The following is a 140,192-nucleotide window of genomic DNA, read 5'->3' on the forward strand; positions in this document are numbered from 1 at the left end:
CTCTGCCAAGCTGGCTGGCTCCTAAATTTGGCATTCATCTCTCCTGTGGTCCAGACCTTCTGATGGTGATCTGATAGAATGTTACATAGAGCTGTCCATCCCATACTTCAAACTTGACTTAGTGCTGAGCTTTCCAGACTTTTTGTCTAAAAAGTCCAAAAGCTACTTTCTAAGCTACTGTTGAGAACAGACAGAATCAGAGAATGGAGGGGAGAAAGTGACCCATCTATCAGTCCTCTTTCTTGTATCAGTCTATATCTGCTACAATATTTATCATACTACTGACTGGAATGTAAACTCTTCTAGAGAAAGGTCCATGTTTGTGGCTACTACAGTATTTAGCATTGTTCTTCACATAGACAGATAATGGGCAACTTCTTATGTCAGGCACTGTGCTAAGCACTTAACATGTTTTATCTCAGTGTATCTTCACCAACTAGCATCACTACTCTAAACACCCAGATTCAAAAACCTGAAGTCATCTTCTACTCCTCTCAAATCTGCCCAGGTTTGTCTAACTCTTAACCAAAATCCTCTATTAACTTCTTATATTTACAATAATAAATGTAGAATACATACACAGGGCCTAACGTAGGATAAGTGCTGAATGAATGTTAACTATGCTTTTATTACATGCATCATCATGCCCATTTCCCTCTCCTTTCATAAATAGGAAACTAGCAAGAATTAACATTCCTAGAAAGGCGAAAGGTACAAAAAATACCGACTTAGTTTATTGGATAAAAACAGTGGTAAAATGGACATAAAGCCAAAAGTGAGAACAGAACATTTTCATATCCTCCCCACACTTGAAAACATACTTCCCATCATCTGGGATTCAGGTGTTAGGGAGCCAGAGCCCCTTCCAAATCTCTCTCTCTTCATCTTCCCTGGAAGCAAGGGGAGGAAGAAGTCAGAACCCAGGGGAGGAGGAAGTCAGAGGCAATCTCAGTCCTTGTCTACCCGTTCATCCCTCAAAAATCTCTGGGTTCGAGGGAAGCAGGGAAGAAATAAGGGGCAAGGGGGGCTAGGGACTGGCCTCCAGGGCCTACTGCCAATAATGTCCCAGATAGCTATCCTTGTCCGTATCTCATCCCTAATAGGTACCATTGTCAGGCCTTGGGAGAGAGAGGAAAAGCAGGTAGATGGTTCGAGAACCAACTGTGGTCTCCAGACTCTTTCCCAGAGTCAGCAAAAGCCCTGGGGTGACCACTCCAGGACTCTAGGAGCCACTCCTTTTCCCTCCAGCCCAACCAAGAGGTGAAAAGAAATTCCTTGGGACACAGCATCCCAAGCCACTCTTAAATCTCCACATCGCTTTCCTTGTCATTGTCATGGTCTCCATCATAGAACTCATTGGGTGCCTCTGGCCTGCAAAGCAAGGGGAGAGAGGTCAGGATCTCACTCTAAGTTCTAATCTTCTCCCAGCACCCTTTTCCAAAGCCATTTCTCAGGCCCCGTTGAGAACCACTCCTCCTCTTGTTGGTAGAGACTGCTATTCATTCACCCATTCACGTATCAAATAAACATTAAGGAACTACTCTATACAGACACGGTCATAAACCTTAGCAATACAGTAGAGTAACAAGCTGGACAAGGTTGTCTATCCTCAAAAAGCTTACCTAATAAATGAGACTAGTAACTAACAAAGTAAATAAATATAATAATTTCAGATGATGGAGAGTACAATTAATAAAATGAAGTGATAGGACTGAAGGTGATGAGAGGAAAAGGGTGAAATTTCAGACAGGACTATTGGGACATAAGATCTAAAGTCTGAGGAGGAGCTAAGCAGGCAAAGACTTCAGGAAGGCCATTCCAAGCTGCAAGAAAACCAACTACAGAGGTCATGAAATGGAAAGAGACTGATGTATTCCAGTAAGAACAAGGAGGCCAGGACAGCCGGGAGCACTATGCATGGAGGAGAGTAGTTAGAGATGAGATCCTGGATGTAGGTAAGGGCTAGCATGCAGGACCTTTTTAAGCCACAGTCAAAATTTTGGATTTTCTTCTAAGTGCAAGGTAAAGGAGAGTTTTAATTTTAAGAAGAGTGACGTGGTATTATAAACCCATAGTGAAAGAATGGATGTGAAAGCAAAACAGGGCCCAACAGGTACTCAATATTGGTTTCTTTCTTTTTGAAAAAGTATTCTCAAAGGCCGGGCGTGGTAGCTCACACCTGTAATCCCAGCACTTTGGGAGGCCAAGGCAGGTGGATCACAAGGTCAAGAGATCAAGACCATCCTGGCCAACATGGTGAAACTCCGTCTCTACTAAAAATACAAAAATTAGCCGGGTGTGGTGGCACATGCCTGTAATCTCAGCTACTGAGGAGGCTGAGGCAGGAGAATCACTTGAACCTGGGAGGAGGAGGTTGCAGTGAGCCAGGATTAGCCACTGCACTCCAGCCTGGCAACAGAGTGAGACTCCGTCTCAAAAAAAAAAAGAAAGAAAAGAAAAAGCATTCTCTGGGACACAGAGAATTGAGAAAGTCATCAAAGAGAAGCTGAGGAACTAAGCCAGGAAAGGCCTTATCTGCATGGTGAGCAATGTCTCAGTTACTTCTAAGTGCACAGGGTTAAAGGTGTGGAGTCAGAGAATCAGGTTGAATCTCAGCCCTGATCTTTAACTAGCCATGTGACCTTCAGAAAGTTACTTAAGTCTCGCCGGGGGGCGGTGGCTCACACCTGTAGCCTGTAATCCTAGCACTTTGGGAGGCCAAGGCAGGCAGATCACCTGAGGTCAGGAGTTTGAGACCAGCCTGAATAACATGGAGAAACCCCATCTCTTCTAAAAATACAAAAAAAATTAGCCAGGCATGGAGGCTCATGCCTGTAATCCAAGCTACTTGGGAGGCTAAGGCAGGAGAATCGCTTGAACCCGGGAGGCAGAGGTTGCGGTGAGCCGAGATCATGCCATCGCACTCCAGCCTGGGCAAAAAGAGCGAAACTCCGTCTCAAAAAAAAAAAAAAAAAAGAAAGAAAGAAAGTTACTTAGACTCTCTGAGCCTTAGATTCCTCCCGTGTTAATCTGAAAATAAGAGCCATCAGAGTTGTCTGATGGCAACAGAATGATTATATATATGTTGTAATAGACAGCACTTAGTAGTGTCTGGTGCTTGGCAAACCTACAAAAAGTGGTAACTCTTCCTATTTCTACTCTGCAAGTCATATGCAAGCTGGAGCTATAGGCATCAAAGAAGAACAGAAACTCAGTGGGTGGCCTGACAGAGAGGTAGGGCTTAGGAACAGGAAGAGGCCTGAGGCTTCTGCTGGCTGTGACAGGGCTTGGTATTATTATAATGCAGAGACTAGGTCCAGATGCCAGCCTGGAGCTATTGATAAAAAACCCAAAAGGAAGAACTTAAAAACAGGTTTTACCAAACCAAACCAGACAATGAAAAGCAATTTCCAATAGTCCTGGAAGCCCTGAAGCCAGATGTTCAGCACTTCCTCACTCAGAAGGGATCGGGGGATATTCTTGGAGGAGGAGAGTTGCAGAGATCCCCAAGAGTCAGAGCAGTAAAGCCCAGGTCCAGAGGAGAGATTCGGAGGCCTGAATTCTAAGACAGAAGCAGATTCTAGAAGGGGCTGAGAAGCCCATCAGGCTCTGCAGCAGAGCCGGCTCAAACCTCTAACCCTGCGTGGGAGCAAGACAGCGTGTCCCACAAGTGTCCAGCTGTGGTTATCCCTCAGTCATGTAAGGAAATCTGTTCCCCATTAAGTGCATCTGTTTCTGCACTTCTGGGTTCTGTTGTCTTTCCCTTTCATTTTTCAGCAAAGTTTTGGGATTAAAAAAAAATTCCATCCTATCCTTTTTCCCCCCTAATTCATTCCATCTACAAATATTTTGTATGTATCTCAGAAAGATAAAGACTTTTAAAAAAAAAAAAAAAAAAAAACATAACCACAATGCAATTATCCCACCTGAAAAAATTAACAGAGCAAAGAAATCAAAGAGCCTTAGAGAGTAGTACGCAGGCAGTGACCTGTCCAGCTCAAGACCTGGAAAGACTGAGTAAAATGCTGGCAAGACTATAGGCTGCTACAGACTTTCTGGACGGCAATTTGGCAGCAAATATAAAAAATTTTAGGCCAGGCTCAGTGGCTCATGCCTATAATCCCAGCACTTTGGAAGGCCGGGGCAGGAGGACATTTGAGCCCAGGAGTTTGAGACCAGCCTGGGCAACAAGGCAAGACTCCGTCTCTACCAAAAAAAAAAAAATTAGCCAGGTGTCGTGGTGCACACCTATGATCCCAGCTACTCGAGGGGCTGAGGCAGGAGGATCGCTTGAACCCAGGAGTTCAAGATTGCAGTGAGCTATAATCATGCCACTGTACTCTAGCCTGGGTGACAGAATGAGACCCTGTCTCAAAAAAAAAAAAAAAAAAATTAATGCACACAGCCTTTGACCTAGCAGCAACCATTCTACTATCTAACCCACTCAAACAAGAATGCAAAGATGTATAATGTAAGGGGGTTCATTGCCACATTATTATTGTAATACCAAAAAAATGGAAAATAATCTATCCACATAGTAAATTATTATACAGCTGATAAAATACTGAAGCAGATCTATATTAGCTAGCTGGAAACAGCTATATGATGTAAAGCAGCATATGTAGAATGACCCTATTTGTATTTACAAAAAACCAAAAACCACACAAACTGTAAATGAGTGTATATGTGTTTGTTTATATGTACATACAGAACAGTATATTTGCAATCTATAGAAAAAGGTCTATCCAAAACAATAAAAACTATTAACAGTGGTTACTCCTGTGGAATAGGTCTGGGATTGTGTGAAAGCCAACACCATATTTTGGTGCTGTTTTAAAATTTTGCAATAAATACATGTTACTTTTGTCATTAAAAATAACAAAGAAAAGAGTGAGGAAATTGTAGCAGACTAAAGGAGGTAAGCCAGAGGCAATTAAACTAATACCTTCCCATTTACTTTTTCCCTTTTAAACCTCCCGAGCAAGCCTATTGAAAGTAGGCTGAAGTCCCTGCTCCCAGACCTGCTATAGTTCTCCTCAGGACCCCTCTCCTCTGCATCAGCCTCATCAGTCCTGTCATAGGTCAGGAGGTCTGCAGGCACGTCATGAATCTGGACACTAGGTGCATGGTTCAGCATCTTCAGGTTTTCAAAGATTGTCTGGCGGATCTGGTCCAGATACTGGTTGGAAATGAGGAATACAGAGTGAGCAGTTTCCAGAGATTCCCAGGACATGGAATCTCCTAGCTGCCTTTTACCCCTACCATCCTGGTTTTCATCTCAGTGGTACCTCTAGTTCAGGTCCCCCAACTGATAGCTCTCCCTCCCCACCAACCCCAACTGCCTCTACTTTAAACTGGACTGCCTCCTAGCCAATAACAGTGACTGTGATGGCTTAGAACTTCCTTCTCTTTGGTTTTTCCTACTTCCGACATCTTTGACCTCTCCTGGGCTCCACCTTTCAGGAGAAGTTTGTGCTCAGCTTTTCTGAGCTGCTGACCTGGCGTGAGTTCTGATTCTCGATGCGGGTGCTGACATCTGGATGAAGTGTGAAGTCTGGGGCAAAGTACTCGAAGTATTCTTGGGGAGGAGAGGAGAAAGTATGGCTCAGACTGAGAAAGGCAGCTAACAAGACTTCCCAATCTTTTTCCTTCCCATCCAGAGCACCTACATAATAGCTGCCCAATCTTTTCCCTGCTCTGAGCCCAGGGGTTTAGTCTGCAGAGCTCTGAGAGTGTAAAATTTCCCATGTGCCTTCAAACCAGGTCATTCTGGAATCTGGTGAGAATGGCCTTCCTGTTATGGGGGTGTTGTGGGGTGGTCCTTACCACTATAGGGAAGCTCCTCACTAATGGCCTCTTCTACCAGCAGCGATGTCTCATATGTCCTGAAACCAACCAGCAGAGGGGAGCAGGCTGACCAAGTGGGCTGAAGGGCCCATGTGGCCATATCTGAGGGACACCCTAGCTCACACTGGACAACAGGGGAGGAAATCAGGAGAGTGCTCACCAGCAGCGGGCAACATTTCGGACAGTATAACCACCACCACCCAGCACGAGTAGAGGGATATTGAAGCTCTTGACATATTCAACGCATTCCCTGTTAAAAGGAACCAGAGGAAGATGTGGAGGAGGTTATCAAAAGACAAGGTAAATACCTTTAGGTATTGCCTGAAAGGAGCACAAGAAAACTATAAATGTTCTAAATCTTTATCTTGATAGTGAAATTCATTATGTTATACCCTTAAGATTTGGGTATACTTTATATGCTGTGTCTCAATAAAAATTTTAAAATAAAGCACAGTCCCCCCTCTGTTCTGCTCAACACCCTCCCTGGCACCCTGCCTGCTAATCAACTATTCTCATCAACCCAAGTTCTGTCAATTCTAGCCTTGAAAATATAACTCACACCCGGCGCGGTGCTCACGCCTTTGTAGTAGTCCCAGCTACTCAGGAGGCTGAGGCAGGAGAATTGCTTGAACCCAGGAGGCAGAGCTTGCACTGAGCCAAGATCGTGCCACTGCACTCCAGCCTGGGTGACAGAGCAAGACTCTATCTCAAAAAAGAAAAAAAAAAACATATGTGTGTGTGTGTGTGTGTATATACACACACACACACACACACACACACCTCAGATCATCTACTTCTCTCCATTGCCACCCCCTCCACCTTAGTCTGGGCACCTAACCAACACCATGGCTTCCTAACTGGTCTTTCTACTTCCATCTCCATCCCCCCTACCCAAACCTTTCTCTATTCAGCAGCCAGAATAGTCACTTTCAAACACAAATTGGATCATGTCACTTTCCTGCTTAAAATCCTTCGATGGTTTCCCATCATCTTTGGAATATAATTCAAACTCCTTACCAGGGTTTAAAGGCTCTGCACAATCTCACCATGGCCAGCTTCTCGGACCTCACCTCAACAGACTGAAGTCCAGTGGCACAATCATAGTTCACTGTAACCTCAAACTCCTAGGCTCAAGTGATCCTCCTGCCTCGGCTTCCTGAGTAGCTAGGACTATAGGCATGCACCATCATGCCCAGCTGATTTTGTTTTTTATTTTCTGTAGAGATGGCTCTCGCTATGTTGCCCAGGCTGGCCTCAAACTCCTAGCCTCAGGCGATTCTCCCACCTTGGCCTCTGGAAGTGTTGAGATTATAGGTGTGTGCCACTGGGCCCAGCCCTCAGAGCCTTTTGTGGGTCTTTGTCCATGCTTGGGTCAGGCTTCTCTCTGCTCCTCTTATGACTCACTCCTTCTTAGTCTCCAGGTCTCAACTCAAATTTTACTTCCTCAGAAAAACTTTCCCAAATTATGCTATCTCAAGTAGGTCCCCCATTGTATCCTGTGTCTCAGCTTTCTTTTTTTCTTTCATAGAATTTATAAGAATCTATTTATTTCATTTGATTATTTATTTTTTGTCTGTTTCCTAAACTGTAAACTTCATGGGAGACTCCTTGTTCCACCCCATGATGTGGTATGATGCCTGGAACATATTAGGTGCTTAATAAAAATATATCATGAATGAATGACCATCTAGGGAACCCTGTTCCAGATGACATTTCTAGTTCAAGTACAATTTGTAGCTATTTTTGATTTCCAAGAAGAGGTGAGGCCCATTCCCCAACTACCCCCACCCACGTACTGAAGTCCAAGGCCACTTAAAAACCTTGGGGAGAAGAAGGAGAGCAAGTCTCACCCATGCCCTCGGATGCTGAGGTTAAAGCAGCCCAATCGATCACAGCCCAGAGAGTCAGCTCCACACTGCAAAAAGCAAAACCCCAGGAAAGTGCAGTGAGATAACTGATCAGAACATCACAGATACCCCTTCCACCACCAACCTAAAGAACATCCTCTTCCCTTGCTCTCTTTCCCCAAGCCCAGGCAGAACACTCCTGAGGAGGAACTGACAGTATTACCTGGAGCACAATGCACGTGGGTTGGTAGAAGTCCACTACCTGGTTGATAACCGGCTGGAAAAGGTGCTTGTAACCTGGGAGAGGGCCAAAGATGGGCACCTGGCACCCCAAGGGGATGGGGAGACAGGGAACAAAAGGAAAAAGGGGGTTGAGCGAGCATGTAGCCCAGGAAAGGGGCAACCCAAAAGAATCAAATCACTGGTCTGAAACTTCTGGAAGGGATCCCAGACTGCTATGAGTGACTGATGAAAGCCAATGACTTTTCCCAGAAAAATGCACATACACATGATATGTTGCATACAATTTCCAGAGATTCATGGTCCCTCTGAAGGCCATTCATCCTTAAGGACAACTGGCCCAACAGCAGACAATACCAGGCAGAAGAGGTTATTTCAAGGAGAAAAAGAAGGGGCCTAGGGAACAGAGGGAAGACTTCGGTACTTACTCTGGTCATCAATGCCATCCCGCAGGGGCACGTTCAGACAGTAGTAGCGGCCACTCTCTGCCCCGACTTCATACATGTCACCTGTAGGGAAGTGGGTGGTGGTAGCCACACATGGGAAGCACCCACAACCCAGCTGTTTCAACCCCAATCTGCACTCTGGGAGCCTCTCATTCCATCTATGTAGCTTCACTATAAACTCCCTAGAGCCACTAAATCTCTTGCAGCTTGCATTCACTGGGCAAATAGTTTTGGGGGATCCACTCTGAGCCAACTGTGTACTAGGCAGTAGGGATGCAGCAACGAATGGAACTAATGAAATTTACGATATCCCACCAAGCTTATATTCTTAGGGAGTAGCCATGAGGAGGAGGGAGGCAGTAAACAAAACAAAACAAAAAACCACAATAAACACAAATAGCAGTGAGTGTTCTGAGGGAAACAATGAGGCTGATGTAACAGAGGAATGGGGAAGGAGGTGATTATGATAACTGGAGTGGTAAGGAAAGGCTTCTCTGAGGAGGGGACACCTGAGATGAGACTAGAAGGCTGAGAAGGAGGCACTCATAGTAAAGAGCTGAAGGGTGCAAAGGGGAAAGTAATCCCTATTCCCATACCTGTGCCAGGGAAGAAGTAATTTCCGTATTTGTGGAAGGACACCGTCATGACCCGGTCAGTGAGGTAGAAAGCTTCTTGAACCCCATCACCATGGTGGATGTCAATGTCAATGTAGAGCACCCGAGGGTGGTACCTAGAGGGAAGCCAAAGCCAGGGTCTGAGCTAGAAGTGAACCCCCCAACCCACTCCTCTCAAACACCGGGTCTCGAATTGTGAAGAGTCTGCTTCTGCCCTGGTCACCTGAAACTTAATGTCACCAGTTCCCTAAAGGCAACTGGGGGCTCCAGCCTAGAGGCTAGAGGCAGGGACAGGAGAGGGATATGCAGAGAAGGCTGAAATGTGAGCAGGCAGTAGGGAATCTGCAGCAGTGGAAGAGGCAGCCTGAATAAAGCATCAAGAACTTGGGAGAAGCTAATCAGGGAGGAGGGAGGTCAAGGTCAGGGTTGAGACTGAGAGACCTCCTCAGCCAAGAATCCCATAACTGCCCCCATCTCCTCCTGGGCTACTTACTTGAGCAGCTCCAGGATGCCAATCACAATGTCGTTGACATAGCAGAAGCCAGAGGCCTATGGCAAGACAGTGGTCTCATAAAGAGAAGAGCAATTCCCCTCCCAGCTGCCCCCCGCCATCATCCTAAACACCTACCCTAGGATGGCCACTGTCTTTCCCATCACCTCCTCACTCACCTCAAACTTCTTGGCATGGTGCAGACCACCAGCCCAGTTAATGGCAATATCACAGATCTGAAAGACAAACACCTAAGTCACAGTCCTTCCTGCCCACCCCTCAAGCTGGGAGCCCAGGATCAGGGTTAAATCCTGAGTCCAGGGATCCAGAGGAAAGGAAGAACAGGACTCGGGACTATGTCACCTTGTTGTTCAGCTGGGTTGCTCCTTGCAGAGATGCGCCTGTGTAACGCGAGCAGAACTCAAAGAGCCCGGGAAACACTGGGCTGCAGGGAAGAGGAACAAGTTGGAACCCTCCTGCCTCTGTCTGGGCCCTTCCCATATCTCCCTCCCCATCCTAGATTCCTCCAATCTCCATTTTTCAAGAACCTTCTCTCCCTCTCCTACACACCTGGGCTATCTGCAAATTTATTCAACAAATATTTTGGACCAAACCATGTACCAAGCCCTGTGCAAGGCACTGGATGGGAAGTAAAGAAGCACTTAACTGTCAGGGAGTTTGTATCCTAGCTGCGGAAAGAAGCAAGCAGCTTCCAGGTACTCAAGTACAATGTAAAAAGGAAATCAGTTGAAAGAAAACATGAGCTCTGTTTTTCTTAGTCTTCTCAGTGTAACAAATTTTAGCATAATGTTCAATAATATTCTTCAGTCACATATTTTAAAGAAAGAATTGTATACCTACATATGTGAAACAGTGATGAGATAACCCACAAAAAGCCTGTAGCACAGTATACGGTATCCGCTAAGCCTTTAATAAATGTCAGCTATAATTATTACCATTGTTATTCTTTATAAAAAGTAAAGGCTTGAAGCCAGACACAAAAGCCTACTTACTGTATGACTCCATTTATGTAACATTCTGGAAAAGGTAAAATACAAGGACAGACATCATATCAGTAGTTGGCTGGATCTAGGTTGCAGAGAAGTTATTAACTACAAAAGGGTGAGTGACCTTTGTTGGGTAGTGGAAATTTCCTGTACCTTGATACTTTTTTTTGTTTTGTTTTGTAGAGACAGGGTCTCACTATGTTGCCCAAGCTGGTCTCAAACTCCTGGGCCTAAGTGATCCTCCCGCCTTGGCCTCCCAAATTGTTGGGACTACAGGTGTGAGCCATCGGCGCTGGCCCTATACCTTGATATATTCTATCAAACCTCTCAGAACTCTTACACCTAAAAAAGGTTAATTTTACTGTATGCAAGTTATACCTATATAAACCTGACTTTTTAAAAAGGAAAGGCTTAGCAATCCCTAGTTTTAGGTCTCAAAAAAAAAAATAGTGCAGCTGATACATTTGATCATGTGAAAAACAGAACTGTAGGGGTTTTTTGTTTGTTTGTTTTTTGAGATGGGGTCTTGCTCTGTCGCCCAGGCTGGGGTGCAGTGGTGCGACCTCGGCTCACTGCAGCCTCCGCCTCCCGGGTTCAAGCAAGAATTGTAGGGTTTTACAGTTTCTCAAAAGGCTTGGAAAGAATTAGTGATTAATACCAGAAAACTAAGCAAATGAAAAAATAATGCAATTGTCAGCTCCAGGAAAAACAAAAAGCTTTAGAAGAAAATAGATTAAATCACACTACACTATTTGGCTTGATAGTAAATGAATCTTTCAGAGTTATAATAATGTAAACACAGAATACTGATTTATTTTTAAATTACTATGAAGCTGAAAGGGGAAAGGAAGCCAACGTGATGGTGTAAGAAGACTAAATGCTCATATCCCATACTAAAAGCTTAACAGATAATGCCTAAAATTGACAGACGAAGAAATAGCAATGAGAGACAATACAGGAGGGGAGTATGATTACAAGCACCGATTCTGGAGCTAGACTACCTAGGTTCTTTAACACCTACTAATGATAGTGAGGTTGTACAAACTGTTTAACCTTTCTGTGCTTAAGTGTCCTCATCGGTAAAAGGAAACAATAATAGACCCTGCTTCATAGGGGTTGTTGAGATTAAATAAGCTAATGGCTGTAAAGCACTTAGAACAGTACCTAGTACATAACAGGTATTACCTAAGGATTACAGATTAGTAATAACAGTCAATTAATATTATTATTATTTAGAAATCCAAAGGTAAATACCAGAAGACATAGGGGAAAGGAGCTGAAAGTGGCTGTCACTGGGCAGAGGGATTTATGGGTGAAAAGGAGAGGTCTGGAATTTTTTTTTTTTTTTATTATACTTTAAGTTTTAGGGTACATGTGCACATTGTGCAGGTTAGTTACATATGTATACATGTGCCATTCTGGTGCGCTGCACCCACTAACTCGTCATCTAGCATTAGGTATATCTCCCAATGATATCCCTCCCCCCTCCCCCCACTTTTTTTTTTTTTAAGACAGAGTCTCACTCTGTTGCCCAGGCTGGAGTGCAGTGGTGCAATCTCAGGTCACTGCAACCTCCGCCTCCCGGGTTCAAGCAATTCTCCTGCCTCAGCCTCCCGGAGTAGCTGGGACTACAGGCACGTGCCACCACACATGACTAATTTTTGTATTTTTAGTAGAGATGGGGTTTCACCATGTTGGCCAGGCTGGTCTTGAACTCCTGACCTTAGGTGGTCCGCCCGCCTTGGCCTCCTAAAGTGCTGGGATTACAGGCGTGAGCCACTGCGCCCGGCTTGGGACTACTTTTTTATTTTTTTCATTTAAAGGCCTATAGTACAATTTGGCTACTTATGTTAGAATACTTTGAAAGCAATCAGAAATTCATTAAACAGAAGAAAAATTCCTGATTCTCATCGGAAATACAGATAAGCACAACTGTAACTTGTTTGACAGGAAGACTGATGCAGCATAAATAGCCCAGAGATAGTATTCTAATTAGCATTCCCTAATTGCACAAAGAGCATCTACAGGACCCCAGTGTGGCGTAAGGGCTGACCCTGTATTCTCAGAGCTAGAAAGTGAGCTCAGAAATAACAGCAGGAATACTAACAAAAAAACAAGAAACCTCCCCAGACAGCATGTGACTGAACACCAAATGAGCAGTGCAGTGTGTGCAAGACAGAGCTCTATGGGCTGGTGTGGTCAAGAAAGGTTTCATGGAGATGGTGTGAAGGCTGAGAAGGCCTTGAAGAGGTTGAATAGAGAACTAAGGGCATTCCAGGAAGGTATCCTGTGCAGCTGAGGTGTAGGGATAAAGTTGGAAAGGTGCCAATGCCAGCCTAATGAGTTGGCCTCTATCCTACAGCCCTGGCTGCTTCTGTCATTAAGATCTTTCAGGAAAACAGATTAGTGGTTTAAAAACCTGGGATCTGGATCATGCCCCCTCCAATGACCAGTTATGTGACTGAGGCTAAGTTACCTAGATATTCCCAAACCTCAATTTACTTATATATAACATCAGAAAAAGGTCTATTATAATACATCTAAGGATTGGTATGAGAATTAAGTGGATTTACCAGCAACCCTTGGCATAATACCTAGCAGAGTAAGCACTCAATAAATGGTAGCTATCATAAGAAATTCTACAGGATCAACAACCTGGTTTCTTCAAGAAATAAATTCAAGGGGGTGACAGAAAAGCTACAAATTAAAAGTCTTAAGAGACATATCAACCAAATGCACTGTATAGACCTTGTTTAGATCTGGATTTAAACTAGCTACAAAATAATTATGAGACAACTGCAGAAATTCGAATACTGATCCCATATTTGATGACATTAAGGAATCACTGTTAACTTTTTAGGTTTGATAATGATACTATTTTTTTTAAAAGAGTATCATTTAGAGATATATAATAAAATATTTATGGATAAAAGGATATAACATCTAGGATCTGCTTTAAAACAATCTAACATGAGGGAGTATAGATGAAGTAAGAGTGGCCACTTGCTCAGCTGGGTGCGATGGCTCACGTCTGTAATCCCAGCACTTTTGGAGGCTGAGGCTGGTGGATCACCTGAGGTCAGGAGTTCAAAACCAGCCTGACCAACATAGTGAAACCCCATCTCTACTAAACATACAAAAATTAGCCAGGCATGGTGGCAGGCGCCTGTAATCCCAGCTACTCGGGAGTCTGAGGCATGAGAATCGCTTGAACCCAGGAGGCGGAGGTTGCAGTGAGCCAAGACTGCACCACTGCACTCCAGCCTGGGCTACAGAGTGAGACTCTGTCTCAAAAAAAAAAAAAAAGAGTGGCCATTTGCTCATAAGCGTTGAAGCTAGGTGATGGACGTATGGGAGGTCACTGCACTACTTCACTTTCAGAAATTTTTGAAATTTTCCCTAATAAAAAGTTTAAAAACAAAAGTAAGTAGAATTGAGCAACTGGTAGCTGTGATGGTTACTATTTTTTCATGGATATAGAGTAGAGTGTGGCTTATCTTTGTTGTCCACTCCCTTCCCCAGAGGGTCTAACCCTGACTCTTCTATGGATGATACAAGCTCAATGTAAACCTAATGATATCAAACCAATCCTTTGTTGTTTTTTTTGTTTTTTTAACTGCCTATAGCCCTCTTAAGATCCCTTGCTTTTTAAAACACTCTGATAGCTTCCCTCTACTCTACAGGTAAAAACCCCAATTCATAATAGAGCTGTTTGCTTTTAAAAGGCCCTATTTCTTTAGCCTCAATTCAGTTCACCTCCTCTTCATACTCTGCACTTGGCCTTTTTTCTGTTCCTCAAATGAGTCATACTCAGTCCTACCACAGACCCTTAGCACTTGTCTCTACTGCCTGCTATACTTCTCCCCTCACCCTCCAACCATCTTTCATCTGATTACTTCTACTCTTTTTTCAGATCTCAGCTCAATCTTTACTTCCTCTAGGAAGGCCCCACCGACCAGCCACTCCACCAAGCTAAACAATCCTCCACGTATACACTCTCATAATCTGTCATACACCTCCTCTTTATAAGACTTAGCAAAAATACAACATTAAAATTTTGTTTTTGTTCATCACTGCATTCCCAGCACTTAGCACAGGGCCTGCCTAGAACAAGTGACCAATAAATATTTATTGAATAAACAAATAAAGTGAATTATGATTCACTGACAAGTAGGCCCCCCTTGAGATCTTCCCACTGCTGCCAAAAGACCTCACTGAAGGGCTTGGCATTAAACTGTTAGACATCAAAACTCCCAGTCCTCCCTCACCAGTCATCGCCTACGTTGAAGGCATTAAGACTCTTGGTGAAGCCTTGCATATTGGTGGGGCTGACTCTCTGCAGGAAGTCAATGTAGTCCTCGGAGTGGAAGCGGCACATGTCATGCTGGGAGGCCTGGTATGGCTTGAAGACCTCGGGATGGAGACACAAGATGAACCCAGGCAGGGTCAGCCCCACTCCACAGGCTCAGACCACCCGTACTGAACCCAGTCCTGGAGACTATATGAAGCCAAACATAGCATTCCCCTCATCCCACAATCCTTAAGTCAGTAGAGAGACTCCGATTAACCAGGTAAGTTATTACAAATGAGCCCCCTGAAGACCACTTCTTTTCCTTTCCACCTCCAGCTCAGCCTATCGTACCTTCTCAACTTTGAGCCCTGATCCACCTGCCCTGTTCCTTGGAATCTCCTATTCCCAGTTCTCTCCATGCTCATCTCCTCCCCCAAGCTCTGATTCTGTCCTCTTTCCTCTGGATTCTTCTTTCTGGAGTCAAATATATGGGATATATGTCAACTTTCTAATTAAAATCAAAGATTTATTATCTTTGGAAGGTCAGGGGGATGTGTCACACCTCTTTGAAAACTGGACAAGAAAGAGCTATTCTTCTCCCAGAAAATGCACACAGGTACATATAGGCAAACAATCTCAAGGGATATAGATTCCTGCACTAACATCACCTCAGTCTTTTCTATGACCAATCCATTTGTCTGTGCCTTGGCACAAGCAATGAACATTCATTCATATTGTTCACTAGTTTCCCTAGCAACACATAAAGCCTGGGTTTAGCTGTTTTGTCTTATTTTTTCTTTTGAGACAAGGTTCTCCCTGTCAACTCAGGCTGCTGATCATAGATCACTGTAACTTCAAACTCCTGGGCCCAAGCCATCCTCTCCCCTCGGCCTCCCAAGTAGTTGGGACTACAGGCACACCCACCGCACATGGCTACTTTTTTTATTTTTTATTTTTGTAGATGTGGGTCCCACTGTGGCCCAAGCTGGTCTCCAACTCCTGGCCTCAAGCGATCCTCCCATTTCAGCCTCCCAAAGTGCTGGGATTACAGGCATGGGCCACCACGCCTGGCGTGGCTTAACTGTTACTATCCCATATCACAGCCATAAATTCCAAGCTGGGAAGACAGCATGTGTATGTCTGGTAGATGAAAAACTGGATAGCGATTAAGCAGAACCATGTAGAGGTATTCCAGGCTGAAAAAGGAATACCTAAGATATCGCCTCTGTTCCACACGCACATACACATTTACAAAGACGGCAGCATCGTTCCACCCTGGAGCCCTAGCTCCTTGGAGGTAAAGAAAGGTGGTAAAAGAGGAGTGGGAACTGAGGGTAAACCTCGCACCCTGATACGGTGATATCCGCTCCCCTAACCCTAATTCCTGAGGCCAAGGCCCTATCCACACTCTAAAATGCAGAGGAGGAACACACCTTCTGTCTTCAAACCAGCCCCACATCACGCTAACCCTAGGCCAAGGGCTAGTGTGCCTACAGTCAGAGGGTGGCCGACCTGAGGTGAGAAAGTACTTTCCATTAAGCAGAGGACGCCACCCCCAACACCCTGCACTTTCAAGGTACTCCTGGTGACTTCTATCCAGCTCCCCGATACTCTAGGGGCGGGTCGCACTTCATGCACTCAGTCCAGCCCACCTATCCCTACGGCCACAGCTCGCCCCACCCCCCAACCCCCGGCCGAGGCGGCGGAACTCACGATCATCTTCTTATAGAGACCGTAATGCAGGACCAGGCTATGGGTCAATGCCAGGCGATGGGGCTTCATAGGGTGTCCAGCTCCTGGGGGTGGGGAGAAGAGAGTTCGTCAGCTCTCACCCCTGGAGTTGCAACCCCGCCTCAAAACCTCCGTGTCCCAACCCCTCATGCATAGCCCTGTTTCCTCACCGTAGTGGAAGTTGCCCACGTCGGGGTCGTAGAAATAGGCCACGGTCTTGGCCATGGTGCCGGCGGGAGCAAGCCCCGCACCTCCGCCACCCGCCGCCCGCCGCCCGCCGCCAGCCCCTCCCCGGCCGTGCGTGCTGCGCAAGCACGTAGCCGGCCTCTGCGGAACTGGGCGTTGCGGCCCCGCCTCCATCCACACCCAGGCCACGCCCCCAGGGGAGCTCCGCCCCTCGCCCGGCTCAGCTCTGCCGGGATCTGGGGCTTTGAGCGTCCCGGGTTGGGCAGGGAACTGGCAGCATCGCTCCTAGGATGCGAGGGCCATTTGTCTCCGGCCGGGGGTCAGATCCTCGGGAAGCCGAGCCATCCCATCCAGCCGCTTGCCCCAAACCGGGCGCAGGCCGTGGTCACTTCTCTAGGAAGCTCCGAAGATCCCGCCACTCCGTCCCTCAAAGGTGCGGAAAGCCGGCTTCCCCCAGCCCTCGGAGATTCCTGACTCTCCGCTCGGTCGGGGCATCTGAGGGCAGGAGCTGCGCCAGGCGTACCGGATAGACCAGTGGACAACACCCACGCCGGACCGCCTGTCCCCTACCCGGACCCAGACTCGGCGCCGCACATTGCCCCGGGGGGGCCCGGCGCAGTCACGCGCGCGCAGAGCTCACGCTCTCCGCCCCGCACACCTGCGCTCCGCCCCCTGGTCCTGGGCCCGCGACGGGTGAAGGCATTTGGGAAGCCAGGGCGGCTGCGGAGGCGATCTCCCTGACCCAGGGCCGGAGTTGCCGGGAGCCTGCCGCCGCTCTCAGCCAGCCCGCATCCTTCTCTGTCCTTCCCTCCCCCCGCCTGCCACGGCGCGGGTATCCGCAGCCACAGCCCGGGGCCGGTGAGGCGGCGAAGGGGGAGGGGAGGAATCAAGGGATGAGCGCCGGAAGGGCGTCGGGGGCCCTGAGCCGCACTAGGACGCCCCTGGAGCCGGAACCCCAGCAGAAGCCGGAACCAGAACCAAATCACCGGTACCGGGTGGGCCAGGTGGTCAGGGTAGGAGAAACCAAAAAGGGAGAGGGGTGCGGGAGTACTGAGAGGAAGGGGCTCCAGAGGCCTGGCTCAGGCCGGCGTGGAGGAGGTGCGGGCGCTCACTCAGGCAGGATTTCTGCTCCCGCCGCCTAAGAATGCCGTCCCATCTCGTGCTGCAGTGTCCTTGGGAGGGACAGAAGCGCGAACAAGCTGGAAAGGGGAACGCTCGGGGCGTCGGGGAAGCGGGACCAGGGTCGTGGTAGAGAGCTTGCGTTGCCGCTGACCTCTTGCCGAAAGGCGAAACAGCACTCCTGGCCCGGACAGCTCCCTGGTTGGGTAGGGGGTGGGGCCGGACCTCAGCCGGACGTCTTAGACGTGCTTGTTTCAGATCCTGAGGACGGCATTCCTACCCCTCCCCCATTCCCAGCTGCAGCCCCCTAAACCCAGGAGGCGCCCTGGCCCGCGCTCGCCCCCCAGGGCCTCATGTCGGAACCACAGCCTGACCTGGAACCGCCCCAACATGGGCTATATATGCTCTTCCTGCTTGTGCTGGTCTTCTTCCTCATGGGCCTGGTAGGCTTCATGATCTGCCACGTGCTCAAGAAGAAGGGCTACCGCTGCCGCACGTCGAGGGGCTCTGAGCCTGACGATGCCCAGCTTCAGCCCCGTGAGTGAGGAGCCTGGAACCCTGGCTCAGTCACCTTTCACCCTTCTCCCCACACCTCTGCCTCCCTGACCAACAGACCCAGGCCAAATCCTGATCAAACCTGCTCAGGAAGTCTAGTGATGCACTCTTGAGTTAGCAAGTGGGGTGACACCACTCTGAAAGCAAAACTAGAGAAAGCAGCATGGGCAGGAACGGTCCTCTGGATGGTAGTCTTGGGCTTGCATTGGTGTCCCCATCTTTTCTGGTCCCTGAAATGCTGAGGTCCAGCATGATAGCAAGTAGGTAAAAGGGTATGTCCTAAGCAATAAATGATGGGAGCCACCAGGTAATAGTCCCCCAAAGCTGACTCATTCCTGCTTCCTTGCCAATCTCTTTCATCCTTCAGCTGAGGACGATGACATGAATGAGGACACAGTAGAGAGGATTGTTCGCTGCATCATCCAGAATGAAGGTGGGTCTAGCATAGCCCCTTGCTCCCTCTTCTCCAAACTTCTCTTGCCCTGACCTCCACCTCCACTGACTCCCTCTTTTCCTTCTTCCCTCAGCCAATGCTGAGGCCTTGAAGGAGATGCTGGGGGACAGTGAAGGAGAAGGGACAGTGCAGCTGTCCAGGTGAGCTGGAAACAAGGGCCAGCATGACTTAGCTTGCCTTGGAGAGTATCCTCTCCTCCAGCACAATCCTCTCCCAGCCTCCTTGCATGTATGGGGTTGGGGGAAGGGCAAAGCTGGCTAACTTATAGGAAGAAAGTTGTTTTGTAGAAATCGCGATTCCTTCAAACCATCTCTCTCATCTAGATATCATCAAGCCTAACATTCACCTCTAGTGCCACTCCTTTGGGTTAAGCAGTGTTCTTTTTAGCAAACAGCCCTGGGAGGAAGAACATATGGTCACTAACATCTTGAGTTTATTAGATAAAGACAAGAAAAAATGGGGCTTGGGGAAATTGGGGCTTCTGGGGTTTTAAGGAGCATGCTGAAAGAACGTAAGAAACAAAACATGAAGGGAAATGGAAATGTTACCCTTACTCCCCTCCTCCCTGCTGTCCAGTGTGGATGCCACCTCCAGCCTGCAGGACGGAGCCCCCTCCCATCATCACACAGTGCACCTGGGCTCTGCAGCCCCTTGCATCCATTGCAGCCGCAGCAAGAGGCCTCCACTTGTCCGTCAGGGACGCTCCAAGGAAGGAAAAAGCCGCCCCCGGACAGGGGAGACCACTGTGTTCTCTGTGGGCAGGTGGGGCAGGTGCTCCAGGGAAAGGGAGGCTGAGGTAGGGGGCCCAATGATCAGGCACCTGATCCCAAAAGTGGGCCTTGGCTCTTTCCTCCTGGACTGGGAGCTCCGGCAGAAGTCAGGCTACATAATGTGCCCCACAATCTGAGAAGGCCTCCCCTACCTTAGGCCAGAGGGAAGTAGCCACCAAACTCAGGATGTCCCTGGTCAGAGGGGAGGGCCAAGCAGCCTCTGAGTTGTGGTCCTAAACCCCAGTGTTCCCTCCCCTCCCAGGTTCCGGGTGACACACATTGAGAAGCGCTATGGACTGCACGAACACCGTGATGGCTCCCCCACGGACAGGAGCTGGGGCTCTGGTGGGGGACAGGACCCAGGGGGTGGTCAGGGGTCTGGGGGAGGGCAGCCCAAGGCAGGGATGCCTGCGATGGAGAGGCTGCCCCCTGAGAGGCCACAGCCCCAGGTCCTAGCCAGCCCCCCAGTACAGAATGGAGGACTCAGGGACAGCAGCCTAGCCCCTCGTGCACTTGAAGGGAACCCCAGAGCTTCTGCAGAGCCAACACTGAGGGCCGGAGGGAGGGGCCCAAGCCCAGGGCTGCCCACTCAAGAGGCAAATGGGCAGCCAAGCAAACCAGACACTTCTGATCACCAGGTAGGAAAACACAGCCGGGACTGCACTGGGCTGGGCTCTTATTGCTCCCTACTCTGGGGGGCACTGATGGGACCTACTCCTGGTCTCTCATTGTTGACCCCTCCCCTTTCTCTCAGGTGTCTCTACCACAGGGAGCAGGGAGTATGTGAGGTGAGTGCCTGAGCCCTAAATGAGGTAATTTCATCTTCCCATCACCTACTTAAATTATTTAAGCCTTTCGGCTCCCTGAACCCCCAGAGTAAACTGCAGGCTTAGCCTTTGCTATAAATCCCTTGGTTTGGTGGTGGAGGTAGGGAAGGTCCTGGAGCCTCAGGGGAAAAGCTAGACACAGCTTGAACAGGAAGCAACAGTGTTATTCTTCCTCTTCTCCAAGTCTCCTTCATTGTGCTGATGGACTACCAGCTGGCAGGGCCAGGGGGTGGGTGGGCGTGGAAGCCCTCCCCTCCACTGGACAGCACTGCCCCCCAGCTGAGGGACCAGCTCTACTTCCACCTGGAGTTGCACAGTCTCAGGCTGGGGGCCTCAGGAGAGGTCACAGCCCCTCAGTCTCTTCTCCTTCCCCTGCCTGCAACAGGTTGCCTGCCCCGCCTTCCCCAACACCTCGCTCCATATGATAGAGCGTGGCAGCTGGGAGCAGGCCCCTGCCCGTGGTGGGCCCCTAAAGCAATAGCACCGTAGGCCCCTGCCCTCTTAGCACAAGAGGCCCAGGCCCTGGCCTGGCCTTCGTGCCCTTTATTCATTGTCAATAAATCCGCTCAGACCATTACAGCTGCTTCGCATCCTGGCTCCAGCTCCTGATTCCCAAGGCCTGTTCCTCTCCCCAGCCCAACCCCAGTGACCCTGGCATCCAGAGTGGGGTGGGTCACGGAGCCAGGGTGGGGAAAGAGGTGGGCCAGAACCACTAGAGACCTTGATGGATGGTTTCCAGCCCCAGAGATTTCAGGCATTTCACCACCCTAGATAGGGTGATGACAGAAGAGAAAGTAGTAGTTCCGGTCCTAGAGATGATAGAACAATGGGAAAAAAAGGAGTGGGTTCCAGCTCCAGAAATGGGAAGGGGCAAGTTTCCACCCTTGGAGGTGAGGGTGGAAATAAGGGCGATTCCAGCTTTTGGCTGTGTTGCTCTGGATCATTGATGGTGTGGTCTGACAGCTTGAAGATAGGGACAGCAGCATCACTGGGGGTCAAGGCTTCCCTGGCCTTCAGGTGAGGGGATCTGGGTGGCCAGGATCCGGGGCTTTAGCCGGCGGGGGAGGTGGTGGACGCATCTGTAGGGAACACACAGTGCTCCAGAGTTCTCCCTTAAGGGTATCCCTGTCTATTCCCTCAGCCCTGCAGACAAAACAGGACTGGTTGGAATAACCCCTCCACATACAATCTCCTCCAAGGCAAGGGCCCTTACCGGCCTGAGTCGAGGTGCCATCATGTCCAGGAACCCAGGGAAGTCCAGGGCTTTGTCTGGAAATAAGAACCACAAGTCAGTCTTCAGACTTTGTTTTGTTCAATGCTGTATCTCCAGCACTTAGGACAGTGGCATTCTATAAATATTTGTTAAATTAATGGTCACCATCCTAGACCATAAAATCCATCACTCTATCCACTGTCCTCAACATTTATTCGGCAACTGCTGTATAATCAGCTCTGCTCAAGGTACAAAACTAAGGGAGATAGGATGCATAGTGCTCCCACCCCCAATGGCTGTCAAGAAACCAATAATGAAACCTCAACAAACACAATAAATGACTAAGTGCTAAGTCATGCAAAGTGAACTTGGGGTGGTGAAGATGGTGGTAACTCCAGGGAGGGAGACTCCTTGTGGACAAGGTGGAAGTACCAGAAGGTTTTAGAAAAGGCAGGCATTCCACAGCCATAAAAAAGAATGAAATCATGTCCTCTGCAGCAACATGAATGGAGTTGGATGCCATTATCCTAAGTGAACTAACTCAGAAACAGAAAACCAAATATTGCATGTTCTCACTTATAAGTGGGAGGTAAACAATGGGTACACATGGACATAGAGATGGAAATAACAGACTCCCAGGACTCCAAAGGGGGCAAAGGTAGGAGTGGAGGCAGGGGCGAGGGTTGAAAAATTACCTATCAGGTACAATGTTCACTATTTGAGTTACAGGTACACTAGAAGCCCAATCTCCACCAGTATGCAATATATCCATATGACAAACAAGCACATGTACCTCCTGAATCTAAAATAAATAATAAAACTGCTATAGACATTTAAAAAAGAAAAAAAAGTGGGCATCAGAAAAAATAATGATACAAAGCTAGGTATCTGGACACTAGGAGCAAAAGGTGCATATTGGGAGGACACAGTGAGAGAAGTTAGCTAATTTTTAAAATAATAACAGTGACTGCATACATACTGTGTGCCAGGCACAATGCTGTGTAGTCCACAGGCATCTTTTTTAACTCTCATAAGAATTCAATGAGCTAGTACCTTTTCCTTACCTCATAAAGAACATAAACTGAGGCCAAGACAGGTTCAGAATCCCACCACACACTTGGAGATGACAGAGCGGGACCTGAACCAGTCAGCCTGGCTCCAGAGCCCAGGCAAGTGCTCTCCACCAAGCAAGATGCCTGAGGGCACGGAGAGGACCAGAGCGTGACCTGGAAGTCCAAGCTTCCTCCTTCCTGTCTGTTAGCCTCCCAGGGCTCCCAGTTCCTTCCACTCACCCCCAGGCAGGACAGGTGCAGGGGGCCCATCCAACACAGAGGTAGGTGCAGGTGGGGAGAAGCTGGGAGGAGAAGGGGACGGCAGCATCTGGAGGTGGGGTGGGCACAGAGTTATTCCTGGCATGTGGGGAGGTTTTACCAGCTTTTCCTCTCATCCCATCTCCAGTTCCTTCCTCATCACTTCTCAATACAGGAAGTGGCCAAATGCTTGCATTCAGGTGGGGGGTGTAGCTGACAAATATTTCAACAGCCAATATATATTGAACGCTTATGTTTACTATGTCTCAAGTGTTCTGCTAGCACTTCACGTGTACTAATTCATTCAATCCTCACCACTACCCCATGAGGTAGGCATTTTTAATAATATGACTCCTATGTTAGAAGTGAGACCCAGGTTAAGCCAGCTGTCCAAAATCACGAAGCCAGTTATTGGCAGAGTGCTGGCTAGAACCCAGTTCTCCTGATGCCCACTCCTATTCTCTTTCTGCTGTATGTATATACATTATAACAACAGATATCTTATACTGAAACACATTCTGCATTCCACTGCACTAAAGTTTGCCTCGGCGGGGCGCAGTGGCTCATGCCTATAATCCCAGCACATTGGGAGGCCAAGGCAGGCGGATCACCTGAGGTCAGGAGTTTGAGACCGGCCTGACCAAATGGAGAAACCCTGTATCTACTAAAAATAGAAAATTAGCCGGGCGTGGCGGCACGTGCCTGTAATCCCAGCTACTTGAGGGGCTGATACAGGAGAATCGCTTGAACCTGGGAGGCAGAGGTTGCGGTGAGCTGAGATCGCACCATTGCACTCCAGCCTGGGCAACAAGAGCGAAACTCTGTCTCAAAAAAAAAAAAAAAAAAAAAGAAGGCTTTACCTCGATTATCTCTAATTATGACAGTGAGCCTGCTAAAGTAGGTATTATCCCCATTTTACATGTGAAGAAACAAGCTCAGAGAGGTTAAATCATTGCCCAAGTCATACAATAGAAATTTGAACTCAGATCTATCCAGCACTAAAGTAGGACCCCCCAAACTCCTATGAAGGCTGCCTTGGTTTCCCTTTTCCCTGCCCCCCCATAGGAGATGGGAGGCCCAGGCCACTATAGGAGGTAAAACTGGGGAGCAGAGGAGGCATTAAGATGAATATGAGGCTTTATTGGGGTGGGAGGGTCAACCCAGAGGTGCCTGGGGAGTTCAGGGAGAAGGTAAACCTCACCTGTTCAGGGTCAGAGAGTTCAGGTGGCCCTGGGGGGCCAAGCAGCTCTTCCACCAGCAGGGAGGGGAAGACCCCAACACGGCCCCTAAATTCTCCCCTCCAGAAGCCGTCATCTACTCCATCTTGGGCCCGGGGCAGCAGACGGATGAGTGCCCCCTCAGGGAAGCTCAGCTCCTCTGCACTCTGTCCGGTGTAGCTGTACAGGGCCTGTGCCAGGAATGCTACAGAGGCCCAGGAGAGACAGTGAGAGGGAGGTGGGTAGCGGTGCCCCAGGACCATGACACCCCAGGGCTACAACCCCTAACAATTCTTCTCCATACCCAGGGTCCTCTAACCCAAAATTTCCCTTTCTTACCTGTGGGCTCTGCCCCGCAGGGATTGTCACTGTCTTGGCTGCTCTCTGGGAGGGAGAGGTCCGGGAAGTTGAGATATCGCTCAGGGACAAAGCCTACCTCGCCGTGCTGGTTCCGAGCCTGCTCACCCAGCAATGTGAACAGATATTAGACTTACCTCAGCAGTCCATGACCCTGGCTCTCTTCTACTCAGGCTTCTAGCTTTGCCTAGAAGGGTCTATGGAGGCCACAGAGAAGTCCCTCCTACTGCCCCCAACCCAAGGTCAGAGCCCGGGGTCCCATACCCACCTTGACCCATTCGTCAGCATCTCCCTCCTCTATGACCTCCAGCCACTCACCCTCCGTGATTGTCAGCTCATCCTCACGCCCTGCCTGGGCCACACACGAAGGATTCAGGACTTGGCTGTCCCCCACCCTTGCCCATCAGAGGTCCCCACCCCCATTCATACCTGATAGCGAAATACCACGTGTGCAGGGCAGGGGAGGGCCCTCGTGGCCAGGGCTTGGGGGGCAGGCTCGTCAAAGAGCTCTCCCGTCTCCTCACATTCCTCAAAGTCAGAAAGCTCAGTATCCTCAGCCTAGAGGGGCAAAGAACAGACCTCATATGGGGCCCACTCAAGCACTGGTTCTATCTCCCACTCTTCCATCTTTCCTCTAAAGGACACCATGGATCCCCCTCCAAGGCAGCTGCACCCATCCACTCACCATGTACACAACCACAGTCACCACAGAGCAGGATAATACTAACAGTAATAGCAGAGTTACAGTAATTGAGTGCATACTATGTGCCAGATACAATGCATAGTATCTTGTGTATATTGTCTCATTTAATCTTCATAATGACCCAGTGTTAATAGTTTTGCACAACTATTAACCTCACTTTATTTACAAGGAAACTGGGGTTCAGAAAGGTTAAGTCACTTTTCGAGATTGCACAGCTCATAAGTGGAGTGGCTGGTACTCAAAGCCCTTACAGACTGCCCCAGAACCCTACTTCTTAATCATTCTATTATGCTCATAATAAAAATTTACTGAGGACTCTATGCCAGAAATTATGCAAAGAATGATATATGAATGATTTCACTTAAGCCTCGTAATAACCCTTTGAGTTAGGCACAACTGTGATTCCAGTTTTATAGGGTTTGCCTTCCACTGGAGTTTTTCCCTTCTAAGTAAGGATAGGTAGTGTTGGGGGAGGAGCTCACGGTTGGAGAGAGGTCCCTCTGGGACAGCCGAGCCTCACTGAGCCGCCGCTCCTGCTCCACCTCATCCTGGGCCTGGGTCATGGCTGGCTTCAGCCAGCGCTCCACATCTAAGCCAGCCCCCTGCAGCAGAGCCAGCCGGGCAGCCCCCTTCACCTGGCTCACCTGCCATGGGGAGGAAGTAAGTTAGTGGAACCTGGCTGACGGCAGTGTTTACTCTCTGCTTCTCCCTTCCTTCCTCCCACCATCAGAAAGAGGAGTAGAGGGAGTGGGGCTTGCCTGAGAAGGTGGGATCTCTAACCTCAGGGGTGTGCCTCACCTGTGCCCGGCGGATGCTCTCTCGCACCTCCTGTAACCTCTGTTCTATGCTTGGAGCCTCCCGCTCTGAAGCCTGCTGCCGCCTCTGCTCCAGTCGTTGCAGTACCTGGTTGGGAAGGCAGAGAACAGGGGTGGGTGGAAATACTGTGGGGCATGACTTACTATGGGACTGGTACTTTGCTAGTTGCATCACATACATTATGTCATTTAATCTTCCCTATGAGGTGGGCGCTATTATTGGCCCTACTTTAGTGATGAGGAAATTGAAGTCCAGAGAGGTTAAGTCACTCCCTTACCCGGGGCTACAGAACTAGGAAGCAACAGAAGAGAATTTGAACCTATGTCGGTCTAGCTCCAAAAACTGTGCTCTTAACTGTTGTGCCACAGTTACCTTAAAATACCTTTCCCTCCCCTCTGTAGCTCCATGACACCCTCAATGGCTCCAAGATCCCCTCTCTCAGCTCTTCTTGCTGAGACAAGAAGGTGCACATGACACCTGTGCCCCCCACCTCACCCGATGCCCATGGTTCTGGATCTTGTAGTCACGGGCAGCTCGGCTGGTCAAGCGCTGAACCTCTTTCTCCAGGCCACTCTTGCCAGCCACGCCTTCTGCTCCCCACTCCAGGACACCCACCTGAATGGGTCAGGGGGTGCTGTCAGGAGGACCTGAGGCTGCTCCTTCTCTCCAGTTCCCTCCTTTTTCCACTCTCTCTTGACCTCCAAGGACAAGGACAAAGAGAAAGGGGCACATGCCTACGGTCATGGACACAGGTAATGTGGACACAGAGATACAGAGCTTCAGAAATGGGATCCAGGTCAAGGGACAGAGGTAGAATGAAAAGGATGGTGCAGTCAAGTGACTGAAAGGTGGACTGAGGTGTGTTTTTTTGTGTGTGTCCTGTTGGGAGGGAGGTGAGCTGGAGTTCTGAAACCCCCTCTCCACGGTGTACACTCACTAAGTTAACACATAGACAAAGATAATGGAGGAGGCCTAAATCATAGTCGCCTTTATATGTGGCCTGGTTCCAACAAGCAGGAAGATCTCACCTGATCAGTCCCTGCTGGCTGAAACTGCTGAGGTGGGGTGGGGGAAAATACACCAGGCTCCTGAAGAAACAGCTTCAGGTCTTGCTCCCAGCTTACCTAGGGGTTGGGAAAAGTCAAAGTCACTCATTCACTGACTCACTCTCCAACCCTGTCCCTAGCACTTCTTGGAAGAAAAAGGACAATGTGTGAAGCAAAGACGGCTGCATTGGGAGGGAAGGGTAAAAAGGATCCCCGGGGAAGCTCTTAGAGGCCACAGCCCTCACCTGGGAGGTTGTCTGCTCCCCGCGGTGGGCATGCTCCAGGATGACCTCTGCGGCTTCCAGCTCAGTGCGGCTCAGGGAGGTCAGGGGGTCCCTCAAGTGCTCTGACAGCTCACTGACCAGGGCCTAGAGAGAACCCCAAGATACTGACACCACCCTTCCCCCAGACCTCTACTGTAAAATAGGCTTGTTCCAGATTTGACAGGTGATGGGCATGAGGTATAGGAAGGAGAGAAGAAGACATTCTTCATGAGAAAGGCCCTCGTGTGCAGAGCACTTAGAAGTTTAAAACACGTTCACATCCATTCTCTCCTTTGAGCCCCACTAGTGCTATGAGATAGGCAGAGAAAGGGTTATCCCTGATGAGGAATCTGGGGTTCGGAAGAGTTTAAGTGTACTGTACAATGCCATGCAGCCAGCTAGGAGCAGAACCAGAGCCCATGTATGTATCATCTACCCACTCTAAACAGACAAGATCCCCTGCACCACCCACTGTCATGGGGATCAAGAAGCAGGGGGAGGTCCTCCTTTCCCTCCCTGCTGAGGGATAGGGGTGTCTGGGTTAAAACTGGCCTTGAGCAGAGCTGGCAGTTCCTCCTGGTAGTAATGGTCGAGGTGGGCATTGGTAGCCACCAAGTTAAGCAGGTACTCATTGCGGGCTGCTTGCAGCTGCTGGGAGTACTGGGCTGACTGGGCGGACAGCTAGGAGGGTAAACTGATGTCAATAGGAAGCCCTAGACCCCCAGAGTCCTTCCAAGACCAATTGAGAAGCCAGATCCAGAATGGATTCTCACATTATTGAGTGCTTACTATGTGCCTGGCACTACACTAAAAATGTTGCATACACACAACTCCTGCTCAAAATCCTCTAGTGCCTTCTGCACGCATTTAAAATAAAATCCACTGTTCCTTACCATGGTCCACCAGGTTCAATATGAGCTGGCCCCCGCAACCTCTCTGACCTCTTTTCAAGCGTTTGTTCCCTTGCTCACAGTACTCCAGCCATACTGGCCCTCTCTCAGTTCCTCGAGCCTACAAAGTTATTCCCACCTCAGACCCTTTGCACTCACCATTTCTTCTCTCTGGAATGTTCTTCCCCTAGATCTTTGCAAGGCCAGCTCCTTCTTGACAGTTAGGCCACCTATTCAGAGAGGCCTCCCTCTAAATTCTACCCCCTTGTTATTCTTTATCATAGTACCTTGTTTTATTTTCATCTTAATCTAAGTATTTATTTGCTGTCTGTCTCTCTTAACCAGACTGTGAGGGCAGGAACTCCATTGGTAGTGTTCTCCACTGTATCCATAATGTCTAGAACAGTGCCTAGTACATACAGATCCTCAATAAATGCATATTAAAGGACTGAAAAAGAAGGGTATTCTTTCCATTTTATAGAAGAAAATAAGGCTCACAGAGATCAAGTAAATTAACCAAGGTTACCCACCCAGGAAGTAGGAGAGCCTGGATTCAACCCAGTCTTTCATACATATGCACCTATGTTCCAAACCACTAGACTACTCTGCCTCCCTCTTCCCTGCCCCCACTCATGCCCTCATCCCTTGAACCTTGGTGCTCAGTTTCTGGAGACTGGTCCGAGAGTGGAAGATCCCATGGTCACTTCGGTTTAGCCTGTGCAGATGAGAGAAAGGAGTCAGGCCCACCCCAAGTGGGAGAATATGAGATCAGAGTCAGGCCCAGCTTTGGTGACTTGACTCCACCCCTAGGCAGCCCCACCTCCCTGTTCCCCAACCTTGGGCTTCCTCACTCTCCATGACCCCACCTGGCCTGGACATCAGCCGCCTTCTCCTGTGCCAAGGCCCACACACGTTCCCGCTGCCCATACAGCTTCCGACTTCGGCTCAGCTCCCGGACAGACTGCAGCACCTCAGCCTGCGCCCTCTGGAGGTTCTCTGTTCCCTATTGGGATGCATACACAAAGTCCTTACCTAGACCACCTTTGGTCCCAAGCCAGCTCTTCCTTCACCCCAACCTCTGAGCCATACCTTCCTAAGCACCTGCTCCTTCGCACTCCGCCCTGTACCCCCTGCTAGGTCACGGTATCGGTCAGATGCCTGGAGTCGGGTTTGGCCCCCAGCCACGGTGGCATCCAGCAGGCAGCGCCAGGCACCGAACACTGTCCTGCCCCTCCCCAGAGAAGGTCTGTGTTGAGGAGGAGAGCACTCCACAGCTTCATGAGACCACCCCCACCCCCCGCCCCCTGACCAACACCATGGGAGACAGAGTGCTTTCCCATCCTCCCTTGTCTGGGAGCCCATCAATCGATCAGCCCATTAGCTCAGCCACAAGCCTCACTCCTGCCCTCCACCCCACCCACAGTGTCCTTGCTGGGTCAGCTCCTCTGCTGCTGCTGTGTCAGCTCTACCTACAGCTCACGTGCCTTCCCCACTTGCTAGGCCTTCATCCCCACAGGTTCCTGGGGCTGAGCTCCCCATCACTTTTTGGCCTCTGTGGCCCTCCCCCTCCATAGGGCCCACCTGCTGTCCATCTCACCGCTCCGGTGCCCTTCCCTCTTCAGGAATGGGCCAGCCAGTTTCTGGAGTGCCTGGTGAAAAAGCCATCACAGAACCAAGTTCCCTTTCAAAGACCCACCCCAACTGGCAGAATATGACATCAGAGTATAATCATACCATTCTTTGGGTATATTATGTGCCACTTGCTTTGCTAAATGCCTTATAGTCTTTAATTTGTTTAATCCTTACAACAACCCTACATGAAGGTAAGGTATTATTATTATTCCCATTTCACAGAGAAAGAAACTGAGGTCAAGAAAGGTTAAGTAACTTGTCCAAGGTCACATGGCTATAATTACACAGCAGGGATCTGACACCAGTCTGCTTGACTCTAGGCCATCTGCTCTTGACCACAATAGGGATAGGTATGGACAGACATTACTGGTGATGTAAGAGAGGCTGGAACAAGAGGTAAGGTCCAGAGAAAAGTCCCATACCTGCCCATACTCCCGTTCAATGGCTGCCCTCTGCTTGCTGTAGGATCTGCGGAGATTCAGGTTGGGGGTGAGGTGGGGGATAAGGTTATGTTTGGTCCTGTTCTCCCATCCTCAGTCCTCTACTCTGGGCAGGAGGGAGCGGTTGGGGGGAGCCAGGTTCCTAGAGTGTAACTACACCCAGAGGGAATGGGACTGATGGGAGTCCTTGAGATCACCTCGGGCAGCTGCAACACAGGAAACCCTCACCTTACTGCCCCGGGCCCCAGCAGGATCCTCCCCACCCCAGAGGTTCATCTGTAGGCTTAGAGGTGAAGACTGATGGGGGCCTGGGTACGATGTCTGCCAGCCTTCCAACAGGTCTGGAAGAGGGAGAGGGATTCTGCCCTAAGGTTGATTGTGGAGTTGGGGGCAGTGGTGTGGAGTCAAGGGCTTTGAGGGAGGGTTCCTGTGTGTTTATGTGGGTGGGAGGGGGTTGGGGGGGTTAGGTGGGGGAGCATTCCTATCCAGTATCTGGAGAGGCCAGGCCTAGGGTGAGGGCTGTGGATGGGTCGCCTGGGGAGCTCTTGGCCCCTGTTCCTCCACCCCAGCACATGTATATTGGGGAGAAGTGGCGCACAACGACGAAGGTGAGTGTAAATGAAGGGGGTTGGGGGGGCTACCTGATGTCCTCCAGCAGATCCGCCTCCCTCTGCTGCCAGGTCTGAAGGATGCTCAGCTGTTCCAGGAAGCGAAGCTTCACCTCCTGGGCCGGCTTCACCTGTGGGGGCAAAGAGAGGATGAAGACCCCAGCGCAAGGACCTAAAAAACACTCCGCGCAGGGAGCGGTGAGGGGGCGGGGCCGGGGGGGTGCTGAGCTCTTTCCTCTGTTACTTCTGGTTTGGGGTCTGACCTCTTCCGACTTCCCGTCTCCTACCCCAAGTCGGATGCCCCCTTAGCTCCCTCCGTTCCCCCAGCCCGCCAGGAGTCCCCATTCAGGGCCAAGCTCACTTTTCGGGGCGGCGGCTGCATCTCCGCTCCAGCAAGGCGGTCAGCCACTGGACTCCGGAACTCGAGGAAGCCCCGCCCACTGTGGAGCCCCGCCCCAGGCCAGGTCAGGCCCCGCCCTCTGCCCGCCCACGACTTGTCCGGCGACGTCGCAGGGCGCGGAAGCGAGAGGGGGCCACCGAGAAACTAAACCTGTTACTGCTGCGAATACGCCGGCAGGGTCCGGGTGGCGGGGCGGACGCAGCGTCCGCTGGGCGGTGGGAAGAACCCCAGGCATCTGAGTCAAGACGCCTAAGTTCTATTTGTAGTGTAACCACTGATTCAGCCTGTAATTATTGATAATTATTCATTTGCATATGTAGATCCCCAGTCCCCGAGCTAATGATGAGAAATGGAGAGGAATTCAGTGTGTGACCAGGGAAACTGAGTCACTGGGCACCTGAGCAAAGATGCATCTGACGAAGAGAGGGCTGGTCCCAGACCTTTTCCTAATTCCCGCTTAACTGGAAAAGCCAGCGTGAGCGGGGTGAGAAAGATGCCTGGATCCAGGAAGGAACCAGGCCCAAAGGGAAAAAGACTGGGCCCCACTGAAAACTAAACGATACCAGTGAGTCGGCGAGAGCTGGGAGAGCTGGGAGATGCGCAGGAAACCCCTGCCACCTTTAGGATCTTCCAGCCCTAGCACTGCTTCCTGAGGAGCCTCTCCCCAATTCCTCATCCTCCTCACCTAAGCTTCTTTGGCTCAGGCACCTGTCCCAGTACCCCTGACATGTCTCAAAACTCCAGATTCACATTCCAACTCCCCACTGACACCTCTGCTAGTATATCTAATAGGAACCTCAACTTTTAAAGCTTTTAAGCCTCCTTCAACCTGATCCTCCCCCCGTAACGTTTTAAATGGCACCGCATTTCCTCCAGTCAGTTAAGTCAGAAACCCAGAGTCAGTGTGCCTTCTCCTACCCCTACATTCTATCCATCAGTAAGTCCTACAGGTTCTATTTTAAACAACAATAAACAAACAAAAACCTCTTGATCCACTTCCCTCAATTTCCAAGACCACCATCCTAGTCCAAGCCCCCATTATTAGACTTCTGGTCTAATATCTGATCTCCTTGCTTCCACACTGCTCTCACCCCAACCCACTGTTCACACAGCACTCAGAGTGATCAACCTTTTTTTTCTTTTTTAAAGGGAAATAAGATCTCATAATTTACTTGCTTAAAATGCACTTGCTTCAGAATAAAATTCAAATAGAATCCATGGCCTTCAAGGCTACGCATGGAAGACCCTGCTGGTCTTTCTTACTTCAGCCTGTACTCTCCTCCCACTGTCCGCTCACTGTGCTCCAGCCTCTTTGCTGTTCCCTCAGTAGACCAAGTCCCTTCCAACGCAGAGTTCTTCATGCCTGCTTTCTTTCTCCAGAATCTCCTCCTTCCAGCGTTCCATCTGTCGCCTCCAACAGCTTCTTTCCCTTACTTTGCAACTCTTCACAGATGCCTTCCCCATCCACCCAGTCCAAAGACCATCTCCACAATCACTCTTTTTTTTTTTTTTTGAGATGGAGTCTTGCTCTGTTGCCAGGCTGGAGTGCAATGGTGCAATCTCGGCTCACTGCAACCTCCACCTACCAGGTTCAAGTGATTCTTCTGCTTCAGCCTCCCGAGTAGCTGGGATTACAAGCACGTGCCACCACAACTGGCTAATTTTGTATTTTTAGTAGAGACAGGGTTTCACCATCTTTGCCAGGATGGTCTCGAACTCCTGACCTCAGGTAATCCATCCCCCTCAGCCTCCCAAAGTGCTGGGATTACAGGTGTGAGCCACTGCGCCTGGCCTCCACAATCACTCTTCAAGCTCATCACTTTGGTTCAGTTTCTTCACAGCACTAAACTCACTTGTTCAAGTACTGGTTTATGTGTTTATTTGCAATTTTCTGTTCCCCTGCACAATGGAGGATTCATAAGAGCAGGGGCCCTGTTTGTTTTGTTCATGCTATATCCCCAGACCTGGCACCAATTAGGTGCACAATACATATTTGTTGAATGAATTAATGAGAATGGTAGTCTTTTGGTTCCCACGTTTATTGACAATTACTCATCTATTTTTGACTCCCCCAGTCCCAGCTCCCAAACTCGCTCTCCCTACTCCAGGCTTCACTGTAGTCCCAGAATGTAGGAAGTGGGACAGGATAGACTTTAACATCACCCAGGCCTCTGGTTTCCAAAGCATTTTTTTTCTTTAATGCAGTAAAACCATTCCTTTAAAACCCAAAATCTCTCATGGAACCCCTACATATCAAATATATAAAGCAGGAGCTGCCCTTGTTCAGGGATAATATGTGGGGCTTATGGCTCTAAGAAACACAGTTTGACATTCACTGCTCTCCTTACTTCAGTTACCTCATGGTATAGATAAATGGGCTGGGCCCAGAGAGGGGCCATGACCTGTCCTGGGACACGCAGCCACTGAAGCCTTTAGTCCAGTGCTCCTTCCACAGCACCACACTGGATTCTGGAGTCTTTCCAGCCAGGGCAGAGGAAGCTGCAACGGTGCCACGATAAGAGCTTCTGGGTCTTCTGGTACCTACCCTCTCAGACTGCTGGTCCTAGGGTCATGTGAGGGGCTGGCTGGAGGGTGGACTGGAAGTGCATGGGGGTTGGGTGGGGAAGCCAGGTGTCTGTGTTGGAAGGCCAGTGGGGCTGGGGGATTGGGGGCTGGATGGCTGGGAAGGACTTCCCAGGCCTGCAGTGGTCTCTCCTTTCCTCAGGATGAGGCTGCTGAGCTCCTGGAGCAGCTGTTCCTCTAGGGACCCCCGTGCCTGGGGACCGCTCTTTGAAGGGGGGCCTGGAGGGGGCTCAGGTGGCCTCTCCTCCTGGCCAAGGGTGCTTGACTTGGAGAGAAAGGGTTGATCCAAGGACTTCTGGCTGGTGAGGGGGTTCTCTGGCTTCACTGTCCACTCCCGTGTGGTGGAGAAAGAGGTAGAAGTGTCCTGGATCAACTCAGGGAAGGCCCCTACTTCCTCATACACTGGCTCCTCGTACACAGGCTCCTCCAGCTCCTCTTGCTCCTCCACAGACCCCTGGGATGACTTCATTGGCTGGATGGGAATGGAATGGCAGGAGTGGGCACATAGTTAAAGTTACCAGATTATGAATCACTAACATTTACTGAGCTCTTCCTCTGGGCCAGATGCTGTAAAATACTTGGCATGTATGATACTGGAACAACCCTGTGCAGTGGGTTACACTACAAAAGAGTCAACTGAATGCAAAGGGGTTAAGTAAGTTGCCCAGCATCACATAATGAGTGAATGGTAGAGCTGGGATTTGAACCCAGGTCTGTCTAACTCCAAAATGCATTCACTTCATCACTTTCCTTCTATTTCACAGATTCTGTGACAACTTTTTCCTTTTTTTTTGAGACAGAGTTTTACTCTTGTTGCCTAGGCTGGAGTGCAGTGGTGCGATCTTGGCTCACTGCAACCTCCGCCTCCCGGGTTCAAGTGATTCTCCTGCCTCAGCCTCCCAAGTAGCTGGGATCACAGGCATGCACCACCACACCCAGCTAATTTTGTATTTTTAGTAGAGACGGGATTTCACCATGTCGATTAGACTGGTCTTGAACTCCTGACCTCAGGGGATCCACCCACCTCAGCCTCCCAAAGTGCTGGGATTACAGGTATGAGCCACTGTGCCCGACCTTTCTCCTTTTATTACTGCATCTTACATCCCTCATTTTCCTCATTCTTTCTGGCCTCCTCTCTCTCTCTGTCCTGTCCCTCTCCCTCTCCCTTTTCCTCGCTCTCCCTCTCTCTCTCTCTCTCACACACACACACACACACACACACACACACCCTGATGGCCTACATGAGGAAAACAGCACACCCGGGGCTCAGGCAGCACAGAGGAATACAGGGTTGACAGGCACACCGCTGGAGCAGGCACAATACTCACAAAGAACATGGACAGGGTCCTCCGGTTGTGTAGTCGCCGCTGGACACAGGTGGGATGGGGACAAGGGGAGGGAAAGACATAAAGACACAGTGAGGACTAGCAACAGGAGACAGGGGTGGGGAATGGGGGCGAAGAAGGCAGAAGGGAGGGGGACAGTGAGCATAGGGTGGCACCAGGCTAGCAGGCACACCACTGCCTACTGCAATGTGACAAGGGTTACGACAGGAATCGGGGTTGGGGCAGGCTGGGGTGCCTTACCAGGGTCTGATTGGCAGAGAGGAGGGTGGCTCCACTGTCATCCCCACGGATAGGCAGCAAAGGCATAGTGCCAAACTTCTGACGGGCAAGGTCAGAGGAGGAATGGCGTCGTAAGACCACTGGCTGCTGGTCATCGTGCTGGTGGGAGCATGAGGGGTTGGCATCAGTGGGCATGAAAGGCACTGAGGAGGACAGCTGGGCCCCAGGGGGACCACAGACCCAGCCCTCAGCCTTTTCTTTCCCCTCACCTGGGCTTTAAGGATGCTGGTGGTCCAATCCCACATTTCATCCTCGTCAGTGCAGGACAAGTAGCTGGGGTGATCAGAATGGAATCAGAGGGAGAGAGAGGGTCACAGCTATAGGAATGGAGCATACAAAGAGGGAAGAGAAAAGACAGGGTGCAGAGCTGGGCCAGAGGAGAAGCCAGGGCAGGAGGTACTCACAGGTGCATCTTCTCTAGTATCAATGTGAAGCCCCACCTGGGAGACAAAGAACAGTGATGGGGCAGTCAGAAAGGGCAGAGGGGTGAAGGCAGGAAGGCCCTGGAAGTGCGGGCTGGGGAAGAAAACTCACGGTGTTGGGGGCTTTAACTTCTTGCGGATTCCCAGGTAGACCTTGGCACCTTCCAAAGGCCACTCCCGTTCTGGTTTAGAGCTCTGAGAACAGAAACAGAGTCAGCGAGATCGAGAGATGAGAGATCATGGTTAATGAGGTCAAGACGTCATGGAAGCTATGGGGTCTGTGGTCACAGGGTCACAGAAGTTGGGGGCAGGGAAGCAATGAGATTGATGAGAGTATGGGCTGTGGAGTCAGAGGGTGGGTGCAGTCATGGCTCCTCTCCACGGCCACCCAGCATCCCACGCCTCTGGCCCCAGGGCCTCACTTTCTTCTCCTTGAGCAGCAGCAGGCAGCGGCCACGCAGCAGAAAGAACCTCTCCTGGAAGCGGCTTCCCAGCAAGCGGGGTGGCTCCTCACGACACCGCAACAGCCCCACCCGTGGGCTCTCACGTCGGATACCTGGGCATAGATGGGCAATCCTGGGTGGAGGATGCTAGGGGAGAGACCTGGGGGATGCTGGGCAGAGGAAGGAGGCTCACCTGTGAAGAGGCAGCCAGCTTGGGCCAGGGGGACTTTTTTCAAGAGGAGGGAGGCTGAGCAGGGCTCTGGGAGCTGGCACCATTGTAAGGCCTGCTCTAAGACCTTTTCCTTGGGATGCAGTGGCCGCTCTTAAGGGGAAAAGTGAGGGTTTATATATCAATCAGAATATCCATACTAAGCCCCCAGCTCTCACCAGTCATTCATTCATCCATTCAACTATCCAACCACAGACATTTATTTTTCACTGTCCCTATGCCAGGTACTGTGCTGGCCCTGGGATACGGTGGTGAGCATGATACACATGGCCTCCCTTCACAAAGCACACAGTCTAGTGAGGGTATAGACAAAAAAATAATTGCAGACAAATAATTGCTTTGCAGGAAACAATAAGCTGAGCGAGCAACAGGACAGCAACTGAGATAGGGTAGTCAGGCAAGACCTTTCAAAAGTGGCACTTGAAGATGAGACTCAGAGATCTGAAGGATTAGGAAGAGCAAGCCATGCTAAGATTGGGTGGTAGAAGATTTCAAGCATGACAAAATGCAAGAACAAAGGCTGGCAATCAGGAAAGATGTATTTGGGGAACTAAACAGCCAGTGTAGCTACAGCAAAGAGGATAGATACGAGAACAGGTGATGTGAGATGAGGCATGGAGGACGCAGGGGCCAGACATTCAAGGCCATGTGGGCCATGGTAAGGGACTGGAATGATACTTTAAGTTCAATGGGAAGCCACTGAAGGTTTTTAACCATAGGAAGGATATGAGCTGATTTATGCTTGAAATATTCACTTGGCTGCTGCATGGAAAATGGATTGTAGGGAGGCAAGCATGGAACATTGTCCAGCTATCCCCTTTCTGGGGCCACACATTTTAGTGGTTACTGTTGACAGACAAAAACATAATGGTGACTTCAACTAGGATGGTGGTAGCAGTGGAGATGGACAGAAGTGATTGATTCTAATGGAATCAACAAGACTAGTTGGTGAGTTGGGTATGAAGATGACACAAAGGGAGGAGTCCCAGAGGACTCCCAGGTTTCTGGCCTTAATCACTGGGTGAATTGTGGTACCATTTACTGAGTTGGGAAAAACTGGAGAATGGCCTAGGCTTTTTTTTTAGGAAAGGGGACTAGACATCATCTAAATTGGTCTTAGATGTTTTACATTTGAGTTGCTTGTCAGAAGTGGAGGTGTTGAGTAGGCATTTGGATATGTGAGTCTGGAGCTGAGAGGAGAGATGTGGGCCAGATATACAAATTTGGGTGTCAGGTTATTAATGGCATTTAAAATCATGAGAATGGGTTAATTCATCCAAGGAGAAATGTAGATAGATGAGAGAAAAGGGCCTAGGATTGAGCCATGGGTCTCTCCAACATTTGGAGTCTGGGCAAAAGAGGAAGAGAAGCTACCTTTAAGGTAGAAGGTAAACTACGAGCTTGTGGGGGTCACTAAGGCCAAGATGGAAGAATACTGAGAAAGAGGGAGTGAGTCAACTGTGTTGAATGTCCCCTCGCATGGATGAGTGGATGAGTCCACTGTATTTGGTAACATGAAGTCACTGATGACCTTGACCACACAACCACACACACGCATATACACATGCATGAACACACAGGCGTGGTCATACTCACCCAGCTCCCCATGCTCGCGAATCTCAAAAGTCACCCACAAGTCCATCCCAGCTGCTGTCCCCCGCATCTCCAGTACCTGGTTAGTCAGCTCCTCAGCAGTCAGGGTTGGGGACACCTGGGGTCAGGGCAAGAGCAGAGAATCCATGCTGGTCAGGCTATTGCCCCTGGAACCTCACTATCCTCTTATTTCCCCTCCAGTCCCCTCAGGACCAACCTTCAGGGTGACACAGTTGTCTGGGAGCTGCTGCTCTATATAAACTTCCATGATGAGGTCTCCAGCCTGAGACAGCTGAGGGGAGGGGTAAAAAAGTCAGAAGGGCAAAAAAAGGGTGCAAAAGACATCAAAGTCAGAGGGTTCCTCGTGTTGCCTCATAAGTGACTCTTCCAACAAAGGTCTCCTCCCAACCCCAATGTCACTCAGGCTCTTAAAAGGGAGACCTCTGGGAGTGGCAGAACTGCATCTTTAGGCTGCATATGTACTTCCCAAGGCATCATAGTGGTTGGGAGGACAGATGTGGAGTCAGACTGCCTGGTCTCTGCCACTCGCTACAGGGTGACCTTGAATAAATGACCCGCTGAACCCGTTTATTTGAAAAAAATGAGACTACCTACTTCATGGAGTTGTATCATACTAACATGAGATTAGAGATGCTTGGAATATAGTAAGTCCTCAGCTATGTTTGCTATTATATTTATTATTATTATTCTCACTGCTTTGTCTGACTTTACTAACTCCTCCTTGGATCTCTTACACTTAGTAGTATGGTCTCACTTGATGTTCCCACAGAAAACCAAAACCAACTATCCAGTGCCGAGATTATCACCAGGAAGAATCCTCATGGTGGAACAAATGGAGCAAACCCTAACCAAACCCCACTCCCCAAAGCACTTCTCTCATTGGGTTCCCCCTGTCTCCCAAAGAGCTGAGTGCTAGTGTCCAGAAGGACAGGCTGGAAACTTCCTCAACTGGGCAGAAAGTCAGCTTCGTGTCCTGATGTCTCCTCCTGCCCCACTCAGGAGACTAAGGTCAGGACGAGTTACCTGCACATCCTTCCAGGTGGTGATAAGACTGACCTCCAAGTCAATCTGAGCTACCTGGTCAGAATCGATCTGTGAAAGAGCCAAAAGAGAGTGTTGGGGTGCTGGAAGAGGATCTGCCGGGAAGATCTCAAGGCCAAGCAGGACCTGTTTAAGAGGGCTGGAGGCCAGAAGAGCTAAGAACCAAGGGGGTGAGGATGTTGGAAGTGAAGCTGTGGGAGAAAAAGGCCCAGGGCTCTGGGAGGTAGTTCCTGGTATAGCTGGCCACCAGAGGCCTGGGCTGGGGGCTTGTTGGGGTGATCAGGATCTGGAGTCTCTGGGTCCTGCAAGGGTAGGGGAAAGGGGTTGTGGGTTAGGGTCAGGAAAGCCTTACATCAAAGACAGAGATGTAGCCATCAATGAGCTCTTGCAGCACTCGCACCTCGTGCTCCCCTCGCCCATCCGTCTGGAACACGCTGGGTGCAAACAGCAGAGCCAAGTTCCGCGTGCACATCTGGTTTAGAGCCGCACATTTCTGCACCCTGCAGAGGGGTGCCACGGTCTTCATCAGTGTAGCCATTCATTCAGCAAACACTTATTGAGTCCCTATTGTATGCCTGGGCTAAGTGCTTGGAATACAGCAGTAAGATAATATTGGACTCAAGGAGCTCCCAGTCTAGGGGAGACAGATAAGGCAAGAATCAGCAAACTTTTTATGTAAAGGGACAGATAGTAGACATTTTAGGCTTGCAGGACAGACAGTCTCTGTTGTAACTCTCAGCTCTGTTGCTGCATCATGAAAGGAGCTATAGAAAATATATACATGAATGGGTGTGGCTTTACACTTTATGTACAAAACTTTATTTACAAACATAGGCAATAAGCTGGATTTGGCCCATGGGCCTGTAGTTGACCAACCCCTATAATATAGTATATTTTTATTATTTATTTATCTTTATCTTTTATAGAGATGGGATGTCTCACTATGTTACCCAGGCTGGTCTCCAACTCCTGGCTCAAATGATCCTCCTGCCTTGGCCTCCCAACATGTTGGGATTACAGGTGTGAGCCACCACACCTGGCCCCTGTAATATAGTATAATCAGTGCGATACAGAAATGGCTTCTCCCCAGAATTGCTCAAAGGCCTGTCTCCCTAACAGATTGGTAAAGGTAGATATGCATCTTATTCATTTTTGTGTTTCTTATATCTAACCCTTTCCCTGACATCGCATAATAAAACAAAATAATATTGATTGCTAACCATTTCTGAAGGCTTATGACATGCCAGATGTACTGGCATGTACTATAGTTAAGAATTTTATGAATTTTAACTCTTTTTGTTCTTTTTTTTTCCTTTTTTCTTTCTTTTTTTTTTTTTTTTTTGAGACAAGATCTCCCTCTGTCACCCAGGCTGGAGTGAAGTGGTACAATCTTGGCTCACTGCAACCTCCACCTCCTGTGCTCAAGCGATTCTCGTGCCTCAGCCTCCTGAGTAGCTGAGATTACTGGTGTGTACCACCACGCCAGGCTAATTTTTGTATTTTTAGTAGACGCTGGGTTTCACCATGTTAGCCAGGCTAGTCTCGAACTCCTGGCCTTAGATGATCCGCCCACCTCGCTTCCCAAAGTGTTGGGATTACAGGTGTGAGACACCACGCGCCCAGCCTTCATTTAACTCTCTCATAAACTATGAGGTGGATATGATTCATTACATCATCCATTACTTCCTTTTAGAAATGAAGAAATTGAGGCCCAGAGAGAACAAGTAACTTACCCAAAGTCACACAGCTAGAATGACGGCACCAGATTAAAGCCTAGGTCTGCCTGATCCCTCAAATCCATTCTCTGAACCTTAGTGCTATGATACCTTCACTTAACAACTGTTTGTGGAATGAACAAATGAATGAATGAATGAATGAATAAATGAATGAAAGTGCAGGGTCAGATTGAAGTGAGGAAGGGTTCTGCAGAGGGTCTAGCCATACTGACCGATAGAGATGCCCAATGAGGGTGGCCAGTGTGCGGCGGTTGACCCGCGGCAGGCAGCCAATCACATCTTTATATTTCTCCAGGCGCTGATTCTTCTGGGGCAGCTCTGGGGATGGAATGGAGGAGGGCTGGGGAGGACCCGGGAAGAAAGAGTGGCAGCTGGTACAGAGGGAGGGATTTTTAGACACAAATGCAGGATGGATGTGTCTCTGCCCCCTTCCCACCTCCCCCTGAGCCAAGTCTCTGGATGATCCCCCAGGGTGGGAAGTGATGGGGAGGAGGGCTGCCAAACCATGGATTCTGGTGGGGGAAGGCAGAGATCCTGGTTGGGCCTTGGTTCTCAGGGATCTTAGGAATACCAGCAGCCTCCCTCCAGCGAGGCAGCAACCGTGCAGAGGTCACAGGGTCATCGAGCTCACGAAAGAAGCGTTTGAGTGTGTCAGTGACATCCTCCACAAAGTGCTCCCCTGGTCGGAGCTTCACCGACCGGGCATCCCGACGGAACTCAGCCAGGAGTCTCAGGCTGCGGGCACGAGCGCCCCCTTTCCGGTATACACCTTCCAGCCGGAGCCCTGAGGAGAGCCAGCCGTCTCTGCTCACCATGGTGCAAAGGCTACCACCACCCACCACGGCCCATCTGTGGCCTCCCTATGTGGTATGTGGCTGATGGGGGCATGGGATTCAGAGAGGAGGAGATCTATGCCTCCATGTTCTTGATTCTCAGGTCTCTGCTGGAGTCCTCATCCTCAGAAAGTCCTTCCCTGACCTCACTGTCACAAGTAACAACCCCCATCACACTGTATCTCCTCACCACTTTTATTTTTAAATAGCACTCTCTGAAATCACTTTATAGTCCACCCTCATTATCTGTGGATTCCATATCTGCACATTCTCCTACTTGCTAAAAGTTATTTGTAACCCCAAAATCAATACTTTTGGCATTTTCATCATCATTTATGAACAGAGTGAAGAAAAATTTAAGTCCCCTCCCCAATGTGCATGTTCTTACTCTAAACAAGTGTATCCTTTTAATGGTATATTTACAGCCATATTTTTGTGCTTTTTGTTGGTGACTTCACTGTTTAAAATGGCCCAAGTATAGTGCTAAAATGCTGTCTAGTGTTTCTACGTGTGAGAAAGCTGTGACATGCCTTACAGAGAAAATACATGTGTTAGATTAGCTTGAGTTACAGTGCTGTTGGCCTTGAGTTCAGTGTTAACAAATCAAACAATATATATAAAATAAGGTCTCTTTACACAGAAAAACACATAAAACAAGGATACATATTGATCACTTGACTAAAATGTTATTGTAACCAGAGGCTAGCAGGAAGCTAAGCCTGTATTTCCTCTGGGGCAGTGATTCAGTATTCACTAATTAAATGTTTGCAGTGACTTAGAGCATAACTACCACAAATAACAAGAACAGACTATATTTGTTTTCTTATTTATTACCTAACAGATGGGTAATAAATAAGCTTCCTAGGACCCTCCTAGGACCCACCCTGCTTACTGCCATATCCCCAGTGTCTGACACATGGTAGCAGCTCAACCAATGTATGCTGACTAAACAATGGTGGTGCAGGAACCTTGGAGGGGAGGGGATGAACACCCAGATTCTTTCTTTTTAATTGAGACGGAGTTTTGCTCTTTCACCCAGGGTGGAGTGAAGTGGTGCCATCTCAGCTCACTGCAACCTCACCTCACAGCAATTCTCCTGCCTCAGCCTCCTGGGTAGCTGGGATTACAGGCACCCGCCACCATGGCTGGCTAATTTTTGCATTTTAATAGAAACAGGGTTTCACCATGTTGGCCAGGCTGGTCTCGACCTCCTGACCTCAGGTGATCCACCTGCCTCAGCTTCCCAAAGTGCTGGGATTACACACTTGAACCACCACGCCCAGCCCCATATTCTTTCTTCAGGGCTTTCTCACTGGGCCTCTGACTTATTTCCTCCTTCGAACACGAGAGAGGCTGAGAAGAGGATAAGGATGTAGCGAGTTGGGGAGGTCACTGAACAAGGCCACTGCCAAGGCATGGAAAATGTTATTAGCCACTGACTTTCCATGTCCCATGACTAGTAACAATTATGTGTATGTTTGTGGAGGCGCTGTTTTTTTCCTTACAGTCAGCCCTCTGTATCCATGGGCTCCACAACTGCAGATTCAACCGACATCAAAAATATTTGGAAAAAAACCCCAAGATAACAATATAACAACAACAAAATACAAATAAAAACAATACAGCATAACAACTATTTCCACAGCACTTGCATTGTATTAGATATTATAAATGATCTAGGGATCTGCCCACCTTAGTTTTCTGTGAATTTTCCTTCTTAAGAGTCCAGCCTTCTAAAGAGGGTTCACAGGAGAAATAGATTCTTTTCGGTCCTTATTTAGGATAAAAAACTTACAAAGGGCCAGGTGCGGTGGCTCACACCTGTAATCCCAGCACTTTGGGAGGCCAAGGTGGGTGGATCACCTGAGGTCAGGAATTTGAGACCAGCCTGGCCAACATGGTAAAACTCACCTGTACTAAAAATATAAAAATTATCCAGGTGTGGTGGGGCACGCCTGCAATCCCAGCTACTTGGGAGGCTGAGGCAGGAGAATTGCTTGAACCCGAGAGGCAGAGGTTGCAGTGAGATGAGATCATGCCACTGTACTCCAGCTTGGGCAATAGAGCAAGACTCCATCTCAAAAAAAAAGCGAACAACAACAACCAAAAAAACTCACAAAGAATTATGGGGGCCACTTGCACAGCTGACCATTTAAGCCCAGAAAACCTCCCACACAGAATAATTCTGCTTAAAACTTCTGGGAATGTGCTGCACAGCTCAGCTCTCACCTCGCAGCTGCTTGCTGTTTGCCATGGTTCTGTGTCCTCAGTCACATTTTCAGTGCTCCTCCCCTACTCCACACTCTGACGAAACTTCTGAACACTTACTACATGCCAGGCCCTGCGCTCAAGGCTTGACAGGCATTGTCTCACTGTCACAATTATCCTGGAAAATGAGGACCGTTGGCCCCATTTTACAGATGATGGAACTGAGGTTCAGAAAAGCAAAGCAGCCTGCCAAGAGTCAAATGACCAGCTGGGGTCCAGCTGCAGTTTCTGGAGGCAAAGCTCTTCCAGGCTGTGCTCACGTTCCACCCTGGCTGTGCTCACGTTCTCCACCCCCTCATCACCCCCACCCCCCACCCCCATTGGCTCAGTACCAGCCAGTGCCTACTCACCATGCTGGGTAACAAAACTGATGCAGGCATCCACGATGATGGGGATGTCACCCCGGCTCATCTGCTGCTCCTGCAGCCCTGTGCCGCCCCCACCAGCCGCGCCCCCAATGGCTGCGTTCCATGCCGTGAAGTCCAGCCGGCCCTCTCCTTGCAGATACAGGGTCCTGAGACCCCAGAGGCCTGAATCAGAGCCAGCTCCCACAGGCCCAGATGCATGGGGACCAGGCTTCCCAGAGCCACCAGCAGAGGGCAGCAACACCCAACCCAAAACATCCTGGAGCAAGGGAAGAAACTTTGAGGAAGTGGGCAATGGCCCAGCAGGCCAGGTTGCAGAGTATGGGCTCTGCTCCAGGAACGGGAGCCCCAGGTCAAGGGCAGGGGCAATTTACCTTCCTGTCTCCACCAGGACCAAATGCTCTTTCTTGTCTGGGGTGTCAGCTGCAGAAACCACACCTGGGAGGAGAATCAGTGGACATTTTCATGATTATCGTCTTCATTATAGAGACTATTATTTATTAAATGCTTAACGTGCATAGATGCCAGGCTAGGAGCATTACAAAAAACGTTCAGTTGAATCCTATGAGTTATGTACTATTATTCCCATTGTATAGGTGACACATTAATCTCAGAAAGTTTAAGTAACTTGCCCCAGATTACTTGCTATAAAATGGCGGCCGGGCGCGGTGGCTCACGCCTGTAATCCCAGCACTTTGGGAGGCCGAGGCGGGCGGATCACGAGGTCAGGAAATCGAGACCATCCTGGCTAACACGGTGAAACCCCGTCTCTACTAAAAATACAAAAAATTAGCCGGGCGTGGTAGTGGGCGCCTGTAGTCCCAGCTACTCGGGAGGCTGAGACAGGAGAATGGCGTGAACCCGGGAGGTGGAGCTTGCAGTGAGCCGAGATCGCGCCACTGCACTCCAGCCTGGGCGACAAAACAAGACTCCGTCTCAAAAAAAAAAAAAAAAAAAAAAAAAAAAAAAGGCAAGGCTGAGCACAAACCCAGGTCTCTTGTTTCCAAAGTCCTAAAATATTATCTTACATTGTTCCTCTTTTAGGAGAAAGGAAAGCAGTGAGGGTACCCAGTCCCCTCTCCCAGGACCCAACCAGCAAGTGATTCCAAATAATCATAATATTTATAGACCGGGCGCAGTGGCTCACTCCTGTAATCCCAGCACTGTGGGAGGCCAAGGTGGGTGGATCACCTGAGGTCAGGAGTTCAAGACCAGCCTGGCCAACATGGTGAAATCCCTTCTCTACTAAAAATACAAAAATTAGCTGGGCGTGGTGGCGGACACCTGTAATCCCAGCTACTTGGGAGGCTGAGGCAGGAGAATTGCTTGAACCTGGGAGGCGGAGGTTGCAGTGAATTGAGGAGTTGAGATCATGCCCTTGCACTCCAGCCTGGGGGACAGAGCGTGACTCTGTCTCCAAATAATAATAATAATAATAATAATAATAATAATAATAATAATAATATTTATTGAGCACTTAAAAAATGCTTGTCAGGCTCTGCGATACATGTTTTAGATGCATTACCCTATTTGAACCTCACTACAACCCTCTGAGGAAGGTGTTATTATTGTGCCCATTTTAAAGATGAGGAAACTAAGGCACAGAGAGGTTAAATAACTTGTCCAGGGATATACAGCTAGGAAGTGATGAAGGTGGGGTCTAAAGCTGGGCAGTTTCCCTTCAGAGCTTGTACCTGAAGCCACCATGTTCTGCTGTTTCCCATAAGAACCCCCAAATAATAAAGGTCTGCTTCCATGCACCCGCATGGCCACCCTTCATCCCTGTCCCCCCAAACCTCCCCGCTTACTGATCTCCTGTAGCCGCCGCAGATGCACCATGTCCTCAGGGGCTGGGGGGCCAGGGCCCGGCGCTGAGCACAGGAAGAGGTGGTCACCACGAAGGAGGCCAAACCCTGACAGCCAGAGACCAGGGGCCGGGGCTGTATGGGAGGGGGACCGCAGCCATAGGCGGCCCAGCCGCAGCAGCCCGGGGCCCAGCAGCTGGTGGCAGCTCAGCGGGGAGAACCACTGTAGAGGCAGGGGGAGGACAGGAGAAAGGGGGATGGGGGAAGAGACAAGGAATAGGGGAGAGAAATGAGAGTGACCGGGGTAGCGAAAAGCAGAGAAAAACATGAAGAGAAAGCAGAAGAAAAGCAGGAATGAAAAGGGATGCGAGAGAGCGAAGGAGACAGCCAAGGAGGAGACATGAGATGGATGGAGAAAGACAGGAAAGAAATTCAATTCAATTCAGTTTGTTCTCCCCAGCATAAAGAAGACCCCTGTGTGGCAGCCTCATGCCCTTAACTGAGGTGTGGGTATAAGAAAGAATACTCATTCTTGTGCAGTGCTGTGATCATGGCTCACTGCAGCCTCGACCTCCCCCAGCTCAGGTGATCTTCCCACCTCAGCCTCCTGAGTAGCTGGGACTACAGGAGCATGCCATCACACCTGGCTAATTTTTTTTTTACTTTTTTTGTAGAGATAGGGTTTTGCCATGTTGCCCAGGCTGGTCTCGAACTCCCACCTTGGCCTCCCAAAGTGCTGGGATTACAGACATGAGCCACTGCACCCAGCCAAAAAGGCATACTCATTCTTTATAGCCAAAAATGCTACACCTGAAGACTCATGATGCCCTGGGAAATCCCACCACCCTAGGGGGCTGGGGAGAAGCTTCATAGAGGAAAGGATGTTTGAGGTCGACTGCAAAGCAGTGCTTCTCAAACTACCTGCAGTAAATTGCAGTAAAGGACCAGGGTTTTTTCCTTTTTCCTTCTTAAAGTCCCAAGCTGTCACTAACCAATAGTGTACTTTCTTTCTTTCTTTTTTTTTTTTGAAATGGAGTTTTGCTTTTCTCTCCCAGGGTGGAGTACAGTGGCATGATCTCGGCTCACTGCAACCTCCGCTTCCCAGGTTCAAGAGATTCTCCTGCCTCAGCCTCCTGAGTAGCTGGGACTATAGGCGCTAATGTCTGGCTAATTTTTTGTATTTTTAGTAGAGACGGGGTTTCACCATGTTGCATGGCTGGTCTCAAACTCCTGACCTCAGGTGATCCACCTGCCTCAGCCTCCCAAAGTGTTGGGATTAGAGGCATGAGCCACCACGCCCGGCCAGTACTGTATTTTCATTAAAAATAATAAAAGTGGCCAGGTGCGGTGGCTCAAGCCTGTAATCCCAGCACTTTGGGAGCCCCAGGCAGGCGGATCACCTGAGGTCAGGAGTTCAAGACCAGCCTGGCCAACATGGTGAAACCCCATCTCTACCAAAAATACAAAAATTAGCCGGGCGAGGTCATGTGCGCCTGTAGTCCCAGCTACTCAGGAGGCTGAGGCAGGAGAATCGCTTGAACCCAAGAGGCGGAGGTTGTAGTGAGCTAAGATCTCTTCACCGCACTGTAGCCTGGGAGACAAGAGCGAAACTCCATCTCAAAAAGAAAATAATAATAATAATAAAAATGAGTTGCTAGAAAATCTGGATGAAAAAATGAAGAATACAACCCGACCCGCTTTTTGTTTTGAGACAGGGCCTCACTTAGGCTGGAGTGCAGTGGCATGATCACAGCTCACTGTAGGCTCAAACTCCGAGGCTCAAGCAATCCTTCCACCTCAGCCTCCCCAGTAGCTGGGACTACAGGTGAGCACCATCATGCCTGGCTAATTCTTATTTTTTGTAGAGACAGGGTCCCAGGCTGCTCTCAAACTCCTGGGCTCAAGCAATCCTCCCGCCTCAGCCTCCCTAAGTGCTGGGAATTGCAAGTGTGAGCCACCACCCCTGGCCCAAGCCCTTTTTCTATAATTAGATTCAACACATAAAATTACTATGTCAAATTGCTATAAAATATTCTAAATGCTTACTCTCAAGTTCTGTGCTTATCCTGTCATGGACCATAACACATAGTCCAGGGTCTAGTATGGTGTGACAGTCTTCACAGCACCCTCCGGGTAGCACTGCCTTAAAGGATGGGATAGCTTTTTGGAAAGTGTAGATAATAATGAGAGGAGACTTAAACCTGGTTGGGAGGGCCACGACAGAGCCCTGAAAAGATATGGAGACAATGTGTTAGTGTGAGGAGTTGTAGGAGACCTGGGAGAAGGGGGTCAAAAGCCAGAGCAGAGGAGCATTTCCCATACAGGAGTGCCGGATGCTGCAGAGATGACCTGGTGAGGCTGGGAGGCAGCCTTGGCCTTTGGAAATGGGAAGGCACTGGTGACCTGCCAGGTAGCAGTTCAGGAGGGCATGGGCAGAGGAGGGCAGCTGCAAGGGGTCAAAGGGGAACTGCAGGCTGCACACGACTTTCTGACGCATTGTCAGGAGGGAAAGGAAGGCACCAAGGTGAAAAGTTGAAGATGGAACAGATCTTAGGGAAAAGCTGTCTTAGGATGGGAGAGACTGTCGTCATCATCGTCATCATCACTACCATCATTATTATTTCAACGCCCACATACTGAGGGCTTGCTGTGTGTGGGCCTCACATGTCATTTAATCCTCAACCCTAGGGGGTGAGTCTTTTACGCCCACCCTACAGATGTGGAAAAGCTCACAAGGCTGAGAGTTGTGAGACTCAAATCCCAGGATGTCTGACTCCAGGGCCTGAATTTTCAGTTTTGGGAATGGCATACAGGAGAGAGATACTGGCTTATCTAAGAATGGAGAAGCTGGGAAATATGAAGGTAGCTTTGCCTCTGGGCCTGCTGGAAAACTGGAGCAGAGGGTGGGTAGTGGGAATCAGAGCCAGCTTCTTCGTGGGAGGAGGCATTGGCACAGTGAGGTTTGGGCCGTGAGCTTTGCAGACAGAGGCCTGAATTTTAGTCCTGTGCTCTGCTGCCTCCTAGCTCTGTGACCTTGACCAAATGAATTCGTAAACTCTAAAACTCAGTTTCCTTATAGTTAAAACCTCACCTCAGAGAGTGGTTGTGAAAATTAAATGAGATATCGAGTGGGCAGTGCTTAACACAGGGCCTGGCACAGAATATGTGCTCAGTCACCCTTAGCTGTTAGTGGAAGAAGTGGCTGTAGGAATAAGAGAGGAGAAGATGGGAGCACGTGGGGACAAGGAAAGCATGAGATGCTGCAGAGGGCGCTCTCCTGTCTCACCTTGCCCACAGCACTAGTCCAGGCCTCCAGACTGTCAGCTCCATCTGTGCCAAAATGCTGGATCCTCCCCCCAGTGAGGATGAGCTCAAAGGAAAAGGGGAACCTGGAGAGAAGATGAGGTCAGGGAGGAGAATGGGACCAATGAGGGGGCTGTCAGGCTGGAGGTTGGGAAGAGAAAAGGGGGAAGCTCAGTGGTCACAGAAGGGCTATTACCTGTCAAGGTCACCTGGGTCAGTGGGTGGGGGGCTCACACCCAGACATACAATATCCTGGGGCTGTATGAGGCTGAGGGGTTCAGGGCTGTTTTCCGATGCAAACATTTCCAGAGCTGCTCCCAGCACACACCAAAGGCGCGGGGGAGCTAAGGCAGAGGGAGATAGTCAGGGGGCAGCAGACCTCTGCCCCCACTGTCATAGTTCCAATTTACCAGATATTTATTCTGTGCCAAGCCCTTTGCCCATATATGATCCCATGTAATCTTCACAATAACCCTATGAGGTGTTATACTCAGTCCTGTTTTGCAGATGAGGAAACTGAGGCTCAGTTTCAGTAGCTTGCCCAAGACACATAGGTAAGAAGTAGCAGAGCTGGGATTTGACCCAGACAGTCTGACTTCAGAACAGATGCTCTTAACTATCACCCAATGCTGCCACTTGGCATGGTCCCTCTCTCACCCCCAGGACCCCAGCCCATTCCCGGGCATGGCCCCACTTTCCCATCCCAGCCCTCTCCTCTTTGTCCCTCTGCAGTACCCTCACACCCATCCACTTTCTGTCCCTGTATCCTCCCATCCCTTGGCTCCCCCTCACCATCCCGGCCCCTGCGAGGGGGTGAGGGTCCAGCTTTGTTGCTGACGGGACTGCAGTACAGGAAGCCGCTGTAAGTAGCAGGCACCACCACCTCATTGTACACACCAGGGGAGGGGTCTGCAAAGGGAAGGGGAAGTAGTCAGGTCAACCAAGTGCAATGGGATAACCTGACCCCCTCTGGGGAAGGGATGAAATGGAGAAAGACAGTGGGACCTGACTCCACTGGCAGCACAGCCAAGTAGAGCCCAATGGAGCTGGATCCCTCACTACCCAGATTGCAGAAGAGAGAGGCAGGGGGTAATGAGACAGGGAGGCCTCTGCCCAGCCCCTGCCCACTGCCTCTCTCTACCAGCCAGCCAACCAGGCTCTTAGCTCTGGGTGAGCACCTCAGGGCATGTACCATCCTGTAAGGGTCTCAGCCCCCTGGCCTGACCAATGGAGATGAGTGTCACTAAGCTGATCACTTCTTTGAGAGATCACACTGTCTCCAGGGAGACTAGCCCTGACCTATGGGTCGGCCCTGTCAGGGGTGGACCAGCACTAGCACCTGGAACACCCAGACCCTCCCCAGCCATGACCGTCATCAGCTATCACATGACATCAGGAGGTAGGCCCTGGAGGATCTGAGGGTTTGGGAAACTGCCCAGGCTGGGCCATTGTGATCAGCTAATTGGGGCCCCTTGGAAGAACTGAATCATAGGTTGGGTCTGAGAATTCCTGTAGGGGAGAGAGGAGGCACTTGGGGGAATGACCTGAGGGCAAAAGGCCAGGGCAGCGGCCATCAAGGGCTGGGGGGAACCAGGGCTCCTCGCCTTCAAAGGCCTCAACACAGAGGAGCTGGGTCATGTTCTTCAGCAGGTTGGGTCCTGCCACAGCTGCACACAGTGCCTGCAGGGAGGGAAGGGCCTCTGTCAGCCCCAAATCCCAAACTGAGAGCACTGGGGACAGTCATATCATCACTAAAAACAGTCCCCACCACCCAAGTCTAGGCATTCCAACTCCAGAGAGTGTTTCCTGACCCCCCCACCCCAGATCACCCGCGCTCTGTCCCTCCTACCTGGAGAAGCTGGCTATGATCTGGGTACTGAGGGTGGGGCTTCCGGAAGAGACCCAGACGGTACTTTTGGGAGATGAACTCTCCCCGGGGGCCAGGGGTCGCATCTGGATGTAGTCCCTCACCTGGGGGTAGGGTCCCTGCCCAGAAGCGGTTGGCACGATTATTTCCCAGGACAATGAACAACTGTGGGATGACAAGGGACAAAGGCAGGTGACAGGAACTCAAGAGTCCTCAGATGTTCCATTCCTGTCCCCAGGCTGGCCCAAGGCCTGCTTCTGGACGCTTCCTTCTACCCCTCCCACCTTCTCCCTCTTCTGCCCGCTCACCTGTACTATCTCATTACTCCAGACACTCGTGTCCAGCTTCAAGCTCTGCACCTTGGAGATCCCGGAACCCAGGGCCCGGTGCTGACCTGTGAGGGTGTGAGGGTGTGAGGGGCATGTGGCACGGGTACCCTGAGCCCTCTAGTCCCAGCCCTCCTGTTCCCCACATGGGCTTGAGGCCATTCCTCACCTGCACACTGCTTGCAGATGACCACCCCCAAATTGACAGCAGCCCAATCTGGGCGGGAGGACCCACAGTCCGCACAGTGCCGGTTGGCCCGATTAGACCAGATCTTCTCAGCCACCTCGTAGTCAGACAGGGTCTCGGTTACTGCTTCCTGAAGAGCGGCCGCCCAGCTCTGCCGAGCACCCCCAGACTCGGCTGTGAAGCTGAGGGGTGGACAGCCAGTCCGTGGGCATGGACCTACCTGCCATGTCCCATCCCTCTGGCTCTTCCTGCAGGAGCCACCACAGGCCACACCTGGGGCAGCCCAGACCCTTCTGACATCTTGACCTAGCTCACTGGACTACCATCTGTGCATACCCTCTGACGTCCTACTGAAGAGGCCTCTAGTCCTCTGCACCCTTGTGCCTCCTGCAAAAGTCCCCCAGCCTTGCTTCCCACTGGCCCAGGCCCCACCTGAAGCAGCGATGGGGTGTGAGCAGGTCAAAGCTTCGACTCTTGGTCTCCCGGACGCTGCAGCCCTGCAGTTCGATGAAGCAGATCCCGATGCCCAGAGAGAAGGCCTGGTGGGATCAGGGGGTGGGCATCATGAGGTGCCAGAAGGGACTAGTTCAGGCCCCTCAGCCCTGGCCCGGCTTTCCTCACCTGCTCACTCTTGTACAGTGCCAGCTCTCCAGGGCTCAAGGCAGCAAACACCTTGGCCTTGTGTCCACGCAGCTCCAGCATGCCCGTGCGGAGGGGTCGGGGTGGTTGTGGGGGCCGGGGGTGGCCCAGGAGGCGCTGCTCCTTCAGACAGGACTGCAGCGTGGAGCACCACATGTCCCGCTGAGCTGGTGGGGATGGAGAAGCAGGTCAGTGGCTGTTGCTCACACAGCCTCCCTCCCTCCTGCCCTGACTCAGGGGGCTGTAGCCCTCACCCTCGCTCTCTGTGCGGAACACGAACACCCTCTGGCCGGTGATGACCTGGAACTTGTTGTCCTTGCTGCTGCGGGTCATCTCAATGGCAGTCAAAGGTATCACACCCTTAGGGAAGGGGTCCTGGAGAGAGAGAGCTCAATGACCCATGAGGACAGGAACTGAGCCATGTGTGCCAGCCCCTGGGTCCTGCCCCAGATTTTATAAGATTGGCATTAAATCCACAAGCAGTGGGTACAGCTGCTAAGCCAGCTACTTTAAATGCTGACATCAGTCATGCAGTCACTGCCCCCCCACACACAATGGACTTCCCTCCTTCCAATTCTGAGCCCCTCTCAGCCCTCCCTCTCCCTCATCTCCATGTCGTCACATCTCCCAGCCCCCCACCTTGTCACTGCCAAAGTACATCAGACTCCTCCCATTGAACTGCACAAAGCGTCTCTGGAAGACATAGTTTCTGAGGAAGGAAGGAGCCAAGATCAGTGTTTGAGGTTGCATCGGGTTAGGGGGATCATAGGGTCTGGGGGCACTTTCCCGTGCAACCACCTCCCAGCCTCTCTTTTCTCCCTCCCTTCCCCTCCCAGCACCCACCCCTGAGGGGAGAGCTTGTCTAGCCAGCCACTGAGCAGGGGCGTGAGGCGGTCTGCCGTGAAGGAGAAGCTGGCATAGGGTGAAATGAGGTCATCACTGGTCTCCTCTGTTTCCAGGGTGGGCGATAAGAGGGTGGAGTCTCCAGGTAGCTCAAGGCTGGCATAGCCAGCATCCTCCCGTGCCTCCAGATCCTGTCTGCTGAGCCTCGTGGGGGCCAAGACAGGGAGGGACACACATTAGACAAGTACCCCGGACACCCTCTTTGTACTTTCTCCATCCTACTCACATCACCTAAGAATAGAATGCCTGGCAGGTACTGGATCTGATTTTCTTTTCTTTTTTCTTTTTTTTTTTTTTTTGAGATGGAGCTTCGCTCTTGTTGCCCAGGCTGGAGTGCAGTAGCGCAATCTCGGCTCACCGCAACCTCCACCTCTCGGGTTCAAGCGATTCTCCTGCCTCAGCCTCCTGAGTAGCTGGGATTACAAGAATATGCTACCACGCCTGGCTAATTTTGTATTTTTAGTAGACGGGGTTTCTCCATGTTGGTCAGGCTGGTCTCGAACTCCTGACCTCAGGTGATCCACCTGCCTTGGCCTCCCAAAGTGTTGGGATTACAGGCGTGAGCCATCGCGCCCAGCCTCTTTTGAGACAGGGTCTCTCTCTCTCTCTCTCTGCTGCCCAGGCTGGGTGCAGTGGTGCAATCATGGCTCACTGCAGTCTCAAACTTCTGGGCTCAAGGGATCCTCCCACCCTGAGTAGCTGGGACTACAGGCATGTGCTGGCCACCACACCTGGCTAATTTTTTATTTTATTTTTAGTAGAGATGAGGTCTCGCTATGTTGCCCAGGCTGGTCTCAAACTCCTGGGTTCAAGTGATCCTCCCACCTCGGCCTCCCAAATTGCTGGGGTTACAGGTGTGAGCCACTGTGCTCAGCCTGGATCTGCTTTTCAAACAGGGGAATAGGGAGGTTCAGAACCCTTAAGATTGGCATGGAGCTGCTTTCCTGAGCATACTTGGAATTTTTATTGGGAAAATTTCAGTCCATCTTCTTTGCCATTAGTATGACTTGGATGGAAAAGACGGGGAAGGGCTGTGTAGATGGCTCCCTGTCATGGTTGCCCATGGCTAATCAATATGTCTTGACTCTTTGTCCAAAACGTTCTTGACCTCTCCCTGGACCAAGGACCAAGTTCCCATCAACTCTCACCAGGGTGATGCAAAATCCCCAACTGGCCATCTGCTTTCATTCTTGCCCTCCCTCCCACACTTATTCTCCCACAGGCACCAAAGTGTTCTTTTACAAATGCAGATGAGACCATTTTACTCCCTTGCAGGAAGCCCTTCAATAACGTCCCATTTGCACTTAGGTTAAACCCAAATTCCAATGGGCTGCAAGAACTCGTACAGTGAGGCCACTCCCCTGACTGCATCCTGTGTTGCCCTGGCCCTTGCTTATAGCCACATTCTCCTCCATGTTTCAGAGCCTTTGCACACGCTCTTCCCTCTACCTAGAACTTGCCTCCTTCCATGCTTCCCTGGGCTGCTTTTTCTCATCCTTCAGGTCTTTGCTTATGTCATCTTCTCAGAGAGGCCTACCTTAACTAACCTGAGTAGATTCCTCTATTATTCTCTGTCACTTTCCAGGGGTTCTCAACCTCAACAGCACAAAATCACTTGGGAAACATTAGAAAATATCAGTACATGGGCTCCACACCAGACACTTAAATGTGAATCTCTGGGAGAGGGCCCAGGCACTTATAGTTTTAAAAGTTCCCCAGCCTAAAAAAAATAAAATAAAAAATAAAAAAGACTGGGCGTGGTGGCTTATACCTGTAATCTCAGCACTTTGGGAGGCCGAGTCGGGCAGATCACAATGTCAGGAGTTCAAGACCAGCCTGGGCAATATGGTGAAACCCCGTCTCTACTAAAAATACAAAAAAAAATTAGCCAGGTGTGCTGGCGGGCGCCTGTAATTCCAGCTACTCGGGAGGCTGAGGCAGGATAATTGCTTGAACCTGGGAGGCGGAGGTTGCAGTGAGCAGAGATCGAGCCACTGTATTCCAGCCTGGGCAACAGAGCAAGACTGTCACAAAAAAAAAAAAAAATTTCCCCAGCCTATGATACAGCTAATGTTGAAAACTGCTACTGCAGCCTCTGTTTCCTACTTCACTGAGAAATTGAAGTAATCAGATAAGAACCCCCACAGACTCCCAGTGCCATGTTTACCCAATTTCACGCACATATTCTGCCTTCCTCCTGTGACTATAATAAACACTGGTGTCTAAAGCCAGACCCTCCTCTGTGCCCTTAATCCTATTCCTCTCACCTACACAATCACTTAGACATCCCTCACTCTCCTCTCCCCTACATAACTGTCCCTCCCTACCAGATCATTCCTATTCACCTACAAACCTATATAACATTGCATCCAATAAAAAAACTCTTGTTGGACAGGTACGGTGGCTCACGCCTGTAATCCCAGCACTTTGGGAGGCCAAGGCAGGCGGATCACGAGGTCAAGAGGTCGAGACCATCCTGGCCAACATGGTGAAACCCCGTCTCTACTAAAAGTACAAAAATTAGCTGGGTGTGGTGAAGCGCACCTGTGGTCCCAGCTACTTGGGAGGCTGAGGCAGGAGAATCACTTGAACCCAGGAGGCAGAGGTTGCAATGAGCCGAGATCACGCCACTGCACTCCAGCTTGGGTGACAGAGCAAGACTCCGTCTCAAAAACAACAAAAAAACTCTTTTCTTGACTCAGCTTCCTCTAGCAACAATAGTTCCAACTCTCTGCTCTTCTTTGCAGAAAAATTCCTCAAAAGACACTGTCTGTACTTTTCTATTCTCCCTTAAAACCCACTCTGATCGAGCTTTCACCCCGTCACTCTGAGACTGTACTTGTCAAGATCCCCAGTGACCTCCAATTCCAAGGGTCAATTCTAAGTCCTATCATACTCAGCAGCAGACCCCTCAGCAGCGTACGACACAGCTGGCCTCTCCCTTCTTCTTCTACATTTTCCTCACTTTGCTCCTATGACATCACATTCTCCTGGCCTTCTACTTTGCTATTTCTCTTCTGTCCGTTTTGCAGATTCTTCCGCTTCTCCCAAACCTCTAGATATGGGAGTGCACAAGGGCTTTGATCTTGGTCCTCTTCTCTATCTGCACTCACTCACAGCTCTATGCACCCATCTAAGTGCTGACAACTCTCAAGTTTAGGTCTCCAGCTCCGACCTCTCTCTAGACTCTAAGCTTGTCTACCCAGTGGTCTATTTTTCACCTCTTCTTGGAGGCATAACTTACACCTCAAATTCAACACGTCCAGAACTGCACTCCTAATCTACCCTCACCTCCCAGCTGCCTGAACACAGTCTTCCCCATCTCAGACCATGGCGGCTCCAGGAACTTTCAGGTGCTCAGGACAGTGCTATCCAGCAGAAGTTAATGCAAACCAGGTATGTAATTTTAAACTTTTCAGTAGCCACGTTTAAAAAAATTAAAAGAAACAGGTGAAATTAATTTTAATAATATATTTTGTTTAACCCAATATATCCTAAACATTAACATTTTAGTATGTAATCAACATAAAAATTACTATTTTTTACTACATAAAAATTCTGTAATCAACATAAAAATATAAACATAAGATAATTTATGTTTATATTTGTTATATTCATCCAGTATTACTTTTTCTCATATTAAGTCTTTGAAATCTAGCAGGCGTTTTACATTTATTGTGCATCTCAAAGGATACTAGCCACATTTCATAGGCCCAGTAGTCAGGTGCGGCTAATGGCTACCATACTGGTCAGCACCAGCTCAGATGGAAGCCCTCAAAGTCATTCTTGACTGCTCTTTTTTTCTCACATCCCAAGTTAATCTGACAGTTTGCCTTCAAAATAAAGCCACTTCTCATCATCTCCACTACTATCACTACACTCTGAGGTCTCTCACCTACATTACTACAAAAACCTCCCCACTGGTCTCTCTGCTTCTCCTTTGGCCCCCTACAGACTACTCCCAACATAGCAACCAGGGGGATCCCTTTATAAAGTCAAAACCCCTCAATGGCTTCCCATTTCACTTAGAGTAAAAGCCAAAGTCCCTTATCTGGCCTCTTGTTTTTGTTTTTTTGGTTTTGTTTTTGTTTTTTTGTTTTTGTTTTGAGACAGGGTCTCACTCGGTTGTCCAGGATGGAGGGCAGTGGCATGATCTTGACTTACTGCAACCTCCGCCTCCCGGGTTCAAGTGATTCCCCTGCCTCAGCCTCCCTAGTAGCTGGGACTACAGGTGTGCGCCACCACCCCCAGCTATTTTTTTTTTTTTTTTTTTTTGAGACGGAGTCCTGCTTTGTTGCCCAGGCTGGAGTGCAGCTGCACGACCTTTGCTCACTGCAAGCTCCGCCTCCCGGGTTCACGCCATTCTCCTGCCTCAGCCTCCTGAGTAGCTGGGAGTACAGGCGCCCACCACCGCGCCCGGCTATTTTTTTGTATTTTTAGTAGAGACGAGGTTTCACCATGTTGGCTAGGCTGCTCTCAAACTCCTGAACTCAGGTGGTCCGCCAAACTTGGCCTCCCAAAGTGCTGGTATTACAGGCATGAGCCACTGTGCCCGACCCTTATCTGGCCTCTTTTACCTCTCTGACTTCATCTCCTGCCATTCCTCCCACCGTGGCCCACCTGCCCCAGCCAAGATGGCCTGGCCTCCTCACTGCTCCTGGATCCCCTTGGGCACACACCCGCCTTGAGGCCTCTGTTCCAATCACTCGCCCTACCGGGGCACTCTTCCCCAGTTATCTTCATGGCTAACTCCTTCACCTCCTTCAAGTTTTTGATCAAATGTCATCTTCTTAATGCTCCGCTAACTGTAAATGAAAAATTGCAGTCCACCCATTTTGCCCCCAAGCCCTCTTTTTTTTTTTTCTTAGTCACTGCTACCTCCGCCTCCCGGGTTCAAGCAATTCTCCTTCCTCAGCCTCCTAAGTAGCTGGGATTATAGGTGTCCACCACCGCACCTGGCTAGTTTTTGTATTTTTAGTAGAGACGGAGTTTCATCCTGTTGGCCAGGCTGGTCTCAAACTCCTGACCTCAGGTGATCCATCTGCCTCAGCCTCCCAAAGTGCTGGGATTACAGGTGTGAGCCACCATGCCCGGCCAACCCCCCAGCCCTCTTACTCTGCTCTATTTTTTCCATGGCACTTAATACCTTTTAACGTTCTATAGTATTTAATGTATTATGTTTATTGTTAATGGACTATCTCCCCACAAGGGCAGGGATTTCTGTGTACGCTCATCTATCCCAAGCATCTACATCCGGTGCATGATAGTTGCTCAATAAATATTTGTTGAATGAAAAAATGAAAAGCACTTCTCCTGGTTGGGCACAGTGGCTCATGCCTGTAATCCCAGCACTTTGGGAGGCCAAGGAGGTAGGATCACCTGAGGTCAGGAGTTCGAGACCAGCCTGGCCAACATGGCGAAACCCCATCTCTACTAAAAATACAAAAATTAGGCCGGGCATGGTGGCACGCACCTGTAATCCCAGCTACTCGGGAGCCTGAAACAGGAGAATCGCTTGAACCCAGGAGGGGGAGGTTGCAGTGAGCCGAGATTGTGCCACTGCACTCCAATCTGGGCAACAAGGCAAGACTCTGTCTCAAAAAGAAAGAAAGAAAGAAAAGCACTTCTCCCAATTTTCCATTATATGACCATTGGTTTGCCTACTTGTTTTATTCCCTGTCTGTCCCACTGAGTCATAAGCTGCCTGAGGGTGGCACTGGGTCTGTGATACTCATCCTGTATCTTGAGTGCCTGGCTGGTGAATACTCAATGCACATTTGTTGAATAACTGGATACATGGCCGCCACCGACTCACCTGCTCCTCCCTCCCACCACTTCCCTATTTAGTACTCACCTGTGTTCAGCCCTGTCCTGACAAACACCTCTGCTCTCTCTTCTGTCGGGGGCTCCTGGAGTCCCCACAGGTTGGACACCATAGTACAGGCAACCAGGATCCATGATGTGCACTGGCAGGAGGAGAGGGGAACGCACAGGGAAGAGGAGATCGCTGGGAGTGTATGAGGTCCTGCCGGCACTATCCCTCTCCCACAACCCGTGATAACCCAGTTACCTGTGCCTGTTGTGGGCCTGAGGGCAGGGGTGGGGGCAGAGATTTGGGAGCTGTCTGGGGCCCTGGAGGGAAAGGTCTATTGGTTACTTAAGGAGAGAGGAGGAAGAACAAGCCTTCATGCCCTGCTCCCCGCCTCCGTCCCCCTCATGCTCTCCTCCCCACTCCTCCCAGCATCAGTCCCTAGGGAGCCAACTCCACTCACTTGTCCTGAGATGCCTGTGCCCTGCCTCTTGAGTCCAGGCCGAAGTAGATGGAATTAGGCATCATCTCCACAGTATTTAGGGCTGAAGACTGCTCAGAGGAGGAAGTGGGGAGAGGAGGGGGCCTTGGGCTGGGCTCTGGGCTCCTGGACACTCCTGGTCCCCCGAGGGCTGGGCTCAGCCCAGGTCTCCGAGTGGTGGCAGGGCCACTGAGTCCACCAAACACGGTCCTGGGCTTCGGCACGGGCTTAGGGGGCTGGGCTTGCGGGGCTGGGCTGGGGGATGGTTCCATGGCACTATCTGATTTGGGATCCAGGGAGCCCTCTTCGGTGCCTGTCTGCAGCAGGCGCAGAATGCGTTTCCGGTGCCCTGTGGCGCTGATGCCCAACTGCTTCAGCTCCTCGTGGCCCAGGCCCCGGGCTGCACCTGCTGTAGCCAGGCCATGCCGTCGGAACGTGTCTGCATACTGCTCCAGGTGCACCGTGGCCAGCCACACAGCGATGTCCAGGTCCTGAGGGGCAGCCATGGGGGCTCAGGCCATTGCTGGGGGGAGGGGCAGGGTGAAGGAAGGGCTCAGGCTGAGAATCCCCCTCCCTGCCCCAGAGTCTGAGGCCTGGACAGTGAGCACCAGCCTCCAATCTTCCTCCAAAGAAAGATGCTGAAAGGCCTGCGATCTGGAAGCAGAGCCATCCCAGAACAGCAATGGCTCTCTACTTAGGGAAGGGACTTCATTTGAAGTTAAGGAAACTGAGGCCCAGAGAGGGGAAGGGGCTTGCCCCAGGTTCACAGCAAGTCAGTGCTAGAGTTGGCCCTCAGTTCCTGCCCACCCTGGGTCTGGGTCAAAGCTCTGCTCCTGCCTGACTGCACATCCAACTGAGTAAGCATGGGACAAGATGCTAGAACGCTGTGGGGCAGAGTGGGATAGGGAGATGCAGAGGAGGGGCCAATGATGTGGCCAATCAGCTCTGGAGTAAGGTGGGGAGAGGGGCAGCCTAGATACGAGGAAGGAGGTGCAGACGCCCCCTCCCTCTTGTTTCCAGAGCCGATGTATGCAGGCCTGCCATCCTAACCCTGGTTGTTCCCAGTCCCTCCTCCCCTTCCACCTATTGTCTCTGCTCAGACTTCCTTCCTGTCCCTCCAGCCCTGGCCGCCTCCACATCCTGCCTGCTTTGGTCAGGCTGCCGGGAGAGCCCTAACCAGTCCTAATGTGTGGGGTCCCGGCCCTGGGTGGAGGCTAATTGAAGAATAAGGATGGGGATGGAGAACCAGGCCAGAGAGATGAGGCCTGACCTCTGGTCAGGGGTACTCCAGAGGCTTCTGGACTCTCTGCCCACCGGCAGCATGTTCACATGCTGTTCACCTGTGTGTGCACATGCCCTGTAGCGATTTGGCAGTGTGAAATGCCATCCCCCCACCTCTGCTTTCTCCAAGCCTTCCTTTTCTGAGCTTGCCTTTTCCCTGCTCATTCCCTTGGGCTCAGGTCTCTGTGCTCTGTCCCCCTTCCACCAGCCTGACCCTGACCCTGACCCTGGTCTATTTCATAGAACTGTCTCTAATTCTGTGGCCCCTGAGTTTTATCTCTGCCTTGTCACTGTCCCTGCCCCATTCCATCTCAACCTCTCAATTCTTCTTTGTCCCTCTCCTTGTCCCACCCTGTTTTGCTCTCTGTCATTAAGCTTGTCCTTGACTCAGTCTACACTTCTAACCAGATCTTGAGTTGTATCTGTGTCTCTGTCTGCCTCTGAGCCTGGGTTTCTGTCTTCCGCCTCGGCCTAGGCTCTCTCCCTGTTGCTCTTGTGCTCTGTCGGTGACCAGGACGCCCTCTCCGTCCCAGCATCACTGCTGGCCTCCCTCTGCCTCTCTCCAGCTGGGCCTCATTCCCAAGCCAGGGCCCGCGTGCTGAGCCTCGGGCCCTGACTCAGGGCCCGGTTTCCCGGTGACTCAGGCCGGGCTCGACAGCACGGGGCTGGGAGCTGAGGTGCTCGCGGGACAGGAGTGGCGGGGGCGGGGCGGGCAGTGGCGGGCAGCGCAGGCTGCGACGAGGGAGGGGGCGAGGAGGGATGGGGCAGAGGCCGGGCAGCAGGAGGGAGGGGCGGGTCGTGGCGGGGATGGGGAGGGCCGCCGGCGCCGAGGGGGCCTGGGAGCCCACGAAGGCCCTCGAAAAGGTGATGGGGAGGAGTCTGGGAAGCAGGGACCCGGGGGGCGCGGGGGTCCTCACCTCACTACGCGGCCGCCGTCCGCTCGCGGGTGCCCGCCGCTCGTCCGAGGCTCTGGGTCCCGCCGCGCCGGCCCCGCCTCCCCTCTGCCCTCCCTCGACGGGCCCAGCCCCGCCCCGCCCGGCCGGTTCCCTCCGCGGGGCCCCGGCCACTCCTTGTGCAAGCGCAGGCCTCCAAAGGGTTTGGGCTTCTTGCCCAACCGCCGCGCTTATCTCCGAGTCTGCCCCCAGTCTGCCCTCTCGCAGGCCGAGAAAGGACCAGAACACGTTGGGACGAAGACAACCTCAGGGAGAGGGACAAAGAGGCAGAGACCGGGATGGAGATTGGGACGGAGGTAGAAACTGAGAAAGGGAGAGTGCCAGGGACGGCTTTGCATCCTCTCCGCTGCTTCCATGCCCTCCAGTCCTGCCAAAAGGGAGGAGGAAAGGTCGAGCCCTAATCCCCCAGGGCACCTCTCCCACGCCCAGAAGGGTGGCTGGACCCTGGCAACCAGTTTAGTGTGGGGACGGAAGCTGGACATCCAGAATTGAGACTTGGCCTGGGCAACAAGCGCAGAGGCCCAGCAGAGGGGTACCCGTCTGTTTCTCCCCACTTCCATCCCCAAGGGCCCGGCCTAGGTTCCTTCGAGGGATGAAGGTCCGCAAGGCACATCTCTACTTCCAAACCAAGGTTTGGGGCTGCCTTTTTGGGACAGGCGGACGCCCTGCAAGCTCAGTGACCAAGCAAGCAGCTGTTTCATTCATGGGAGAAGCCGTCCCTTCTCCCCAACTCCCACCCTAAAATTTCAGAGGGGATGCCGGGGAGGCCTGAGGAGGAATGGCCCTTCTCTCCTTCGCTAATCTTGCCGGAACCCCGGTCCTGGAGCCTGTCTCCCAGGGGCGGAGGCACTTCCCTCTCTGAGCAGGACCAGTGTTTGGCGGGGGGGGGGCGGTGTTTGTGTGTGTGTGTGTGTGTGTGTGTGTGTGTGTGTGTGTATGTGTTGGGGGTGGGGGGGGGCGCTGGCCGGCTGTGTTTTCCTGTTTGTATGAGAGGAAGTTGGCTGTGAGTCAGCAGACACAGGAACTGTCAGTAGCTAGGGGAAGACCCCTGCCTCAGGGGAAGAAGAGGGGAGTTGGAGGAAGTGATTCCCACCTCTTCCAGCTGCCTCAGCTAGGGGAGGGACTGTCATCTTCAGCCTACTGGAGCCCCACTTTCCCGGCCTTCCCTTTGAGAAAGAGAATTGTAGTAATAAAATAATAATTGCAATAGCCATAATAAGGGCTACCAATTATTGAGAGCTGACCGTGCTCCAGGATCTATGTAAACATTGCTTTGCAAACTTTAATCCTCACAAATATCCCTACAAATAGGAAATTTTATCACCTCTATTTTACATATAAGGAGACAGGGAGCATTAAATAACTTGCTCAAGACTCTGCAGCTAGAAAATAGCCAACCCTCCAAGTCTATATCTATAACTACCATGCTCACCTACCACCCTGGACAGGACCCCTGCACCATGTCCTTTTTTTTGGATGGGCAACTGTGGTGGCAGTGAGAATGCTCCTCACAGACCTTACACTGTGAGGAGTGAAATTAACCAATGGCCCCAGCTGCTTCTCTCTGAAATCTAAGGCCAGCTTCCCACTGGGCTGCTCCCAGCCAGTGACAGACCTCAGCAGAGATCCTAAGGCAGACCCATTCCTGGGAGATAGGGGACTCCTTTGACAGCTGACTTTGGATCAAGATTTCCCAATGGCTTTGCTGAACTTTCCTTTGACTGGTGTTTTAGGATGCTCCTCTCAACCTTTATTCCTTCCCTCTCTCCTTCACAGCTCTCCTAGCTCCAGGCTCCCTTCTTCTCTCACAGGCATCTCCCCTAGTCAAATCCTTGCATTCTGCCTTGGCAGCTTCTTCTTTAAGGACTCAGACTAACCCAGCAAAATAAGGGAGCAGGAAAAGACAGTAAAGGGCACAGGGAGTTTTGAGGAATGGATGCCGGGGAGTTTGGGTCAGGGGCTAGATGCAAGAGTTCTGAACCTTTTTGTGCCATGTTCTCTTTTGGCAATACGGTAAAGTATGTGGCCTCATCTCAGAATAATATTTTAAAGTGCATAAAATAAAAGATATAGGATTACAAAGGAAACCAATTATGTTGTAATACACATACAAAACCGATGTGATATAGTAATATATGTGCTTCTTTATTAATGCTTTAAATAAGATCTAGTGGTGGGTTGATACCTCACATAACTTTGATGCAGTGATGAGCATAAATGGTATTTCAAAAGATCTGCAATATTGTAATATGATGTAAAAATATATGTGATTTCTACTGGTGACAAAGCCATAGTTATGGCTAAAATGACTGGTTTGTTGCTATTGTCATAATTGGAGGAAATGTTAAATTTCAGCTAGAGATTAGTGAAAGTAATATTCTTTTCCCATCCAAGTCCACTGACTCCAAGTTAAGGACACCAATGCCAGATGATGGGGCAGAGCCACAGAGAGGGAGACCTGGCTTCCTCCCTCAGACCCCACTTCCCTTCTTTGGCTCAATGATATGGGGCAGGTGGAGGCTTCTGGCCCCTGGCTTGTGTCTTCCTGAGTTCAAGCGATTCTCGTGCCTCAGCCTTGTGCCTCAGCCTCCCGAGTAGCTGGGATTACAGGTGCCTGCCACCACACCCAGCTAATTTTTGTATTTTAGTAGAGACAGGGTTTCACCATGTTGGCCAGGCTGGTCTCAAACTCCTGACCTCAGGTGATCCACCCACCTCGGCCTCCCAAAGTGCTGGGATTACAGGCATGAGCCACCATGCCCGGCCGAAATTAGTAAATCTTAAATCTTAATCTTAACACATAGGACAAAAGGGACACTAGTGAGCAGAGGAAGGGGAAGAACGAAGCAATGAGGAGATGTGGAAGGGAATTCTTCAATAGCCTCTTCCATGTCTCGATTTGTTCCCCACTCAAATGATAGACTATTAAGCCACAATCACTTTGGAGGCCACTTTGTTCACCAAAAGTGGATGGTATGCAGTAATTAAGAACAAGGTCTCTCAGCTAGGCACTGTGGCTCACACCTGTAATCCCAGCATTTTGGGAGGCCAAGGCAGGAGGATTGTTTGAGAGCAGGAGTTTGAGGCCAGCCTGGGCAACATAGCAAGACCTCGTCTCTACTAAAAATTTTAAAATTAGCCAAGTGTGGTAGTGTGCACCTGTAGTCCCAGCTACTCAGGAGGTGGAGGTGGGAGGATTGCTTGAGCCAGGAGGTGGAGATTGCAGTGAGCCGAGATCGTACCACTGCACTCCAGCTTGGGTGACAGTGAGGCCTGTCTCTAAAAACAAAACAAAACACCACCACCAACAACAACAAAAACTAAAACAAAAGGTCAACAAAAAAACAGTCTCTAAAATAAAGCCCTGATGCCACCTCTACCAGCTGTGACCTGAGCAGATTATTCATCTCTATTTTGCCCTGTGTGCCTCAGTTTCCTTTTCTGAAAAAAAGGAGAGAGAATAGTGCCTGACAGGGTTGTAAAGATTAATCTATGGAAATATATGGGTAGTATGTGGAAAGGACCTGACATTCAATGAGTGCTCAAAGTGTTTCCTGTTCCTTGTTCCTATTTTTGCCAGTTACTTCCATGATAACTCTGGTATGCACCCAGCTTGCCTGTTTCTTCATCACTCTGGCATATCCCGTTACCTATTTTAATCAATCAGCCTGTGTCATCCTATTGCCAAATTAGACCACATTGTACCCCTTGTATTTTCCCCAGGGTCCCCAGTTGTCATCTTGTCTGTTCCATCACTTTTGTTACTCAATTTCCTGTCACCCCTGCAACTCCTGATCGCCTCCATGGTCTCCAGTGGCCTCCAGGTCACACTCCTTTCCTGCCCTTACCCTCTGGATGGTAGAAGGCACAGCCATCACTCACATTTGGTCCTGATGAGATGGGACAGGGCCTAGGGGGATGCCAAGGTGCAAGTTTCTTTTTATTTATTTATTTATTTGAGACAGAGTCTCCCTCTGTCGCCCAGGTTGGAGTGGAGTGGTGCGATCTCGTATCACTGTAGCCTCCGCCTCCCAGATTCAAGCGATTCTCCTGCCTCAGCCTCCCTAGTAGCTGGGATTACAGGCGCCCACCACCACATCTGGCTAATTTTTGTGGTTTTTTTTTTAGTAGAGATGCAGTTTCACCATGTTGGCGGGGCTGGTCTTGAACTCCTGACCTCAGGTGGTCTGCCTGCCTTGGCCTCCCAAAGTGCTGGGATTACAGGCGTGAGCCACCGTGCCCGGCCGAGCATGTTTCTTACAGGAAGGAAGACTCCCATTCAATCCTTTCATTTATTTCTCATGTTTTTATTAATCATCTTTTCTGGATCAACCACTGCTCAAGGGTTTAGAGATGCAATGACATGCTCAGCAGACTTTGGGGAACATGACCTGCTCAAGAAGTGAGACATTTATCAAACAACCCCCAAATAAATGTGTAATTACAAACCAAGATGAATTTTCTGAAGGGAAGCACTGTAAGAGCATATAACAGAGGCAGCTGACCTGGCCTGGGGGTCTGGGAGGCTTCTGCAGGGAGCTCTGCTTTAGTTGAGATCTCAGAAAGATGGGTAGGAGTTAAACGGGATGGGAGGGAGTGTTCTAGGCAGAAGAACCACGAGTGCAAAGGCCCTGAGGTAGGAGTCAGCCTGGTGAGGAAGGGAGACAGATCAAAGAGACAGGGAGTTTGGGACCAGCTGAGACTGAAAGGATCTCAGGGGCCAGGCCATGCAGGCCCTTGGAGGTCTTGTATGAGATTTGGTCTCCATGCCAGGAGCCATGGGGAGCCAGGGAAGAGTTTAAGCATGGGGCAATAGACTCATGAATTTAGGTTTGAATTTTAGGAAGATGGCTGCATGGAGACTGGTTAGGGTCAGCACAGCCCTCCCCACCCCTAATTCCTCTGGCCTGAGGGCTGTGCCATTTCCCCCTAGACTCCAGAGCTACCCTCCAGCGAGCCCCTTCCCACTTCCCTCCTCACATTTTTGTGAGGATGAAGTCATCATTGAGGAGAGGAGGGAGTTCCAGGCCTCTATGCCTTCTTTATCCTGGAGAACTGGGGCAGCCCTGGGGTCAGGGGGAGGGAAGGAACAAACACAGAACACCTCCCTTCCCCTGCATCCTCACTCCCATGACTGGGCCCTGTCTCCTTCCACCCTAGGCTATTGACATGAGCTGTATTTATAAGATTTTTAATGCAATTTTACTGCAAAATGTTTTATAAAGGGCATCTAGTACTACATCTACTACTAACTCCCCTTAGGGCTTGGGGCAAGTCATCTCTCTTTGGGTCTCAGTTTCTTTATACATAAAATTAATGGCAGTGCTGTTTGATAGAATTTCCTGCAATGATGGACCGTGTTCTATATTTGTGCTGTCCAATATGGCAGCCGATAGCCACATGTGGCCATTGAGAGGTTGAAATGAGGTTGGTGAGCCAGAAGAGCTGAATATTTAATTTAATTTAATTGTAATTAATTTAAATTTAAACAACCACTGGCTGCCAATATTGGACAGCACAGGCAAATCTTAAACTTTTTTGAGACTCTGGTGACAGTTATGGATCTCTCCCTAGAAAAACACCCTGCACCCAACTCTCAAAGACGAGGGCCCTTCCAATCCTATTTATGCATCCCGGGCAAAGCGGACTGTAGACTGCTGGGGCTCAGGTCCCTCATCTCCTCTTCCCTTCCTGCTGCCTTGAAAATGCTGAAATAGGGCTTTGCCTAGAGGCAGGAGAATGACAAGGATGATTCCAGGAATTAGCAGACCTTTGTTTTAAGCTTCTGGTGCACCACTGCACACATCTAAAGAAAGATAGAAGAGTGAAAGCAGGGGTAGGTGCAAGGAGAGTATTAGGGATATTTGGACATGCTCAGTCTCTGCCCTACCTCCCTGCAAACCACCAAATTGCTGCTGGGCCAGTCCTTTTTTGGACACAAAACTCCATCGGAGTGTGAGGCTGTACTCCAGATATGGGGCTGTGCCCTGGGCATGCAGTATTTATGAACTGGGGCTTTGGGAGTGACCAGAGGGGGTGGGGGGGGGGGCAATCTTAGTCCATTTGCATTGCTGTAACAAAATACCGGAGACTGGGTTATTTATTTATTTATTTTTTATTTATTTATTTTTTGAGACAGTCTCACTCTGTCATCCAGGCCGGAGTGCAGTGGCGCTATCTCAGTTCATTGCAACCTCCACTTCCCAGGTTCAAGTGATTTTCCTGCCTCAGCCTCCCAAGTAGTTGGGATTATAGGCATGTGCCACCATGTTTTGCTAATTTTGTGTTTTTAGTAAGGACGGGGTTTCACCATGTTGGCCAGGCTGGCCTCGAACTCGTGACCTCCGCCAAAGTGCTGGGATTACAGGTGTGAGCCACTGTGCCCAGCCAACCGTTTACTCACTCTTGATGTTTTCACTGTCCAGACCATCTGTGGGTCAGACACTGCCCCCACCCAGGAATATGGAGCCCTGAAGGTGTCAGGAGAATGCACTCCCTGCCTTGCATGGATGCAGTTGTCTACTCCATGGGGGAAAGAGAATATTGTTCTCCCTTCTCACTTCTAGGATCTAATCACTCTCTCCCAGAAAACTCACTGCACAGACCCATTTACAGGGGGCAGTTTTCACTGGGACTTAACTTCCTACCCTCTGATCTCCCCACTCGCTTTCTTGACCATGCCTGCCCCTCCTCCCTCATTGTTCAGATGTCCATCTATACTTTCTCTCCCATCTGGAAAGTAGTTGCTTGGTTCCTGTCCCCCGGGGTCTCCATTTCTTTGGCTTCAGCAGAGATGCTGGACTGGTTAAACTCAGGCTCCAGCGGTGACCACAGTGTGGGACACAGACGGGGAAACAGCTTTCAGGAATCCCTTTGTCTTAGGTCTTTGAGAAGCAGAGCCTGTGGTCAGGATTCAGGTGGAAGCCCTGAGCTGAGGGAGAGGAAATGGAGGATGCAAGGTGAGACGGTGCGGTGCCTTCCCGTCCTGCCCTGCTTCACACAAGCCCCTCAGAGACACTGCTGGCTACTCAGCAGGGGTGCTCTCTCTCGGCACGTGGGTGGGACTTCTCCAGAAGGTAAGGAGGAAATCCACCTTGGAGCAGTCCTCAGCTCCCACGCATGACCTGTCTCCCATGGGTCAAGGTTCACCCCACAGAGTCACCTTCCCATGCTTCTGGGTTCTGTTACCCAGCCCTTGGTGGCACTTGGAAACCAGGTTCCACACTGTACAGTGTGGCATTTTGTCTAAGTCTGAAAGTAGAGGAGCAGCCTCAAAGAGAGCAAGGAGGTAGTGAAGGAATTTGAGAAGAAAGGTTCATGTCTCAGGGCAGCCCATTTCTCATGCCACTGAGATCCACTCAAGTCCTCCCATTATACCTGACTTCTATGCCACCCTACAGGGCATTTTCCCCCACAGGGACAAAGTTGCCCTCACTCTTTCCTCATGAGGGAAAGTACAGTCCACTGGAATCAAGTCCCCTTCCAGAAAATGCCAGATGTGGTCTTAAGGAAGATAAAGAGGAGAGGGCTAATGAAGCAAGCTACAGTCCCACTGCTGTAGCGTGTCTTGAGTCCATAATTGATATTCTCTCCCTCCTTCTGTGACCCTCCGCTAGCCCTCTGCAGATCTGGGCTACTTGCCTGATGAGATTATACAGACTTTCATCCCCAAGAGATCTGATTCCTTTGTTGCCCTGTCCTTTTAGAATTGTTGTTGAAGTTGTCCATTGTCAATTACTACCGGGTGGGAAGTTCCAAGAGATGCCACAGCAAATCCCCTGGCTGGGGCCAGACTCCCCGCCTTCATTGCATCTATGCACATTGTATCTACAGCCCTGGTTCCTCATGGCCATCAGGATCAATGGCCCTGGCCAGCACATTAATGCCCTTCTTTGTCTATTAGCCCACTAGAATGAGGAGCATAAGGTGGCCACGTGGCTGTCACAGCTTCCAGTTTAGTGGAAACTACTGTGTTCTTTCATATAAGTTCTCCCTTCCTGGCAACTAGAAACTCGAATTGGCAGAGCCACCAGTTTTGGGGACAGAAAGCAAATATTCTACAAATGTGAATGAGATGGGCCACGTCCACTTCCACATTTGACTCCAGGACTGGCAATTTCTATGTATAAGGAACATAGTACTGGTCAAAACAAATACCGCATCAAGGAGTTGAGGGCCCCAACCCACAGGTGTCATGTTCCTGCCAGTGTCTTCACTGAGTGTTCGACAGGCTGTCCCCTTGTCCCATCAGGCTGGCAGCTTCTAGGTGATGAGGAGCAACCAAGTGAGCCCAGTGAATCTGCTGATCGGCATCCCATACACCATATACAAAGATGAACTCAAAAATGGATCAAAGACCTAAATGTAAGAGCAGAAACTATAGAAGTCCTTGATGACCCCATTATTGTACTTTTTTGGTAAAAACACTGTGGAAGACAAGCCTGAATCTGGAGCATGCACTGTTTCCAGTAAGAACGAATTACTGTCCCCTCCAGAGTAGAAAGAATAGGGTCAGTGTAACTGATCTGTGGCCAGAGGCTTGGCTGGTCTTCTGAGGAAGAGAGCCTTCTGAGGGAGGGCCCAGCACTGGTCTTGGCTGCAGGCAGGTTGAGTGATCAAAGTGGTAGAACTAGCTCATCCTTGGTGAGAGGGAGCCCATGCTGTTGGGCTCATACATAGCCTCCATCTCTGGTAGCATGACTACTCTGTTCAAGGGCTTTTGAGCAGGCATTCAGGGTAGACAGGGAGAGAGATTCACTCACCAGGCGAATCATTGTATCTCTGTGGAGCGTGTCCTGGCAAAAGATGCTCTGCTGGGTGTTTACCTGAGACCCAGAGGTTTGCACACTTGGTGCTCACTGTCAGTCCACCCATCTACCTCTTTCCTAGACCACTTTGTCACTTGCCTTTGGCTTTTGTTCCTTCGGGCTCCTGACTAGGGGACATTCACTATTCCACAGGAGCCAGGGAATATCCACAACTCAGGCTATTTGTTCGTCTAGAGAAAGCTAACGCCCAAGTGTACTGCTCAAAGCTTTGCACCCTGGAACCTCCCTTCCCCACTGTCCTTTGGGGCTACCCCAAGACGGCCATAATGTGGCAGCAATCCATTTCTAACTCTCACCAACATATCACACTGACCATCTGTGAACCAGGGCTGAGTCCCTTCCTCATCTAGCATTTGACCACAGGGAATTTGAGAAGGTTCTACAAAGTTTGTGACCCAATATGGCCCTTTCACTCCTATCTGCCTATGACTTCCTCTTTATTCCTGACTCATTGGGAAGTGGCCCCTCACCTCCAGCCTCTGATCTCCTTTCATATCTTTGCCAGACCAGGCCAGATGGGAGTGGGGCTGGGGTGCTGCCTGCGCAAGGCCTCAGCACCCTCACAGTAATAATAATGGTAGCAACGACTACAGTAGCTGCTGCTGCTGAAGTGCTCCTCATGTGGCAGGCATTGTGCTAATAAGCAGGACCAGGAAGAGGACGAAGAGGGTAAAAGCTTAGGCGACAAATTGTAAGGAGATCTCAAGGTCGTGCAAGTCGAAAGTCCTTAAAGTCCTGGTCCTGCTGAGAAGCTCCTAATAGATATTATCTTCTTTTATTCTCACAAGTAAATTTTATCACTTCCATTTTACAGATGAGGAAACTGATTCAGAGGTTAATTTGCCAAGGTCATACAGCCATATTTGACCCAAGCTCTTCACCACTAAGCTGTCTTAGCTCATTCACGTTAGCCTGGCCGCCCCGTGGGAAGTTCCCCTGCCCGTGATCCTCCGGAAGACTGCAGGTCCCTATGCCCACTCAGACAGCCGGCTGTTGGGAGTCTGCAAGCTGGCGTGACTTTGGTGCAAGCAGCCGCAGGAAGAGGCTGCCGCCAGAGCGGGCAGGAAAGGGCGCGTTCCCACATATGTCCACTAGATGGCGCCCCAATACCAAGCCACTGAGCTCCAGCGGCCGAATGGACAGGCCCCCAGCGGGGAGGCGCTGTGCGAGACCCGCCCGGCTGTCCGTGGACACAGGTCTCCAACCCTCCGACGCTCTCCCTGATTTCTGCATCACCGATCCCCTTCGCTGCTACCCCCAGGAGATGGTCTCGGGGAGGAGAGACTTCCCAGGGTACTTGGGAGGGATTCTTCCTTCTTTCCCCTGGAACTGTCTCTTAGCGGTGCCCAGCGCTTCCCAGGGCCTCCGCAGCACTGCCTCTCCCTTCGTTCCCTTCCTGAATTCCCCAGGCCCTCCTTGTCACTCCCACTCTCTCAGCTTCTGCCAGTCTTCTGAGGCAGGGACCATTAAGGCCGATTCCACAGATTTGGTGATGCAAATGCATGCAAATGTATGCAAATCGCCATGTAAAGGAGGCTTGCCACTGTGGTTCTAAGTGGCTGTCACAGCTTCTCTGACACCTGTTTTGGGAGACAGCTGCCCTGCCCCCTCCTCCTCGGTGTCTATCTGCTATTCGCCCCCCTTTCCTTCCTCCAAGGCTCTGGCCCCCTTTCCTTCAGCGACCCTGGTTGGCTTCTGGTTACAAAGGACCCTTGGGGACTTCTCTCCAAACCCCCTAAAGGGGGCAAGGCGAGAAGCACATCTTATTGGGCACCGACTTTGACATCTGATAATTTCACCGTTTTCTAGCTGTGTGACCTTGGGAAAGCAGGTTAACTTCTCTGAGTCTCAGTTTCATCGTTAGCAGAATGGGAATGATAGTAGGCACCTAATAAGGCTGCGGTAAAGACTCTATGCTACACTGCGTGTAAAGTGCTTGGCACACAGCCCGAGCATGGGAAGCATGTGGCTATCAATGTTATGATGATCACTGACCCTGTGGGTCATCGTATTCTGAGAACTCGGGCTTGGAGACAGAGATATGCAGGTGGACCCAGCTCAGGCATGTGCACATGTGTGCTCATCTCTGTACATGCGCGCGCACACACACACACACACATACAGCTGACAGCCTCACGCGCTGGAGGGGCGCACGCGCGGGTACACACGCATTCAGAAACACACACAGGAGGAGGCTGTGGGAGGTGGAATCTGAGTCATCGAGACCAGAGCTGTGGGTGGTGCTTTTGTCCTGATTTCCGGGGCTCAGTGCTCCATTTCGAACAAGGAAATGTATGCGGATGGCACAGCTAACCAGCCAGCTGAAGGGCCAGTTGTGTGGACTCCTTTCTTGCATCAGCCCCTTCCCCAGGGTTGCTATTGTGCCAGTCCCAGCCTAGCTCTGTGTCATCTGAGCTTTTCCTTCCTCTGACCCTGCCCCTAGCTCCACTGAGGCCTAGTAGGTGGGACGGGGCAGGCCCACTGAGGTGATAGAGCAGGCTCTCAATGACGTCATAGAGAAGGTGATGCCTGCTGCAGCCGCTCTCTGCAGAATGCCCTGGGAGCTTGATGGACGTAGTGAGGAAGAGGGTGTGAGGGATGTGGCATACAACGGTAGTTAAGAGCACTATCTTGAGAATAAGGTGAACCCGGGTTGAAGTCCTGGCTCTGCCTCTGTGTGACTTTTTGCAGTTCTCTTAACCTCTTTAGGCCTCAATTTCTTTGTCAGTAGAATGAAACCAGTCATACCTAACTCAAAGAGTTTTGTGACTTTTCAATGAGATAATGCACATAAACATGTGCTCTGTTCAGTGCTGCATGGACTGAATGTGTATGTGGCCATGATTTTGGATGATGCTGATTGAAGGGCAACCACACCCACAGCAGTTTCACGTCCTTCCTAGGAGTTGCCTCTCCTTCCACACCACTCAGTCCTGGAGGGAAGAAGAGAGGCAGTGCTTTTGGTGCCTGGGGTCTCCTGGGTCAGTATGGGCTAAGGTATCAATAGGTAGGTGTGTTGACCAGCTTTTCTTCTCTGATTAGATGATTAATCAAGATAGGTCGGAATCACAACCTTGCCAAAAGGGAAAGAAAGATGCTGTGGTTTACTGTGCACCTGTTATATGGTAGGCACCATGGTGGGTGCTGTCCCACGTGAGCTCTCGTCAACCTCCCAACAGCTCTGTGAAATAGGTACTAGCATCTTCAAGGTACAACCCAAGAAGAAACGAAGCAACTTGCCCTAGGATGTATAGTCGGTAAATAGAGAAACTGGGATTCAGACCATCTCCCATTCCACACTCTCTACCTTGCCATATACATCCACAGTTTTGATTCCTGTGGGCTCCATGGATGTGGCAATGGGGAGGATCAGTTCCTTGGATGTGCAGCCCCTGCCTCCAGAGCTGCCCAAGTCTGCTTGGGCCTTAGAGGGGGAGGGGTCTGTATTTCTCCGGTCAGTCTCTTGAGAGCCTTGTGGGCAATGGTGGAGCTAGTTAATCACCAAAAGTGTCCCCAGGTGTTATGCTCTTGGCTCCTAGCCAGTGGTTATATGACATCAGGGAAAGGACACAGGTGCATGGGACACAGGTGCATGGAGGTTGGGGGCGGGCTAGGGGCAGCCTAGACACCTGCTGAAGGCTCGGTTCTGTGTCAGTGGGGGGCATGGGGATGGGGGGAGCAGCAGATGGATGGGGTCGGGCTGGGGCAGAGATGCTGAATCGGCTCTGAAGCCCAAGGTGACTCGAGAGCCTGCCAGGAAGAAGAAAGTGTGAAGGAGAAGGAGGGAAGGAGAGCTATAGTGTAGGAGAAACTGAGGCAGCTGAGGGAAAGGACAGTGGGGTCTCAGGGCGGTTGGCCAAGAGTGGTTAGTGGTGCAGGCTTTGGAGTCAGAAGGCACAGGCTCTTATTTCAATGCCACCGCTCATGAGCTATGTGGCCAAAGGCGAGAACTGTCCTCCAGTTTCCTCAGCTGCAAACAGCGTACAAATAGCACCTCTACAAATAGAAGTTCTATCCCTAGAACCTCTAGTCCTTCACCACCAGAACCTAAACTTCATTGCAGCCTGGCTGCCAACTAACCACCCATAGGACCTAAATCACGGACAGGGCCAGGAAGGACCTGCCTCAGACGGCTCCAGGGTCCGGCTCCCACCCAAGTCTAACCACACACTCAATTTTTTTCTCCAACTGATGGCCACCTTTTCCTCTGGGCCCAGGTCTAAAGGTCTACCTGTCTTGCTCATTGGCTAAGCATCCAGCCCATAGTAGGGCCTCCTACTATGAAATGAGTAATATATGTCAAGTGGCTGATATATTGTTCAATAATTGCACCTTAGCTGATTTCATGTCAGTGAATATTTCTAGAGCATTCACCCTGTGCCAAGGAAACAAGACTGAGTCCCTGTCCTCACAGATTGGTGGGTGAAGGGTTTAAGGGTGCAGTGAGTGTTACTGAGGTGACTACAGGCACATTCCCAAACCAGGGCCCAGGAGAAAAGGTGGCCAATGCTTGAAGGAAAAAACTGTGTGTGGTTAGGCCTGATTGAGATTTGGCCCCTGGAGCCTTCTGAAGCAGGCCCTTCCAGGCCCCAACAGTGATTAAGGTCCTTGTGGCTGGTTACTCGGCAGCCAGGCCGGAAGAGAGAGCCGGTAATTAACAAGCTGGCACTCACACAACCACATGTCAGCACGCCCAAGCGCTGGGATAGCTGTCTGTCAGTCGTAGCTGCTGGTGGAATTTTTTAGACAGCTGGGCTCAAGCCGGGAAATGAATATAAGTTGCATTTCTATGCATCGTTGTTCGTAGTGGTAAAAAAAATTAATCAGTGACATAGCTGTGACACATACTCATTTAAGAGTCTACAGAGAAATGTTCATTTGTCAGAGGCAGCAAAGAAGAGATTATGTGTCAGCTGGGGAGGGGTGAAATATTTATACAATGGCTAATAAACACCGGTGTGTAAGGGGGTCAATTGATTGTGTCAGTGGCCACATGACAAATACAGCATTGAGCAGCCATGGGCACTACCCTTGTGCCCGGGGGCTCCATTCTGATGACAAATACACAACGTGTTACTGTTAATGCTCCCCAGCAACCATGTGCTCAGCCCTCTTTGCCGGCTGGGCGGCTGAAGATTGCTAGGAAGCAGAGCTCCCATGGAAGCTGCCTACCCCCAACTTCATTAAGTCGAACTTGAAGTTGGTAAATTACTCCCCAAATGCCAAAACAGCTGCAAAAAAAAATTTCTTTGTTGTGTGCAGTTTTTTTAAATTTCGTATTCCCGAATTTCAAAGGGCTTTCTCCCTGCCTTCACAAAGACCATATCACCAGCACCTCCCATGCAGACCTCACCCTGACCCAGGCTCTGCACCCCACTGTGTGGCTCCAGGGCATTGTAGGGCACCTGGGTTCAAGTTCTTGTCCAGCCAGTCTGTTAGCTAAGTTGGCCTCCTTCCTTGTTCTCACAGCTGAGGCCAAGGCCTAACTTGTTCCCCAGTTATAGGAAGGAGTCACTATACCATCCCAGGCACAGTGATACTTCCGTGACCGGACACCCACCTGTCATTGCCTAAGGGGAAAGTAGTCTGGTTGGGACATCTGTCATCCCCAGGCAGAACACCTCTGCCTCTCACCCCAGCCCATGAGCAGCCCACCTGGGGCTGTGTGATAGGTCAAACTTTCCAGAAGGAGGAGAACGTCGTATCAGTGCTGACAACTACTAGTTTTTGAGCCCTGATCACGTGCCGGCCACTGTGTCAAGTGCTCTCTGTGCATTATTTCACTGAATCTTAAGACAACTCTTGAGGTGGGTCTAATGATCAGTCCAGTTGTATAGGGAAGGAAACCAAAACCGAGAGAAACAGCGTGTCTAATGCCTATGCTATGTAGATAGAGGTGGCATTTGAACCTGGTTGGTAGGACCCCAGGGCACAGCCTTTCTGGTCCTTGTTCACCTGTCTGACCATGTTGGAACTACGTCTCATGGTTAACACCTGCAAATCTTAATTTCAAAGCTTAAACCATTCAGATTCTAAGAGATCAATTAACAAACCTTGAAGATGGTAAAACTTGTGGAGGCATGGGCTGTATCCCAGACTCTGCTCAGAGCATTCACTCTAGCAAAACCCAGCTGATTTTCTCTCATCTTAACTGGGGCAGATAGAGCCGTTTCCCCTCCCCAAAGTGTCCCCACCATCCTGGTTTAGAAACATGGGCATTTTCACCCCTCCAGAGACTGACAGAGGCCCCTTCCACTCCCCTGCATTCGATCCCTGCCTCCAGCCCGCTGTCGGTTGCTGTAATATCCCTATCATTCCTGCGACATCCAACATCCATCATTTGATTTGGGATGGGATGACACTCTGAGAAAACAGTTGCAGATGAAATTTCACACATATCGGTGAATGTGGAGATTGCAGATAAGCACATGTTGCAACTTGTTTTACTTTTTAAAATGAGATTCTTCCCTTATGAAGTTGTGCTCCACCTTAGATTTCCCACTGTGAGGCTGTTAGTAATGATAACATTAGTGATAGTGACAATAACATAGATTGTGCTCATTGAGTATTATGTGCTAAGTACTTTGCACATTGTTTTGCTTAATCCTCACAACAACCCTATTTTACAGATGAGAAAACTAAAAACCAGAGAGCCTAAGTAATTTTCCCACAGATGTGTAGCTCGCAGGAGCTGGGCTTTGAACCTAGGGGTATCAGCAGCAGAACCCCTAGACTCTTACCCATGAAGGCCTGAGTTCAGTCCTACTGCACCGGAACAACTCCATCTAGCCCACACCCTGGCTTCGGCTGTATAAACTATGCTAGCTCCCAGATGGTCTTGCTCTCTTTCACCTCAGCACCTTTGCAGATGCTGTTCCCACTGTCTAGAAAGCCCTTCCTTTTATCTGTTCTGACATGGGTACCTCACTGGTGACTGTAGGGAGGAAACTTTGGCTGTTACACCTCATCCCATCCACAATCCCTGCCCCAGGACTCTGGAGGCCCCTGCGAGCTCAGCCAAGGGTGCTCTGGAAGGCGGCCCTCCCCACATCCTCACAGCCTGCTGGGCTGGCTCCAAGGGTCTAACACCAGAGGTGACTAGAAGGATCCTGCTCTGGAAAAGACAGCATCCCAGTACCCTCCCCTTCCCCCAGTCTCCACAGCATCCTTACACAGACCTGACCAGGTCACTCCCTGCCACATCCTCCCACCCGCCAACACTATACAAGCCTCACCTCTCTCCTCCCTGTTGCTGTCCCAGCCAAACTGCCTCATTTACAGGGTTCCTGAGCAGTCCCCACTCTCTCTTGCCTCTGGCTTCTCCTGCTTGGAACATTCTTCCCTCTTCCTTCTCTTCCGCCTTCTTCCTATTCATCCTTCAAGATTCATCTTGGGTACTCTTCCAGGAAGCCTTCCCAGATTTCCCCAGCCTGGGCTATCTACTGCAGAGCAGGACATGGTGCCACTGTCCACCATGGTATGCCTACTGCCAGCCACAGAGGAAGGCCTCATGAATGTTTAACAAACCAATGGGTGAATAAATGAGTGACCTGGGAATGCAGACAGCCACAGAAAAGAGAGATCCCCAATGATCCCAGACTCCAAGGAAGAGGTTCTGGAGGCTTGGTGTGAGTAGGGGCATCAGTTAAGCCACAGAACCTATGGGTAGGAGTTAAAGTCTCAGATTATTCAAACAAACTAAGATTGTATCCAGAGTCTGAATAGCCTGTATGACTCAAAGCAAGTTACTTAACTTCTCTGAGCTTTGGCCATCTCATATGTGACATGGGGGCTAATAATACGGCCCATAAGGTTGTGTTGGGAGTTAAGTGAGATAATTCAAGTTGTGTACATATATGGATACTCAATTATTTGCTGTTGTTGTTAAGAGACTGGAATGGCATAAGAGCTGGAAGGGTTTACACTGTGTAGGCTACTCTGGGTTTCAGCTTCAAGATCCAGGGCAAGTGGACAATTAAGAACCCTGGACTTTCAGGAACTTGCATGGTCGGCCCAGTTCTACCCCCCACAGGCTGTGTGACCTCAGAGAAGATTCCTTCCTCTCTGAGTCTTGGTTTTCTCCTCTTTGAAATAAGGACATTAATTCCTTCCCCCAGTAATTACCCAATAGGATTATTGTGGGAGATCATATGAGATAATATATATAAAAATGCTTTGAAATGTGCTCAGGGCTGCATAAATAAAAGGAATTATGGTTATCTACAGGCAGTTTGTAGGGGCTTAATTATTAGTCAGCATTCATGGGCACTGAAGCTGTGGAGCAGCCCTGCGAATGTTCCCTTGGCAGCTTTAGCAGAAAGGACCCTGTGGAGAAACTGAGGCTGGGTTGCCAGCATGTATCCAGGGGACCTTGGCAGTAGCGGGTGGGGTGGGGAGGTGGTGCTGAGATGGGACAGCATTGGGGTTCCACCCTGGCCTGATCCCCAGTTTTAGGACCTCCAACCATCTTTGCAGAGGTGGGAGTCTGCAGGAAGAGGGGCAGGAACTCCTTGGCTTCAGGTGTGAAGTGCTTGGGCTGCTGCCAAGGGTGGCTCTTCTGGGTTTGCTCCTGGCAGCTCCTCCAGCTGGAGGAGCTGGAGACAGTCACCAGCAGGCAATGACTCGGCATTTGCTAGACCCAGCTGGCTGATGAGGGGAGAAGGGTGCCCAGCCTCCTTGTTTTTGGAGACCCAGAACTATGCTCTTTGGAGGGTGGAAAGGAGGTGGACCCAGGGCCTGCCCTCAGGAGTGCGGCTCAGGGGCAGTGGTGGGGCTACTCTTCACCAGGGAGGGACAACCAAGGATGAAAGGGCCCAGACGTGGCCTGTGAGTGGATGGCTAAGAAGGAAGGAGATGGAGAGAAGTGAGAGGGGGAGCAAAGAACTGGTCCTAGGACATCGAAAGTCATTCCTTTGAAGATGGGGGTAGAGGGTCAGTGGGAGGGACTAAAACAGGAGACATGGAGTTCCAGTGCCATCCATCCATTTATTTCCTCATTCAAAACCTTTCTTGAGCACCTAGTATATGTTGAACACTGAAGATAGAGCAGTAAACAAGAAGGAGCTTCCCTGCCCTTGTGAAGTTGAGTTTAGGAGATAGACACAAGCATGTGAATTTCACAGGGGAAGTACAGGAGGCTTTAGAAGGTAAAACAAGAGGCTCTACCTAGCCCTAGCAGCAGGCAAAGCCTTTCCCAAGAAGTGAGGTTTGAGATGAGGCCATTGGACGTCAGCTGGGGTGGTGTCAATTCTACAAATATTTATAGATCATTTACTATCGACCAACCAATTGACAGAGTCCCTGTCCTCAAAGAGGTAGCTATTAGAAGGGAAAAGAGTCCCAGGAAAAAGGAATTACACATACAAGGGCAGAGGCAAGAGAGGCCAAGTATGTCGCAGGAGCATAGAGAGCTCAGAGTGCAAGAGGCAAGAGATGAAAGATGGGCAGGAGATGAAAGACAAGGCAGGAGCCAAAGACAGCCCCAGGCCATGCTAGGGTGTTTGGGGCTTGTCCAGGGCCATGTGTGATGGTCAGATTTGCATGCTTGAACGGCCACTCTCAAATATTCATTGGCACCATGGCAAATGAAAAGTCACATGTGGCAGCCTCTGTCCCACATTCCCCACTATCAGGCTGATCCGAAGGCAGGAGAGGGTGTATCTAGGCTGCATGTCTAAAAGGCTGAGACTGAGTGTGTCTGTCACTGATTGAATGTGGGAGCGACAGAATATATGTGCCTGCCTCATGCCTGTTCATGCCATTATTGGTGTTGTTGACCTTACTGCGGATCAATAACAATAGCCCCTCACATGGGCCTGGTGCCTGTGTCCATTTGAGTTTCATGAGAGATATCTCCAGGAAGCAGAACCAGGATTCCTACTCCCATTTTACAGATAATGATGCTACTAATAATAGTTGACATATTGAGTGTTTAGTGTAGGAAGGCTCTGTGTGCATACTACCTCATGGAACACACACTGCAATCACTCCCATTTTACAGATGAGTCATTTGAGGGCACTTACAAGCTTGCAAGGGCACTTACATGCTAGTAAGTGGCAAAACTGGGACTAGAACCCATTTCTCCCTACCTTCTGCCCTTTTCCCAGGTAATCTTAGCCTCTCCTCCCTCCTTTCATCTTTCTCCTTCGAGTTGCAAAGCTGCCCAAATAAACAATAGCCTGGTACTGCTGAAACAGCCCCATCTCCTGAGCTCAAATTGTAAACTTTGCCTCTTCATACCCATACCCCTCCACCCTGGCTCAGCCCAGCCTTGAGGGCAGTGCCCCTGAAATCCTGGGCATCTGACACCTGAGTGCTGCAGGCCCCAGCCCACAGCAAGCACTGGCACTCCCCTAAATCTTTCCAGAGCCAAGACCCCTCCCGCCGCCATCTCAGAGCCTCACTTGGTCAGAGCGGCCAGGGGAGGCAGGATCGATGTGCAGAGAACTCAGTAATAATCCCAGCGCAGGCAGCCAGGCTGCTGTATAAAGACAGATTAAAAACTCATCGGGTCGAGATGAGGAAATAATTCAGATGCTTGGCCATAGTGGGAACGCCTAGGGCTGCAGGTGCTAGTCGGAGTACATGTGACGGGGGGGCCGGGACCCAGATGACAGCGGCTTTTGGCCTTGGGAATCTGCACTCCCCCACTTCGTTCCACCCCCAGAGCTACCTTCCTTTGCTGCCTGCCTTGAAGCCAAGGCTGACAAATATCAGTCCCCCAGGGAGCAGTGAGGGGGAGGCAGGCTGGGGGAAACCGAGAGAGCACAGTTGCTGCCTAGCTCCACACCCTGGTTTATTTCCTCCGCAGCACTGAAATTATTTTGCTCATTTATTTGTTTACTTGTATGCTGTTTCCTCACCTAGACTATAAGCCCCGCGAGGCCAGGGACCTGTTCATCTGTGTACTGCAGTACCTCCAGCCCCCAGCCTACAAGAGGGACTTCTTAAGAACTGTTGAGTAAATGAACGCATGGATTGGAATCCTGGCTTTTGCTGTATGACCTCGCTGAGCTTCCGTTCTCTTAGCTGTAAAATGGGCACGGTAGTGGCTTCCAAAGGAGATCTCAGCCCAGCGCCAGGCTTCTAGGAAGCGCTCAATTGAGGATTTTGTTACACCGATGTCAAAAGAAAATGGAAACCGTGTCTGCCGCTTGAGACGCCATCAGGGGGCGCCCTTGTGCAAGGCGCTCGGCGTGCTGCGCCTTCCGCAGGCTCCCGGGTGAGCGCATCCAAGGCCGCCCCCACTCCCCGCCCCCACCTTTGGGGGGCTTATCTCCTCCCCTCTCCGTCCCGTTCACACGCCCACCCTCACTCCGCCCGCGTCCCCGCTCTGGGGACCGTCTCCGCAGCCCCGTGCCCACCCTTCCCCACCGCCAGGCCCAGACTCCTTCCGCCCACGCGGCCCCATATGCTGGAAAGAGCCTCCCACTCCCCATCTGTCAAGCCACTTCCTTGCCCCCATTCCCGGCTTCGCCGCTGTCCCCTCCTCCAGGAAGCTGGTCCTGATTGAGGGGCAGAGGACTGCCAGCCTCGCCGGTCAACCGCCCGGTATCCCCGTTCCCCCAACCACAGGGCTTTAGGGAAATGCCCGCTGCCCTGGGCAGTTGACCCCCAGTGCTGAGCTCTGAGCCTCGAGTCAGGGTTTGCGAACAGATGCGAGAACTCTCTGTGCGCTTCAGACCCGTGGGGAAACCCTGCCGAGGAAAGGAGTGGGAGGGCCTGCGTGGAAGGACCCCTCGTGTCACGGCCGGCTGGCTGGGGGTGGGGAGCGGGCTTCGGGGCATTGCCGGCTGTTCGCCTGGAGGACGCAGGGCTTGGGGAGCGCGGTACAGACAAACATAGGCTGCTTTTCTCGCCCGAAAGACCGGTTTCGTTTCGCAGATTGATTATTGCTGCGTGTGTGTGTGTGTGTGTGTGTGTGGGCGTTGTTAGTTTTTTAAAAATGTAACTTGCTTGTCTAATGAATGTTTGATTGCACCTACATCCAGAGGGTGTTTTAATGAAAGGTGAAGGCTCCTGGAGGGAAATAAATAAATAAAGGATCGCTCCCCATCCGTCGGCACCCGCTTCCCCGGCAACTCTCTATCCACAGCTATCTTCTGAAGCCCATGCCCTCGCGGAAGAATTCTGTTCCTGTTTGAATGTTCCCATGTAAATGATGCTGCTCTCCCAGGGAAATCACACCCTTCAATCGGTCAATCTCAGGGCTTTTATTAAGGGTGTGAAGGGGAGATGAATGGGGAGAGGGAGCTCTGGGGGAGCGGGGAGAGGAGCGAGGAGGCCTCCTTTCCCGCCGCAGGCTGGACTGGGTTTTGCTCGCTTGGTGAGTGCACACCCACTCTGCACCAGGCTTTGTGCTGAGATCGGTGGACACGGAGAAAGCAGGCGCAGGGTAATGCCAGTGCTATCAGTTCAATTCAGCAGTTATTTGTTCAGCATCCCAGTACCACATTGTGACCCTGGGGGATTCGCTGAACCTCAGACAGCCTCAGTTTCCTCATCTGTAAAATGGAGATTGTAATCATATTTATCTCACTATGTGTTGGGGGGATTAAATGAGAGAGTGCATGGCACACAGTAAGCACTCAGGGAATGCTAGCTGTTATTATCTACTATGTAAGTAGTAGTGTAGGGGCTATGGGAAAGCAGAGCGGTGTGGAGCACAGACCTAGGAGATTATTAGAGGGTGGATTTAAAAGTGCATCCCTCTTACAGGTAGAATGTCTACGTTTAGGCTCAGTCCCATTGATCAGTCAACTGATAATTACTGACTGCTGTCATACCAGCCACTGTTCTTCACTTTGTGGATACAGCTATGAGACAGGTAAATCTGGTCTCTGCACAGAGAGCTCATGTCTAGTAAGGGAGACCTAGGTCCATAAACAGCCTGGCCACAGGGTGGGCAGAGCCGTAACAGAACAAGCCCAGGCAACTGTGGGAGCACAGACGAGGGGTATTTCACGCGACTTGGCTTCCCAGAGGAGGGCAATTTAACCAGACAAAGATCGAGGGTTAGGAATGTGTGAGGGATGGGAGAAAAAATATTCTAAGCCCAGGGAATTGCCTGTTGGGAGGGCACAGAGATTAAGAGAGTGAAGTCATGAGTGATTGGAGAACTGAAATTTCCATCTCCCATAATGGTTAAAGAAACAGCTTTGGAATCAAATGCTTGGCTTCAAATTCTGGGTCTGCTATGTGCTAGCTGTGTGACCTTGGTCAAATTATTTCATCTCTCTGTGCCTCAGTTTTCTCTTTTGTAAAATGGGTCTATTAATAATAAGGGTTAATAATAATATCCATTTCATTGGATTGTTGTGGAGAATGGATGAGATGGCATTTGTAAAATGCTTAGCCCAGACCTGGCATGAGGTTAACATTCAGTAACTGTTAAATAGTATTATTCTTCCCTGTTGCTGAAGATGAAGCCATGGTGTGGGGAGGGTGAGAGGTGAGTAGGAGGCTCAGATCATGAAGGACCTTATAATCCATGGTAAAGGGTTTGTACAAACCTAAGAACAATGGGGAATTGATGGAGTGACAAAATCAAATTTGCAGTCATCCCTGGCATCCTTCCTGACTCCTTTCTTTCACACCCCACATGCAGTTCATCAGAAAACATTGTCAGCTCTACCTTCATAACTCATTCAGCATCAAACCACTTCTTACCACTTCCATAGACACTACCCTGGTCCGAGCTATTATCATCTCTTCCCTGTGTTACTGCAATGGCTTCCTAACTAGTCTTCCCACTTCTACCCTTGTACCCTTACTGTTTGTTCTTCACACAGTGGGTAGAGAGGTCCTGTTAAAATGTAAGCCAATTAAAATGATTGTGTCATGCCTCTGCTCAACCCCTCCACTGGTGCAGCATCTCACTCAGGGTCAAAGCCAAAGTCTTTATAATGGCCTATAGACCCTGCAAGGTGTGGCCTTCTGCCAGATCTCTCCCTCTTCTCGTACTCCTCCAGCCTTACTGGTCTCTGTGCACTTTCTCAAACATGAACTTGCCAAGTGCCATCCCACCTCAGGATTTTACACTTGCTGTTCCATCTGCCTGGAATAACTCCAGGTATCAGCAAGCCTCACTCCCTCACTTCTTTCAGATGTCTGCTCAATGAGGGCTTTTCTCCCTACCTTATATAATGGCAAGCCTATATCCTGCCACAGGATATACTCCCTGACTCCCTCCTCTGCTTTCTTTCTTTCCATAACAATGATCACTATCTAATACTATACATTTACTTGACTACTTATTATTGACCCCTCACCTCCCCATTGGAATATAAGCCCCACGAGGGCAATAGTTTAATTCACTGCTGTACCCCCAGCATCTTGAACAGTGCCTGGCACAGAATAGGCTCTCAATAACTATTAGTTCAGTGAATGAATGTGTATGCATCAGAAAAAGACCACTGTGATGCAATGTACAGAATGAATGGGGTAGGATGGGGCAATAGCAGAGGCTGGGAGGGAGACCTTTGCAATCTTCCAGAGCAGGGATGATGTCATCACATATGGGCCAAGGTGGTAGAACTGGAGAGGAGTGAGTGGTCTGGAGAGAAATTTCGGTTTCATCTGCAGGGTAGGGGCTGTAAAAGAAAGGAGGAGGTGAAGAATGATAGAGATGCCCAAGTTTTTGGCTTAGACATCTTGGTGGACAGTGGTGCCAATTATTGAGATGGTGAAAGGGGAGCAGGCTGAGGTGAGGAGTTATTGATGTGAGCATCTCTGAGCCTTGGTTGCCTTATCTGTGGAATGTAGAAGATGATCTCTGCCCTGCCCACTTTCTGGGGTGGTTATAGAGACAGAGAGAGGTAAAAGAAATGGGATCCCTTTGTATGAGTGCCTGGTGGGTTCCCAGATGTAAAGCAAAATTATTATTATTATTACTATTAAAGTCAACTCGGGGAGATCTGACAGAGAGGTAAAATGAGAACCTGCAGCAGAATCTAATCAAATGCCAGCCTGGGTGGAAGCAAATGCCAGGAAGCACGATTTAGTCGATATATGCAGTGGGTGGTCAGGAAGGGGAAAGAACAATGTGACCTAAGCTGTCAGAGGCCATGTGGAGGTGGGAGGGGGTACTCAGCTGGATTCTGGAGTGACAGAGGGGGAACCAGAGCAAAGGTTGGGGTTTGGTCAGAGGTTCACAAGCAGAGAAGCCGCAGGGTAGCTTGAGGATCTGGGGGTAGGCAGAGAACCCCGGGCACAGGATGAATGATGGTCACCACCACAGACTTCCTTTTCCTATCTCCACCTACCAAATGAGAAAACAGTGGTAATTCTCAGCTGGTAATTCAATCCAGGAGAATGGGCAGAAACCACCAGAGCATGGCCAGTGGGGATCTGCCTCTGTTGTGTCATCCAGCCAGTTTTGCTCATGCCCATACTTGGTGTTGAGTAGAATGGGAAATACGGAAATTCACTCTCTAATGTTCATCAGGCACCTACTAAGTGCCAAGGAGTCATGTGAACTTGTAGACTTGGTTCCTGCCCTCTGAGAGTTCAGGGTCAAGTAGGGAGACAAGCATTCAATAAATACTTTGCAGAAGCCATGAGGTAGGTACTATCATCCTTGTTTTGCAGATGAGAGGCTCACAGATGTTAAGGTCATCTGTGGTAGAACCGAGATTTGAACCCAGGTAGTTTGTCTCTAAAACTGTAACCACTGACGACACTGCCCATGGTCAGAGAGTCTGTGATCCTTGGCTTACACGTGGCAGGGACAGACTTGTACTATTCTGTCACCAGAGCCCTGGAGGGGTCAACAGGAAGAACTTGGGAAACTGGAGGGAACTAAAGGAGCCCCATAGAGCGAAAAAGGATCTTAGAGGCCTACTTGCAGACATGGCTATTTATTTTTTTACAAATATTTATTTCATTTCTTCTATATTCCAGGTACTGTGTGAGATAGTGATAGGTAGAAGATTCATTTATTGATTCACTCAGCAACTATTGAGCACCTACTATGTGCCAGACACTATGCTAAGCTGTGGGGTTACAAGAGAAACCAAACAGACAAAACCCTTGCCCTCACTGAGCTTATGATCTAATGGGAAGACAGAAAATAAACAAGATAAATAAGTTTAAATATATATATGTAGTATGATAGATAGTGATAAGTGCTAAGAAGGATAAAAAAGGAATTATGTGAAGTTGAAATTTTAGGCAAGGTAACCAAGGAAGGCCTCAGTGACATGAGGTGAGAAGGGCAGGCAAGGCTCAAGTCATGTAAGGCATTGCTGGTCGTTGTAAAAAATACATAGCTTTATATTTTTAAAAATCTAAAACACTATGGGAGGCCAGCAGAATTTTTCCCTTTTGTTTTTGTGTGCATGATTTTATGTAGGAGTTCCCTGGAGACCAATGCTCATGGAAGAGGGGCAGGAGGCAGGAATGGGCAGAGGGAGAAGATGAGCACAGGCCCGGCAGTGGCCTTGGCCGGCTGGATGAGGAACTCCAGTGCTGGACACGCCTCTTCCAGAGCTGTCCTGAGTTGGGCTGATGGCTCATCCTTCATCTCCCCCATCAGTCAGTGCTTGGGTGTAGAGACCCACGCAACTGGCATGACCTTGGATGAGGCAGTTCTTTGCAGTTGATGCAATCCTGGAGGGGCTGAGAGCTGGAGGCTATTTCCCAACAGCAAGCCAGTACCAGGGGCAATGAGCCCTTCTCTGAACAGGGGCCTGGGCGGCTGTTCATACTGTCCATCCCATGTATCCAGGCCTTTCTTTCTCAGCCTATGATAGTGTTTATTCAGTGGAAGTTTTTAACCATAAATGATATAATCTGATTCACATATAATTTTTTAAAACAATCACTCCAGTTTCTGTGTGTGGAGAATAGACTGGGGTGGAGGCAGGGTGAGGTGGGGAGACCAGTTTGAGGCTGAGGCGTGTGGAAGTCCCAACAGGAGCCCCTGGGAAGCAGAGGAAGGACAGGCTCCTTGAGGCTCGGTTGGGCCCTGGGCCTGTGCCCGGTGACCCTTCTCCCACAACAGAATAGCAAACACAGCGACCAGTCCGCACCTTTCAACCTGGGTGCGGTCCCAAGGTCATCTTGCATCGGGAGCCACAGAGGTGGTGGTGGTGGAAGATTAAGTCCTCAGAAGGTCAAGTGAGCTTGTGGCCAGGCGTAAGTTCCTTTAGAGTCAGGAACCTCAGCTCTGTGGACCCCTGTTTCCCAGCATCTGCATTTCCCCCTTCTTTCCCCTTTTTTCTTCCCTCTGTTTGGTTGATAGGTTTCCTTTAAAAAATCTTACCTTATCTTAGCAGAACTGAGAGGAAAGGAGGTGTGCCTGCACTGGTGAAGGCTGGCTGGCACACTGTTTCCCCACTCCCCACCCCATCCCCCGGGCCAAGCATGGGGGTGTCGGGAACCTGTCCCAGCCAAGAGGAGGAGCAGATGGGCAAACCAGGAAAGAGAAGTTAAGGCCACTGAACCTCCTGCCTGGAGTGGACCTGTCCTTCAGGAAAGGAGTTGAGGGATGGGAGGGCTGGAAGTTTCCTTGGGCAGCCATTGGCAAGATAACAGGGTTGATCTGGTTTCTGGTTTCTGCTCAGATGCGTGATGCGTAGTCCCTAGCCTGGGAAAGTCCTAGCTAACAGATAGACCCAGGCAGCAACTTTTCTACCCTCACCAAATGGACAAGCAAGCTGCTTGTCTCACCCTCAGTAGTACCAGTGAAAGTCAAAGCTATGTAGGGTGGAACAGATCCCTCCAAAGAAACTGGACCCAGTGCAGGACCTGGTGCATTTGTGAACTCTTGCACTTGCTGTTCATTCTGGGAACGTTTTCCCCAGCTCCTGCATGGCTGGCTTGCTCGCCTTCGTTCATGTATCAGTTCAAATCTCAGGCCCTCTGGCCACTCCGTCTAAAATAGTCCTCCCACTCCCTCCCCATCACCTCACCTGTTTGGTTTTGTCTCCCTAATAAGCACATATCACCATCTGAAATGATATCTTTTACTGGCTTATTTCTTGTATGCTTCCTCGGGCTGGATTGGAAGCTCCATGAGGCTGGGCCCCTTGCCTGTCTTGTTCATCTCTGTATCTTCAATGTCTAAAATAGTGCCTGGTAGGCACTTACTACATTGTAAAATGAAGGAATTAAGTGTCGTCTTCTCCCTCATCCCTCAAAATGTCAAGGATAAAATCAACCCTGTGAGCATATAAATGGCCATAGAGGGACAGTCCCTCCAAAGAGGTTGGGCACAACCCTAAGATCCCAGGCCATGAGCCCAGAGTGGGAGTGTGTGTGTGCGTGCACACGTGCGTGTGTAGTGTGCGTGCATGTTTTGTGTGTATGTGTCATTGTGCATGTTGTGTGTGTATGTTTGTTGATGAGAAGAGAGAAAACCATTCACTCCAAGCTGAGGTTCCTGCTGCACTAAATACAGGGACTCCCAAAGTCTGATCAAAGGCCAGCTTCTTTTAGGGAGCGGGAAAGGAACAGGGGAAGGAGAGAGGGCTTCTGAAAGTGACCCCTAGGGCTCTGCAGGCCTTTGCAAGGCCTTAGGCTATCAGCTGGGGGTGCCCACCCAAGTATGACCACATCATCCACACAATTTCCAGACCCTCTGAACCCTGGCTGCCCCTCCTCCCAGAAAAGTGTCAGTGTGAAGAAGGGGAATTTGCTCTATCAAGTGTGACCCAGGGTTGGTGATGAATACCAGAGATGGTAGGATCAGCTAGAATAACATGTCACACGGTGGGCTGCGTCCAGGAATGCTGGATTGGGTAACTGGCAAATTGAAAGGCTGCTTCATACTATAATGGTTAAAGAAAAAGGGAATTATCTCATGCCTTTCTTTTCGTCTATCAAGGTGTCAGCATATGCTAATTACCTGGCAGAGGCTTCAACGAGAAGAGGAAGAACAACTATTATATTTCTGAGGAAAGATTTATCTTGCGTTATTGGCGCCAGTTGGAGGAGGAGGTGGGGGTGGTAGGGGGTCAGAGAGGCAGAGTGAGAACTGTTTTTTGACTTGAATGGAATAGAAAATGCCTTTGAACTGAGGTTTTTCTCCTAAGATTAGAAATAATAAGCCTTGTTGGGAGAGGCTTTGCTCTGAGCCTGTGGGCAGAAGAGGGGGCAGCATGGGTGGAGGACTCTAGCATCCTAGGAGGTTGTGGGAAGGGGTCAGGCTGGGCAGTCAACTGGGCAGGGCACATAGAACTCCTCCATTCATCCATGGATTGTATTAAGGGGGCTGTATAGGATGGGTGTTCAGAAGCACAGGCTTAGAGTCAGGCAACCCTGGGTTTTGAATCCTGGCCCCACTACCTCCTAGCTGTGGTCTATGGCACATTGCTCTATGTTTCAGAGCCTCAGTTTCCTCATCTGTGGGGAAAATAATACCTACTTTATATTGGTTACTGTCTTAGCTAAATGGTATCATGTGAAAGAGATGTTCAGTGTAGCTCCATAAGCAAGAGCACCGGTGGATATTATTACTCAGCATACGTTTTCTGAGCACCTACTGCAGTTCAAGCACTAGGGAAACAGGTTAATAAGTCAGATAGGGCTCTGCCCTCCAGGAACTTATCACAAAATGGAGGGCCTGTATCTCCTTTGGTTCCCTCAGAGATCCCAGAAAGTGAAGAAAAGGGGTACAGGGAACAGGGAAGGGCCCTCAAGCTTTACACGAGGCTGTGCTTCCCCCATTATAATGATAATAACAGTGAATTGGATGCTTGATACACATGAACTCGAAGTGGAGATTTGGTGGGTAAGTGCTGAAGGCTAAAAGATCACCCCAGGAAGGAGCTTGGAGGTGTCAGAGCTTAACAGGATTGAGTTTGCAAGAGACAGGCGAGGGGCTGGTCAGGATCCAAGCTGTGGAGACCAACACTGGGGGTCTAGTACCTCCAAGGGAGTCTGTCCTCAGGAATGGAAGGTCCTGGGGCCAGATGAACTGACTCCCATGAGTTGACCCCAATGCCAATGTCAAATTTCAGCTGTCCCAGGCCCCTCCATTCAGGATCAGCAGCTGTGAGCAAGTGAGCTGGAGAGGCAGCCTGGCATGGTGGCAAGTGTGCAGCCAATGGTGCAGAGATCTGAGTTCAAATCCTATTTCTCATACTTATCAAATGGTGGACTTGGGTCAGTTCCTAACCTCTCTGTGCCTCTGTTAAATACAGATAATGAACTCTAACTGTGGGGTTGTTGGGCGGACTAAAAACAAGGCATTCGAAGCACCTGGTGCACAGTAGATGTTCCCAAATGGTAGAGGTGATTACTAAAATTGGCCATCCTTGCCAACTATGTCTGATTCACTGCTGGCCCCAACCCCTGTGGCCTGGAGAGGCATTTACTGCTCTGGGGATGGCAGAGGAAGGAATGGGGGTGGCACCAGGTGGGTTGTGTGGCAGGCAGAGACTTTGAGCAGGTAATGGCTGTCACAGACCAGCAAATCACAGGTGTCTCGGGAACAACAGGAGTTATGCTCAGACTCCAAAGAACAAACACGCAGCACAAGACGTTTTGCCAAAGCAAAGCTGTTTTGATCGTTCCCGGATGTGACATGTATCGCATGAGGAAAGAGAGCCTCTTGCACTGAGGCTGCCTAATTGACAGCCGGCGGCTCCAAGCAGAGTGGCACTGGGCAAGGTGAGGATGAGGGTGGAGCACCCTCCTCATACTGCTGGCCTCTCCACCACCGCAGGCAAGGCTTCATAGCAGAGGCACTCTTGCCTGTGGAGTGAGGGAGGCTCACTATTCCCAATACCTCCAGATCCAGCCCTGGCCTCCACCTCTGCAGCCCCAGCCTACATCACTCCTGGAACCCAGGCTCTGTGCCAGTCTAATTGAACTTCAGAACTTTGCCAAATGCGCCAGGCTCTGTCTGGCCTCCAGGCCTTTGCATATGCTGTTCTCTCTGCCTTGGATTCGCCTGCCACCCACCTGGCTAGTAATGGCAAATGCCTACTTAATAACAAAAATAAAAGCAGCTTACATTTATTGAGCACTTACTCTGGGTTAAGTACTTACCCAATTTTATCTTATTTAGTCCTCACAACAACCTACAAGGTAAAAATACTGATAGTTGACATGAAGTAGATCCCTAGTATTGGCCAGCCACTGTTTTTTTTTTTCTTTTTGAGACGGAGTCTCGCTCTGTCGCCCAGGCTGGAGTGCAGTGGCGCGATCTCGGCTCACTGCAAGCTCCGCTTCCTGGGTGCATGCCACTCTCCTGCCTCAGCCTCCCGAGTAGCTGGGACTACAGGCGCCCGCCACCGCACCCAGCTAATTTTTTGTATTTTTAGTAGAGATGGGGTTTCACCGTGTTAGCCAGGATGGTCTCAATCTCCTGACCTCATGGTCTGCCTGCCTTGGCCTCCCAAAGTGCTGGGATTACAGGTGTGAGCCACCGCACCTGGCCTCCAAGTGCTTTCTATGTATTAACTCATTTATCTCCCAACCTTACGGGGTTATTATTATTATTATTATTGTTTGAGAGGGAGTTTTGCTCTTGTTGCCCAGGCTGGAGTGCAATGGTGCAATCTCAGCTCACCGCAACCTCTGCCTCCCGGGTTCAAGCGATTCTCCTGCCTCAGCCTCCCAAGTAGCTGGGATTACAGACATGTGCCACCACGCCCGGCTAATTTTTGTATTTTTAGTAAGACAAGTTTTCACCATGTTGGCCAAGCTGGTCTCAAACTCCTGACCTCAGGTGATCCACCTGCCTTGGCCTCCCAAAGTGCTGGGATTATAGGCATGAGCCATGGCGCCCAGCCTAAGTTGCTATTACTATGCTTATTTTACACATGAGGAAACTGAGGCACAAAGAGGTCAAGGAACTTGTCCAAGATCACGAGCTTGAAGTGGCAGAGCCCAGGTTCCAGCTCAGGTTACCTGACTCCAGACCTGGAATTCATAACTGCTGCACCATCTGCCCCTGTATATCCTTTAGAATTCAGCCCAGGGGCCACCTCTCCCCCGGAGGCCTTCTCTTTTCCCTGATTGGGTCAGGAGCTTCCAGGCTTCATCTTGTGAAGTCTGCTTGTCTGTCCGCTAGGCTGGAAATTCCCAACAGCAGGGACTGTCTGCCTGGTTCAGCACTATATCCTCAAAGTCTAATACAGTGCCTGGCACCTAGCAGGGACTCCACATAGGCTGAAAGCCTGCAAGAATCCTGCTGGAGCACATTCCCGCCCTAGCTTCACCTTTTCAATCACAAAGACTGTAATACCCCATGATATATGGTAACTGGGGTTGAAAAAATTCCATCACATAAAATCTGGGTTTTGATTTTTATATAGTTAGTGAGAAGCGATGCTTTTTCTATTATACTTTAAGTTTTAGGGTACATGTGTACAACGTGCAGGTTTGTTACATATGTATACATGTGCCATGTTGGTGTGCTGCACCCATTAACTCGTCATTTAACATTAGGTATATCTTCTAATGCTATCCCTCCCCCCTCCCCCCACCCGAAGCAATGCTTTTTCATCCATCTGAATTGGCACGTAAAGCCAAGATAGTAAGGCATGCTGTACACCACTGACCCTATGCTGAACTGAGGAAATTCCAGATAATCACAGGGCATTCACTTCCTGACACTCCCATTCCCTTTTGAGAAATGGAACTGGCTGTAGGACAGGAGCTCTTTGCAGCCCTTGCTCATGCTGTATTAAATTTGTGTTTCCTGTGGGGAGCATTAGGAAGAGCATTGCCACACCCGCTTTGTGCCCAATCTTGGCCACATGCTCTGAAGGTCAAGGAGCCAACAGAGTAGCTGAGAGTCAGAGGGGCCTGGAGAGTGTGAGGGGCTCTGGTCTCACTCCACACATAGTTTCTGTTCTTAAGCCATCATAACACTGTTGCCTGAGCAAACTCTTGCACCACGTGTTTACCTTCCCACTGCCAAGGGTCACTCTTGTTGACTAATTCTTTTTGAGATGATGCAGAGATAACAAGCTCTGCCTTGGGAGGGGCTGTCAAAGAAATGAAAGAGATGGACAGCTCAGAGGAGAGTAAGAGTCCCGAGGGCAGGCAGGTCCAGGCAGGCTCCTTGGAGGAGGTGGCATTTGGTCTGGCCTCTGCGCCCTGCTGGCCTTTCCCCTGTGGTTATAGAGAACACAGAAATGCCACGTGAGCCTCAGCCTTGATTTCCCTTTGAGCCAATGACAATTTGGGGAGAGGTTATGACAGCCTCCAGGAGATGAGAAGTGAGTCCTTATCACTGAACCACTACCCCCTTAGGTGTGCAGCCTGCCCAACCCTAGCTGAGAGGTGTGGGAGCCTTACTTTCCTCACCAATAAAATGTAGATAATGATAATACCTTCCTCCCAGGCCTGTGGTGAAGATCAAATGAGAGAATGCAGGGAAAAGCGTCTTATATGCTATAAAAGGCTCTGACAAATGCTCATTATTTCTTCCTATTCTTCTCCTGGAATTTATCAAACACTTTATAGGCCCTGGAGGTATTTTTTTGACTCCATTCTGCATGGCTTTCTCTGGCCATGCTTCTCCTGTCTTCTCCTGCTGTACTTTAAGGGAGGCAGGATAGTGCAGTGGTTAAGGAGGGAAGAGCAGGCTGGCCTGGGTTTGAATCCTGGCTCCTCCTTTGCCTAGAGGAATGCATGACTCAGGGCAAGCCACACCACCTTTCAGAGCTCCCTTGGCTCTCTCCTGTTTATCCTGTTTAAAATGGGTATAAAAACTGAACTTAACTCATAGATTGATGTGAGGACTAAATGAGATATTTTGTGAACAGTTCTTAATACTGTGCCTGCTGAGTGCTTAATAAATGTCTGCTGTGTTGTTTTTTATTCTCTCTGGTAGGTAGAAATCTACCATTTTTGAGTAGTAGGACCACTGAAAAGAGACCTCAGGCACAATTTTTACAGGCTTCCTTGTCTCCACACTCAGGAAATGGGTAGATCAAGAAGCAGATTAGGTGCTCATTCATGCAGCAAGCAGTTTTTGAGTGCCTACTCTGTGCCAGGTACTCCTAGAGCAATAGGATGATGAAATTACAGTCCCCATCGCTGGGGAGCCATGCTGCAGTGAGGAAGATGTTTATTGATTCACTCACTCACTCACTCTCATTCATTTGGTCAATTATCACCCATTTGCCAGGGTCTCCACATGCAGGTTCTGTGCTGGGCTCCGAAGCACAGAGCTGGGAACAGGGCAGGGAGCCTACTGGAGAGGTCAGGCTGGAGTCCCTTGAGGCCTCAACCTCTTTCTGATGTGTCTTCCCACTTCCTGTCACTTGGCCTCAGTCTCTCCATCTGAATGTCAAGGGGTCACTTGAGCTGGTCTCCAAGCTCCTGGCCCACACCAACATTCCAGATTTCTCAGCTAGGATGGACAAATGCTGAGTGACACCCCCATCCCTGCTCCCAGCCCACACACTCACTTGAAGCGCCGGCATCGATCGGCTTGGAGCTCATTAGCGGCCGCGCAGCCGTTGCTGCATGTCACAGGCTCTTAAAGTCTCCATTACCAAGGCCCCTTGCTCCTCTGTATTTTTAGCCCGCATCAGGAGGAGACGGCTGGCGTCTCCTGCAGTTATACATGTCAGGTTCAGCGGTTTCGACAACTTCTCAGGCCTCTGGGCACCTGGAGTTGGGGGCCCCCAGATCTGCTCCTGGAAGAGAAGCTGGTGGGAGGTGTGAGGGCCAGGGGTGGGACCAGGTGTCCTCTCTCCTGCAATCCCCCAGTCCCTTCTTGTGGGATACCGCCTCCCAGGTATGACAGAGCACAGGGACCCCCACAATTTCCTGGCTATTCTGGGACCTAGGAGGATAAACAGCTCTCTCGATGACACTGGACTGAGAGCAGGTGATGCCAACTTGAGAACAAAACCCAGGCCACTTGGACATCCCCAAGGATCAGCCACCATCTCTGGCTGCAGACAGGTAGAGCAAAACACACAGAAGCCACCCAGCAGCGTGCTGACATCCAATACTGTGAAAGCAGGTTTCTTCTGCCTGCAGGAGACAGAGCAAGCTCGTGCAGCCAGCCCAGCTTGCAACAGCCTGGGTTCCTTTGGCATTGATAAGAACTGTAGCTCACAGGCCCCAGAATGTGGGAGAAAGAATGTGTTCCCTGGTGAGAGACACCAGGAAGGATGAGGCAGGCCACAGCTTGCCTGGGAGAGGTAGGAGGTGCAACATGGAGGGGGATGGGGAGGAATCCCAATCTGGGGAGAGGGGAAGTCCTCAGTCCTGAGATGGGAATGGGGCTGTTCCCATATTGGGAGCACCAAAGCCTGGACTTCCAGGAAGAATAAAAGCCTCAGTCAAGGACATAATTTAAATTTCTCTATTCCCCAACAGCCTTATACCCTAAGACTTGCTAATAAAATAATAGTAGTGAACAATTATTAGTCTGTTACTCTAAGCCAGTTACTTAGTGTACTAAGTGAGGTCCTTATATTTCCTGATCATCTTACCGATTCTTCACTTTAAGGGAGGAACTATTTTATTCTTCTTCTCATCTTATAGATGAGGACAGTGATGCTCAGAGAGGCTAAGCAAGTCACCCAAAGTCACACAGCTGGAAAGTGCCAAACATATGCAGAATTTCAATCCAGAGTCCAGGCTCGTCCTACACTACGTATGTAGCCTTCAGATGCCAAGGGAAGAAATGAAGTAAGTTCTCACTCAACAGTGACATTTTACTGATAATGCAGCAGGAAGAACATCATTTTGGAAGGTTCTGTGTCTATGCCAGATGTGGTTCTGACAAATCCCTCTTTTCCTCTGGGCCTCAATAAAGAGATAGATTGAGGCGTGGATGGATCAAAGCCATATTATACATCTGTTCTGAGCTTCCATCTGAATCTGAAAAAATGTTAAATAATAATAATAATAGCAAACATTCCTGGAATATTTACTCTGGGCCAGGTATATTATATGTGTTGTTTTATTTAATCTTCATACCTCCCCTGTGAAGTATTATCCTTAAACAGATGAGGGAATGAAGCTCAGAAAGGCTGGGCAATCTGCCTAAAGCCACACAGCTAACAACGAGGTGAGGCTGGAATTAGAAATGCGGCTTGCTCTGTCTTAACCACTTCTCTTTTCTGCCTTCTGAGGGTTCAGTCCTGGAACACCTAAATGTTTTGAGAAGGAGGAGCTTCAGGTGTCTTCTGTCAGAGCTGGAGGGGGGCCAGGGGCGGAGCCTATGTGATCTGCTGGAAGCACTCAGTTTTCTGTTATTTAGGTGAGAGTAGCGGCTTCCTTATTTTCAGGCTCAGGACACTGGCCTCCCTTTACACCACCCTATTCCATGCCATCTGTTATTGACACCCCACTTACCTTAAGGTGCTGAGAGCTTTCCAAACACAGAATAGCTCCTGAAGGAGGAGGAGGGGGAGAACCTGCAACACTTTTGCTCATCCCAGAGGGGCCTGGAGGGGCAATGAGAGCGACACCTGACACATGAACCTGGGGGTTTCCAAGCTTTGCCACCATCTATAAATTCACCAGATACTTATTGTCTGGCTATTCGGTGTCAGGCACCTTTCCAGGGCAGGGCTGCCATACAGAGTTGCATGCTGCACAACCTTCTGGAGGTGCCAATCATATTGTAGACACTGTACATGACATGACTGGGTGCTGGGAATGTTGTGGTAAGCAAGACCAACCTGGCCCCTGGTCTCACAGAGGATGGAGTCCCACAGAGGCCTCAGTCAGGCAAGGCAGGAATGACCTTACAGTATGGCCAGGGTGGTAGATGGGGGAGGAACAGGGGCTGTTGGGACTTGCAGGAGAGGCCCCAAGACTATATTTGGTAAGTCAAAGAAGGCTTCCTGGAAGAAGTGACGTCTACTCTAAGGCTTGAAGGATAAATAGAAGCAGGCTGCTTAAGGGGGAGTGTTCCAGGCAGGAGAAGCATGAGCAATTAATTATAATCCAAGGTAATACAGGCTGTAACATCAACATGAACACAGAGCTGTGGGAGCCTTTATTCATTCTATCAGTCATTTACTCATTAAGGAGATGGGGAATAGTTATGCCTGGGAGCTGGAAAAGTTTCACCCAGGAGATAACACTTGAACTGGGCCTTGGAGGATAAGTAAGGGTTTTCTGGGTTTAGAGGGGCAGAAGAAGGGGGAGAGATGCATCTGAGGAGACAAAACCACATGAGCAAATGCATGCGGTTGGAGGTTTTAAGCATGGTGCCTGCACAAAGCAGAGGTTTAGGACACCTTTCCCAGGCTACCCTTGGTAGCTCTTTGTCTCTCAAACCTAACCTTGATATTTATTATTCACTTTTAACATGACCTCATTCATTAATAAGGGTTCAGATAGGAATGTTGGATGTATGCATGCATGAGTGCAGGAATCAGTGGATGAGTGGAAAGACTAATAAATGCATGAATGAGGGAATATATGAAAGAATGAATAATAATACTTAACATTTTATACATGCTTTCCATGTGCCAGGAATTGTTCTAAGTGTTTTTTATTTATTAAATCATTAAATCCTCACACAACCCTAGGAGGTAGGTTTTGTTATTATATGCATTTTACAAATGGGAAAAGTAAGGCATGCAAAGTTAAGCAATGCACACAGTGCCACACAGCTAGGAGGTGGAGTGCAGGGACAAGGGTTTGAACAGAGGCAGTTTGGCTCCAGAGGATGTTACAGCCTCGGTCCCAGGAACAAATGCTAGGAGTTGGGCAGTTCCTCATTTATCCAGATAACTCCTCTCTCACTCCGTAATGGTTTCTTGGCTAAGCCTCCTCCAGAAACGTGCTGCTTCCTTGGAGCAGACCTGGGTCCAGGCAGCCAGAGTCTGTCTGGGAACTGCCCTGGCTGGTGGGGACACACAATACCTGCAGCCCTCGCAGGGCAGCTGCAATGTGGTGAGGATGTGTTGCTCCTCCCCAGAAAAGGCTGGGTGAGAAAGTAGGGCCTTCAGCTTGCGCAGTGGAGAGCATCCTTGCTCTGGGAGTGCCTCTCTGATCACTGAACAAGAAGCTTGAAGTTTGCCTTGCAGTTGATTGTATTAGCATTTCGGAAGAATCCCCCTTCCTGAGAAGTGTATTAACGATTCACTCTGGCTAGTCTCTCACCCAGGGCAGCCTCTTCGTGAAGTGCCACAGATTTCCTAGAAATCCTCTGAGACATTTTGACATTCTGATTGTCACTGCCAACGTGGGCTCCGAAGGAATTAATTGACACAGATGAAACCCTCAATTTCCAAGGGCTGTGTAATAAAATAAAGGTTATTGTATCATTGCAGATTCCACCACTAATGAAAAAGGGCTAAAGACCATAATGACCATATGGCATGCTTAGTGAGTGGGGACTCACTTTGATTTTCACAGGCAACCATTCTGAACTTTAGGGAATATTAAGGGTGATAGTTATTATTTATCGAGAATTTATGATATGTTAGGTACTTTACTAAATGATCTATCTATATATTATGTATTCCAACTCTATGAATGAGATGTTATTTTCATCTCCATTTTATGGGTGAATAAACTGAGGCAGGGAGAGGTACAGCAAACATGACTAGTAAGTTGGAGAGTAGAAATAGACAACCTTATGGCTGAAAGATATTCTATTTTCTTGAGGATGAAGGATGATTGAAATACCTGGGCAGGCAGGGTTAAGATATGGCTAAGCATAAGGAATTCTGGCTGGTAGAGTATTATAAGTGTCTGTACACACTTTCTAGACACTGAGAGAACACCACTGCCTTTTCTCTGAGATCACAGGAATCCCACCCATCCATCTACCCATTTATCCAAACAAAAGAGATTCACCCATTCATCATCCACCCACCCATAGATCCATTAATCTGCCCATCAATCCACTCATCAATTTATCTATCATCCACCCATCCATTCATGCATCCATTCAGTTAGTCATATATTCATGTATTCACTTATTTATTCAACTCAGGGATGTCTCTGACTACCCCTCCCCAGCTTCTGTCATGGAGGTAGGTGCCCCCCTTTCCTATAAGTGCCTGCTATGACAGATGTAGCAGGTGGAGGAAAAGCAGCAGAAGAACAAGGTGCTGGGAGATACAGTACCACCTCCATAATTTGTAAAGAGTTCCTTTAACTTTCTCATCCCCAGTCTCCATATATGTAAAATGGGAATAATATTTGCAGGCTGTTGTGAATTTAAAGCAAGCAAATGTGTGATATGTTTTGGAAATATGAAAGTTCTGCATAAATTTATGTCTGTATCATCATTATCATCACTAGTGCAGTATGTACTCAAATCTATGACTCCCTTAAGTTTGAGAAGTCAGCATCTGTAAAATGAACCATTTCTGATTTTGTTTTAAAGAAATTCTTTAAAATTTATAAACATGAAATTCAGTAAAATAAAATTACTTTAAATCATGCAATTGTGCAGTTTTATAATAATCAGATCTATTTATTCCACATTCTCTTGAGGCTACAGGAAGTTTTGGAGATTAGGAGTTGGAAAGGGACTTGGTAAAAAGGGATACTTGATCATGAAACATCAGTCCTGTAATTCCTGGCTTAAGGGATAGAGCTCTCCAGAATAATATTACATATCAGGAGGACTGTTTAAGGCTTATTTCTTGTTGGTTATAAGAATAGGTGAGGGAAGGCCGGGCGCAGTGGCTCAGGCCTGTAATCCCAGCACTTTGGGAGGCCGAGGTGGGTGGATCACGAGGTCAGGAGATCCAGACCATCCTGGAGAACACGGTGAAAGCCCGTCTCTACTAAAAATACAAAAAAATTAGCTGGGTGTGGTGGCAGGCGCCTGTAGTCCCAGCTACTCGGGAGGCTGAGGCAGGAGAATGGCATGAACCCAGGCGGCAGAGCTTGCAGTGAGCAGACATTGCGCCACTGCACTCCAGCGTGGGTGACAGAGCAAGACTCCATCTCAAAAAAAAAAAAAAAAAAAAAGGAATAGGTGAGGGAAGACTGTAAGGAAATGTGTGCCTGAAAATCCAGGAAAAGATGAATAATCAGGCTACAAGATGAGCAGGAACTGCTGTAAATATAGGCTGTGTATCAGTCAGTGTTGGTTACATTATGTTGCAGTAACAAACAGTCCCCAAATCTCTGAGGCCTATGACAAATGTTTATTTCTCCCCTATATTACATATCTGTCATGGGTCAGCTGCAGCTCTGCTCCCCTGCTTTCTTCACTCTGGAGCCCAGGCCAATAGAGGAGCACACTGATTCTTAAAGCTTTCCCTCATATTTCATTGGCCAAAGCAAATCGCATGGCAAGCCTCTCATCAATGGGAAGTATGTTCCACTTTCAGAAAGGGCACCCAAGGGAGGAACAGCAAATATTTTGACCAATAACACAACTTTCCATATACATTGTAACTGAACTAGGTTATTTGAACCTTGGAGTGGCTTAGAGGAAGGACCTTTGGAGGAAGAGGTGGTAGCTCAAGTAATTTAGCCTCTCTCTGTGTCTGCCTCTTCTCCTCTCACCACCCATTTTCTATGTATTGTGGCTTTTGCTTTTGTGTCCTTCTTTTTTTTTTTTTTTTTTCTGAGGTGAGGTCTTACTCTGTTGTCCAGGCTGGGGTGCAGTGGTGTGATCTTAGCTCACTGCAATCTCTGCCTCCTGTGCTCAAATTCTCCTCCCTCCTCACCCTCCTGAGTAGCTGGGACTACAGGAATGTGCCATCACACCCAACTAATTTCTTTCTTTTTTTTTTGGAGACTAGAGACTTACTCTGTCACCTAGGCTGGAGTGCAATGTCGTGATCTCGGCTCACTGCAACGTCTGCCTTCCATGTTCAAGTGATTCTCCTGCCTCAGTTTCCCAAGTAGCTGGGATTACAGGTGTGAGCTACCACACCCGGCTAATTTTTTGTATTTTTAGTAGAGATGGGGTTTTGCCATGTTGGCCAGTCTGGTCTCGAACTCCTGGCCTCAAGTGATCTGCCTGCCCTGGCCTCCCAAAGTGCTGGGATTACAGGCATGAACAGCCGCACCTGGCCTGCTTTTCCATCTTGAGATTCCCGTTTCCTCATGACTCTGGCTTCCCCTTATGGTCCTTTTGCCCTCTTTCTCCCTTATGACATTTTACCTTCTGATTTTGCCATTAATTAGCCAGAATTCTTTAGTGTCAATTACTAGAAACCCAATTCAAAGTAGTTTAAGCAAAAGGGAAAAGAAGAAAATTTTTGGCTCATATATGAAAAATCAAAGGTAGAACTGGACTTCAGCATGGCTAGGTCTCTGGGCCTTGATAATATTCTTGCCATCTCTCATCTATTCTTTCCACTGTGTTAACTACATCTTTGGGCAGACTTTCCCATCTTGTTAATGGGATGGTTGCTATGGCAGAGGCTCCTGGTTGCCTGACAACAGCTGTTCCCCTTTTCTTCCAATGTGGTAGAATATTTTAGTTGGCAAGATGGCCTTTCTTGCAATTAGTTGTGCTTTAGGACTAAATTCTGGCTAATCATACGTGAGCAAAAATGATGTGGGTAACTTTTGGGCTGTTCCCCTAAAAGAAATTGTTGTGCTTCCCCTTCCTTTTTATTGCCTTCTGGCTGGCTGAAATGTGGTCATGGTGGTGGTAAGTGTCACCCCCCAGAGGGGGCAGAGCAACAAAATAGAAGGAGCTTGGGATTCTGAGAACTTTTGTGGAGCAGAACTACTATATCTACTTGAGCTTTTATATGAGAAAGAATTAAATTTTAATCTTGCTTTAGCCCTGTTATTTGGGCCTCTTTGTTACAGTAGCTTGATCAATATCTTAATTAATTCACTTCCCCATCCTGAGCCCATCATTGTGGTGAGGGGATAAAATCTACTGACTGGGTCAGGCCTAGGAATTAGGGTCTTATTGCAGAATCTGGGGTGAGACTACCTCACTTAAACTCTTAGATGAGACTAGCTCATCTAAACTCTAGGACTGTACCCCAAGGAATATTGGGGTGCTATCACCAGAAAAACATGTGAAATGAGTGCTAGGCAGGCAAAAACAATACATGTCCATCACACCCTGTCAACTCCTCATTCTTCTTATGCTTGCCTGCTTAGATTCCCTAGAAAGACATTAGATTGGCCCAATTCATCTATTTCCTTTCACCAGGCCACTACTTATCTACCAGGTGCCAGGTAATGGCCCAATCAGCTGTGGCTATGGAGATGGGTCACCTGTGGCTACCTGTTTGGTAGCCGTGGTGGACAGAGTAGACAGCATAATTCACGTGTCTTCAGAGCCCTCTGTCCACTTGCTATAGTGGGTGGGGTTCATGTTGAGGCCTGAGAGTAATTCAGGAAGTAGACTAGTGTTTTAGTCTGTTCGGGTGGCTATAACAAAATGCCATAAGCTGGGTGGCTTATAAACAACAGAAACTTATTCCTCGCAATTCTGGAGGCTGGGAAGTCCAAGATCAAGGCACCAACAGACTCAGTGGCTGGTAAGCGTTTACTTTGTGGTTCATAGAATGGTGCCTTGTCACTAGTCCTCACATGGTGGAAGTGGCAAAGCAGCTCTCTCGGGCCTCCTTTTTCATTTCTTGTGTGTGTGCTTTTTTTTTAAGAGATAGGGTATATAAGGCCATTGTCTCATTGCCATAAAGAAATACCTGAGACTGGGTAATTTATAAAGAAAAGAGTGTAATTAGCTCATGGTTCTGCAGACCTTACAGGAAGCATGATGCTGGCATCTGCTTAGCCTCTGGGAAGGCCTCAGGAAACTTACAATCATGGCAGAAGGTGACGGAGGAATAGGCACTTCACATGGCCAGAGCAGGAGCAACAGTTGGGGATGGAGGTGCCACACCCTTTTAAGCAACAGATCTCATGAGAACTCACTCACTATCATGAGAAGAGTACCAAGGGAATGGTGCTAAACTATTCATGAGAAATCCACCCCTATGCTCCAATCACCTCCCACCACGTCCCACCTCCAACACTGGGGATTGCAATTCAACATGAAATTTGGGCGGGGACACATCACCAAACCACATAATTCCACCCCTGGCCCTTCCCAAATCTCATATCTTTCTCACGTTTCGAAATACAATCATGCCTTCCCCAAAGTTTTAACTCATTCCACCATTAACTCAAAAGTCCAAAGTCCAAAGTCTCATCTGAGACAAGGCAAGTCCCTTCTACCTATGAGCCTGTAAAATCAAAAACAGTTTAGTTACTTCCAAGATACAATGGGAGTACAAGCATTGAGTAAACACTCCCATTTCAAAAGGAAGAAATCAGCCAAAAGAAAGGGGCTACAGGCCCCATGCAAGTCTGAAACCCAGCAGGGCAGTCATTAAATCTTAAAGCTTCAAAATAATCTCCTTTGACTCCATATCTTACATCCAGGGCATACTGGTGTTAGAAGTGGGCTCCTAAGTTCTTGGGCAGCTCTGCCCCTGTGGCTTTGTAGGGTTCAGCCCCCAAGGCTGCTCTCACAGGCTGGCCTTGAGTACCCGTGGCTTTTCCAGGTACAGGGTGCAAGCTGTCAGTGGATTTACCATTCTGGGGTTTGGAGGATGGTGGCTCTCTTTTCACAGTTCCATTAGGCAGTGCCCTAGTGGGGACTCTGTGTGTGGGTTCCAGTGCCTCATTTCCCCTCCACACTGCCCTAGCAGAAGTTCTCCATGAGGCCCCTGAAGCAAGCTTCTGCCTGGGCACCCAAGCTTTCTCATACATCCTCTGAAATCTAGGTGGAGGTTTCCAAGCTTCAACTCTTGCACTCTGTGCACCTGCAGGCTTAACACCACGTGGAAGCTGCCAAAGCTTAAGGCCTGCACCCTCTGGAGCTGCAGACAAACTGTACTTGGGCCCCTTGGAGCAGAGGTTGGACCTGAGTAGCCAGTGTCCTGAGGCTGTGCAGGGGAGTGGGGTTCGTGAGCCTGGCCCATGAAACCATTCTTCCCTCCTAGACCTCAGGGCCTGTGATGGGACAAGCTGCCAGGAAGGTCTCTGAAATGCCTTCAAGGCCTTTCCCCCATTGCCTTGGCTATTAGCTCTTGGCTTGTGTGTGTTTGTGTGTGTGTGTTTGTGTGTGTGCAATCTCTCTAGCAAGTGGTTGCTCCGCAGCCTCCTTGAATTCCTCTCTCAAAAACAAACAAACAAACCAAAAAAAAAAAAAAAAAAAAAAACCTTTTCTTTCTCTGTCACATGGCCAGGCTGCAAATTTTCCAAACTTTTATGCTCTGCTTCCGTTTTAAATATAAGTTCCAAGTTCAAATCTTTCCTTTGTTCCCACATCTAAGCATAGACTGTTAGAAGCAGCCAAGCCACTTGTTGAACACTTTGCTGCTTAGAAATTTCTTTCTCGGCTGGTCGCAGTGGCTCACGCCTATAATCACAGCACTTTGGGAGGCTAAGGTGGGCGGATTACCTGAGGTCGGGAGTTCAAGACCAGCCTGACCAACATGGAGAAACCCCGTCTCTACTAAAAATACAAAATTAGCCGGCTGTGGTGGCGCATGCCTGTAATCCCAGCTACTTGGGAGGCTGAGGCAGGAGAATTGCTTGAACCTGGGAGGCGGAGGTTGCAGTGAGCCTCACACCATTGGACTCCAGCCTGGGCAGCAAGAGCAAAACTTGGTCTCAAAAAAAAAAAAAAAAAAGAAAAGAAAAGAAAAGGAAGAAAGAAAGAAATTTCTCCAGATACCCTAGGTCATCACGTCCTCTCTCTCTCTCTGTTTTTGAGGCATGGTCTGGCTCTGTTGCCTGGTTGGAATTCAGTAGTGTGATCCCAGCTCACTATAGCCTCCACCTTCCAGGCTCAAGTGATCCTCCCACCTCAGACTCCTGAGGAGCTGGGACTATAGGCACAAGCCACCATGCCCAGCTAATTTTTATATTTTGTGTAAAAATCGGGTTTTGTCATGTTGCCCATGCTGGTCTTGAACTCCTGAGCTCAAGCAATTCACCCACCTCCACTTCCCAAAATGCTGGGATTATAGGCGTGAGCCATCAGGCCCAGCCCCCAGGTCGTCATTCTCAAGTTCAAACTTCCACATATCCTTAGGGCATGGACAGAGTCCAGCCAAGCTCTTTGCTAAGTCATAACATGCTTAACCTTTGCTCCAATTCCCACTAAGTTTCTCATTTCCATCTGAGACCTTGTCAGCTTGGCCTTCATTGTTCATATCACTATCAGCATTTTGGTCACAACCATTTAACCAGTCTCTAAGAAGTTCTAAACTTTCCCTCATCTTCCTGTCTTCTTCTGAGGGCTCCAAACTCTTCCAACCTCTGCCTGTTACCCAGTTCCAAAGTTACTTCCACATTTTTTTTTTTTTTTGAGACAGAGTCTCACTCTGTTGCCCAGGCTGGAATGCAGAGGTGCGATCTCAATTCATTGCAACCTCCACCTCCCAGAGGCGATTCTTGTGCCTCAGCCTCCCAAGTAGCTGGGACTACCGGCATGCACCACCATGCCCAGCTCATTTTTGTATTTTTAGTAGAGACAGAGTTTCACCATGTTGGCCAGGCTGGTCTCAATGTGCTGACCTCAAGTGATCTGCCTATTTTGGCCTCCCAAAGTTCTGGGATTCAGGCTGCTTCCACATTTTCAGGTATCTTTGTAGCAATGCCCTACTCCTCAGTACCAATTTTCTGTATTAGGCCATTCTTGCATTGCTATAAAGAAATACTTGAGACTGATAATTTTTTCTTTTCTTTTTTCTTTTTTTTTTTTTTTGAGACAGAGTCTCACTCTTGTCACCCAGGCTGGAGTGCAATGGCGTGATTTCGGCTCATTGCAACCTCCACCTCCCGGGTTCAGGCAATTCTTCTGCCTCAGCCTCCCAAGTAGCTGGGATTACAGGTGCCCACCATCACACCTGACTATCTTTTTTTTTTTTTTTTTTTTGTATTTTTAGTAGAGATGGGGTTTCACCATGTTGGCCAGGCTGGTCTTGAACTCCTGACCTCAGGTGATGAGACTGGATAATTAATAAAGAAAAGAGGTTTAATTGGCTCATGGTTCTGCAGGCTGTACAGGAAGCATGATGCTGGAATTTTCTCAACCTCTAGGGGAGCCTCAGGAAACTTACAGTCATGGCAGAAGGTAAAGGGGGAGCAGGCACATCATATGGCCAGAGCAAAAGTAAGAGAGAAAGAGGCAGGGAGGTACCATACGCTTTTAAACAACCAGATCTCATGAGAACTAACTATCATGAGAGCAGCACCAGGAAGGGGATGGTGCTAAATCACTCATGAGAAATATATCCCCATGATCCAATCAGCTCCTACCAGGCCCCACTTCCAATACTGGTGATTACAATTCAACATGAGATTTGGGGTGGGGACCCATATCCAAACTATATCATGGGGTCTTGCTATGTTGCCCAGGCTGGTCTTGAATTCCTAGGCTCAAGCAATCCTCCTGCCTCAGCCTCCCAAAGTGCTGGTATTACAGGTATGAGCCACTGTGCCTGGCCAAGAGGACTCTTTTATAAGGGCACTAATCCTCATGATCTAATCATCCCCAAAGGCCCTAACTCTAATACCATCACACTGGTGATTAGGTATTCCACTTATGAATTTTGAAGAGAAACCAACATTTAGACCATAGCAACTGGGCTCTCCAGCCATGGAAAATGGGTTAGGGAAAATATGAGAACTGGCTAAGGGTATCTGTATGCTCTTAGCCCCCGTCTCCAAAAGTTGGTCTCTGCCCATGACCATCTGTGTAAAATGACACAAGGATCCTAGTTGGGTCATCTTCACTGTGTCAAAGGCAAGACAAGTTCTTTAAATTTACTGCAAATGCTCATTGGGGATGGACCAGAGTGTTTGTTAACTCCAAACACCAATAAATGCTGATAAATAATGCTATTAAAAATGTGTTATTGCTCTGACACTTTGTTATAACATCTTTCCTCTTACGTTTTCCCCATGTAACATTTACTTTAAAAGGCCCCAGCCAAAAGCCGAACACCAATAAAACTGCACCAAGTCTCCCAGAACATCTTCATTTAGGAAACAGTCAAAGACTCAGCTTCAGGGAGAAGCCAGTGAGATATTCCACTGTTTTGTAAACTTTGAAAAATCTGTAGCTCCTGTAGTTGAGGCCTAACTGCACATTGCATTTGAAATTTTGAAGCTTCAATTGCTTAAAAATATTGTAACTGCTTCTCAAACAGGAAAATTGCATTTAGATTTCCCTCTGTGTTTAACCTCAGACTGGCAAGAGATAGTCTTCAAATTTCCCCAGCAAATGAAAATCACTTTAGGATTGAGATTGCATATGGATAGTTCCTGCCATGAGAAAAAGAAATCTCCAGGAACAAATACAGTCATACCTTCTGTGCTGGGCCCATACATGGAGAAATAGATGATCATTTTGTCCTATAATCCACAGCATGAGGGATTTGGGACAGAGACAAGGAAAGACATTCTTGAATATGAGGTTCAGCCAGATCTGAACTGTTACTAAGGGAAATTGCAGTGTCCTGCACTCAATTTTCTTAGAGCCAGCCTCCTATAAAATTGTCCCATTCCTTTGGCACTTTCCATGTCAAAATTCCCATCTTCCCCACGGAGGCTCTAGTGCTCTCAAACTATCTCTTCTCAGTCAATCTTATAATTCATTCAAACTAAAGTGTGACAGTTTGCATTTTAAAGGGATCCAATGGGAAGAGGGCAGTGCTTTACTCAAAGGAATTAGTCAACATTGGTAAAATTATAGGCAATGACAGACGGTCTATTAGATGGAGTGTTAAACAGTGGTCTACTTATAAGAGTGGTTTTACCTCTGATAAATGCATCCACTTTCCTCCCTCCCTCCCTCCCTCCCTTCCTCCCCCTCTACTTCCTCCCCTCCCCCCCTTCCTCCCTCCCTCCCTCCCTCCTTTCCTCCCCCTCTACTTCCTCCCCTCCCCCCCTTCCTCCCTCTCTCCCTTCCTTTCATCTATTCAACAAACTTCTCTGGGGTGCCTGCTCTATTCCATTCTTTATGTTCAGTGTCGAAGTCTTGGAACAGGAACTTCCCACAACAAAGGGAACTGAGCCCAAGAAATAATAATCATAATCATAGAACTACAATTACCTTTCATTGAGTGGGTGCTTACTACATGCTGGGAACTATGCTAGGAGCTTTTTCTGGATAGCATTTAATCTTCACAACAACCCAGTGAGGTAGGTAGTATTACTCCCTTTTCACAGACAAGAAAATAGAGGCACCATTCTTGGTCCAAGTTCGCACATATTAGGGTGTGGTACTGGGATACCAACACAGGCAGTCTGATTTCAGAGCTTTCTGTTCCAAGCGAGATTAGATTAAAATAAGCATATAGGGCAGGCTTTGAGGGGGCAAAGTACTTAAGGTGCTCTGGTCTACCTGAGGAGTTGTTTTAAGGGGCTGCAAGAAAAGCCAGCCTCTTGCTGAGTGTATAGGAGGCTCAGGTGAGGGGAGCCCCAGAGGGTCACCCCACTCTTGCGTCCTCTCCCCCATGTCATCCCCTCCTCCTACTAGCAGATAGCAGAAGCCAGCAGCCTGGCTGCACCCCAGGCCTGGCTCTGGTCAGGAAGAGGGGATCTTTTGTGAGTTTCTGGCCTGGTCTCCATTAACACCAATTAGCGTTTCTGCCTGCTTGGAGCTGCAGGGCCGACAGGCTTCTGTGATCCTGGTGGATGGAGGTTCTGGCCTAGAAATGCTCAGGATGTGGGACAGAAGTCAGAGAGTCTGAGGGGAGGGACTTTGTCATTGAATGGAGAGGAAATGGGGTTTCACAGAGGCTCCCTGGGGCGCAGAGCCTGGAGGACAGGGTTCTCTGGGGCCAAAGAGAAAGAAGAGAAAAAGACATCTAGGACTGCCTCCACCCCACCCCCGCATATCCCACTGTGCCTTGGCTAGGAAATTGGGGACTGGTTGTTGAGAGAGGAGGAGAAGTTCAAGAGTGGGCTCTGACATTCCTGGGCTTGTGCACCACTCTAGGACGAGTTCTTCTAGGAGCTTGGCTATCTAGAGTTGTGAGTGCCTTACTTCACCTTAAAGCAAGCCCAGAAAATTGGCCTCTGATTCCTCAGTAATCTAGGATTTGTGGCTGGCCATGGGTAAGCTTGAATAAATGGTATCAAGTTAGCAGACTGAGTCCTCAGGAAGAGCTGGGAAGGGGACTGCCAGGAAAGCCTTGTCACCCCTTTATGAGGCTGTCTTTGGCCTTCTGGATGGATGTGGGTGAGAGATCCCTGAGTCCCTGTGGCCTGGGGAATGGCCCATGTCCACCTGCCCTAGATCTTTCTTGTCTGCGTGTTCCCTTAACTCTCCTCCCTTATCCTCTGGCCCTCTTTGTGTTGTCCCCTCCATCTGTCCTTTTTGTCCAGTTGTGGGCTTCTTCTTGTTCTTCCCTCTCCATTGAGCCTGCTTAGCCGGCCAGCCCTCCAGCAGGGGTGATCATCCGTTTTCACATTTCCAGTGCTTACTTGGACTGGACCACTCACCTTGCTCCTGCTTCTTGCAGGAGGGCTGTCTCCCATGTTGTCTGAACAGCCAGTAGCTACAGATGTCCAGGAGCTGGTGAATATCACCCCTTGCCTGGCTCCAGCTCCACCTGGTTGCCCAGATCTTCTTCAGTGACTCACCCAGGTGCCCCAGGGTTTTCCAGAACCCCATCACTATAGATTCAAGAACATCACTTCACCTTTCAAACACGGAACTTATGGCCTACCTCTCCCCTACTCGCTACTGGGGACTTTCTGAGCAATGCATGAAGGAACGGGGAAGTGGTGTCCACAGTAGGAAGGCCCCAGGCCCAAGCCAAATTTTCTCTTTTCGAACCTCTGGCCCCGCTTCTCTTCCTTGCAGTCTCCACTCTCTTCTTGGGAGCTTCTCCAAGTTCCCATGGCAACCACTACTTCCTGGCCCCAAATCCCTAGGACATGGACAATTTCAAGGTCAGACAGAGGCCTGAAGGGTGATAGAGGCCTTATATTGGCTTCCCAGGCCCCTTCTCTGTTGCTGCAGGATTCCTAAACCTAGATGACAAATGATCATTTCTTTCTGCATTGAAAAAAAGAAACTCACCATCTCCAAAGCCTCTCTTATGAGAGGCAGGTACTGCTGCCCCCTCTTCCTTTCTAAGCCTCTTCTCTCTACTTCTTGGCCTTATCTGAGCCTAGGCTAAAGCCCCAGGATACACCCCAGTCAGAAAGAGGCTCAGGCCCAGTCGGGCAGGGCATGCTATGGCCATGAAACAGATACCTCATCAGCTTTCACTACGTTGTCTACTTCGGGTCTCCTGGGCTGTGGGAGGCATGGGAGAGGGGCAGGGGACATTGCTGTGCTCTGTGGCAGGACCTGAGAAAGGTGCTTAGATGCCTGTATACTAAGGCGTTTTTCTGCAGCTTGGACAACTTGTGAGGTTTTCCTGTCTGCCTTTTGAGTTGAGATCGGATGTCCTGGGCTCTGACTGCACATCAGCCACTAATATTAATGCAGATGGAATCGGAGCATTTAGACAAATACGTAGCTCCCATTTCCTGAATAGTTAGTGAGAGTCACTCAAGCATCATAACCTTGATGGAGAGAGCTACAATTATCCCCATTTTACAGATGAGAAAATGCAGGCTCAGAGTGGTTGAGTACTTGCCCAAGAACAAACAGCAAGAATGGCGTGGAGCTGGGATTTGAATCCAAATGTCCAGAGCTCCTGCTCTTAAATGTTGCAAAATACTTCATAGGCAGGACTCTTGCCACTTCCCGCAGCTCAACTCAGTGCTTTAGCTGGACGTTGTCACCACTGGGGCTCTGAGGCCAGAAAGCTAGAGTCATGAGAGGCTAGGAGCTCTAAGGCCTGTCTCAAGGGACCTGCTAGTGTCAGGGCTCTGGGGCTGGGAAGGAACTTTGAGAGGCTTTCTCTCCACCTGATGGCCACCCATACCCACCCTGTCATTGGGGGCTGACAGGAGCTGCTTTGCCAACAAAGGTGTCCCTGAAGCTTTTTGCGAGCTCATCACATACCTCTCCCAGGCAGGGAGTCACTGGGCTTGACTCTGCCTTTCTAGCAGGTGCTGCTGCCACTCAGGGCTTCCTGGGGAGGAGGAGTCCTGCCAGGGCCTGCCTCATGCTCCCATAGCTTGAGATACACAGTCAGCATGTTCCTGCCTTCCCCCCAGCCCTTTGAAGCTGGGGTCACTAAGCTCTGGAGAAATAGCTCCCCACACCTAGCAGACAGAGCCTGGACTACCCGGTGTTGTGACAAGCTGGAGAACCTCCAACTGGCACTGGGGCCCTCTGTCATCTAGATCTCCCTTCCTTACACAGCTGCTAGCATGGGTTCCTTCCATCAGACTGGTCCCATGGACTGGCCCCTGGGCCTTTGCTGTACACATGGATTTCATGCCTCTCCTTTTCTCTCCCCTTCTCCCCTCTCTCTTCTCTGTTTGTCCAAATCCTGCCCACACAGGAAGGTTGAGTTCCACTCTCACCTCCCCCAGGGAGCCTCTCTGCACTACTCCAGCCTACAATAAGAGCTCCTTCCTCTGAGCCTTCACAGCTCACAGAATATAACTAAATTCTATGGTATCTCTCATCATATATTAGTCTTGTTTTTCCAATTAGTCCATCAGTCCCTTGAGGGCAGGAGACCACAGGTGACCCCTTTTTGCCTCTCCCAGTGCACTTAGAGAAGGGTTGGGCTTTCTTGGAACTCATCCATGACTGGTTGGCTAATTGGAATCTGCTGAACTGTATTCAGGGCCTGGCATGTATGTGTACACTGTATATAGATTTCATGTGTCTGTGTGTACCCTTGATTTACATGTTTGCACACATATGTAAGGTATCTGTGCTCATGCATGTGAATTATGGTTCATGTATGGCACTATGTGAATAAATGGTTTAATTAATTCAACAGGCATTTATTGAGATCCTGTCACAGCTGGGCACTGTGCCAGGTGCTGGGGATATGATGGTGAGTAAGAAATGGACAGCCCTAGCCCCTCAGAGCTGGGAAGAGAGACCATTAAAGAAGTGATAATAATAAGTGAGCTAAGTGCCATGATGGGGGAGCACATGCCAGAGGCCCTGACTTTAACCAGTCTAGGGAGACAGATCAGGGAAGAACTCATGGAGAAAGGAAAAGTTGGCAAAGACTTAGTCTGTTGAGGGTTAAATTGTGTCCCACCCCCTCCAAAATATATTCAAGTCCTAACTCCCAGTACCTGTCAATGTGACCTTATATAGAAATAGGGTCTTTGCAGATGTCATCAAGTTAAGATGAAGTCATACTGGATTAGTGTGCACCCTAATTGAAAGACTCTGGTGTCCTTCTAAGAAGAGGGAACACAGACACAGACACAGGAAGAATGTTATGTGACCACAGAGGTAAGATTGGGGCGATGTGTCTACAAACCAAGGATTGCAGCCACTGGAAGCTCTTGAGGGCGGGAGACCACAGTTGACTGCCTTTTGCCCCTCCTAGTGCACTCAGACAAGGGTAAGAACCTTTCTGGCACTCAGAGAGAGACATGGAACAGATTTTCTCTCTGAGCCTCCAGGAAGTAACCAATCCTGCTGACACCTTGATTTCAGACTTCTGGCCTCCAGAAGGGTGAGAGAATAAATTTCTGCTGTTTTAAAGCCGCCCAGTCTGTAGTAATTTTTATGGCAACCCCAGGTACCTCATATAGAAGCTTACTAAGAATTCACCGTTTGAGGAAAAGAAGGGAAGAATGATTCCATCATAGGGAACAGATTACACAAAGGCAAGGAGGAGTTAGAGGCCATGGCAGAGAGAAATGAAAAGTTTAGTGGGGTTGGAATATTCCCTAGGAGGTGGGAATGGGGGGTTACATTTTAGAGCATGTATGTGTGTCCATATGGTTTGCATGACTGTGATTATATGTATGTGAAGTTTATACATGCATGTGCTTTTCGGAGTTTTGCATGTTTCAGCCTGTTTTTATGATTCATGTGTTTCTGTATGCTCTTGCATGATTTGTGTGTGTGTCCTGATCTGTGAGCATGTGTGCCTTGCATGTCAGTGCATGTATGTGCACAGTCTATAGGTGTGTGCATTGAACCCAAAGAAGTTGGTCTGTGGTTGGTCACAGGAAGATTTGAAGCCAGGCAGAGCCCTGTTTCCTCATCTATGTGGTTGGGGCTCACTGTAAATGGCAAAAACTTGGTCAGACTGTGCAATGACTCAGGTAGACACCAGGAGCTCAGAGCTCATCTGTCTTGATTCAAGAAGATCAAAGCAGAGTGGATGATGCCTTGACTGCATTGGTTAGCAAGAGGCATGTGTGGTACAGAACCACTGAGTCCTCGTGTTTGACAGCTGGAGGTGGCCTTGGAGATTGTTCTGATTCCTCTTGCACCTCAGCCTAGCCCCACTGGCACTACTCCTGGGGAGTGCCCAAACTCAGTGCATCCTCCCAGAGAACATCTTCTTGGTAGAGTCCCACTCCCTGGGCAAGTTTTACAGTGGAGGGCAGGAATCAGGAAGGACACCCCTATCCCAGGCCCTCTTGATGGGATGTGCAAAGGGTTGGGTATATGCATCTTTTTTTCTGAGGAGATTACAGCCAGATAATCCGTGACCCAAGAAATCTAAGAACCACTTCTCTAGTCTAGGCTGACATTGAGAGTGTGAGCGTGTGCATGATATGTGCAGGTGTGTGCAAGCATGCGGAACTCCCAACCTGTTTTCTCTCTGAGAATATGGTTGGATCAGGATGTCAAGTGCAGCCCCAGGCCCTACCAGCTGCTGTGTGGTCAGATTGCAGGGGCTGTCCTTGACAAGGCTGGCAGAACAGACAGAGCCAGTGTTAAGGACAAAAAGGGAGGGGCAGAGGCTGCAGCTCTGTAGGGAGGGCTGGCTTGTAACCTGAAGGAGCTCATCGAGATCAGCTCCCTGATCATCCCCATCCCTTATATGATTCACATTGAGGATGAAGCCTTCAAGGTGGAGCCAGGGTGGGTGTGTAGGCAGGGATGGGACCATAGGGTGCACAAGGAGCATTGTGAAGTTCCTGTGTAACAGGAATTGAGGCTGTTCAGGACCTTGGTCAGCACCCCTGGGTTCCCGCAGCACCAGTTTCTCTGCCTGTTTCCAGCCTGCCCTATTTCAATGCCTCTGGCTATGATGGAGATGCTGAGTACGGTGAACCTACATATAAAGTTCAGGATATAGTTGAGGGCCTTGTCAGGGCTACAGGAATTTTTGAGAAACTGGATGTGAAAAAGGAGGGTCTCTCACATGGGAGACTCAGTGAGGGGATACTGAGCCCCAAAAGAATGAAAAGAGAGGATCTTCCAGAGGTAAGGGTGGGCGGTCGTGGGGGGGAGGCTTGATGTGGGAGCCCTTGGCTTCAGACTCATCCAGTGGGAAGGAAGAGGAAGAGCATCCTGGTGAGGAAGGGGAGGAAGATTCTCCAGCTCGGGTTGTGTTTCTCTTTCCTCTTCTCTCAGGCACTGGGACGAGACAGCCTGAGCCTTACCACCCTTGCCCAACCAAACTCTCTCCTGCTGTGGGCTCCCCAAACATTCCAGGATCAGAGGCTTCCCTGAGGCTATTCTCTGAGACTTGTCCCATGTCCCTTCCTTCTGCTGTCCCACTCCCTTCCTTGCCTGGCACCATCACAGCCCTGCCCTTTGCTCCCCTGTCCTAAGTGGTAGGACTTTGCTGCTGCCATCCTCTGGCTCCCAGACATGATGGCTCTTTTCCTTCCAAAGAACTTTTTACAAGCAATTAATTAACCTCATCAGATCCTTTCTGTGGGTCCCAGTGCTAGGAGGGAGGCAGGAGAAGTGCCTTGTCCCCTGAGGCCAGTCAAGTGGATATGTGGCTACCTAGGTAGCTGCTGGGAGGATTCTATCTCAGGCAGCCACCTCTTACTCACTTTGGAGCCAGCAGTGTGGGCCCAGGTCCTGGGAGAAGTGAGGTTCACACTGTCTGCTCGCAGCCCTGGCTTAGTCTCCAAACTGCCTTCCTTATTGGCTCCCTCCAACTTCCCTTTTCTCCTAGTTCTCCCCCAGGCAACTTCTGGGATCAAAGGTTGCATGCAAAGTACAGGGAAGGAATGCAGGTAAGTGTAAAGGAGCATGACCTCAGGTAGCAGTGATAACCTTTCCCCTGCATGCTGGGCCTGCCATTTTGGTGTAGCAAATGGCATGGAAATACAGGCAAATGCATAGTGTCTGCATGCAAATTGGCCCAGACATCCTGGCCACTTCCCTGGCAGCATGCAGCCCCTTGGTGTACCCATGCAGGGTCTGATCTCCTGTGACCCTGAGGAGTGGTTCCTCAAATGCTCGGGCACTGGTGAGGGGAACACTGCGCCTACCTCAGCTGGTCCTGATGCCTGTGGATGAGACCCCTTCCTTCCACTCTGAGATCCCAGCTAGGCCCTGGGGTTTACTTAGTGTGTGACAGTGGGGGAGAGGCTGGGGCTGAGAAGAAAGGCAGAGGGAAGAGAGACAAAGTGGTGCATTGATTGTGCAGCTATCAATGCTGGGCTCTGAGCTAGACATACAAGTTAACTCATGTTCTTCTGACACCCCAAGAAGTTCTTAAAGAACCTGAGGTTTAATGAAATGCAGCAACTGGCTCAAGATCTCACATTGAGTAACTTGTGAAGCCAGAACTAGACCAAGATTTTTATTATCTGAGCAAAATTAAAATGTAAATCAGATAGTGCCATCCTCTGCCTAAATCACTCTCATGGCTTCCCAGTGCTTTTAGCAAGAAATGCTCTTCCTTTCCACGGCTAGCAAGACCATGTCCCTTTCCTCCACCTCATTTTCTCACTCTGCCTCAGCACCAGGCCTTTTTATGTTCCTCTAGCACATGTGCTCATTCTCTTCTTAAAGCTCTTGCACTTGCTGATCTGCCTGCTTGGAACCCTCTTCCTCCAAATCTTTATAGAATGGCTTACTCTCATTCTTCAGGTCAAACTCCACCTCCCAGAAGGCCTTCCCTGACTGTCCAGGCAATAGCAGCCTCCCTCCTTCCCTCTCTACCCCTTCTTCCCAATTTATTTTCTTCACAGTACTTAACAGCATCCGAAGTTATTTATCTGTTCACTTGTTCATTAACTGTTTTGCCCACTAGAACATGAGCTCCTTCAGGGTACGAACTGTGTCTCTTTGGTTCACCATTGTATTCCCAGGGCCTGGTGCTTAATAAGTGCTCAATAAATGTTTGATGAATGAATGACTTCAGAAAAGCTTCACTAGACCCCAAGGGGGCAGTGAGGGGAAGGAGGACAGGCTGAGTAGAGCAGTCAGCTGCTGGGCTGCAGACCACATTGAGGCCTGATCACTGAGGCTCTGGGGTTCATCAGAGAGAGTCCATCTGTCATTCTGATCATGAGGTGGCCTGGCCTCCCTTCCAGCACAGGGAACATGTGTGAACACATTTCTTCAGACTTCGAGTGAAGCCAAGTGAAAGGGACAAGGCTGCCTGGTGTTCCTGGACCAGAGATGTATGCCTTTGGGCTCCCTACATGTTCCCAGCCTTTCTTTATTTTGGGTGAGGTTTACGGTGGCTCTGCAGCCCACCCTGCCTACCCCCAGGGTTTCAGCAGGCATTGCCTGGCAGGGAGAGACTGCTGCTCAAAGAACCCGATCTTTTGCATTCACTGACATTCTTGGATTTGGCATTTACAACCTCAGGGCTCTATTCCGAGGAGGCCTTTTGCATTTGATGTAAATATTATGGTGATGAGAGGTGACACTGAGAATACCCTGTAGGAAATGTAAATCCACCCCCACCAGGCTGGGAGCCTTTCCCCACTGCTGCTTTGGGTTGTTATTCAGGGGACTGATTCCTTCCAGTTCTTGAGTTAACCCAGAAGAGCCCGCTTCACCTGTAGGCAGCAGGGTCTAGGAGTAGTACATTAGTTATTTCTCTAATTTGCAGAGGCACATTCATCCATCAATGTGGGATACAGTGGCAGGGCCAAATGGCCCTGCAGCCATTCATTAAGGGGAGGGATGTCTCCTCCAAGAGGAGGCTTGGGCAGTTAGCTCTGGAGGGGTGGGGTTGAGGGATCAAAGCTAGTAATGGGCACTGTATTCCCAGAAGTCAGCTACTCTCCCAGCTACTTCCTCATTGACTCCCGGTTTCTACTTGTCTCCCAACAGAGTTTAGCCCTGGATCTGTGTGTCACTCTAAGCACTGGGGACCACTTTCAGCTGCAGTGCCCCTTGGTGCCACAATTTTACTCTCTTCCCAAACTCCCAGGGAAATGATGTTTATAATCCCCACTGGCAATCATGGTGGGGTTCTGGAATTGGAGCAGCTGTGCCGAGATGGTTTGCAGGATCAAGGAAAGAGGTAGCATCTTTACAATAGTATCTCTTTGATACGCTGAGTGGCTGGGGACAAGTGACTGAATCTCTCTGAGCTTTTGTTTCTATATCCTTCAAATAGGGAAGATAATACCTATGTCATATATGAGGATTACATCGCGTTATGTGAGTGCATGTAATGGGCCTAACACAGGACTTGACATGCAGTGACTGCTCAAGAAGTAGGGGCAGGTTTTGTTGTTGTTGTTGTTGTTGTTGTTGTTTTGTTTTGTTTTGAGATGGAGTCTCACTGTGTCACCAGGCTGGAGTGCAGTGGTATGATCTCGGCTCACTGCAACCTCCACCTCCTAGTTCAAGCGATTCTACTGCCTCAGCCTCCTGAGTAGCTGGGACTACAACTGTGCACCACCATGCCCAGCTAAATTTTTGTATTTTTAATAGAGACGGGGTTTCACCATGTTGGCCAGGATGGTCTCGATCTCTTGACCTTGTGATCTGCCCGCCTTGGCCTCCCAAAGTGCTGGGATTACAGGCATGAGCCACCAAGCCCGGCTGACGTAGGGGCAGTTATTATTAGGTACAGAGGGCTTGTGAGCCATAATGCAGACCAAGGGCCAGATGCTGGCTTGCAAGCCCAGAATTTACAGCTTTTTTTCCTAGCTGTGCCATGAACATAATATCTACAGTGACCAGTCATTCAATCAATAAGCATTGATTATTTGTATGTGTAATGAGTGTTTATTATTATCATCAGTAAGCTGGTATAGCATAGAGCTCAGATTCTGCAGTCAGAGAAACGCAGTTCAACTCTCAGCTTGGCTAATAATATTGGACTTTTCTTTTCTTTTCTTTTTTTTTTTTTTTTTTTTTTAGACAGTGTCTCACTCTGTCACTCAGGGTGGAGTGGTAAGCAGCACAATCACAGGTCACTGCAGCCTCGACTTCTCCAGCTCAGGTGATCTTCCCAGCTCAGCCTCCTGAATAGCTAGGACCACAGGCACATGCCACCATACCCAGCTAATTTTTTGTGTTTTTTGTTTTGTTTTGTTTTTGTTTGTTTGTTTGTTTTTTGTAGAGATGGGGTCTTGCCATGTTGCCCAGGCCGGTTTTGAACTCTTGGACTCAAGCAATCCACCCTCTTCGGTCTCCCAAATTGTTGGGATTTCAGGCGTGAGCTACCATGCTCAGGCACTGGACTTTGTTCAAAGTTTTGATTTCTCCATCTCTAAGAAGGAAGTGATAATAGAACCCATGTCAGATGTTGTGAAGATTACATGGGATAGTGCTTGGCATATAGTTGGTTCTTCATGAATGTTACAACAAAACATTTTGTGAGGCTGGGTGCAGTGGCTCACACCTGTAATCCCAGCACTTTGGGAGGCTGAGGTGGGCGGATCACCTGAGGTCAGGAGTTTGAGACCAGCCTGACCAACATAGCGAAACCCTGTCTGTACTAAAAATACAGATTAGCCGGGTGTGGTAGTGCATGCCCGTAATCCCAGCTACTTGGGAGGCTGAGGCAGGAGAATCACTTGAACCCAGGAGAAGGAGGTAGCAGTGAGCTGAGATCGCACCATTGCACTCCAGCCTGGCCAACAGGAACGAAACTCTGTCTCAAAAAAAAAAAAAAATTGTGAGATGTAAGAGGAGACTCTGGATTTGAAATAAAAGATCTGGGTTTGGCCGGGCTCAGTGGCTCACACCTGTAATCCCACCACTTTGGGAGGCCGAGGCGGGCGGATCATGAGGTCAGGAAATCGAGACCATCCTGGCTAACATGGTGAAACCCTGTCTCTACTAAAAATATAAAAAAATTAGCCGGGCGTGGTGGCGGGCGCCTGTAGTCCCAGCTACTGGGGAGGCTGAGGCAGGAGAATGGCATGAACCTGGGAGGCGGAGCTTGCAGTGAGCGGAGATCACGCCACTGCACTCCAGCCTGGGCAACAGAGCGAGACTCCTTCTCAAGAACAAAAGAAAAAAAAAGATCTGGGTTCAATCTACTTCCATCCCCTATTTATTTACTGTGCCATCTTGGGCAAATCACTTCACCTCTATTTTCCAATCTACAGATAGGATACAATGTCACCTAGTTTCAGATTGCCATGAAGAAACCTTAACATTTGGCATGGAGAGGAAGCTCACTATTTATGTAATAAATGAACAAATGAATGAGGTAGAAAGATTTTAGGATCTGGATTCAGAGAACTTGCATTGGCATCCCAGGTTTATTGTTTACTTTCTGTGTAATGGAGGACAAGTGACTTCACCTCTCTGAACCTTGGGTCCTCTCAGTATAAAACAGGGTAATATCTATCCCCAGCATTATTGAAGAATTAAATTAGACAGTTAAAATACCTTGTAAACCACAGGGCACTGTGCTCGCTCTAGTTTAATATTACTTTGTGCAGAGCCCTGGGCAAAGAGCTATGAGGGCTCCAAAGATATGCAAAGTCCTTGCTCCTAGCCCTAGAGGAGCTATGATAGACTTGGGGAAGGAAGGCATGAAATGGGGGGCAGAGCTACACAGAGATTTCCACCCATTCATTGATTGCACACATATTTACAGAGTGCCTTCCAAACACTAGGCATGAAAGGTCTCCTGGAGATATTAGGTTAGGCCAGATGGAGGGGCCTTGAACGCCAAGGTAAGGCCTTTGGATTGACTGTTCCGTGGGTAGAGGTTTCGGAAAGTTCACATGTCATCTATGCTCCTGAGTTCGCTTGTGAACCAGGACTCTGGCTTGCTGAGTCACTTCCCTCAGTCACTCTCTGAGGGCCAAATGTGCACAGTCCATTGTAAGGAGAGCATTTAAATTAGCCATTCAGTGGGTGGCCCCTCGTCAAAGGTCAGTGGCCTATCTGGCCACCACAGCTGGCGGCCACAAAAGACCTGCCGAGAATCCTGCCGAGAATCCAATCTAATGGAGCGGTAAAGGCTCAAGCCACTCTTCCTGGGAGCGGGAGGGTGAGTTGCAAGGTGATTTTGCTGCTGTCACAATCTCCCTTTAGACACAGCCTGTCCTCGAGGGCAAAAATAGCAGCTTTAGAGGCAGGAGAGTTTTGTGACATCATCCCCAGGTTCAGCCAACAAACCTCACTCCAGCCAGTAGATCTTGTTTGCCCCTTGGAGATTTATGCCAAGGTCCTAAGGGACAACTTTGGTGGCCCTGGGGCTCCTTCCAGCCCCCTGGCCCCAGTTCTGGACCCTGTCTATGAACCAGAGTCTCCACCCCCACCCCACTGTTTACACACCAGGTGAAGAGGAGCGCACTCACTAGTGCACTGTGGCTGGACTCGTGTCTACCTCCACCTCTCCAGGGCTGAGTGCAATAGGCCTGCAGGGCCCGCAGGGCCTGCAGCCTCTCTGGGCTAGGAGCACACAGGCTGAGCTGAAGATGCTGAGGATGGCACCTAGCCTGGAGGCTGAACTGAGGGGAAGACATTCTGCAGTCTCTGGGAGGTGGGAGGGAGGGAGGGTGGTTTGCAGAGAGAATAAAGGAGTTTATGCACAACTCTGGGTGTATGTGTGTATTTGCATGTGTGTGTGCCTGTCCTGCAGCAGAAGATGGCAGGCAAGAATGGGGACTCCACAGCCTCCACTGATTAGAAAGGTTTTGAAATTGATAAATTACTTTGTATTGGGGCAAAATGATTTGACCAGGTTTCAAATGTCTCAGAGAAGGGAAGCTTCTCTTGGGCCAAGTATTGATTGCATTTAATAGAGCTGGGACTTTCTCACTTAAAAACAACAAAATAAACATCTAAGAGAAGGCACCAAAACACACATGCTCTCTCTCTCTCTCTCTCTGTCTTTCCTTCCTTCTTTCCCTTCTCTCTAAGGACAGGTAGGGATCCAGAGACCCACTCAAGTCTGGGGTGGGGGCGGGGGCAGTGCCGATGTCAGAGCCATGGAGTTCCTTTGGGGCAGGTTGATGATGGGGGCTCAGAAGAACAGGGAGACTTGGGTTGGTCCCATTCTTCACAGATTGATTTTGCCAAACAGCAACTGTCAGAGCCTTTGATAAATCACTAACCCAGTGATGAATGCCCTGAGGCTGGGTGGGGTGGGGGGAAGGATGCTGGTCTGGGAGGCAGCCCAGGGAGGGAAAGGGGCAAGGATGGAGGGCTGAGGGCAGCAGGAGCCAGCTAAGGAAAAGTGAGTCCTAGAAATCATGTGAGATACCCCTGGCTAGCTTACCCTGGGCTCATCTCTCAACAGGATTTGACCATAATTATTGACTCAACAGTGCTTCAAATTTCATTTTCAGTCTGTCTCTTGTCTGTCTCTTGCTGTCTGTCTCACTGTCTGCCTCTTTATCTGGCTTCCAAATGGACTCTGATGGTTTCCTCCCAAGAGATGATTCCTTTGGACCTCTTGGAAAGTGGAAAAGAATGTGGGGAAGGCTGGAAGCAAGTAGGGCCTCGGCAGTGGGAAGTGGGAGGGGAGGGGCGAGGTGACCTCCTGGAATGGAGGGATGAGGCCCAGCAGGGACCTGGACCAGCGGGGCGAGGGAGGGGCTGAGAGAATGCAGATGCAAGCTTGCAGAGCAGACCTTGCCAGAAAGAAGCCAGTTTTTAGGAAGTCTTATTCTTTATGGAAGGAAAAGTTATGCCATGGGATTCTCTTATCCATCGAAGTAGTGAGAACAGAGACCTGCCCCAACTGAGCTCCCTGAGGAATAAGGGCAGAGGGGGAGAGGGACCAACCCGGAATCACAGAACTGATCTCTCCTCATGGCCAGAGCCTGCCTTGGAGGCAGCCCAGTTCATAGACCACAAGTTTGAGTCATCCCTGAGTGACCTTGCACGTGTGACTTAGCCTCACTCACCATCTGGTTCCTCATCTATAAAATGGATGTTAGAATAGGGTTACATGAGGTTTATATTAATTAAGATCGTGTGTATAAAGTGCTGAGCAGAGGGCCTGGCCCATAGCAAGCACTCAGTAAATATTAGCTGGGAACGTTAGTGTTCTCCCTGGTAGCAGCATGGCAGATTCTGAAGTCACAAAAACTCCTCGCTCTGCCTGAGAGTAGAGAACTCTACCCAAGTTACTGATCTACAGGCCAAGCCACGTCGATCTTCTGTCCCAACTGTCAGTGCTTATGCACCCTGGGCAGAGGCCTACACTGCCTTTTCGGTAAAGGCAGCTGGCCCCTAGCCCTCCGGATGCCTGCTGGCCGCCGGCAGGTGTCTGCTGGCCCCCCGGTGCCTGCAAACGTGAGTGGGACTTGGTGCTGCTTTACCCGTTGCACACGAGGCCGCTCCCAGGCTCCCTCAGCCCTTGGCCCTGTCCATGGTGCTAACCCACATCCCAGCCCAAGCGGAATTTCTGACTTCAACCCCTCTTGCCCCCCAACTTTAACATCTCTGAAGATCCCCTCCATCACCAGGAATGAATTCTGAGCTCACGTTCTGGAATGCTGCCAGGAAGAAGGAAGCGGTGTTAGTATAAAGAATCACACAAAAGGCCACAGGTAATTATGTCTCTTTTAAGCCGCTAACAGGATTGGCCATTTGATAAATGGGAGGATTTGAGGCTGTTTTGTCACTGACAAGCTGTTGTAAGATCATATTGGAAGTTGAAGACAGTTTATCTTCATGTGTGTGGTGGAGAGAGGGGAATTCTCCGTGGATTTTACACCCTCTTTAAATTAATGTGATTTCCTAGGCTGGTCCTGTGCACGGGAGTGAGTGATCTTTATGACTCACCCCCTGATTAGATTACCTGGCTCAGTAGCCACCTCCAGCCCCTCTGAGTGCCCTCACCCTCCCAGGCCCCTCCCTGCTCTCATTCCTCCAGCTCCCCTCTGACATCCCCACTCCCTCCTCTAGCCCTACTCTCAGGTCCAGCTGCTGAGCGAGCCCACAGTTCAATTACTGCTATCTAGCCTGAGAGACAGGGAGATCTAGTTTCTTCAGTTCCTCTGAAGGGAGCAGAAGAGAGGGAGGTAGGATGGGAAGAAGAGGGAGGTAATGGGAGAGGGAGGGACGGAAGCAGTGGAGGAGAGAAGAAATGAGACAAAGAGGGAGTTGAAACAGAAACAGAGAGCCAAGCTGAGCCAAAGAAAGGAAAGAAAAGAGATAAAAACAGTAGCAAAGAGAGAGGAGGGATTTTTCTTTTTATTTCCAGAACCTTCCTTAAAACACAGGCACCAAGGTGGCCTCCTTCCTTGAACCCCCAAATTAAGCAGTCCCTTCCAGGCATACTCTATCAGGTAACCGTTTTATCTTCCTCATAGCACCTGCCACAATTATCTTGTTTATTTATTTGCTTTTACAATATTTGTCTTCACTGCCAAATTATAAGACCCATGAGAGTAGAGATCCTGGCTGCCAGGTTCTTCCCAGAACCCCAGCACCTAGCATATAATGAGTTCTTGGTCCACGTTTGTAGAATGCATGGTAAGGCAGGGATTTGAAGGGGGTCTGAAGGGGCAGGGCTGGCTTGCCTTCCTAGTAGAGGTCCAGAGGTGAGTGGGAGAATGCAGAGTCCAGGGCTGGATCACCATGGGGAGACACTTCTGGGGAGGAGGATGCTTCAGCAGTTATTTTGGGCAGAATTAGGTATCCTTTAGGACAATGCTTCTTAAAATGTAATCTGTGAACTACATGCATCAGAGGACTCTGGGAACCTGCATTTTCACAAGCATTTCACAGGATTCTGATGCAGTGAAGCTCACACTTTGAAAAACACTCTCCTGAGAAATGGGTAAGCTAGAGGCTCCTGCTCACAGGGAAACCTCAGCAAAACCAGGGATCTGGCCTCAGGGTGTGTGTGAGTGTGTGTGAGTGTGTGTGTGTGTGTTAGAGGGGTAGTGGTTGGAATACCTGCAGTGAAATAAGAAAGCTAAAGTCCATTATTTCCAGCCCAGGTGCCACTTCATTTTACACACACACACACACACACACACACACACACACACACACACACACACACACACACAAAATTCGGACTACTTGTAGGGGAACTGCCAAGTTCAAAGGAAGGGTTAAACCTGCTGGAAAGAGTTTTCCCACCCTACCCAGGACCCTTGAGAGTGAGGAGGACAGCAGCAAATGTGAGGAGAAGAGCCCTCCCTGCCCTGTGCCCAGGGGCCTCTGCTGCCCCCACCCACTGAAGTCTTTGCAGCTGGTAAGTCATGCCTCATTTCCCAGGCAAGCTGCACACCCACCCCCAAGCCCCAGGCCAGTCTCCCTTTTCAGGGGATCTCCCCCAGACTTGTCAGCAATGTATGCTACAGGATTGATTGGCTGCTACCACAGCATATCACCCCCTAATACACACACACATGTCACAGCCCCATCAGACCGGACATGGGCAGGGCCCCTACCAGATACCTGAATACAGCGGTGGGTGGTCAGGGGTGAAGGCCATATACTTGAGGAGTGGGACAGCCTGGGTATGTCCACGCTGGGCCTCATCCCGGGCCTGAGAATGGGGGAGGAGTATAGAAGACAAGATCCAACCAGTTTGAAAAGACAACTCATCTGCACTTCCAGCCAGTAAAATCAAAGCATGTGGATGGAGCTACCACCACCTCCCACTCACTCCAGGCTCCAGTGACTCTGTCCTTACTTCATGCCCCAAACAATCCAAGCCCTCTCTGCCTCAGCAGTATCCTCGCTTATGCCATTCCCTCTGCCTGCAACATTCTTTGACATTATTCCATCCCTTTTGCCTGGTGACTTCTGCTTCTCTTCCTTGGTGGACCTGTCCAGATCCCAGGGCTCTGTGCCACCGTGGCTCTGTATCTTTCACCGTTTGCATCACTTGGCACTCTGGTCATTATATATTCAATGTCTGTCTCCCACTGGACTGTGAGCACCATAATAGGAAGGACCATGCTTGTGTGTTTTGTCCAGTACTGTATCCCTGCCCCACCCCCTTGCAGTACATGACACATGGGGGGCACTCAGGTGGGAAGAATGAGACTTAAACAGATTCATTTATTTCAACAAATGGCTCTTGAGCATCTGCTATGTGTCACATATGGTGCTAGATCCTGAGGTTGCAGTCATAGCCAAAAAGGCACTCTCTCTCCTCTCACAGAGGCTATGATCTAGTGGGGAGGTGCACAGTTGCCTGTACAAATAAATGTAAAAGTGCAACTGGGAGAGTGCTGTAAAGGAGAGGCTCATGGTGCCAACACTAATATATAAAAGGAGGATTTGGTTAAGTCAGGAAGGTTAGAGGAGGCTTCCTTAGAAGAAGACATTTTTGTGAGAAAGAGAAGCTTGTGTAGAGCAACAGTGGAGGAAAAAGTGTTCTGGAGAGAGAGAGGGAGCAGTTTGTGCAAAGGCCCTGTGGCAGGAGGGAGCATGGCTTCTGCAAGGAAATGAAAGCCTAGAAGGGCTGAAGTGTGTGGAGTGAGTAAGGAGGCTGGAAACTAGACAGAGACCAGGCCATGCAGAGCCTTGTCAGCTGACAGAGGGAATTTGCTTCTTCATCTAAGAGCGAAAGGTTTAAACACTGAATAGTTTAAACAGCAGGGGGCTGAGCATTGGAGGTAGTGATATGATCAGAATTGCATTTTGAAAAGGTCGCTTAGGCTTCAGCACGAAGAAGGAAGGGAGGGGGTCTAAAGGAGGCAAAGAGACCAATTAGTGGTATGTTGCAACCACCTAGGCTTGGACTATGAAGGTGGTGTTAGAAACTGAGCGTTGTAGAGTTTTGAGAGAAAGTTTTCAAGCAACACCACAGGTTAGTGGCAAAAGCAGGACTAGTACCCATCCCCAGCCTTTGTCCCTTCCTGAAGCCATTGGCCTCCTTCTGGTATGTCCAGTGGGCCAACATCAGGAGGGGTTCTCAGGCCTCCTCCAGAAGTATCCCCTGCTCTCTGCACACACAGGTGCCCATGTTCTGTACTGTGTTCCCTTTGGGATGCCCCTATGCATCTTCCAAGCTGGAAGGCTCTGGCTGGATACCATCTAGGAGGTGGGTTTCTCTCACAGCCTCAGGTGCTTTGCATTCTGGGAATCGTAGTTCTAGAGCAGGAAGGCTGGGCCTGCTCCTGACTGGGTCTGGCAGGCAGCCTGGTTGCCATGGCAGCAGCTGGGCTGCAGCCACCGAACCATTTCACCCACAGCTCTGCTGGCTCTGAGAGCCTCCCAGAAAGAAAGCTTGGGCTCAGGGGAGGAGGGGGAGGGAGGAGAGGGAGAGAAAAGAAGGGAGGGAGGGGAGGACCTCCCGGGCCTCATCCTGCTCTGGGGCTTGTGGACTGAGTCGGAGAGAAGTCACCAGGTCATCCGCAGAGCAGGACTCCTTGACCACTGGGAGTCAGCTCTGCTGCTCTGTTCTTGTCAGTCAGTCGGACCCTGTAGGTTCAGTTCTGTGTATGCAGAAGCCTGCACCAGACACAGAGAAAGGAGGGAGCAGCCTTCATCCCCAGGGGAACTCGGAGCCTGCCTAGAAAGGCAAGAAAAGTCCAAAAGAATGACAGAGCCAGGGAAAGTCTGGTCCATTTCCCCCCACTAAATGTTCCTGGAATCCATTCCCTTTTCTCTGCCCCTTGGCCACCATCCTGGTTTGTTCCATCTCCCCTGGATAAGGCTTTCTAAAACACACCCCTGCTTAAAATTCTTCAATGGCTCCCCTTTGCCCACGACTGGATCCAATCCAAATTCTCTAGTAGGACCATTCATAGCCTTTCAAATACTGGCCTGAGGCTCCCCATCCAGTGTCTCCTCATGCCTTCCCCTCAGCTCCAGGAACACAGAAATCCCCTAGTTCCTCTTTCGTACCCCCCACCTTTGCACATGCTCACCTCTGCCTGAAGTGCCCTTCCCTCCCTCTGCCAACCTCGGAGCCGACCAAACACAGCTGAAACACCTCCTCCTCAGCGAAGTCTTCCAAAATCCTCTCCACCAGAGGAAGAATTAATGGCCTGGTGCTGTGAGCTCCCAGAGCACTTTGTACATCCCTCTCAAGCACTTATCACCCATGTTGTGATTATTGTCTCTGTAGCTGCCTCTCCCCAACTCTCTCCTGCATCTGAGCCGTCTTTGGGTCTCCAGTGCCCAGCACAGTATCTGACACAAGGTAGGTACTCAATAAATGGTGAATGGGATGGAGTTCACTGAAGGAAGGCTATTTGGGTCTTCATCACTCACTCTCCCTCCCTGTGCTTGGCTGCTGTTCCTGGGCCCCTTCCCTCCCCTGCTCCTCCCTTGGGTACCTGCATACCTCAAACATTGCAGCTGATGGGCAGACCTTATCGAGCGGTGCCTTCTATTCTGGGCAGGGTAGCATGGGGACCTGCACGTGGAGGCTGCAAGCCTCTTCATGTCACTGGGAACTCACATCAAGTCATACCAGTGTCCCTAGAGAGGAGGTACCTGTGCTTTCAATGGAGCCATGATTTATGGATCCAACTCCAGGAGCTGAAGAAACCAATTAGGCTTCCCTGCTTCTCTATCTGGAGGCAGGATAATTCTAGGAAAGTTCTTCCTCCAGGGCAGAGGCTCCATCTGCTTGGACCTAATCCCTGAGGTTTGCCCATCCAGCCTTTTACCCACCTTTATCACCTACTCCCTGGTCAGTAGCTCCAAACCTCCTGGGCCAGCTTTCCCTGCGTTAAAATCGTGCCTCTAACACTTAAAATGTGAGAAGTGAGAGCCAGATTTCCATTCTTTCCTAAATCTCATTTTCTCATTATAATAATAGGATAAAAGTCCTTGTCTACCTAGGTTGCTCATTCATTTATGAATGCATGTATCATTCATTCATTCACATATTCCCTTCCATGAAGATTTAATAGACATCTACTGTGGGCTAGGTGCTGGATTAATCACTAAGGATGCAGTCATGAACCAGAAAACATGGCCCCTATCCTCAGGGAGCAGCTTACAGTCTATGGGGAATATCAACCTCAAAGTGCTTTGAGGTAAAAGTACAGACTATTAAGGACAGGCTTGGCCTGATCTTGAACCTCCATATTTATTTACTCAATAAATATTTACTGTGCACCTATGATACGGCAGGCATGGGAGATAAGGATGGAACCAACTCCCCTCACTCAACTCCTTTTCTCAGCACAGAGACACACACAGCACAGAGAGGACTCTGAACAATCACTGTATACTACAACTGTATAGACAACTGTGGGAGGACCAGAGGAGTGGAGAATGCAGGCTCTGTAGCCAAAAACATGAGGTCCAGACTTCTCAAGGTTTTGGATGATTGCCTGAGATGGAGAGATGGGGTCCTTTGTACTCCATAGCAGTGAAAATGAAAGGATGGAGTCTTGGTAGGATTCACTGGGCTGGGGGAAGAAGTAGCCTTCCCTTGATAGGGCCTAGAGGATGATGGAGCAAAGGGCTCTCACAGACAGAGGTGTGAAATGGGAGAAGCACTAGCCACACAGGGCCTGGAGAAGGCAGTCAGTTCCCAGAGCACATGGAGGCTACTGTGTCACTGCCTCCACCATTTGGTAGGACCTTTATTTTCTCCATTCTGGAGGTTCAGGAAGAGCTGGTCCAGGTGTCAGTCTAGTATTGTGGTGAGGAGGACAGAGGCTGGCATGGTGGCTGGCTCAAGCTGTTCTCCTTCCTGCAGCCCCTAATGCTGGGCCCACAGCCATGAGCTGGCTCCTTAGTCCCTTCTTCTTTCTGCTCCTGTGACTTCTGGGAACCAGGGTCTTGACTCAAGGGGCTCCAGATAGACTGTGGTGGGGAATGGGGAATAGGGTGGATGGGTGGAGGTCCATGACTAATTCTTGATGTTTCCAGAGAAAAAAATAGATGCTGGCTTGCTCTGTGAGTTCTGGGGTCTCAGTTCTCCCATCTCTAAGATGGTGGGGTTGGATTAGGCAAACTCTAAGGGTTCTTTGGTTTCTCTTTCTTCTGCAGCTGGGAATAGGGAGATGGTGGAGGGAGGCTCTGCAGAAAAAGGCTGGCTCCACCCTCTGCCAAGGGACCCAAATCAGCATTTGCTGACATTTCTCAGGATGCCCTCAGTGCTGGTGACATTTCAGAGACTTGCTGCCCGGCAGGGCTAGAGGATACAGGGCTGACCCCAAATCCACTGCCACAGGCCCCACCCAAGGACAAGCCTCACATTCCAAACAGCAGCAAGGCACCAACTCTGAGGTTAGTCCTGACTTTGCTAAGGGGCTAGAGCCCATTTTGAAAATGCTCACTAGGACAGGAGCGTAGCAGGTCTGGGCCCAGAGCGTTCCTCACCCCAAGCCTCAGTGTCTGCATCTATCAAATGGAGCCCATTTCCCTGCCTCCTTCAAGGGTAGTCTTGGGATTCCAACTACATAAATGTGAGCAAAGGAAAGTGTTTCATAAACAAGTGTGAGGAGCTCTGATGGAGGCATTAGGGCCAGGGCTGGGGTCACGGGGAGCAGAGCTTGGAAGGATTAATGGGATGTAGAGGCTGGAGGAATCAAGTCATATTCTGGCAAGAGCCATATGGTGAGTAGAGGCCAGCAGAGGGGACCCAGAGAACTCTGTGATGCTCTTGCTGATGCTGACAGATAGTCACAGAGCTGTGGACAATGTCAGAACCAGCCACATAAGGAGGAGGCCCCAAGCCTTGTTCATTAGCTTCACTCTTCAGCCTTGGGAATAGGGAGAGAGGCCAGCTTGAGAGGCCAGGTCAAGGAGACAGTCAAGTGCCTGAGTTTTGGAGTCAGAACTAATCCTGGCTCCATTGATCATGAGCTGTGCAGCCCTAGGCAAGTACTTAACCTCTCTGAGCCTCATTTTTCTCATCTGTAAAAGGGTGGGAGCCTAGTAATAATGCGTACCTTGCATGTTTCTTGGGAGAATTCGAGAAGCTAATGTTCGTAAAGCACTTAGCATGGGCTGCCACATAGCAGTTGCTGAGTCGAGTTGCTTCACTGATAACCATATTAGTGGCATCAGCTCTCAACCAGGAGGCAGATTGGGGTTCACCAAGAAGCTTTTCCACCTCTGGTCAGCCTAGTCCATAAGGAGAGGAAATCCCTCTCCCTCGAAGGTTTTTACACATTTAAATGTGCGCCAGACACCTAAAGTGCTCCCAACTCAGTATGGTGGGAAAGAGGAAGAAAACTTGATTTCTAGTCTGAGTCCTAATTTGCTGATTGTGTGAGCTTGAATGACTATGTTCCCCAGTCTGAGTCTCAGTTTTTTCATCTTTAAACATGAGAGTAATCAGGCAAGGATTACGTATTGGTATTAATAACCATTAGGCGAATGGCTGATGGGGAAATGGACATTTGCGTGGTGTCAGAGTAACCCACAAACATAATTTACTAGAAGGAAGATGGGGAGGAAATCATAACTATCATCAGCAGGTGTCTATCTGAGCATTTCTCATGGTGGAAGAATTTGATGTTCTACGTCTTCTGATACGGTGCAAAGTGAAGTATATGACATCGCCTCACATGTGTTCTAGCCAAGAATGTTGAACTTGAATTGTTCTAGCCTTTAGATCTAACTCCCTGTTTATAGGAAACACTGGGATAGTTTCACAACCTCAACAACAGCACAAGGAAGTAACCAGGCAGTTGGAAGGAAGAATATTCTGTGGGGAAACTAATCTGAATATTTCAATGCATTAATGACCAAAAAAAACCAGGGGAATGCACTATTTTAAGCAATTTAATACACATAACGATCAGATGCTATCCCTGTATTGGATTCGGACCAACTGTAAAGGACTTCTTGGGGGTCATTTGGGGTAGGTTCTGGGCATTAAAAGGGATGAAAATTTACTGAAATAGAAAAGGTAGAGATTGTTGGTTAAAAAACAGATCATAAAGCAGTATGTATAATTCAATCACATTTTGGTAAAAAGATACTTGTATGTAAGAAAAAGATCTGGAGGGAGATGCCTTAAGGTGTTAATGGTGGTAGGAATATGATGTTTTTATTTTTATATTTTTGCTTTCTGTACTTTTAAAATTTTGCACAATTCATATTTATTACTTCTGTAATAATAAAATGCTATTTAACAAATAAAATGGGAATAATAACTGTGTACCTTGTAGGGCTGTAATGATGCAGTGAGATAATGCCGTGAAGAACAAGGCCTGGCATAAGCACATGCTCAATAGTTAGGTGCTGCTAAGATGTTTATGCTGTTCCACCCCCAGCCACCATTAGACAGAGCAGGCTTATTAGAGATGTTCTCTCTGTCCCCAGGTTCTGGCACAGAGCAGGGCTCTACTGATGTTTTCTGAAGAAATTATTTCCATTGGTCCAGCATTTGTTGGACATCAAGGGAAGCATGATGGAAATTGTGGCCTTGTGCTCGCATAGGTGTAGGTCCCCAGAGCCCCCTCCACCCCCTCCCATGAAACTAGAGTGTGCCCTCAGCTAGGTCCTTGCAATAAGCAAGAGGAGGTGACCCTCTGCCAGTGAAGTAAAGCTGTAGTGAACTGAGCCAAAGGGAACAAGCAGTTTTTCCCCCTCCCCAGACCATACTCACCCAACTATTTTTGCCATTGGCTTCCAAAAGCTTCCACCTTCTTGACTACCCTAAATTCTGGGACTGGGCTAGGGGCTGGAGGTTTAATCTGAGGGTCTGAGGCTATTCCACAAATATGGACTGGGATTAAGGCTAGCCCTACCATTGGTGGGGGTTCTTAGTCTGAGTGTAGCTTCCCAGATAAAGACTCAAAATTGGGACCAAGCTGCAGTCTGTCCACTTCCAGGGCCTGAGGATTTAGTCTAGGTCCGAGGCTAGCCCCCTCTTGAGAACTGATTTAAGACTTGAGGTGTGCCTCGGTCGATCGGAAGCTTGCTCTTGGCTGAAAGCTGAAGCTAAGTCTGCTCCTTGATAAAGGAGAGGTTGCCCCTGACTAGGGGACAAGGGCTGGGCTATTTCATTCTCTGTCAAGGGCTGGGAGCTGGCTCTGTAGTCAGAGAAGGAGCCTGGGAGGGGACGGTCGCGAGAGGAGTTGGCAGAGCGGGGCGCTGGAAAGGGGCTCTCCATGGAGAAACAGAGGCGCCTTCCGTGGCTCCAGCTCTGGCTCCGGCGTCGGCAGCACCCGTTAGGGGTGAGGACGGGAGAGGAACGTCCCGCCCCGGGGCGGGGGGTGGTGTTGGGAAGCAGGAGAGGCCACGTGTGTGTGTGTGTGTGTGTTCTGGGGGCCCTCGGCACTGCAGACGCGCGGTGCGGAGGGAGAGAGACGGGCGCCAAGGAGAGGCTTCCGAGGGGGTCCCCGCGGCTGGAGAGAGGCCCTGCCTGTGTGGATAGCGCCCCATTACCCCCAGCTCCACCCCTCCGAGCCAACCGGGCTCCCCGCTCATTAGGCCGACATCTCCTCCTTAATAAAAAATACATGAATAAATAAATAATAACAGCCACAACCGAGCGGGAAACCGCTTGCCACTCTCCTGTTTCCCCAGCTCCTTCCTTCCAGTGCGGCCCCGGGGGCTCCCGGGCTGGCTTGGCCAGTAAAGGCCCTCCTCTCTCCCGCCCCTCAGTGCCGCAGGCATCCCGCGACTGGAAGGGGACCGGGCTGGGGCGGGCGCCGCTCTTAGGGGGACTGAGCAGACCCTTTGCGACCCAGACCTGCTCTTAGAGGGGCGTGGGACGAGAGAAATCTGGAGGGGAGTCTTTTCTCTCGACCTTCGAGGAGGAAGAAGCAACAGCTGAGCCTTTAGGTCCGGGTCTTTGGGTGGTCCCCAAGCACACAGACCCCAAATCAGGGAGAGGCCAGACACAGCGTGAGAGAGGGAAATGGAAAGTGGGACGTCTAGAGAGTTTCAGGGGCAAACGGGAGCGAGGAGCTGGCATTTGCATAGAATGAGGAAACCAAGTAATTGGGAAGATTACCTTTCTTAAAAGGAACAACAAAATGACTTTTTCTTCCTCCTGGCAGTCTCGCGTTGGACTCTTTATCCCTGTGTGTCTTGCACACACTCTCTGTCTCTCTCCAATGCCTTCCCTTTCACTATCATCTCCTTTCTTACTCGGGTCAGAATGCCTCCGAGATGTGTGCCAGGAGCCACCTCTTGTTCAAGGTTGAGAAGTAATTCTGCCCCGGGACTCTGGTTCAGGACCATGGAGAGCAGAGCGGTCCTCTCCCAAAATAAAACAAGAACCCTGGATCGCCTGTGGAGAGTAAGGGAGCAGGTGAAGTAGAAGTAGGGCAGGGGGGGTGGCAAAAGAGAAGGTTATGGGCCAAGGTCATTCCCAGCCTGGTCCTCCTAGAATGCATGTCTCTGAAGTAGGACTCAGAATTTTTGCTGCCAGGGACCAAAGGCCTTGGTTCCTCCATACCCCTAGCCCCAGCCTCAACCACCACCACCACAGGGTGGGGAAGGAGAGGAGCAACCTGTCCTTAGAGTGTGTGGTTCTGGAGCACAGCCCATGCCAGGAAGCTCTGGGAACCTTTCTGTGTAGAGTGCAAAGCTAAACACATGCACAGATCCTGGCACAGAGAACCATGTGACCCTCGAGCAGATGTTGGGGAGGCTGTGTGGGGTATGTTGGGTGTTACAACCCTACGGGTGAGGGGGTGCTCAAGGGTAGGGAGAATAGGAGACAGGAACCAGAGTTCTGTTAGGCTAGTTCATTCTGGCAGCTGCAGGCTGGGAGTGGGGGTCAGGCAGAGCCTTCCCTGGCCCCAGCTCTGAACTAATGGGACCCAGGAGTCTCCTCTTCCCTCTAGCAGCTCCCTCTGGATGGAACAAGGAGCCAGATTTCAGGAGCAGTCCAGATGTTCAGGGGAAATGCAGAGAAGTGGAGCAGATGGGACCTGGGATTCCTGTGGGGGCTGGGGAAGGAGGGCAGCAGCTGGAGGATGGGCTGGGGCATGTACTAGAGCTAAGGCTGGCTTCAGCATGTGCCACGGCATGTGCCACAGTGTGTGCATAAGACATGGGGCTTGGTCAGAGAGCAGTCTAGGTCAGGTAGCCCTGGGTGCTTTCCTGGTACCAGCTACTAAGATCTGTCCTGAGCTGCCTCTAGCTGTGGCAAGGCCTGAGGGGTATACCCTCCGTGCCAGGTGCTGTGCTGGGATACAGAAGTGAGCAAGATAGACCTTGCCCCTGCTGTAGGAGAGTTCAGCCTTTCCCCTTAATGCAGGGCTCTGACTTTGGCCCAGGGAACCCATGTTTCCACCCTGAGGCCAGAGTGGCCATTCCTTTAGAGCTGGAGAAGAAAAGCCTTCCTCGCCCAGAGGCCTGAGTGAGATGGCCCACACTGTCCCTTCATTTTCTACCCTGGGAGACCAGTTCACCTTCCCACCCAGTGCCTCAATCCCTGGCCATGTCATCCCTGCTGTTCCTTGAAATTTCTGTAGTTCTTGGGAAGCTGTGGGACAGACAAGGCAAAGGGGTCTGGACACTAATGGCAGGATGAGTCTAGAACTGATATTGCTCCTGCCTTCCCCATGAACTCAAGAACCCTAAGGGCTTTTGTGTTCCACCCCTACTTTGCTGCATCTGGCTGTGGCCAGCTCATCATCATCACACCAGCCTGGGAGAATGGTCATGAGCTCCACTTGGTAGAAGAACAAACCGAGGTACAGAGAAGTAAAATCACGGGTTGAAGGCACACCTCTTCAACAGAGCCTGTTTGAAGTTTGCATGGCTCTGTTTTTCCTCAACTCCTCCTCTAGGCAATATGGTCATTCTGGCTCTGCACACCAGCCAGTTGTGTAGCACCCTGGACTAGTAAGTACCTTTTCCTCTCTGGGCCTCCATTTCCCAATCTGTAAAACAAAAGGGTCTAAATAGGATTATCTTGAAGAGCTCTTCCCATTTTGCTGTGCTGTAGCATCAAAACCACCGTCTGTACTGGGACAGGGGGCAGTGGGGGTAGACTGCATGCTGATGGTCCCCTAACTGAGGCAAGGCACTGACCAATCTACCACTTCTGCCAGATCTGTGGGGCACCCTAGAATGTCAAAATGCTTGGCTGGGTTGGGGGGTGGGGAGGATGGTCCTCTGTAGGCTGCAGTGCTAGGGTTGGAGTGGGGCTGAGGGAGCCCAGGCCCTGAGCCCAAGCTCTGCCTGCTGGGGAGGGAGAGCAGAGGGAGGTCTGGGGTGGAGAGTGGGGCTAGCTGAGCAGGCCAGAGCCATGTGGGCAGAGCCAGGCGGGCAGAGCAGAATGAGGCTCAAAGCTCCAGGGCTTTACAAATGGATTTTGCTGAAATGGAAATTTCCACCCATCCCTGAAATGAGCCTGGCAGTAAGGCCAGGTTTGGTGGGGGCTGCGGCAGCTGGGGACGTGGACAGGGACAAAAGCCAAACTGTCAAAGCCTCGCAGGCCTATCCACCCCTCTCCATGCCACCCAGCCCCCTCCTTCACCTCCACCTCTGCTCAGGTCCTCCAGGCCCTCAGGGACCTGCTCATTCCTCCACACCTTTTTCTACCCTTCTCACTTTCTCTCTAGCCACTCTGTGCACTCTTGTACCCCCTCCACACCTAGCACCCCCACCGCATACTCACTCTGGCTGCCTGTCACCCTGCATACCCCTCCCGCCTCTCCCTCCACCTCTCCTTCACACACCCCACACACCTGACACTTCCCTCCCCTCCTACTTTATCCTCATCCTGCCCTTTGACCCCTCACCTGCTCTGCGAACTCCTCCATCCTATCCACTCTACCTTCTATACCTGTTCACATGCCTGACACTTCCCCACTCCTGTTCACCCCTCACGTCTCACACACCTCCCCCACACTTCATGTGCCCCCCTCACATCACTCTTTGGAATCCTCTCCTGCTCCTGACACTCCCGCACCCCCTACCACTCCCCTTGCACCCCTGCATGTACCACACCCCTCTCCCATCCCTAACCCTCTTCTCACCTCCTTACAGCCTTCCACCATAATTCTAGGCCAAATATCTCCTGGGGAAGAGCAGTGCTGTAGGGTCAGAATCATAGCTCAACGCCTCCTGGCTGGGTGAGCCAGGAGGTTCCCTAATTTCACTGCAACTGTTTCCTCATCTGTAAAATGGCTTTGACAACTGCTCCTGCCTCTTGGGATTGTTGTGTGGATTGAGTGGGCCAATGCTTGTAAATCCCTTTGCCTGTCACACAGGAGTGTTGATCGTGTTTATTGCCATTTAGTTGAATTGCCATTCATTGATACTTTGGGAAAAGAGGTCAGAGGTGAACTTGATAGCACAGGGCCAGAGTAACAGGATAAGAGCTAACTAGGCTGCTGGGAAAGGTAGTCAGCAACCCAGCCTGCAAGTGATGAGTTGACAAAGGTGAGTCGACAAAGGTGTGGCACTCTCCCTCCCCACCTCCTACCCCCAGATGGACTGAACCTGAGACACTCCAAGGAGCCTGGACACCATTTCCTCCCTAGGTTGCTGCCGGCTATTGCCACTGGAGGGCAACACACTGTCTCCCATGGACAGTGGGGTGTGGAGTGCCGGGAAGGGAGCTGCCTTCCATCACCCAACAGGCTTTTCTAGGAGCTGGAGCAGGGAAGAGGACAGGGCGCAGGCTGGGACTGGGAGGTCCCTGGAGGGCTCTCACTGGCTCCCTGCTGAGTGGGAGCGAATGGGGAGAATGTCAATGGAGGACAGAGTGCAGGAGCCAAATGGGGTCGGCAGGAGAGGTGTGGGGCTCGACTTGTTGTGGATTCCTTCCAGGGACTTCTGGTACTCAAGGCCTGTGTGGGAGTTGGGGACTGGCCTGGCCCCTCAGAAAATTGTGATCCCCGGAGACATTGGGATCCCCAGGACTGTGGGGAATGGGCTCCTTTGGCCCAGTGTGGAAGGCAGAGAGGAAGCCAAGGCAGGAGTAAGTGGAGAAGACCCTGAAGGCTGAATGAAGGGGGGACCACAGGTGAGAGACCTAGTGGCAGGACCCAGCGTAAGCAAGGGGAATCAAGAGGCTGATCTGGCTAGGACCTGGGCAGTGCAGGCGTATGTGTGGCCAGGCTCCAGCTCACTCCCCTAGGGCAGGGCCCAAGGAGCACAGCCACATGCCCTCATCCTCTAATTACATGTTGACTTATTACCCATTATTAATTAAACAGGAGCGCTGAGCTGCTCCAGGCTTCCTCCTGCCCCAGCCCCAAGTGCTGGGCACCAATCTCAGAGCCTGGGCTGAGCTGAGCCAATGATAGAAAGAAAGAGAGGTGGGAGTGTGGAGTTGTGGGGGACTGCCCCCACTGTCGGTGAAAGGGCAGTCACTGAGTGCTCACTCCGAGAAATAACCCTGGGTCTGGGGCCTGGAAGAAAGAGAAACGGATGGGTAGAGGAAGCGGAGCTTCCTAAGGATGGGGCAAGGGAGAGGGACGGAGAGCCCGATGGACGTGGGGAGCTGAGGAATGTGTGGAGAGTTGGCAAAGTCTGGAGGTTTGAGAGGCCAGGGGTGGGCAGGTTAGGGATGGGTGACTGCTGGACCGGGGGTGGACTATGTCTCTAGTAACTGCTGCAAGGTGCAGAGCATGTGCCTACGACCAAGGGGCTGCCTGTGAGTGAGGCTGAGCGCGTGCCTGCGGCTCTGCACTTGCGGGCTTGTTCCTCTGAAACTGGGTCTTTGTCACCGTCTTGAACACCCAGCGCTGCGGGGGAGGGGAGGAAGCACCGGGGGATTGAATTACCTTTCAGATCTAAAGCCTGAATTCCTCCAGGCCCGGCAGGTGGGAGTGTGCACACATTCCCGAGAGCATTGTGGGATGTTGGCTGTCACTAGGGAGCCACGAGGTTTCCTTTCCACGGGCAAGGAAAAAGAGAAGCCTGTGACCCTGGAGAGGAGGAGGGAGCCAGGGAGGGAGAGAATATCTGACTTGGCCCCAGCCTGCAGCCCCTCAGACAGGACTAGGGAGTCCTTGGTTAGAATCCTGACACTGCTACGATCTACCCACACGTGACGCTGGCATATGACAACCTCCCTGGTTTTCTCATCTAAAAAGAGGATAATAATAGTGATAACAGCCGGCATGAACCAGCCTTTGTGCCAGGCACTGTGCAAAGAATTTTCTTTCTTTTTCTTTTCTTTTTTTTTTTTGAGACAGTGTCTGGTGCTGTTGCCCAGGCTGGAGTGTAGTGGCAAGATCAAGGCTCACTGCAGCCTAGACCTCCCCGACTCAAGTGATCCTCCCACCTCAGCACACCCCATACCCCACCAGTAGCTGGGACTACAGGCACCATGGGGTTTTGCCATGTTGTCCAGGCTGGTCTCGAACTCCTGGGCTCAAGTGGTCTGCCTGTCTCAACCTCCCAAAGTGCAGAGATTAAGGGCGTGAGCCACCACGTTCAGCCCAGGCACTTTATTTCTTTATGTCTTCATACAACCCTATAGGGTAGGTATTCTTAACCTCCCTATTTTGAAGACGAGAAACCAGGCTCAGAGAGGTTAAGTGATTTTCCTGTGTCTCACACAGCTGGTAAGTGGGAAGGCTGAGACTCTGTCTGACCCCAGAGCCTTGCCCTGAATAGCCTATGTTACCCATATATCAGGGGACAGGGGATATATGAGGAGTAAATGAGATAATGCACATAATGAAGTATTTAGAGCTGGGCATGGTGGCTCACACCTGCAATCCCAGCAACTTGGGAGGCCAAGGCAGGCAAATCACCTGAGGTTGGGAGTTTGAGACCAGCCCGACCAGCATGGAGAAACCCCGTCTCTACTAGAAATACAAAATTAACCAGGTATGGTGGCACATGCCTGTAATCCCAGCTACTCGGGAGGCTGAGGCAGGAGAATCGCTTGAACCCGGGAGGTGATGGTTGCGGTGAGGCGAGATCACACCATTGCACTCCAGCCTGGGCAACAGGAGCGAAACTCCGTCTCAAAAAAAAAAAAAAAATTTAGCCTAGTGCCTTGCACACAGCGAGTGCTCAAGAAATATACTGTTAATGTTTTTATTATTTGTTCATCTGTACCGGTGCTCAGATGTTTCATTTTATGGCTGTTCAGGTGGCAGGGGGCTGAGGACGGGATGGAGAGGTTGGTTATGGGCCTGGGAGAGGGGAAGTTAGCTGCAGGGATGCTGTCGGGCAGGGGGCTGGTGGGCTGAGATGGGAGTAGGAGCCTGCATGCAGAAAGCAGGGGAGGGTGAGGCGAGCAGGGTAGAGGAAACGGAAGTGAGTGACTATGTATTTACTTAAAGACTTTGCTCCGGTGAGCGCCTCATTGGCCAGACATCTGGTTTCTCTGGGCGTCCCCAGGGAATGGAAGTCAGACAGTATTACTTCAGCAGCTCTGATGCCATCTACCTCAGGCTGGCTTGTACTCATGGGGCTCAGGAT

At 49.8% G+C, this 140,192-nt stretch overlaps 4 protein-coding genes across 14 annotated transcripts; 1 reads left to right on the forward strand and 3 right to left on the reverse strand.

The window, feature by feature from the left end:
- Positions 1–712: 712 nt before the first annotated feature.
- HDAC3 (histone deacetylase 3) lies at positions 713–16,852 on the reverse strand. 3 transcript variants are annotated; one of them, XM_004042682.5, is made up of 15 exons: positions 16,684–16,852; positions 16,496–16,578; positions 14,760–14,902; positions 9,848–9,929; positions 9,664–9,720; positions 9,488–9,543; positions 8,977–9,110; positions 8,363–8,443; positions 7,918–7,991; positions 7,698–7,762; positions 6,008–6,097; positions 5,827–5,885; positions 5,499–5,578; positions 5,022–5,179; positions 713–1,371 (listed from the first exon to the last, which is right to left on the reverse strand). In XM_004042682.5, exons 1-15 carry the CDS (start codon positions 16,736–16,738, stop codon positions 1,302–1,304), a joined length of 1,287 nt encoding a protein of 428 aa, XP_004042730.3. In that variant the 5' UTR covers positions 16,739–16,852; the 3' UTR covers positions 713–1,301. The 3 variants fall into 3 exon arrangements, with proteins under 3 accessions (XP_004042730.3, XP_063562898.1, XP_030866627.3); XM_031010767.3 differs by lacking the exon at positions 713–1,371 and having other exon boundaries at positions 4,676–5,179; positions 16,684–16,816; XM_063706828.1 differs by lacking the exons at positions 14,760–14,902; positions 16,684–16,852.
- A 50-nt stretch (positions 16,853–16,902) lies between these two features.
- Positions 16,903–21,001, forward strand: RELL2 (RELT like 2). Of its 3 annotated transcripts, XM_063706830.1 has the most exons (7): positions 16,938–18,355; positions 18,741–18,806; positions 18,901–18,967; positions 19,404–19,589; positions 19,860–20,235; positions 20,352–20,385; positions 20,609–21,001. In XM_063706830.1, the coding sequence occupies exons 1-6, from the start codon at positions 18,172–18,174 to the stop codon at positions 20,382–20,384; spliced, it is 912 nt and encodes a 303-aa protein (XP_063562900.1). In that variant the 5' UTR covers positions 16,938–18,171; the 3' UTR covers position 20,385; positions 20,609–21,001. The 3 variants fall into 3 exon arrangements, with proteins under 3 accessions (XP_063562899.1, XP_063562900.1, XP_055245226.1); XM_063706829.1 differs by having other exon boundaries at positions 16,903–18,355; positions 19,860–20,385; XM_055389251.2 differs by having other exon boundaries at positions 20,352–21,001.
- Positions 19,239–31,375, reverse strand: FCHSD1 (FCH and double SH3 domains 1). Of its 3 annotated transcripts, XM_019027994.3 has the most exons (20): positions 31,281–31,375; positions 30,953–31,050; positions 30,294–30,339; positions 29,821–29,888; positions 29,329–29,464; positions 29,106–29,242; positions 28,891–28,954; positions 27,902–28,030; positions 27,332–27,454; positions 27,069–27,164; positions 26,536–26,655; positions 26,023–26,127; positions 25,707–25,868; positions 24,951–25,079; positions 24,790–24,873; positions 24,504–24,621; positions 24,149–24,369; positions 22,930–23,017; positions 21,638–21,693; positions 19,239–21,503 (listed from the first exon to the last, which is right to left on the reverse strand). In XM_019027994.3, the coding sequence occupies exons 1-20, from the start codon at positions 31,299–31,301 to the stop codon at positions 21,438–21,440; spliced, it is 2,067 nt and encodes a 688-aa protein (XP_018883539.1). In that variant the 5' UTR covers positions 31,302–31,375; the 3' UTR covers positions 19,239–21,437. The 3 variants fall into 3 exon arrangements, with proteins under 3 accessions (XP_018883539.1, XP_055245223.1, XP_055245224.1); XM_055389248.2 differs by lacking the exon at positions 27,902–28,030 and having other exon boundaries at positions 31,281–31,359; XM_055389249.2 differs by lacking the exon at positions 22,930–23,017 and having other exon boundaries at positions 20,921–21,503; positions 31,281–31,359.
- Positions 31,376–33,181: 1,806 nt separating this feature from the next.
- ARAP3 (ArfGAP with RhoGAP domain, ankyrin repeat and PH domain 3) lies at positions 33,182–62,098 on the reverse strand. 5 transcript variants are annotated; one of them, XM_031011032.3, is made up of 33 exons: positions 61,997–62,098; positions 59,781–60,289; positions 59,579–59,640; positions 59,363–59,474; positions 53,449–53,652; positions 53,245–53,314; positions 52,860–52,980; positions 52,588–52,772; positions 52,399–52,505; positions 51,949–52,148; positions 51,762–51,847; positions 51,436–51,618; positions 51,131–51,266; positions 50,379–50,495; positions 49,783–49,930; positions 49,570–49,672; positions 46,287–46,506; positions 44,853–44,916; positions 44,464–44,627; positions 41,584–41,796; positions 41,225–41,330; positions 39,629–39,776; positions 39,259–39,327; positions 38,432–38,506; positions 38,218–38,332; positions 36,586–36,714; positions 36,372–36,505; positions 36,062–36,144; positions 35,932–35,967; positions 35,737–35,800; positions 35,489–35,626; positions 35,231–35,269; positions 33,182–34,374 (listed from the first exon to the last, which is right to left on the reverse strand). In XM_031011032.3, exons 2-33 carry the CDS (start codon positions 60,068–60,070, stop codon positions 33,889–33,891), a joined length of 4,407 nt encoding a protein of 1,468 aa, XP_030866892.3. In that variant the 5' UTR covers positions 60,071–60,289; positions 61,997–62,098; the 3' UTR covers positions 33,182–33,888. The 5 variants fall into 5 exon arrangements, with proteins under 5 accessions (XP_030866892.3, XP_030866890.3, XP_063562897.1 ...); XM_031011030.3 differs by having other exon boundaries at positions 59,781–60,321; positions 61,997–62,093; XM_063706827.1 differs by lacking the exon at positions 46,287–46,506 and adding an exon at positions 48,330–48,426 and having other exon boundaries at positions 59,781–60,321; positions 61,997–62,093.
- Between the last annotated feature and the right edge of the window lie 78,094 nt (positions 62,099–140,192).

The sequence above is a fragment of the Gorilla gorilla genome, chromosome 4, assembly GCF_029281585.2.
Source record: "Gorilla gorilla gorilla isolate KB3781 chromosome 4, NHGRI_mGorGor1-v2.1_pri, whole genome shotgun sequence".
In the NCBI taxonomy this organism is placed as follows: Eukaryota; Metazoa; Chordata; class Mammalia; order Primates; family Hominidae; genus Gorilla; species Gorilla gorilla.

What these genes read in the sequence shown, in the direction of transcription:
- ARAP3 (XM_031011030.3), bottom strand. Translation starts at nt 60,304, where the DNA reads ATGGCTGCCCCTCAGGACCTGGACATCGCTGTGTGGCTGGCCACGGTG. An exon ending in ATCATAGCCAGCTTCTCCAG is followed by an intron (nt 51,267 to 51,435) that starts GTAGGAGGGACA and finishes CCCTCCCTGCAG; the next exon opens with GCACTGTGTGCAGCTGTGGC. An exon ending in AAGTTAAAGCCCCCAACACC is followed by an intron (nt 35,968 to 36,061) that starts GTGAGTTTTCTT and finishes TTTGTCTCCCAG; the next exon opens with GTGGGGCTTCACATTGATAC.
- FCHSD1 (XM_019027994.3), bottom strand. Translation starts at nt 31,301, where the DNA reads ATGCAGCCGCCGCCCCGAAAA. An exon ending in TGCAGCCGCCGCCCCGAAAA is followed by an intron (nt 31,051 to 31,280) that starts GTGAGCTTGGCC and finishes TTGCCCCCACAG; the next exon opens with GTGAAGCCGGCCCAGGAGGT. An exon ending in TGCACCTGTCCTGCCTGGGG is followed by an intron (nt 21,694 to 22,929) that starts GTGAGTGGAAGG and finishes TCTTATTTCCAG; the next exon opens with ACAAAGCCCTGGACTTCCCT.
- RELL2 (XM_063706829.1), top strand. Translation starts at nt 18,172, where the DNA reads ATGTCGGAACCACAGCCTGACCTGGAACCGCCCCAACATGGGCTATAT. An exon ending in CGATGCCCAGCTTCAGCCCC is followed by an intron (nt 18,356 to 18,740) that starts GTGAGTGAGGAG and finishes TTCATCCTTCAG; the next exon opens with CTGAGGACGATGACATGAAT. An exon ending in ACTGTGTTCTCTGTGGGCAG is followed by an intron (nt 19,590 to 19,859) that starts GTGGGGCAGGTG and finishes CTCCCCTCCCAG; the next exon opens with GTTCCGGGTGACACACATTG.
- HDAC3 (XM_031010767.3), bottom strand. Translation starts at nt 16,738, where the DNA reads ATGGCCAAGACCGTGGCCTATTTCTACGACCCCGACGTGGGCAACTTC. An exon ending in CTCAGCATCCGAGGGCATGG is followed by an intron (nt 6,098 to 7,697) that starts GTGAGACTTGCT and finishes TCCTTTTAACAG; the next exon opens with GGAATGCGTTGAATATGTCA. An exon ending in AGAATCAGAACTCACGCCAG is followed by an intron (nt 5,180 to 5,498) that starts GTCAGCAGCTCA and finishes ATTTCCAACCAG; the next exon opens with TATCTGGACCAGATCCGCCA.